The 101,757-nt window shown below is 41.6% G+C and overlaps 2 protein-coding genes across 4 annotated transcripts; both read right to left on the bottom strand.

Annotated features, from left to right (window-relative positions):
* Positions 1 to 37,497: 37,497 nt before the first annotated feature.
* rem2 (RAS (RAD and GEM)-like GTP binding 2) lies at positions 37,498 to 86,062 on the bottom strand. 3 transcript variants are annotated; one of them, XM_015010449.2, is made up of 8 exons: positions 85,270 to 86,062; positions 83,552 to 83,645; positions 83,345 to 83,486; positions 82,962 to 83,164; positions 77,791 to 78,127; positions 72,868 to 72,941; positions 51,209 to 51,386; positions 37,498 to 38,980 (listed from the first exon to the last, which is right to left on the bottom strand). In XM_015010449.2, exons 4-8 carry the CDS (start codon positions 82,971 to 82,973, stop codon positions 38,658 to 38,660), a joined length of 924 nt encoding a protein of 307 aa, XP_014865935.1. In that variant the 5' UTR covers positions 82,974 to 83,164; positions 83,345 to 83,486; positions 83,552 to 83,645; positions 85,270 to 86,062; the 3' UTR covers positions 37,498 to 38,657. The 3 variants fall into 3 exon arrangements, with proteins under 3 accessions (XP_014865935.1, XP_087870994.1, XP_087870995.1); XM_088014868.1 differs by having other exon boundaries at positions 82,962 to 83,486; XM_088014869.1 differs by lacking the exons at positions 83,345 to 83,486; positions 83,552 to 83,645.
* A 5,808-nt stretch (positions 86,063 to 91,870) lies between these two features.
* LOC106931984 (somatostatin receptor type 5) lies at positions 91,871 to 95,066 on the bottom strand. Its single transcript, XM_015010437.2, has 2 exons — positions 94,660 to 95,066; positions 91,871 to 92,612 (listed from the first exon to the last, which is right to left on the bottom strand). The coding sequence occupies exons 1-2, from the start codon at positions 95,064 to 95,066 to the stop codon at positions 91,898 to 91,900; spliced, it is 1,122 nt and encodes a 373-aa protein (XP_014865923.2). The 3' UTR covers positions 91,871 to 91,897.
* Positions 95,067 to 101,757: the final 6,691 nt, after the last annotated feature.

The following is a 101,757-nucleotide window of genomic DNA, read 5'->3' as shown; positions in this document are numbered from 1 at the left end:
CACGCCCTCTACTGAAGACTCTTGGCGCTTTAAAGCAAGTGAGACCAACATGTTATCTGTCATCCAACACAGAATCATCTTGATTAGGTTGAGAGAACCATAGATGGAGCTTTACAAGTCAAAAAAAGGCACTTCCTGTTCTGAGGGGGCGGGGCTTAGATGACGTCAGACTATGACGACATAGGATCGTAAGGCATCCCACCAGGATCACTCATGTGAAGTTTGGTGCAGCTGGGCTTAAAATTGTGGAATCTACAGCCAAACGTATGGCGACGGCGTTTAGGGTCAGTTCGCCACGCTGCCACGCCCACCTGCTCCATCAAAGCGAAACAGGGTTGGAATCCATGACACACCAACATGTTTTCTGTCTGTGGACACAGTTTCATGTTGATTAGGTCAAAGGGGTCAGATAGCGACCATTCACAGTAAAAAATGACACTTCCTGTTCTAAGGGGGCGTGGCCTAAGTGATGTCATCATTTGACCATTGGGTATTGTAGGGGACCCGATGATGATCAATCACTGACAGTTTGGTGCTGCTGTGAGTTTTTTTGTAAAAGTTATAACCGTTTTATTTTTCATGGCGACTAGGTGAACTTTGACCCCAGGTAACCCCCCTTCAGGAAGGTCGAAAACGCAAACCTACGATAACTTTGGATCGGCCATGCCTTATGAACGATCTGACCGAGTTTGAAGCCGATCGATCGAAATCCCTAGGACAAGTTCGAAAAAATGCGAACCCTGTAAACGGCCAAAATCGGGTCAAAATCGGAACTTCAATCCAAAATGGCCGACATTCTGTGATACTTGCACTATGACATTAATTGTAAATTCTGAGTGTCTTGGGGAGCTCTACAAGTGTACCAAGTTTCAAGTCTCTACGATAAAGTAAGTGAATAGGAAAGGGTCCTTTGAAATTTGCCAGGTGGCGCCCTTGAGCCGTTTCTTGTGCGATTTTTCTGAGGACCTTAAAATACGTAAATTTTACACGGGCTCTATGCCCCCGCCACGTTTGGTGAGTTTTTGAATATGATAAAGCCCCCAAAAAGCCAATTCATTTGGCACAAGAACTATAATAATAATAATAATAATAATAATAAGAAACAGCGCGATTACAATAGGCCTTCGCAGCGCTTAGCTGCTCGGGCCTAATTAACAGCACGATTACAATAGGCCTTCGCAGCGCTTAGCTGCTCGGGCCTAATAAGAATTAAAGCTCCGCGGAGCCTCAAGCGGCCCTCGCAGCTAGCGCTGCTCCGGCCTATAGCCACCGCGGGGGTACCAGCACCGCCCCCCGCCCGCCACCGCCGACGCTCGCGCGCCCTCATCCACGCTATCCGCTTTTACGGCTTCGGCAGAGCTCCCTGGCGATGAACCAAAAATCTGGAGCACATCGGGCCATGTAGAGAGGAGATACAGCTGTTTGATTAACCTAGGGGGCGCAGTGGAGTCAAATCACAATTAAACTCTATTGGGCTCCTTAGAGGTTCACAAGTGTCACTCATACAATGTCTGGTGCAAATCGGATGATGCGTTTGTGAATACGAGACGAACGTATGCATATTACGAGGGACAGCCATTTTGCCACGCCCCCACGGGTCAGTAGAGTTCATCATCAATGAGTTCATCATCAATAAGTTCATCATCATTTCATTTTATGTCAGTCTGCACAGGATGAAACCCATAAGAATTAGAGAGAAAAAGTAAGACATACAGTAGAAAAAACAGGTGACTTCCTGTCGGAAGTGTGCGGGGCTAATGTTATGTCATCAATCGACCACCTAACTGTCATGATGGCTGGTCTATAATGACACATAGAAAGTCTGATGCATCTGTGACCTGGCATTAGGAAGTAATTTCACATTCATGTTTCATGATGTATAATCAAAGTTTGGGACTTAGCCACGCCCCCACGGGTCAGTAGAGTTCATCACGGCAGAGTTCATCATCATTTCATTTCATGTCAGTCTGCACAGGATGAAACCCATAAGAATTAGAGAGAAAAAGTAAGACATACAGTAGAAAAAACAGGTCACTTCCTGTCGGAAGTGGGCGGGGCAAGGGTGATGTCATCAATCGACCACATAACTGTGATGAGGGCTTATCTATAATGAGACATAGAAAGTCTGATGCAGCTCTGACCTGGCATTTGGAAGTTATTTCACATTCATGTTTCATGGTGTATAGTCAAAGTTTGGGACTTAGCCACGCCCCCACGGGTCAGTAGAGTTCATCATGGGAGAGTTCATCATCATGTCATTTCATGTCAGCCTGCACAGGATGAAACCCATAAGAATTAGAGAGTAAAAGTAAGACATACAATTGAAGAAAGAGGTTACTTCCTGTCGGAAGTGGGCGGGGCTAGGGTGATGTCATCAATCGACCACCTAACTATGATGAAGGCTGGTCTATAATGAGACATAGAAAGTCTGATGCAGCTGTGACCTGGCATTTGGAAGTTATTTCACATTCATGTTTCATGCTGTATAGTCAAAGTTTGGGACTTAGCCACGCCCCCACGGGTCAGTCGAGTTCATCATGGGAGAGTTCATCATCATGTAATTTCATGTCAGCCTGCACAGGATGAATCCCATATGATTTAGAGAGTAAAAGTAAGACATACAATAGAAAAAACAGGTGATTTCCTGTCGGAAGTGGGCGGGGTTAAGGTGATGTCATCAACTGACCATCTCAATGTGATGAGGGGTGGTCTGTAGTCAGATATAGGAAGTCTGATGCAGCTGTGACCTTCTATGTGGAAGTTATTGTATCTTGATGTTTCATGGCGAATAGTCAAAGTTTGGGACTTAGCCACGCCCACATGCTTTGACATAGAAAAATTCCTACGATAACTTTTCATCTTTAATGTCTCAAGTCTCTGCTGACTGAGTTTGAAGTCTCTATCTCAAAAGCTGCAGGAGGAGATAGATCAGATGCGATGTCTATGAAAAAGAGGAAATGGCTGATTTTGATCCAAAATGGCCGACTTCCTGTTGGGTTTGCACCATGGCTCCAAGAGACTTTTTTGTAGGTCCTGACATGATACACATGTGTACCAAGTTTCATAATTCTAGGTTAAAGAATGGCTTGGGGCTGATCATTTAAAAAATTCTAGGGGGCGCTGTAGAGAAATTAGGCCACGCCCATCAACGACTGTTATGGATTCCTGTTCGGGGATGGATAAGGATGCATCCTAGTGAGTTTGGTGCAGCTGGGCTGAACGATGTGGAATCTAGAGCCAAACGTATGGCGGCGGCGTTACCTCTGCTTCGCCGCGGTCCCACGGCCACGCCCTCTACAGAAGACTCTTGGCGCTTTAAAGCAAGTGACACTAACATGTTATCTGTCATCCAACACAGAATCATGTTGATTAGGTGCAGTGAGCCAGAAAGGCAGCTTTCCATGGAAAAAAAAGCACTTCCTGTTCTGAGGGGCGGGGCTTAGATGACGTCAGACTATGACAACATAGGTTCGTAGGGGACCCTACCAGGATCAGTCATGTCAAGTTTGGTGCAGCTGGCCTCAAAATTGTGGAATCCACAGCCAAACGTAAGGACACGGCGTTTAGGGTCACTTCGCCACGCCGCCACGCCCACCTGCTGGATTCAAATGAGCTTGGCTTGGAATCCTCAACACACCAACATGTTTTCTGTCTGTGGACACAGTTTCACCTCGATTAGGTCAAAGGGGTCAGATAGCGACCGTTCAGCGTCAAAAATGACACTTCCTGTTCTCAGGGGGCGTGGCCTAAGTGACGTCATCATTTGACCGTTGGGTATTGTAGAGCATCCCATGATGATCAATCACTGAAAGTTTGGTGCTTCTATGAGTTTTTTTCAAAGAGTTATAACAGTTTGATGTTTCATGGCGAATCGGTGACCTTTGACCCCCGGAAAGACCCCTTCAGCAAGCCCGAAAACACAAACGTACGATAACTTTGGATCGGCCATGCCTTTTGAACGATCTGACCGAGTTTGAAGCCGATCGATCGAAATCCCTAGGACAAGTTCGATCAAATGCGAACCCTGCAAACGCCCAAAATCGGTTCAAAATCGGAACTTTAATCCAAAATGGCCGACAATCTGTGATACTTGCACTATGACATTAATTGTAAATTCAGAGTGTTTTGGGGAGCTCTACAAGTGTACCAAATTTCAAGTCTCTACGATAAAGTAAGTGAATAGGAAAGGGTCTTTTGAAAGTTGCTAGGTGGCGCCCTTGAGCCGTTTCTTGTGCGATTTTTCTGAGGACCTTAAAATACGTAATTTTCACACAGACCTGACGCGTCCGCCAAGTTTGGTGAGTTTTTGAATATGATAAAGCCCCCTAAAAGCCAATTTATTTGGCGGAAGCATAATAATAATAATAATAATAAGAATAATAAACAGCGCGATTACAATAGGCCTTCGCAGCGCTTAGCTGCTCGGGCCTAATTAAAGCTCCGCGGAGCCTCAAGCGGCCCTCGCAGCCAAGCGCCGCTCAAGCCTATAGCCACCGCGGATGTTCCAGCACCGCCTCCCGCCGGCCACCGCCGACGCTCGCGCGCCGTCCTCCACGCGATCCGCTTCGATGCCTTCGGCAGCGTTCCCTGGCCATGCACCCCCAATCTGGAGCAGATTGGGCCATGTGGCAAGGAGATACAGCTGTTTGATTAACCTAGGGGGCGCAGTGGAGTGAAATTGCAATTAAACTCTATTGGGCTCCTTAGAGGTTAACAAGTGTCACTCATAAAAAGTCTGGTGCAAATCGGATGATGCGTCTGTGAATAAGAGACGATCGTATGCATATGGCGAGGGACAGCCATTTTGTCACGCCCCCACGGGTCAGCAGGCCTTTACAGAGTTCATCATCATCTCATTTTATGTCAGTCTGCACAGGGTTGGAATCCATGACACACCAACATGTTTTAGAGTGTAAAAGTAAGACATACAGTAGAAAAAACAGGTCACTTCCTGTCGGAAGTGGGCGGGGCAAGGGTGATGTCATCAATCGACCACATAACTGTGATGAGGGCTTATCTATAATGAGACATAGAAAGTCTGATGCAGCTCTGACCTGGCATTTGGAAGTTATTTCACATTCATGTTTCATGCTGTATAGTCAAAGTTTGGGACTTAGCCACGCCCTCACGGGTCAGTCGAGTTCATCATGGGAGAGTTCATCATCATATCATGTCATGTCAGCCTACACCGGATGAAACCCATATGACTTAGAGAGTAAAAGTAAGACATACAATAGAAAAAACAGGTGACTTCCTGTCGGAAGTGGGCGGGGTTAAGGTGATGTCATCAACTGACCATCTCAATGTGATGAGGGGTGGTCTGTAGTCAGATATAGGAAGTCTGATGCAGCTGTGACCTTCTATGTGGAAGTTATTGCATCTTGATGTTTCATGGCGAATAGTCAAAGTTTGGGACTTAGCCACGCCCACATGCTTTGACATAGAAAAATTCCTACGATAACTTTTCATCTTTAATGTCTCAAGTCTCTGCTGACTGAGTTTGAAGTCTCTATCTCAAAAGCTGCAGGAGGAGATAGATCAGATGCGATGTCTATGAAAAAGAGGAAATGGCTGATTTTGATCCAAAATGGCCGACTTCCTGTTGGGTTTGCACCATGGCTCCAAGAGACTTTTTTGTAGGTCCTGACATGATACACATGTGTACCAAGTTTCATAATTCTAGGTTAAAGCATGGCTTGGGGCTGATCATTTAAAAATTTCTAGGGGGCGCTGTAGATAAATTAGGCCACGCCCATCAACGACTGTTATGGATTCCTGTTCGGGGATGGATAAGGATGCATCCTAGTGAGTTTGGTGCAGCTGGGCTGAACGATGTGGAATCTAGAGCCAAACGTATGGCGGCGGCGTTACCTCTGCTTCGCCGCGGCCCCACGGCCACGCCCTCTACAGAAGACTCTTGGCGCTTTAAAGCAAGTGAGACTAACATGTTATCTGTCATCCAACACAGAATCATGTTGATTAGGTGCAGTGAGCCAGAAAGGCAGCTTTCCATGGAAAAAAAAGCACTTCCTGTTCTGAGGGGGCGGGGCTTAGATGACGTCAGACTATGACAACATAGGATCGTAGGGGACCCTACCAGGATCACTCATGTCAAGTTTGGTGCAGCTGGCCTCAAAATTGTGGAATCCACAGCCAAACGTAAGGACACGGCGTTTAGGGTCACTTCGCCAGGCCGCCACGCCCACCTGCTGGATTCAAATGAGCTTGGCTTGGAATCCTCAACACACCAACATGTTTTCTGTCTGTGGACACAGTTTCACCTCGATTAGGTCAAAGGGGTTAGATAGCGACCGTTCAGCGTAAAAAATGACACTTCCTGTTCTCAGGGGGCGTGGCCTAAGTGACGTCATCATTTGACCGTTGGGTATTGTAGAGCATCCCATGATGATCAATCACTGAAAGTTTGGTGCTTCTATGAGTTTTTTTCAAAGAGTTATAACAGTTTGATGTTTCATGGCGAATCGGTGACCTTTGACCCCCGGAAAGACCCCTTCAGCAAGCCCGAAAACGCAAACCTACGATAACTTTGGATCGGCCATGCCTTATGAACGATCTGACCGAGTTTCAAGCCGATCGATCGAAATCCCTAGGACAAGTTCGAAAAAATGCGAACCCTGTAAACGGCCAAAATCGGGTCAAAATCGGAACTTCAATCCAAAATGGCCGACAATCTGTGATACTTGCACTATGACATTAATTGTAAATTCTTAGTGTTTTGGGGAGCTCTACAAGTGTACCAAATTTCAAGTCTCTACGATAAAGTAAGTGAATAGGAAAGGGTCTTTTGAAAGTTGCTAGGTGGCGCCCTTGAGCTGTTTCTGGTGCGATTTTTCCGGGGACCTTAAAATACGTAAATTTTCACCAGACTCTATGGCCCCGCCAAGTTTGGTGAGTTTTTGAATATGATAAAGCCCCCAAAAAGCCAATTCATTTGGCACAAGAACTATAATAATAATTAAAGCTCCGCGGAGCCTCAAGCGGCCCTCGCAGCTAGCGCTGCTCCGGCCTATAGCCACCGCGGGGGTACCAGCACCGCCACCCGCCCGCCACCGCCGACGCTCGCGCGCCCTCATCCACGCTATCCGCTTTTACGGCTTCGGCAGAGCTCCCTGGCGATGAACCAAAAATCTGGAGCACCTCGGGCCATGTAGAGAGGAGATACAGCTGTTTGATTAACCTAGGGGGCGCAGTGGAGTCAAATCACAATTAAACTCTATTGGGCTCCTTAGAGGTTCACAAGTGTCACTCATACAATGTCTGGTGCAAATCGGATGATGCGTTTGTGAATACGAGACGAACGTATGCATATTACGAGGGACAGCCATTTTGCCACGCCCCCACGGGTCAGTAGAGTTCATCATCAATGAGTTCATCATCAATAAGTTCATCATCATTTCATTTTATGTCAGTCTGCACAGGATGAAACCCATAAGAATTAGAGAGAAAAAGTAAGACATACAGTAGAAAAAACAGGTGACTTCCTGTCGGAAGTGTGCGGGGCTAATGTTATGTCATCAATCGACCACCTAACTGTCATGATGGCTGGGCTATAATGACACATAGAAAGTCTGATGCATCTGTGACCTGGCATTAGGAAGTAATTTCACATTCATGTTTCATGATGTATAATCAAAGTTTGGGACTTAGCCACGCCCCCACGGGTCAGTAGAGTTCATCACGGCAGAGTTCATCATCATTTCATTTCATGTCAGTCTGCACAGGATGAAACCCATAAGAATTAGAGAGAAAAAGTAAGACATACAGTAGAAAAAACAGGTCACTTCCTGTCGGAAGTGGGCGGGGCAAGGGTGATGTCATCAATCGACCACATAACTGTGATGAGGGCTTATCTATAATGAGACATAGAAAGTCTGATGCAGCTCTGACCTGGCATTTGGAAGTTATTTCACATTCATGTTTCATGGTGTATAGTCAAAGTTTGGGACTTAGCCACGCCCCCACGGGTCAGTAGAGTTCATCATGGGAGAGTTCATCATCATGTCATTTCATGTCAGCCTGCACAGGATGAAACCCATAAGAATTAGAGAGTAAAAGTAAGACATACAATTGAAGAAAGAGGTTACTTCCTGTCGGAAGTGGGCGGGGCTAGGGTGATGTCATCAATCGACCACCTAACTATGATGAAGGCTGGTCTATAATGAGACATAGAAAGTCTGATGCAGCTGTGACCTGGCATTTGGAAGTTATTTCACATTCATGTTTCATGCTGTATAGTCAAAGTTTGGGACTTAGCCACGCCCCCACGGGTCAGTCGAGTTCATCATGGGAGAGTTCATCATCATGTAATTTCATGTCAGCCTGCACAGGATGAATCCCATATGATTTAGAGAGTAAAAGTAAGACATACAATAGAAAAAACAGGTGATTTCCTGTCGGAAGTGGGCGGGGTTAAGGTGATGTCATCAACTGACCATCTCAATGTGATGAGGGGTGGTCTGTAGTCAGATATAGGAAGTCTGATGCAGCTGTGACCTTCTATGTGGAAGTTATTGTATCTTGATGTTTCATGGCGAATAGTCAAAGTTTGGGACTTAGCCACGCCCACATGCTTTGACATAGAAAAATTCCTACGATAACTTTTCATCTTTAATGTCTCAAGTCTCTGCTGACTGAGTTTGAAGTCTCTATCTCAAAAGCTGCAGGAGGAGATAGATCAGATGCGATGTCTATGAAAAAGAGGAAATGGCTGATTTTGATCCAAAATGGCCGACTTCCTGTTGGGTTTGCACCATGGCTCCAAGAGACTTTTTTGTAGGTCCTGACATGATACACATGTGTACCAAGTTTCATAATTCTAGGTTAAAGAATGGCTTGGGGCTGATCATTTAAAAAATTCTAGGGGGCGCTGTAGAGAAATTAGGCCACGCCCATCAACGACTGTTATGGATTCCTGTTCGGGGATGGATAAGGATGCATCCTAGTGAGTTTGGTGCAGCTGGGCTGAACGATGTGGAATCTAGAGCCAAACGTATGGCGGCGGCGTTACCTCTGCTTCGCCGCGGTCCCACGGCCACGCCCTCTACAGAAGACTCTTGGCGCTTTAAAGCAAGTGACACTAACATGTTATCTGTCATCCAACACAGAATCATGTTGATTAGGTGCAGTGAGCCAGAAAGGCAGCTTTCCATGGAAAAAAAAGCACTTCCTGTTCTGAGGGGCGGGGCTTAGATGACGTCAGACTATGACAACATAGGTTCGTAGGGGACCCTACCAGGATCAGTCATGTCAAGTTTGGTGCAGCTGGCCTCAAAATTGTGGAATCCACAGCCAAACGTAAGGACACGGCGTTTAGGGTCACTTCGCCACGCCGCCACGCCCACCTGCTGGATTCAAATGAGCTTGGCTTGGAATCCTCAACACACCAACATGTTTTCTGTCTGTGGACACAGTTTCACCTCGATTAGGTCAAAGGGGTCAGATAGCGACCGTTCAGCGTAAAAAATGACACTTCCTGTTCTCAGGGGGCGTGGCCTAAGTGACGTCATCATTTGACCGTTGGGTATTGTAGAGCATCCCATGATGATCAATCACTGAAAGTTTGGTGCTTCTATGAGTTTTTTTCAAAGAGTTATAACAGTTTGATGTTTCATGGCGAATCGGTGACCTTTGACCCCCGGAAAGACCCCTTCAGCAAGCCCGAAAACACAAACGTACGATAACTTTGGATCGGCCATGCCTTTTGAACGATCTGACCGAGTTTGAAGCCGATCGATCGAAATCCCTAGGACAAGTTCGATCAAATGCGAACCCTGCAAACGCCCAAAATCGGTTCAAAATCGGAACTTTAATCCAAAATGGCCGACAATCTGTGATACTTGCACTATGACATTAATTGTAAATTCAGAGTGTTTTGGGGAGCTCTACAAGTGTACCAAATTTCAAGTCTCTACGATAAAGTAAGTGAATAGGAAAGGGTCTTTTGAAAGTTGCTAGGTGGCGCCCTTGAGCCGTTTCTTGTGCGATTTTTCTGAGGACCTTAAAATACGTAATTTTCACACAGACCTGACGCGTCCGCCAAGTTTGGTGAGTTTTTGAATATGATAAAGCCCCCTAAAAGCCAATTTATTTGGCGGAAGCATAATAATAATAATAATAATAATAAGAATAATAAACAGCGCGATTACAATAGGCCTTCGCAGCGCTTAGCTGCTCGGGCCTAATTAAAGCTCCGCGGAGCCTCAAGCGGCCCTCGCAGCCAAGCGCCGCTCAAGCCTATAGCCACCGCGGATGTTCCAGCACCGCCTCCCGCCGGCCACCGCCGACGCTCGCGCGCCGTCCTCCATGCGATCCGCTTCGATGTCTTCGGCAGCGTTCACTGGCCATGCACCCAAAATCTGGAGCAGATTGGGCCATGTGGCAAGGAGATACAGCTGTTTGATTAACCTAGGGGGCGCAGTGGAGTCAAATTGCAATTAAACTGTATTGGGCTCCTCAGAGGTTCACAAGTTTCACTCATAAAAAGTCTGGTGCAAATAGGATGATGCGTTTGTGAATAAGAGACGATCGTATGCATATGGCGAGGGACAGCCATTTTGCCACTCCCCCACGGGTCTGTAGGCATTGACAGAGTTCATCATCATCTCATGTTATGTCAGTGTGCACAGGGTTGGAATCCATGACACACCAACATGTTTTAGAGTGTAAAAGTAAGACATACAGTATAAAAAACAGGTGACTTCCTGTCGGAAGTGGGCGGGGCTAAGGTGATGTCATCAATCGACCACCTAACTGTGATGAGGGCTGGTCTATAATGAGACATAGAAAGTCTGATGCATCTGTGACCTGGCATTAGGAAGTAATTTCACATTCATGTTTCATGATGTATATTCAAAGTTTGGGACTTAGCCACGCCCCCACGGGTCAGTAGAGTTCATCACGGCAGAGTTCATCATCATGTCATTTCATGTCAGCCTGCACAGGATGAAACCCATAAGAATTAGAGAGTAAAAGTAAGACATACAATTGAAGAAAGAGGTTACTTCCTGTCGGAAGTGGGCGGGGCTAGGGTGATGTCATCAATCGACCACCTAACTATGATGAAGGCTGGTCTATAATGAGACATAGAAAGTCTGATGCAGCTGTGACCTGGCATTTGGAAGTTATTTCACATTCATGTTTCATGCTGTATAGTCAAAGTTTGGGACTTAGCCACGCCCCCACGGGTCAGTCGAGTTCATCATGGGAGAGTTCATCATCATATCATGTCATGTCAGCCTACACCGGATGAAACCCATATGACTTAGAGAGTAAAAGTAAGACATACAGTAGAAAAAACAGGTGACTTCCTGTCGGAAGTGGGCGGGGCTAAGGTGATGTCATGAATTGACCACCTAACTGTGATGAGGACTGGTCTATAATGAGATATAGAAAGTCTGATGCAGCTGTGACCTTCTATGTGGAAGTTATTGCATCTTGATGTTTCATGGCGAATAGTCAAAGTTTGGGACTTAGCCACGCCCACATGCTTTGACATAGAAAAATTCCTACGATAACTTTTCATCTTTAATGTCTCAAGTCTCTGCTGACTGAGTTTGAAGTCTCTATCTCAAAAGCTGCAGGAGGAGATAGATCAGATGCGATGTCTATGAAAAAGAGGAAATGGCTGATTTTCATCCAAAATGGCCGACTTCCTGTTGGGTTTGCACCATGGCTCCAAGAGACTTTTTTGTAGGTCCTGACATGATACACATGTGTACCAAGTTTCATAATTCTAGGTTAAAGCATGGCTTGGGGCTGATCATTTAAAGATTTCTAGGGGGCGCTGTAGAGAAATTATGCCACGCCCATCAACGACTGTTATGGATTCCTGTTCGGGGATGGATAAGGATGCATCCTAGTGAGTTTGGTGCAGCTGGGCTGAACGATGTGGAATCTAGAGCCAAACGTATGGCGGCGGCGTTACCTCTGCTTCGCCGCGGTCCCACGGCCACGCCCTCTACAGAAGACTCTTGGCGCTTTAAAGCAAGTGAGACTAACATGTTATCTGTCATCCAACACAGAATCATGTTGATTAGGTGCAGTGAGCCAGAAAGGCAGCTTTCCATGGAAAAAAAAGCACTTCCTGTTCTGAGGGTGCGGGGCTTAGATGACGTCAGACTATGACAACATAGGATCGTAGGGGACCCTACCAGGATCACTCATGTCAAGTTTGGTGCAGCTGGCCTCAAAATTGTGGAATCCACAGCCAAACGTAAGGACACGGCGTTTAGGGTCACTTCGCCACGCCGCCACGCCCACCTGCTGGATTCAAATGAGCTTGGCTTGGAATCCTCAACACACCAACATGTTTTCTGTCTGTGGACACAGTTTCACCTCGATTAGGTCAAAGGGGTCAGATAGCGACCGTTCAGCGTAAAAAATGACACTTCCTGTTCTCAGGGGGCGTGGCCTAAGTGACGTCATCATTTGACCGTTGGGTATTGTAGAGCATCCCATGATGATCAATCACTGAAAGTTTGGTGCTTCTATGAGTTTTTTTCAAAGAGTTATAACAGTTTGATGTTTCATGGCGAATCGGTGACCTTTGACCCCCGGAAAGACCCCTTCAGCAAGCCCGAAAACGCAAACCTACGATAACTTTGGATCGGCCATGCCTTATGAACGATCTGACCGAGTTTGAAGCCGATCGATCGAAATCCCTAGGACAAGTTCGATCAAATGCGAACCCTGTAAACGGCCAAAATCGGGTCAAAATCGGAACTTCAATCCAAAATGGCCGACAATCTGTGATACTTGCACTATGACATTAATTGTAAATTCAGAGCGTCTTGGGGAGCTCTACAAGTGTACCAAGTTTCAAGTCTCTACGATAAAGTAAGTGAATAGGAAAGGGTCTTTTGAAAGTTGCTAGGTGGCGCCCTTGAGCCGTTTCTTGTGCGATTTTTCTGGGGACCTTAAAATACGTAAATTTTACACGGACTCTATGCCCCCGCCAAGTTTGGTGAGTTTTTGAATATGAGAAAGCCCCCAAAAAGCCAATTCTTTTGGCACAAGAACTATAATAATAAACAGCACAGTTTCAATAGGCTCTCGCAGCGCTTAGCTGCTCGGGCCTAATTAAAGCTCCGCGGAGCCTCAAGCGGCCCTCGCAGCTAGCGCTGCTCCGGCCTATAGCCACCGCGGGGGTACCAGCACCGCCACCCGCCCGCCACCGCCGACGCTCGCGCGCCCTCATCCACGCTATCCGCTTTTACGGCTTCGGCAGAGCTCCCTGGCGATGAACCAAAAATCTGGAGCACATCGGGCCATGTAGAGAGGAGATACAGCTGTTTGATTAACATAGGGGGCGCAGTGGAGTCAAATTGCAATTAAACTCCACTGGGCTCCTTAGAGGTTCACAAGTGTCACTCATAAAAAGTCTGGTGTAAATCGGATGATGTGTCTGTGAATAAGAGATGATCGTATGCATATGGCGAGGGACAGCCATTTTGCGACGCCCCCACGCATCAGTAGGCATTGACAGAGTTCATCTTCATGTCATTTTATGTCAGTCTGCACAGGATGAATCCCATATGACTTAGAGTGTAAAAGTAAGACATACAGTAGAAAAAACAGGTGACTTCCTGTCGGAAGTGGGCGGGGCTAAGGTGATGTCATCAATCGACCACCTAACCGTGATGAGGACTGGTCTATAATGAGACATAGAAAGTCTGATGCAGCTGTGACCTTGTATGTGCATGTTATGTCACTTTGATGCTTAATGGTGAATAGTCAAAGTTTGGGACTTTGCCACGCCCACACGCTTTGACACACAAAAATTCCTGTGATAACTTCAGACCTTTATTGTCTCAACTCTCTGCTGACTGAGTTTGAAGTCTGTATCTCGAAAGCTGTAGGAGGAGATGGATCAGATGTGACGTCTATGAAAAACAGTAAATGGCGGATTTTGATCCAAAATGGCCGACTTCCTGTTGGGTTTGCACCATGGCTCCAAGAGACTTTTTTGTAGGTCCTGACATCATACACATGTGTACCAAGTTTCATAATTCTAGGTTAAAGCATGGCTTGGGGCTGATTATTTAAATAATTCTAGGGGGCGCTGTAGAGAAATTAGGCCACGCCCATGAACGACTGTTATGGATTCCTGTTCGGGGATAAATAAGGATGCATCCTAGTGAGTTTGGTGCAGCTGGGCTGAACGATGTGGAATCTAGAGCCAAACGTATGGCGGCGGCGTTCCCTCTGCTTCGCCGCGCTGCCACGGCCACGCCCTCTACTGAAGACTCTTGGCGCTTTAAAGCAAGTGAGACCAACATGTTATCTGTCATCCAACACAGAATCATCTTGATTAGGTTGAGAGAACCATAGATGGAGCTTTACAAGTCAAAAAAAGGCACTTCCTGTTCTGAGGGGGCGGGGCTTAGATGACGTCAGACTATGACGACATAGGATCGTAAGGCATCCCACCAGGATCACTCATGTGAAGTTTGGTGCAGCTGGGCTTAAAATTGTGGAATCTACAGCCAAACGTATGGCGACGGCGTTTAGGGTCAGTTCGCCACGCTGCCACGCCCACCTGCTCCATCAAAGCGAAACAGGGTTGGAATCCATGACACACCAACATGTTTTCTGTCTGTGGACACAGTTTCATGTTGATTAGGTCAAAGGGGTCAGATAGCGACCATTCACAGTAAAAAATGACACTTCCTGTTCTAAGGGGGCGTGGCCTAAGTGATGTCATCATTTGACCATTGGGTATTGTAGGGGACCCGATGATGATCAATCACTGACAGTTTGGTGCTGCTGTGAGTTTTTTTGTAAAAGTTATAACCGTTTTATTTTTCATGGCGACTAGGTGAACTTTGACCCCAGGTAACCCCCCTTCAGGAAGGTCGAAAACGCAAACCTACGATAACTTTGGATCGGCCATGCCTTATGAACGATCTGACCGAGTTTGAAGCCGATCGATCGAAATCCCTAGGACAAGTTCGAAAAAATGCGAACCCTGTAAACGGCCAAAATCGGGTCAAAATCGGAACTTCAATCCAAAATGGCCGACATTCTGTGATACTTGCACTATGACATTAATTGTAAATTCTGAGTGTCTTGGGGAGCTCTACAAGTGTACCAAGTTTCAAGTCTCTACGATAAAGTAAGTGAATAGGAAAGGGTCCTTTGAAATTTGCCAGGTGGCGCCCTTGAGCCGTTTCTTGTGCGATTTTTCTGAGGACCTTAAAATACGTAAATTTTACACGGGCTCTATGCCCCCGCCACGTTTGGTGAGTTTTTGAATATGATAAAGCCCCCAAAAAGCCAATTCATTTGGCACAAGAACTATAATAATAATAATAATAATAATAATAAGAAACAGCGCGATTACAATAGGCCTTCGCAGCGCTTAGCTGCTCGGGCCTAATTAAAGCTCCGCGGAGCCTCAAGCGGCCCTCGCAGCTAGCGCTGCTCCGGCCTATAGCCACCGCGGGGGTACCAGCACCGCCACCCGCCCGCCACCGCCGACGCTCGCGCGCCCTCATCCACGCTATCCGCTTTTACGGCTTCGGCAGAGCTCCCTGGCGATGAACCAAAAATCTGGAGCACATCGGGCCATGTAGAGAGGAGATACAGCTGTTTGATTAACATAGGGGGCGCAGTGGAGTCAAATTGCAATTAAACTCCACTGGGCTCCTTAGAGGTTCACAAGTGTCACTCATAAAAAGTCTGGTGTAAATCGGATGATGTGTCTGTGAATAAGAGATGATCGTATGCATATGGCGAGGGACAGCCATTTTGCGACGCCCCCACGCATCAGTAGGCATTGACAGAGTTCATCTTCATGTCATTTTATGTCAGTCTGCACAGGATGAATCCCATATGACTTAGAGTGTAAAAGTAAGACATACAGTAGAAAAAACAGGTGACTTCCTGTCGGAAGTGGGCGGGGCTAAGGTGATGTCATCAATCGACCACCTAACCGTGATGAGGACTGGTCTATAATGAGACATAGAAAGTCTGATGCAGCTGTGACCTTGTATGTGCATGTTATGTCACTTTGATGCTTAATGGTGAATAGTCAAAGTTTGGGACTTTGCCACGCCCACACGCTTTGACACACAAAAATTCCTGTGATAACTTCAGACCTTTATTGTCTCAACTCTCTGCTGACTGAGTTTGAAGTCTGTATCTCGAAAGCTGTAGGAGGAGATGGATCAGATGTGACGTCTATGAAAAACAGTAAATGGCGGATTTTGATCCAAAATGGCCGACTTCCTGTTGGGTTTGCACCATGGCTCCAAGAGACTTTTTTGTAGGTCCTGACATCATACACATGTGTACCAAGTTTCATAATTCTAGGTTAAAGCATGGCTTGGGGCTGATTATTTAAATAATTCTAGGGGGCGCTGTAGAGAAATTAGGCCACGCCCATGAACGACTGTTATGGATTCCTGTTCGGGGATAAATAAGGATGCATCCTAGTGAGTTTGGTGCAGCTGGGCTGAACGATGTGGAATCTAGAGCCAAACGTATGGCGGCGGCGTTCCCTCTGCTTCGCCGCGCTGCCACGGCCACGCCCTCTACTGAAGACTCTTGGCGCTTTAAAGCAAGTGAGACCAACATGTTATCTGTCATCCAACACAGAATCATCTTGATTAGGTTGAGAGAACCATAGATGGAGCTTTACAAGTCAAAAAAAGGCACTTCCTGTTCTGAGGGGGCGGGGCTTAGATGACGTCAGACTATGACGACATAGGATCGTAAGGCATCCCACCAGGATCACTCATGTGAAGTTTGGTGCAGCTGGGCTTAAAATTGTGGAATCTACAGCCAAACGTATGGCGACGGCGTTTAGGGTCAGTTCGCCACGCTGCCACGCCCACCTGCTCCATCAAAGCGAAACAGGGTTGGAATCCATGACACACCAACATGTTTTCTGTCTGTGGACACAGTTTCATGTTGATTAGGTCAAAGGGGTCAGATAGCGACCATTCACAGTAAAAAATGACACTTCCTGTTCTAAGGGGGCGTGGCCTAAGTGATGTCATCATTTGACCATTGGGTATTGTAGGGGACCCGATGATGATCAATCACTGACAGTTTGGTGCTGCTGTGAGTTTTTTTGTAAAAGTTATAACCGTTTTATTTTTCATGGCGACTAGGTGAACTTTGACCCCAGGTAACCCCCCTTCAGGAAGGTCGAAAACGCAAACCTACGATAACTTTGGATCGGCCATGCCTTATGAACGATCTGACCGAGTTTGAAGCCGATCGATCGAAATCCCTAGGACAAGTTCGAAAAAATGCGAACCCTGTAAACGGCCAAAATCGGGTCAAAATCGGAACTTCAATCCAAAATGGCCGACATTCTGTGATACTTGCACTATGACATTAATTGTAAATTCTGAGTGTCTTGGGGAGCTCTACAAGTGTACCAAGTTTCAAGTCTCTACGATAAAGTAAGTGAATAGGAAAGGGTCCTTTGAAATTTGCCAGGTGGCGCCCTTGAGCCGTTTCTTGTGCGATTTTTCTGAGGACCTTAAAATACGTAAATTTTACACGGGCTCTATGCCCCCGCCACGTTTGGTGAGTTTTTGAATATGATAAAGCCCCCAAAAAGCCAATTCATTTGGCACAAGAACTATAATAATAATAATTAAAGCTCCGCGGAGCCTCAAGCGGCCCTCGCAGCCAAGCGCCGCTCAAGCCTATAGCCACCGCGGATGTTCCAGCACCGCCTCCCGCCGGCCACCGCCGACGCTCGCGCGCCGTCCTCCACGCGATCCGCTTCGATGTCTTCGGCAGCGTTCACTGGCCATGCACCCAAAATCTGGAGCAGATTGGGCCATGTGGCAAGGAGATACAGCTGTTTGATTAACCTAGGGGGCGCAGTGGAGTCAAATTGCAATTAAACTGTATTGGGCTCCTCAGAGGTTCACAAGTTTCACTCATAAAAAGTCTGGTGCAAATAGGATGATGCGTTTGTGAATAAGAGACGATCATATGCATATGGCGAGGGACAGCCATTTTGCCACTCCCCCACGGGTCAGTAGGCATTGACAGAGTTCATCATCATGTCATGTTATGTCAGTCTGCACAGGGTTGGAATCCATGACACACCAACATGTTTTAGAGTGTAAAAGTAAGACATACAGTATAAAAAACAGGTGACTTCCTGTCGGAAGTGGGCGGGGCTAAGGTGATGTCATCAATCGACCACCTAACTGTGATGAGGGCTGGTCTATAATGAGACATAGAAAGTCTGATGCATCTGTGACCTGGCATTAGGAAGTAATTTCACATTCATGTTTCATGATGTATATTCAAAGTTTGGGACTTAGCCACGCCCCCACGGGTCAGTAGAGTTCATCATGGGAGAGTTCATCATCATGTCATTTCATGTTAGCCTGCACAGGATGAAACCCATAAGAATTAGAGAGTAAAAGTAAGACATACAATTGAAGAAAGAGGTTACTTCCTGTCGGAAGTGGGCGGGGCTAGGGTGATGTCATCAATCGACCACCTAACTATGATGAAGGCTGGTCTATAATGAGACATAGAAAGTCTGATGCAGCTGTGACCTGGCATTTGGAAGTTATTTCACATTCATGTTTCATGCTGTATAGTCAAAGTTTGGGACTTAGCCACGCCCCCACGGGTCAGTCGAGTTCATCATGGGAGAGTTCATCATCATATCATGTCATGTCAGCCTACACCGGATGAAACCCATATGACTTAGAAAGTAAAAGTAAGACATACAATAGAAAAAACAGGTGACTTCCTGTCGGAAGTGGGCGGGGTTAAGGTGATGTCATCAACTGACCATCTCAATGTGATGAGGGGTGGTCTGTAGTCAGATATAGTAAGTCTGATGCAGCTGTGACCTTCTATGTGGAAGTTATTGCATCTTGATGTTTCATGGCGAATAGTCAAAGTTTGGGACTTAGCCACGCCCACATGCTTTGACATAGAAAAATTCCTACGATAACTTTTCATCTTTAATGTCTCAAGTCTCTGCTGACTGAGTTTGAAGTCTCTATCTCAAAAGCTGCAGGAGGAGATAGATCAGATGCGATGTCTATGAAAAAGAGGAAATGGCTGATTTTGATCCAAAATGGCCGACTTCCTGTTGGGTTTGCACCATGGCTCCAAGAGACTTTTTTGTAGGTCCTGACATGATACACATGTGTACCAAGTTTCATAATTCTAGGTTAAAGCATGCCTTGGGGCTCATCATTTAAAAATTTCTAGGGGGCGCTGTAGAGAAATTAGGCCACGCCCATCAACGACTGTTATGGATTCCTGTTCGGGGATGGATAAGGATGCATCCTAGTGAGTTTGGTGCAGCTGGGCTGAACGATGTGGAATCTAGAGCCAAACGTATGGCGGCGGCGTTACCTCTGCTTCGCCGCGGTCCCACGGCCACGCCCTCTACAGAAGACTCTTGGCGCTTTAAAGCAAGTGAGACTAACATGTTATCTGTCATCCAACACAGAATCATGTTGATTAGGTGCAGTGAGCCAGAAAGGCAGCTTTCCATGGAAAAAAAAGCACTTCCTGTTCTGAGGGGGCGGGGCTTAGATGACGTCAGACTATGACAACATAGGATCGTAGGGGACCCTACCAGGATCACTCATGTCAAGTTTGGTGCAGCTGGCCTCAAAATTGTGGAATCCACAGCCAAACGTAAGGACACGGCGTTTAGGGTCACTTCGCCACGCCGCCACGCCCACCTGCTGGATTCAAATGAGCTTGGCTTGGAATCCTCAACACACCAACATGTTTTCTGTCTGTGGACACAGTTTCACCTCGATTAGGTCAAAGGGGTCAGATAGCGACCGTTCAGCGTAAAAAATGACACTTCCTGTTCTCAGGGGGCGTGGCCTAAGTGACGTCATCATTTGACCGTTGGGTATTGTAGAGCATCCCATGATGATCAATCACTGAAAGTTTGGTGCTTCTATGAGTTTTTTTCAAAGAGTTATAACAGTTTGATGTTTCATGGCGAATCGGTGACCTTTGACCCCCGGAAAGACCCCTTCAGCAAGCCCGAAAACGCAAACCTACGATAACTTTGGATCGGCCATGCCTTATGAACGATCTGACCGAGTTTGAAGCCGATCGATGGAAATCCCTAGGACAAGTTCGATCAAATGCGAACCCTGCAAACGCCCAAAATCGGGTCAAAATCGGAACTTTAATCCAAAATGGCCGACAATCTGTGATACTTGCACTATGACATTAATTGTAAATTCTGAGTGTTTTGGGGAGCTCTACAAGTGTACCAAGTTTCAAGTCTCTACGATAAAGTAAGTGAATAGGAAAGGGTCCTTTGAAAGTTGCTAGGTGGCGCCCTTGAGCCGTTTCTTTAGCGATTTTTCTGGGGACCTTAAAATACGTAAATTTTACACGGGCTCTATGCCCCCGCCACGTTTGGTGAGTTTTTGAGTATGATAAAGCCCCCAAAAAGCCAATTCATTTGGCTGAAGAACTATAATAATAAGAAACAGCAAGGTTTCAATAGGCTCTCGCAGCGCTTAGCTGCTCGGGCCTAATAAACAGCGCGATTACAATAGGCCTTCGCAGCGCTTAGCTGCTCGGGCCTAATAAGAAACAGTACAGTTTCAATAGGCTCTCGCAGCGCTTAGCTGCTCGGGCCTAATTAAAGCTCCGCGGAGCCTCAAGCGGCCCTCGCAGCCAAGCGCCGCTCAAGCCTATAGCCACCGCGGATGTTCCAGCACCGCCTCCCGCCGGCCACCGCCGACGCTCGCGCGCCGTCCTCCACGCGATCCGCTTTGATGCCTTCGGCAGCGTTCCCTGGCCATGCACCCAAAATCTGGAGCAGATCGGGCCATGTGGCAAGGAGCTACAGCTGTTTGATTAACCTAGGGGGCGCAGTGGAGTCAAATTGCAATTAAACTGTATTGGGCTCCTCAGAGGTTCACAAGTGTCACTCATAAAAAGTCTGGTGCAAATAGGATGATGCGTTTGTGAATAAGAGACGATCGTATGCATATGGCGAGGGACAGCCATTTTGCCACTCCCCCACGGGTCAGTAGGCATTGACAGAGTTCATCATCATCTCATGTTATGTCAGTCTGCACAGGGTTGGTATCCATGACACACCAACATGTTTTAGAGTGTAAAAGTAAGACATACAGTAGAAAAAAGAGGTGACTTCCTGTCGGAAGTGGGCGGGGCTAAGGTGATGTCATCAATCCACCACCTAACCGTGATGAGGACTGGTCTATAATGAGACATAGAAAGTCTGATGCAGCTGTGACCTTATATGTGCATGTTATGTCACTTTGATGTTTAATGGTGAATAGTCAAAGTTTGGGACTTAGCCACACCCACATGCTTTGACACACAAAAATTCCTGTGATAACTTCTGACCTTTAATGTCTCAACTCTCTGCTCACTAAGTTTGAAGTCTGTATCTCAAAAGCTGTAGGAGGAGATAGATCAGATGTGACGTCTATGAAAAACAGTAAATGGCGGAATTTGATCCAAAATGGCCGACTTCCTGTTGGGTTTGCACCATGGCTCCAAGAGACTTTTTTGTAGGTCCTGACATCATACACATGTGTACCAAGTTTCATAATTCTAGGTTAAAGCATGGCTTGGGGCTGATTATTTAAATAATTCTAGGGGGCGCTGTAGAGAAATTAGGCCACGCCCATCAACGACTGTTATGGATTCCTGTTCGGGGATGGCTAAGGATGCATCCTAGTGAGTTTGGTGCAGCTGGGCTGAAACATGTGGAATCTAGAGCCAAACGTATGTCGGCGGCGTTCCCTCTGCTTCGCCGCGCTGCCATGGCCACGCCCTCTACTGAAAACTCTTGGCGCTTTAAAGCAAGTGAGACCAACATGTTATCTGTCATCCACCACAGAATCATCTTGATTAGGTGGAGAGAGCCATAGATGGAGCTTTACAAGTCAAAAAAAGGCACTTCCTGTTCTGAGGGGGCGGGGCTTATATAACGTCAGACTATGACGACATAGGATCGTCAGGCATCCCACCAGGATCACTCATGTCAAGTTTGGTGCAGCTGGGCTCAAAATTGTGGAATCTACAGCCAAACGTATGGACACGGCGTTACAGGTCAGTTCGCCACGCCGCCACGCCCACCTGCTCCATCCCAGCCAGATGGGGATGGAATCCAATACACACCAACATGTTTTCTGTCTGTGGACACAGTTTCACCTCGATTAGGTCAAAGGGGTCAGATAGCGACCGTTCAGCGTAAAAAATGACACTTCCTGTTCTCAGGGGGCGTGGCCTAAGTGACGTCATCATTTGACCGTTGGGTATTGTAGAGCATCCCATGATGATCAATCACTGAAAGTTTGGTGCTTCGAGGAGTTTTTTTCAAAGAGTTATAACAGTTTGATGTTTCATGGCGAATCGGTGACCTTTGACCCCCGGAAAGACCCCTTCAGCAAGCCCGAAAACGCAAACCTACGATAACTTTGGATCGGCCATGCCTTATGAACGATCTGACCGAGTTTGAAGCCGATCGATCGAAATCCCTAGGACAAGTTCGATCAAATGCGAACCCTGCAAACGCCCAAAATCGGGTCAAAATCGGAACTTTAATCCAAAATGGCCGACAATCTGTGATACTTGCACTATGACATTAATTGTAAATTCTCAGTGTCTTGAGGAGCTCTCCAAGTGTACCGAGTTTCAAGTGTCTACGATAAAGTAAGTGAATAGGAAAGGGTCTTTTGAAAGTTGCTAGGTGGCGCCCTTGAGCCGTTTCTTGTGCGATTTTTCCGAGGACCTTAAAATACGTAAATTTTCACCGGGCTCTATGCCCCCGCCAAGTTTGGTGAGTTTTTGAATATGATAAAGCCCCCAAAAAGCCAATTTATTTTACGGAAGAATAATAATAATTAAAGCTCCGCGGAGCCTCAAGCGGCCCTCGCAGCCAAGCGCCGCTCAAGCCTATAGCCACCGCGGATGTTCCAGCACCGCCTCCCGCCGGCCACCGCCGACGCTCGCGCGCCGTCCTCCACGCGATCCGCTTCGATGTCTTCGGCAGCGTTCACTGGCCATGCACCCAAAATCTGGAGCAGATTGGGCCATGTGGCAAGGAGATACAGCTGTTTGATTAACCTAGGGGGCGCAGTGGAGTCAAATTGCAATTAAACTGTATTGGGCTCCTCAGAGGTTCACAAGTTTCACTCATAAAAAGTCTGGTGCAAATAGGATGATGCGTTTGTGAATAAGAGACGATCATATGCATATGGCGAGGGACAGCCATTTTGCCACTCCCCCACGGGTCAGTAGGCATTGACAGAGTTCATCATCATGTCATGTTATGTCAGTCTGCACAGGGTTGGAATCCATGACACACCAACATGTTTTAGAGTGTAAAAGTAAGACATACAGTATAAAAAACAGGTGACTTCCTGTCGGAAGTGGGCGGGGCTAAGGTGATGTCATCAATCGACCACCTAACTGTGATGAGGGCTGGTCTATAATGAGACATAGAAAGTCTGATGCATCTGTGACCTGGCATTAGGAAGTAATTTCACATTCATGTTTCATGATGTATATTCAAAGTTTGGGACTTAGCCACGCCCCCACGGGTCAGTAGAGTTCATCATGGGAGAGTTCATCATCATGTCATTTCATGTTAGCCTGCACAGGATGAAACCCATAAGAATTAGAGAGTAAAAGTAAGACATACAATTGAAGAAAGAGGTTACTTCCTGTCGGAAGTGGGCGGGGCTAGGGTGATGTCATCAATCGACCACCTAACTATGATGAAGGCTGGTCTATAATGAGACATAGAAAGTCTGATGCAGCTGTGACCTGGCATTTGGAAGTTATTTCACATTCATGTTTCATGCTGTATAGTCAAAGTTTGGGACTTAGCCACGCCCCCACGGGTCAGTCGAGTTCATCATGGGAGAGTTCATCATCATATCATGTCATGTCAGCCTACACCGGATGAAACCCATATGACTTAGAAAGTAAAAGTAAGACATACAATAGAAAAAACAGGTGACTTCCTGTCGGAAGTGGGCGGGGTTAAGGTGATGTCATCAACTGACCATCTCAATGTGATGAGGGGTGGTCTGTAGTCAGATATAGTAAGTCTGATGCAGCTGTGACCTTCTATGTGGAAGTTATTGCATCTTGATGTTTCATGGCGAATAGTCAAAGTTTGGGACTTAGCCACGCCCACATGCTTTGACATAGAAAAATTCCTACGATAACTTTTCATCTTTAATGTCTCAAGTCTCTGCTGACTGAGTTTGAAGTCTCTATCTCAAAAGCTGCAGGAGGAGATAGATCAGATGCGATGTCTATGAAAAAGAGGAAATGGCTGATTTTGATCCAAAATGGCCGACTTCCTGTTGGGTTTGCACCATGGCTCCAAGAGACTTTTTTGTAGGTCCTGACATGATACACATGTGTACCAAGTTTCATAATTCTAGGTTAAAGCATGCCTTGGGGCTCATCATTTAAAAATTTCTAGGGGGCGCTGTAGAGAAATTAGGCCACGCCCATCAACGACTGTTATGGATTCCTGTTCGGGGATGGATAAGGATGCATCCTAGTGAGTTTGGTGCAGCTGGGCTGAACGATGTGGAATCTAGAGCCAAACGTATGGCGGCGGCGTTACCTCTGCTTCGCCGCGGTCCCACGGCCACGCCCTCTACAGAAGACTCTTGGCGCTTTAAAGCAAGTGAGACTAACATGTTATCTGTCATCCAACACAGAATCATGTTGATTAGGTGCAGTGAGCCAGAAAGGCAGCTTTCCATGGAAAAAAAAGCACTTCCTGTTCTGAGGGGGCGGGGCTTAGATGACGTCAGACTATGACAACATAGGATCGTAGGGGACCCTACCAGGATCACTCATGTCAAGTTTGGTGCAGCTGGCCTCAAAATTGTGGAATCCACAGCCAAACGTAAGGACACGGCGTTTAGGGTCACTTCGCCACGCCGCCACGCCCACCTGCTGGATTCAAATGAGCTTGGCTTGGAATCCTCAACACACCAACATGTTTTCTGTCTGTGGACACAGTTTCACCTCGATTAGGTCAAAGGGGTCAGATAGCGACCGTTCAGCGTAAAAAATGACACTTCCTGTTCTCAGGGGGCGTGGCCTAAGTGACGTCATCATTTGACCGTTGGGTATTGTAGAGCATCCCATGATGATCAATCACTGAAAGTTTGGTGCTTCTATGAGTTTTTTTCAAAGAGTTATAACAGTTTGATGTTTCATGGCGAATCGGTGACCTTTGACCCCCGGAAAGACCCCTTCAGCAAGCCCGAAAACGCAAACCTACGATAACTTTGGATCGGCCATGCCTTATGAACGATCTGACCGAGTTTGAAGCCGATCGATGGAAATCCCTAGGACAAGTTCGATCAAATGCGAACCCTGCAAACGCCCAAAATCGGGTCAAAATCGGAACTTTAATCCAAAATGGCCGACAATCTGTGATACTTGCACTATGACATTAATTGTAAATTCTGAGTGTTTTGGGGAGCTCTACAAGTGTACCAAGTTTCAAGTCTCTACGATAAAGTAAGTGAATAGGAAAGGGTCCTTTGAAAGTTGCTAGGTGGCGCCCTTGAGCCGTTTCTTTAGCGATTTTTCTGGGGACCTTAAAATACGTAAATTTTACACGGGCTCTATGCCCCCGCCACGTTTGGTGAGTTTTTGAGTATGATAAAGCCCCCAAAAAGCCAATTCATTTGGCTGAAGAACTATAATAATAAGAAACAGCAAGGTTTCAATAGGCTCTCGCAGCGCTTAGCTGCTCGGGCCTAATAATAATAATAATAAGAAACAGCGCGATTACAATAGGCCTTCGCAGCGCTTAGCTGCTCGGGCCTAATAAACATTAGAAGAACAATAGGCTCTCGCAGCGCTTAGCTGCTCGGGCCTAATAAGAAACAGTACAGGAACAATAGGCTCTCGCAGCGCTTAGCTGCTCGGGCCTAATAAACAGCAAGGTTTCAATAGGCTCTCGCAGCGCTTAGCTGCTCGGGCCTAATTTGAAAGATTCGTCATTGTCTAGACTTTTAACAAGTCAATTTCAGCAACATTAGCCTTTTGTAAGCCTTACATCTGTTTTGGTATCATCTGACCAGCGCCCCCTGCCTGACTCGTTAAAAACTGCAAAAGTGAAGTTTCTTACGGCTTTCTTCTTGCCGCTCTTTTTAAAATGCCAGACAGTTGAGTTTCTGTCTAAATATCGACTTGTTGACAATTTGTACAACCCGGGGATCTCTGCAGCTCCTCCAGAGTTGCTTGTTTCTTCTTTAACGCTCTCACTGCCTGGCATGCAGGTTTATGTGGTGATACTCATCCTGGTATGTTTGCAGTCCCACGTTTTGAATGATGAATTAAGCTGTGCTTTGAGGGATGTTCAAAGCTTGGGATGTATTTTTTATTTATTAATTTCCTTTTTTTTTTTTACTTCTCATAGCTGCCTTGCGTGACTTTTACAACATGAGTACTAATCTTCTGATGGTTCTGTTGTTATTCTGGCAACCCTGGCCATCCCTTCAACTTTTCATGTTTTGTAAAATCCAGATTAGTGGAGAACGGCATGAGGATCACAACATTTGATGAGGCTGCATCCTGTTCACTGTTCATCCCAACTCGTAGCTTTCATCATTGCTTTCACCAACCCAAGTTTAATCACGTATCCCTCCCCTCGGTGACGACGATTTAGGCTTCTCTTCTCTTTGCTATAACTGTGTGCGCTCAGATGGGCCACAATGAGCAGAAAACAGAATCAGATGCCCCCCCCAACCCCCCTCCTCCTCTATCCGTCAGGGTCAGCCAGGTCTGCTTTCTTTACAAACTCTGCTCCTCCATCATCAGTAATACCTCCATCCCTGTCTCTCCTCCCCCTCCCCAAAGGAAAGCAACATGCAGCTCATTAGTTATGCACAGCGCTCACCGAAAATAGTCTTTCTTCGGTGGAAGCCGAAGAGGAACTTCAGCAGGCTTTCCAGTGGTACTCAGTGGGTGGCTTTGAGTCTTCTGAGCTCTCCCTCTGCCTTCCCTCTCCCCCCCCCGTGCTCGCATGAAGTGCTCTTTTTTGCCCAAGAACCACAGAAAATGCCCACTGAATGAGTCAGCGCCAGGGAAACACAAAGAGGGAGGATATCTGTCACAGTTTGAGACGCCGATAGGGTGTCACGGAAACAAATTCTGTCATATCGTCCCCCTCCGTTCCCTCCTCTTTCCCCTCCTGTGGGCGTCAGCGGGGCTGTCACATGGCTGCTGTTATCTGACGGCTTTTTTTTTTGTTCCCCTTTTTGACCCGTTTTAAGTGTGATGAAAACCTTTTAGTTTTATCCCAACCTCCATGTCGCCCTCTTTTAGCAGAGTCTTCTAGGTCGTGGAGTCATCCTCCGTCTGACCTCATCGCCGACAATCTCGCGCACCCCTCACAGCCGAGAGGGGTTAAACAGAGAAATTGAAACTAAAAAAAAAAACCTCTTCCTTCTGAATATCAACATAAATGTAGGACATTTCAGATGCCAAAGGACTTACTGTCTCCTTGACAACGGTCTCCAAGCAACCATTACTCCTCAAAGCTTTCTTCCAACCCCTTCGTCTCTCCGTCTGACTCGCTCCCTCCCTTCAACCCCTCTGCTTCTTTGACTTCTTCTCAAGAGTTCTTCAGCGCATCCACTCCAGACCGCGCCAGCACCAGAACCCGAGGACTGATGGGCTCTCAAGACAGACTGCTACACCCAAGGAGTAAATGTGTAGGCAGATTTTTTTTTTATTTTTTTTTTAACAATAATATTTTTTGTTGGTAACTCTAAACGAGGTGTGTTTATGTTACGTTTGAAGGGGAATAAATAAAACCCTCCAGTGTCACATTTCATGCTCTGAACCTACATGATGATTATGCAAAATAAAATAAAATAAAATAAAAATTCCAAGCTTTCAGCAAATCCAAATCTTAAACCATGAATAATCCATCAGACTTCAGTTTAATTTTGGAGGCATTTCAGGTAAACAAACGCTACAAAGTTATTTTTAGCTGCTGCGTGTTGTTTCCTCAGAGGTAGAAAAGTACCCCAAACGTCACAGGAGTGATTTGTCTTTAAATCCAGGCTGTGGAGCATACATAAGCTAAAGCTCTTCATGAGTAAACAACACCTGGCGAGGATGTGATGCATAACTCTTAAATGGAAGAAAATAACTATTTTTCCAAGGTATTTAACAAAGAAAAATGGAGGAGTGTGTGAGGCATACATTAAAACAACTTTAAAGGAACTTGTTTGGCTACCAGTTTTGTAAAGTAGAGACTAGGAAATCAGAACTTCTCTGTTGACTGTAAAGGTTTTCTTGTGCGATTCCTCTACATCACATGTCAAACTCATGGCTCGTGGGCCAAATCTGGCCCGCCACAGCTTTTTATGTGGCCCTCTAGGGTCTAGACTAAACACTAAGTGTGCTTAAATATTATTTTATCAATCAAATTGTTGCAGTTTTTATTTGTTTACTGCCTAATTAAACAAATCAGACCCTCCAGGTTCTTGTGGAAATTCATACAAAATCAACAAATCCCTGCACTTTTTTACACTAACTGGGAGTTTATTTCAGATTTTTCTCAAAAATTGTGAAAAAATTTCACAATTTTAGTCCATGGGCCAGACCATTTTTTTGTCCGTTTCAGGGTGGCAAAGTCTATCAATATTTTTTGAAAAGATACATGTCTCTAGTTAATATTTTGGTATGATAGCCCTTCCAAAATGGTAGCTGAGTCATAGTTATCATCTCATGAAGTAAACAAACCCTTTGGAAAAATTCTGTATTTTGGGACTGCTGTAACTCTGGTTTAGGGTCATGGTATGGGCATTTGTCAAAGGTCTGTAATGCAATATTTGGTATCATCTTAAAGGGGACACTCTTGGCTTTCATTTAAGCCATGTTTTGAGTTTCTCTGACCAACACAGAGGTCATTAGAGGTCGTTAAACCAAAATTATTACACATTTTTCCACATCTTTTGACCAAACTAGATACCCTTCTTTCATCCCATCGGTATCCAGGAACATCAGGGACACAAGAGTTAATGACTAAAATACTCAACAGACTCTAAGGAGTCAGAAAATGTATGATATGCCTACACTGTCTGTCTATGGGAGGCGATTATGAGCTGTAATTTGAAGTTACAGACTTGGGCTATAACCTTAACTGGTGTATATGTTGGGGGTTTAGTGGGGGTTGTTTAGCGTGTCACTCTTGTCTAGTGTGTTAGTTATAAAAAAGTTAATCAGTAATAGTAGAAATGTACACTTACATAGACTTTAGGATGCTGTATTGGCCTATTTATCAGATTTTGTGAGTTTTTCCATCCTGGGCTACACAATAGTAGCCCAGGATGGCCACATAGAGACATAGCAGAATGAGAGAGGATACCACCCTCATTAAATGACTAATTCTGAGGTAAAATAAAAAAAAATGATTATTTTGAGATGCTTAGCCAACTATTGACAGCATAATTCAGATTATTATATTACATTTCTGCCAACAGATGATAACCTTAGGCCAGTGGTTCTTAACCTTTTTTGAGGTACCAAACCCATCAGATTCATATGCGCATTCACCGAACCCTTCTTTTGTGACAAATAAAATGATTTTTTCCAAATTCACTCCAAGATCACTAAGTCTTCTGGAAAGGTAGAGTCTCTGACAACAGTTCTTCAAAATATAGTCAGTTTTGTCAGCAAAGTTGAGCTGACTGCCCATGAACGACCCAAGGTATTTAAAATTTGCCACAGTTTCAACAAGTTGGCCATCGAGAGAAACTGGAACCACTTTAAGGTCTCGTTTAGATCATTTAATTAGCTCTACATTCTTAAGAGAATGAAAAATTAATAATAAATAATAAAGACTTTGCGGTGTTCTGATTTAGTAATGTAATTATATTAGTTGTGTTACCATCCCCACACCACTAGAGGCAGTACCAACCCCAAAAAGATGCAACTAAGGAGCAGATTTGGAAGTACACTGAAAGCTACAGAAAGCTTCAGGTGACCAGCAGCATTGAACAGCCTTTGTTTGTCTGCTATTCATTTACTACCACATTTCTTTTAACCCAGCTGTACCTGAGAGGAAGTTAACAACTGCAATACTCAACAGACTAAGGCAGTGGTCTCAAACTGCATTCCTCAAGGGCCAGAGTCCTGCAACTTTTAGATGTGTCCCTTGTTATACACACCTAAATTCATTGGCTGAACTACCTTACCAGCATGCAGTCTTATATTTCAAAGCAGTCTTGGTGCAACATTAGAGCTTGCACATTTCTGAGCTCTTCAGCCTGTTTGCACATCAGGTAGCTTGCATGCTACCCAACTGTTCCTGATGCTGGGGGTCCTCACATACATAGCAAGATAGTAGGCTATTAGACTATTAGATGTGAGGACATAAACCTGTACCAGCTAGATGGCTATATAGATAGGCAGACCATAGTCAGACAGAAAGACAAAGAACTTTATTGTCATCATATGCTGACATTAAAATGTATTGCCTTGAGTAATAGAATTGCCAATAAAAAAGTGAAAAATTGCTCAAAGTATAAAAGTTTATAGTCAAATAAAAATAAATATTTAAAAGGAAAAATATGTAAATGTATAACTTTAAGTCAATTAATTTGTATGTCCAGTCAGTTCAGTTTTTAATATATAAAAACTCCCTTAGGATCTTCAGCAAGACTGTCTCCTGCTCTCTACATAAAGCTGCAGTATGTAACGTTTATTAAAAAAAATATTTTTTACTTAATTAAAATGATCTCTATGTCCTGAGAATATAAGATGGATAATCTGTGTAAAGAATTAGCTCTTCTGTCTTCTCCCTCTGGACCTGCTGTCATCTGAACAAATATTCTGCTCTGTCAGACACAACCAATCAGAGTGGGAAGAGGGTCTTAGCGCTGTCAGTCATCCTCATATAGGTGCTGCTCTACCCTGGTTTTCCTGGAACATTAAGTTGCTTCTCCACCATTAGCATATTTAGAAGCATAAACATGAGGTTGATTGACAGTGCTAAGACCCTCCTCCTGTCTGGGTGTTTTTGACTGGTTGTTCTTTTAGCGCTGTCAATCAACCTAATGCTCATGCTTCTAAATATGCAAATGGTGGAGAAGCAACTTAATGTCCCAGGAAAACTGGAGTAGAGCGGTGCCTTTGTCTGCTTCTGTACAGTGGAAGTACCTTCACTGTACAGCAGTAAGTCAGTGACAGAATCTGGTCATCAGCTTGTTGGACAGACGACACTGCCTGAGGGTTCTCAGAAAAAATGAAGCTCTGCTGGGATTTTTTTAAAGAGGTATTTGGTTTTAAAGGTCCAGTTGAAATCCTTTGAGATGTAGACTCCCAGAAATTTGAAACTACTGACCCTTTCTACTTGCTCACCATCTATGCTCAGCCCTGGATGGATTGTCCTCTTTGTCCTGAAGTTGAGGATTATTTCCTTTGTCTTCTTGGTATTCAAGGTAAGGGAATTCTCGCTTCACCATTGGTTTACCATGTTATTAGCCTTTGAACATCTTCTGTATGTCATCCGCATTTTTGAACAAGACGATATTATTCTGGGTGGCATTGCAGTCGTGGGTAAATTGGAAGTAAAGGATGGGGCTGAGGACACAGCCTTGGGGCATACCTGTGCTGAGTGTGACCGCGGAGAAGGTAAGGGAGTTGATTTGGACATGCTGGGGTCTGTTGGTTTAAAAATCCCTGATCCACCAGAACAGTCCTTCTCCTAGTATCAGGGACTCTAGCCTCTCCACCAACTTGTCAGGAGTTGGAGTTAAAAGCTGAGCTGTAATCCACATCCAGCATCCTTACGTAGGTATAAAGTAATATCAGTATGCTTATTATAATAAGTCTTGCCATCACCTTTTAGTTTTTGAACAACTTTCATTCCACCAATGATCCATCAAGACTATTATTCAACATCAACTGATTCTTCCAACTCTCTTGCAAGAGGAAACTTGCTAGAGTTATTATGAACATGAGAAAAGGCCATTGATCTAGTGGATGACCAAAGACTTTTTAAATCTGAAGGTCTCTTCTTTGTTAAACTATTATGATACACTCAAAAATATTTCAATCTGTTTTCTTTCCTTTTGTTAGATAGCAAAAACAGTGGTGTAAAAGAGTGAGCCCAGTATTTTTGAAGCTTAGTAATATTTTTATTGTGTCAACGAATGTGGTTGTTGGTAAGTATTTTTCTAAATGACCTGTTCTGAACTTTATATAAGCTTCCTCTCCAGCATGATGAGCTTACAGCAAATCACTGACTATGTTTAGTGATACAATGAATCTGGTGAAAAGACTGACTGTGTCTGACTGAGGCTGACTTAGAGCGTTTACCCAGCTTTTCTCTATAAGTTCTACAAAGGAATATCTGTCCATCTCTATCCCAGGCTTCTGTAGGCCATAATGTCTCTCACTTTCTGTGGGCTCGTTGTCTGTCATGTTCCTAAAGGTGCTGTTCTACCAGCCTGCCTCTAACTGGTTTGGCCTCAGTCCACCTCGGCCAGATTCATTTTCCTTTAGCAGATCCAGCGCGGCTCTGGCTGGCTGTTCTCAGATTTCCATATCTACTTCAAGTGTAGTACTAGCCTGACCAATCAGGGTAGGGACCAAAGCGATTTCATATATCGCAAAATAATCAGCTGATCGAAGCCTTTATCATTATCTTTGGGCCAGCAATAAATTTCTATAAAACAAAATGAAATATCTTTGAGTCCATCTGAACCATAATCTTGAGGTTCTCCATGGCTGAGTGTCACTTCAAACCTCTGCGGAGAATTGACCAGTTGCTGTGCTAAAGGCCCTCCCACAATAGTGAGGAATAGAGAGGGTAATGGAAAAACTCACTACCAGGGGTAAAACCGAACTACGCACTAACTGGTTAGTGCGTGGCTTACCAGTAGAAAAGCACTTTAAGTTACCTTAGATACTGAAGTCTGTTTTCTGAGGTGAGATAGTATCTGGTAGCGGCTCTGGCTTTTAAAATGAAACCTTTGGTTCCTGCAGGTGTCTTAGTATCCTTATTCACACACACACACTGGATTATTTCCAAATGGATTGAAGATACTCAGATGGTGAACATTCTAATTTACTGTTAATAGCTATGTGTCATCTGAAAAAATAAATACAAAAAGTCAATAATATTTCCAGGTCTGTAACTGTAAACCAGCACTAAACTTTGCTCCAGATAAGTAGAAATTGAAAGTACAGAGTAAGACTATTCAGCTAAATTGTGTAGCTATCAGAGGGTAGGAACAGCATCTAAAGGCAGTTCAATGCTGCAGTATGTACATTTTAGGGAAAAAATTATGTTATATATTTGTTGAAACTGTCACCATATTGTCACAGTATGCTGAGACAAATAATCTGTGAAGAAAAATCAAGCCTGTCTGCCTTCTCGCAGTGCTAAATTGAAACAACCAAGCAGAGGCAGGAGGAGGGTCTCAGGACAACATAGTAATAGTTTTAATAAATACATAGATTTTTAAATAAAAGTTACATGCTGAATCTAAATGGTTACATCTTACTGATTTTATTTTTTAACAAACTCATTTGTGGGCCTGATTGAAATCAACATCCTCAGCAAGCATAATGTAGATGGTACCGATATGCCTAAGGTTATCATCTGTTGGCAGAAATGTAATATAATAATCTGAATTATGCTGTCAATAGTTGGCTAATCATCTAAAAATAATCATTTTTTTTATTTTACCTCAGAATTAGTCATTTAATGAGGGTGGTATCCTCTCTCATTCTGCTATGTCTCTATGTGGCCATCCTGGGCTACTATTGTGTAGCCCAGGATGGAAAAACTCACAAAATCTGATAAATAGGCCAATACAGCATCCTAAAGTCTATGTAAGTGTACATTTCTACTATTACTGATTAACTTTTTTATAACTAACACACTAGACAAGAGTGACACGCTAAACAACCCCCACTAAACCCCCAACATATACACCAGTTAAGGGTATAGCCCAAATCTGTAACTTCAAATTACAGCTCATATTCGCCTCCCATAGACAGACAGTGTAGGCATATCATACATTTTCTGATTCCTTAGAGTCTGTTGAGTATTTCAGTCATTAACTCTTGTGTCCCTGATGTCCCTGGATACCGCTGGGATGAAAGAAGTGTATCTAGTTTGGTCAAAAGATGTGGAAAAATGTGTAATAATTTTGGTTTAACGACCTCTAATGACCTCTGTGTTGGTCAGAGAAACTCAAAACATGGCTTAAATGAAAGCCAAGAGTGTCCCCTTTAAGATGATACCAAATATTGCATTATAGACCTTTGACAAATGCCCATACCATGACCCTAAACCAGAGATACAGCAGTCTCAAAAAACAGAATTTTTCCAAAGGGGTTGTTTACTTCATGAGATGATAACGATGACTCAGCTACCATTTTGGAAGGGCTATCATACCAAAATATTAACTAGAGACATGTATCTTTTCAAAAAGTATTGATAGACTTTGCCACCCTGAAATGGACAAAAATGTCAAATTTTGGCCTCTGGCCCATGGACTATTTCTACTAAACAGCTGCCTCAGCCTTATTTGATGTCAGATTATAGTCCAGGATCTATGCGAAGAGTGATAAAAAAAATCGCATTTACCGTAAATATTGCAAATATTCCCAGATTACTACCACAAACACTTTGAATTGTATTGCAAAAAAAAAAAAACCCACCACAAAAGAATCACAAAATTCTGGAGCAATTAGAAAGATGTTGAGCAGTATTATTTAATTTTAATAATTAACTGATATTTTAAGAATTTGTGAACAGGTTTTATCAATACATCGTGGCACAGCTGGCCCTTTAAGAGCATTTATGATTTTGATTTTGACAACAAACACAAAAAAAGAAACACCAAATGGCGCCATGTTTATTTGTAAAAGTGAAACATAAAACCGGCATTCTGAATTTTATCCACTCTGGAAACCAATTTCAAAATGAATAGCTTCTCTTCCCAAGATGACAAATCTGTGTGGATGCACCTAAATGACAAAAGAAAAAAAAAAAACTGTTGCAGATACACCTAAAATTGTTTCCATGTGAACGAGGTTTTATCTTCATCCACTTTCCCGTCAGCTCTCTACCATCAATCTCTCTCGCCTTGGATGAGTACTTCGATTTTACTATCTAGCTCTTCGACTATTGTACTAAAAAAGGCACACAAGTGAAGCAATATTATTATGTAGCTCCCAGCCTTTATTGCAGTGTAGGGAAGTATTTTGATGCCATTGTGTTGGTCAAGTTAAAAAAAATCTCATGTTATTGGTCATACTTTTTCTCCTCATGTGATGCTTTTATATTAAAAGGTCATTTGAGAGAGAAAGAAAAAAAAAGCAATTAAATGGATCAGAATTGTGGTTCTTGCCAAGAGTATATGTCAACAAAAAGCCAACAAAATAAGGAAAAGTAATTTTACAAGAAAACATCATATGTGTGCAGTGAAGTGAGTAATAACTGTGGCGATTGCTACAAATCAAAGCTGCTCTCAGAGAGAGAAAAAAAAATACAGAATAAACTCATCCAGACTCTTCCCTCAGATATTTCAAACTGGACTTTTGTTGAGAGATTACCGGTAATAATCTGTAGATTATTGTCTTTGTGATGGGATTTGGATGATGTGTGAAGCTGGGGCCCCGCCTGGCGTAGCAGGTCACTAAGGAACTTTGTGTAGCAGTCTGTCATGAGAGCCCATCAGTCCTTTGTTACTAGCTGCCTCAGCTTTAATTGGCATCACATTAGGGACCCCTTCCACCCACTTTTAAACTTTACTGATCAGATTTAATATTTAGAAATGGTCTGCATTACCAAAAGTAGCTTTAAAATGGCAGGAATTTGATTTTGTGTTGGGCTTCCGCTCACAAGAAACTAGTTGGAGTTCAGATGCTAGCAGTGACATTCTGCTAGCATCGACTCTCCAATACCCATAACATCTTTATAGACCCCTGCTTTTTAAAAATCTTCACAATATCAGAGTTATATAGCCATATCTGTTAGAAACAGTGAGTAAAGCTGAGAGGGAATTGAACTGCTCAGTCAGATAACTGATACTAAGCTAGCAAGACGCTAACAAGACAGGTTCGCCAGCTTAGCTCGTCGTTCCATCAATACCTGCAGGGCATGAAAATAGCTTCAAAGAAGTCAGTATTGGTTACTCTAACATGGTGGCTATATGACTCACACTTTGTGTGTGGTTGATCCTCTGAAGCTTCAGAGCAAAATGGTTTCCAAAGTTTGGGTCGGGACCTACTGTGGATATTTAAGGATATTAAAATGTGCAATGAAAATTCGAAAAGCGATGTGGGTCGTCTACATCTTGTAAATGTATACGTAAAACCGGTACGCTGTGTATGTGTGAAGCCGACGTGAAATTTCTTGTATGTGCACACAAACCAGTCTGACACTAAATGAAATGTAGTGTAGACCCTTTCCTTCATAAGCCATCCATCCGATCGGTAAAAAGAGTAAATCAATCTGTAAAGCTCTTGAAAGAGAACAAACAAAATAAAAGCTCAGCGGTAATATAACAGTGAATAGGGCTAAATTCAGAACCATTTGGAATGAAAAGTTGGAAGAGGTTGAAAAAGAAATTTGGAAGGAAAAGCTTAATATACAATCTGAGCTACAATAGAACAGTTTAGATAAAAATCCAGTCAATAGACCAAAATCTAATTGAGAAATGTATATTCAGATGTTCTCATTAGTTATTTTGCAAAACAGAAACCAAAATATGTCTAAATCCCAGCAAAAGGTGGTCCTACTTAGCATTGACAGATGCACACCACACTTTTCAGATTTTTATTTAAATATTTTAAAACCATAGTTTTTCCCAACTTCATAACCATGCACTATTTGTGTTATTAAAAAAAATCCACAATATACATTCAAGTTTGTGTTTATGACATACCAAAGTGTTAAATTGGTTTAAGTACCTGTACTGGGGTTTAAAGCAATGCTTGTACACTTCAATCAGATTAATTGGTTAAAGCTTTTTTTTTTTTTTTAGAATTTATAAACAATATCTTATGGACACTTAAACTTGCTCCTTATCATATAACTTTAAAATAAATACTTTATGAAAAACTTTCAGGCTTAAAAATCAGCTGAATTTAAAAGGCTCAAGGTCAGGGTCTTAAGGAAAAAGTGGAGAATCTCACCAAAGTAGATAAAAGAATTTCTACTTTTTGCTTTTCCACAAATAAATAGGTCATTTATTTCACTGCTTATCTTGAAGTCAGGAAACTCATCCATATTTCTGCCCCTCCTGAACCAGTATACAATTTAAAGTCAGCACACATTGTGTTGACGCCGCATCTTTTTGCTGCTCTGCCCTAAATAAGAGTGGTGGGGTCATTTGGGGTCCGGTGAGTCATCTGACAGGCCCCGGCGCTTAATTCCTTCACCTGGGCAAAACGGCTCCTGTCGCCTAATGATGCGCCCTTTGAATAAATATCACAGAAACACTCATATAGATGTCAAACCAAACCATATTTATTCCCAGTGGAGGGGATGAGAGTGCTCAGTGGACGGTGACAAACGAGCGGGGATGTGTGTGTCGGTGACGCCGGCTCGCTGCAGGAGAAATCTTGACAACGTTCCCAGAGCGTCCTCTGGATCTAAACCCCTGAAGAAATCAGTCACATTTAGAAGTTCCAACAGGTAACTTTAAAAAAAAAAACAAAAAAAAACAATAAAATAAAGAGAGAACATCAAACAGCCACAGGTAGATTTGTTTTTTGTGTTTATCCTCCAAGAGCCATCCTGTGGTCCGTGACTCAGCGTCGCCTCAGTCTCTGTCGCCTTTTCTTTCATCGTTTGCCTCGCGTCTTGCAGTAAAGGGTTCGCTGTGCTGGCTGCCCACTGTGCATTCAGCAACAATATGGCTTGAGTGCTGATGTGTTAACCTGGTATATAAAAGTCTGAGATGAACACACTGATTGCAGAAGCTGCTGTGGTTTGGTAACAAACAAACCCTCAACAGCAGTGCGGACAGAAAAATGGTGTGGACGTGTAATAATAGTCCTGCCTTTGGGTTGGCATCGTTTCAAACACTACTGGGATTGTGCATTTGCTATTGGCCACTGAGGTACTGTAAAGTCAAGAAACTGGGCACTATAAAACCTATAGGTTAGTTCCTGCTAATATGCATGCTATAAAACATTGTTTTTAACAGGTATACATAATAAAATGCTATAAGTCTCTACATTGGTGCGTGCTACCTGGGTGTGTGTTTGTGACTCCGTTCATCCGTCCGTCGGCACCTTGATTCTGCTGCTGATTTTCTGTCTCCCGATCCGTTCAGGTAATGAGCGTTCGCTGATTCACCTAAACCTGGAGCTGAAAGGCAGCCCACCTCCTCATCCGCTTGTCCCAAAATTGCCTTCGCTGATGGTTCACCGCCACCCGAGGCTGTCGGCTGTAATCATTCACCTCTCATCTTTCTCGCCCTTGTCATCCCGTGTCTCACCCTGCAATCAAACCTCTTGCACATCATCCGATTTCTTCTACTCACCTGTTTTGCTCTTGTCTTTTACAAACCCCCACCCGCCTCCTAAGAAAAAAGTCTTTCAGTTTGTTATATTTTTGTGTTAATGTGGAGTGCGTTTTCGTCCCTGTCTGTGTTCGCGGGTCACAGTGCGCTGAGGTCATGGCAGGACCGGGACTTCTGCCGGAGGATCTTGCTGCCCCGGTGGCGGCTCATTTCCCGGTAGCGGCCGCGCTCCCGGTCGCGCCCGTACGAGCGGGGCACCAGCCCGGCCAGGAAGCGCTTGGCGCGACTCGTCAGGCTCTCCCGGCGTCCCGCTGCCGGGTCGCCGTCCGTCCACCCGGGGCCCACGCAGTCCCCTCTTGCGCTCCGCACCGCCGCCTCCAGCAGTTCATTCGTGCCGTGCTCCAAAGAGGCGGAGAGCTCCAGGTAGACGCAGTCGAACATCATGGCGCTGGATTGGGCCTCTGGAAGGGGAGGAAAACCAAAGAGAGGAAGACGGATCTGGTTTTAGAAACCTGCTGCTCATTAAGACAAAGTTTCTCACAGCAGCAGCTGCAGATACCAATTAGAGACAGCAGTTGGAAATCAACAAATGTTAGGATCATGAAGGTGCCACATAAATGTTCCTCCCCGCTGTGTGATATGCATTACCACCTGATAATAACTTCAGATCAGCTGCTGTTTGCGAGATTCAATCTCATAAGTATCTGTCACTTCTGTCACACCTTGTTGTAGCAAATAGTCTGGTAACAGCTTTTTTCTTTTTTTTTTTTTTTTTTTGCAAGAATGGGGTTTTTGATTCTTGCGAAAAAACAACTGTGTATTGTGCGTCTGAAGTTTAAAGTAGAAACTTTGAAGGAAAAGATAAATTGAGTCTTTTTCCTGGAAGTAGAAGCACATTAGACTTAGCATCACAGTTTTCGTGACTCCAATATTGTCTATCGTTCCAATCTTGTGAGCTGGATGAATTTCTACACCCGGTTGCATTAATCACATATAAACATAAATATAAAAAAACAAAACAGTCAGTATTGCACAGGGTTAATGTTGCCTGTATGTGTTGCGTAAGGTGAAATCTATTTGCTGCGCCTCAAATAGAGAAAATGGTTCCTGTGTAAACGGTGGATGAGGACAGGTGACGGAGTGTTTTGTTGACAACGTTGTGTATCTGAGCTGGAAGTGGCTTTTTGAGCCTGGTCAAACAAACCGCCATGATAAGGAAAGCTGACAGATACAGATCATCCAGCAACAAATGGGCTGCACTGTCACGACAAATGACTGTTTTTTCCTGCTTTTGTTTTCCCCATGTGCTTTTAAGTTCACCACTGCTCTAAACAGATGGGGGGAAAAAGAGAGCTGCTTTGTATTGAGTACTATTATTAAAGCACAGTTTTCAAATTCACAGTGGCTATGAGGTATAAGAATGTAAGAGGGTAACACTTCGGTGGCAGATGGAACAGGTCAGCCCCACATGAACTGTGGGTGGGTGTTATAAAGAGACCATGAAGCACTCAAATGGAATAAAAACACAACAGCAAAAAAGGAAGTATATTAAATAAATATTTGAAAGCACCAATTATGAGTGGAGGGGGTATGGGGGGTTATGTAGCTGTAATTTTACTCTGAACATATTTAAAAATGCTGAGTAATTCTGAAATGTCCATTATCTCCCAGTTGCTGTTAAATGTCTCTACAAACGCGTTGTGTGGCATCATACTGGGAGATTAAACAAGTGCCTTCCTTCATAAACATATACAACTTGTACACTGTAACCAGTTTCATGCACCGAATGCCACATCCATCTGACAATAGTCTTGAAACTGAGGTGGAATTAATATAAATAAATCCTTCAAATAATGAAGTTTTAAAACTGAAGAATAACTTTGTGAACTGCAGTAATGTTTGAATATGTACTGTAAAACAAAACTTATTTAGCTTGTTTGTAGCAACATTGCATTATAATGTATTGCTGTTACACAAATGCATCAAAGATTGCCTGGAAATGAGTTGGAAACAACGGGGCTTAGAAGAGGAAGAAGACGACGGTGACGACATGTTTTAAACTCGGGTACCAATTTTCACACAAAAAGTGAAGCTTTCAAGTCCAAGTCTAGAGCGAACTCCTTTAATAAATGAACTGAATTCAAGAATAAATCAAGAAATGCCAGGTAGCATTAGCAAACAAAAGTGAAGCACAGGCTATAGGGAGGCACAAAAAAATCGTACTCTTAATTCCCACGAACATGACCTTAGTCCCATGTTGCCAATGGCTTGTAATTTGTGCTCACCTTATTATCTTACAAACAGCCAAGGATCCTGGATCCATGTTCATTTAGTATGAAGAGTAAAACTGCCAGAGGTGCGATCGTTATTAATTAGATTAGAAATACCAAATAATTCAGTTATACAACTTGCTTCTTTCATCTATTTTCCTTAAGCAGCTAAAGTGTAATCTACATGATACAAACATATGATGCAACACATAAGCAAGAAACTGAATGGTTACTTAAAATGAGAGTCAAAGTGGAGAAATGGGATGGCAGAGGCAAAAAAAACAAAAAACAAAACTATTTCTCTTTTGGAAATTTCAAAAATAATACACAATGCATGTTCGATGCATTTAGATGTAGATCCAATGAACATTAACATGTGTTCTCTCCTAAAAAGTGTTTCTTTAATGATCTTATTATTTGCTTTGGGAAATAATAAACAGTTGTCTTTTTGTACGCTAATAAATAACAGACAGGTTTGTTTGGATTTCAATGCAGTTTTAAAAGAAAGCTTGTATCAGTTCTGTGACCCTGATCCAACAGGACGATCTGAGCTTTAACCCTGCATCAATACGTTCATATTCTTGAGCATTGTAAGCGCTTTATCTACCTGATTTTTGATGGCATGAGCATTCAGTGCGAAAGGCACAGACACAAAAACAGGCACAGATTTGATCTGGGTGTACTAATCCGACCCCAGCAGCTGTCGAACCGCTGCTCTGGCACATAATAACGGCAGAGGTAATGGTGGGAGGAAATAAAGCAAATCCCAAACTGGATCAGCAAAAGGATTCGCCCTAATACCAGCAGCAGCTGATTGAATGATCTGTCAAGGGCACTTGGGAAAGTGAATTGAAGAGACAGGCAAGAAGACAAGCGAGGGGAAATAAAAACAGAAGATGGAGTCAATGCTGTGTAATATCAGAAAGAAAGACCACGTGGAGGATAACAGAGGAGAAAGTGAGGGCAGAAGAGTGAAAACGTGGCACCGGGTGAAAGGAGAGAACTAGCATATGAATTAGAGAAGCGCTGAAAAGAAAGCCGACCGTTGACCGGCCAGTTGGGATGTCAGAAACCGTATCTAGTTTGTGTCGTACGAGACGCAGTCAGGTTCAAATGACAAAAACGGTCTACTGGAGATACTGCTGCTAAGCCTGTCACAATACGCAATGAATCACATGATAAATTAAAATGAGCTCGATTATTTCCACCCCGACGATTAATAGCTTTTGAAGAGTAATAATTTTGTTTGCGGAGACTTCATAATTTATTTAATTTATGATAAAATGTTTGGTTTTTGTCTTTTATTTTGAGCATCATCCGGTTCCACTCTTGTGTTCTTTAAAAAATTAAGTTTATTGGTCTTTCAGACGGGAAGCTTGAATTATAATTATAATCACAAAAAAAAGGAAAACAGACAACTTAAAAAAAATTAGACTAGAAGAAAGTGTGAGGAAAGAAGAAGGGGAAAAAATAGGGGAAGCAAATCTGAGATGGTGAGGAGGCAGAAAGAGAGCAGGAAAAAGATTGTTAGGACAAGAACTGGGTCAGAGGTGTATTTAGATTAGCGAAAGAGAGACGATAACATGCAGCGTGTGACTTTTTGCCGACTAAGGGAAACAAAGAATGGAACAGAGGGAAAGATAGAGATGAATAATAAGAAAAGAAAAATAAGAGGACAGAGACGGACTGAGGGGACAGACGGACGTGAAGAACGTTGACTATGCAAACAGAGCGCGGCTACTTATTAATCCGAGCCCCGAGGAGCAGGGCAACGGCGTCGCCACACGGAGCGGATGATAAATATGTTCCACTGTGACAGTATGTGTACCTGTGTGTGGCAAAGATGGAAACAGACAGCAGGAAGGTGAGAGATACCAGAATTAAAGTGTCACCGTACGCGCCGTAAATAGATTTTATGAGATCAGCACTCTGAGCCGGGCCCCCGGTTCTTTATGGAGGTTGTTAGGCAGCCGGCCGGGGCCACTTAGCTTCCTCCGACAGGCAAGCGCATCAGAAGACATTAATGCCGTGTGCTCACAGAAAAACATCGGGACTCTTCTCAGGCACACGTTTCAGTATTGCTGGCCCTGGTTGATGGTCTTTGGTTGACCATCAACTTCAAAGGGCAAATTACAGCAAAGATGTAAAAACCAACTTCTGTCTAACACTGAGAAACAACTTGCCCATTCAGATTTTCAAAAGTCAGATTTTATAAACGCACTCAAATTCCTGTTTAGTATTCCTACTACTTATTCCGCACCCTAATTATCATGCAGCATAGTAAATGCAAATGCCAGATGTTTGCTGTGCCAGAAGCCTCTTCTCCTCTTCTATTCAGCACTGTTTATATTCTCTCAGACCTTCATGTTGCTCCATGAGAAAAGATGAAAAGGAACACCTGAACAGCAGAGCAGCATGAGAGCAAAAGTGCCAAGATCGATTCACTCCAACAGGATGAAAAGGAGGAAGTGAAGGTGTAGTTGGGTTTCAAAGAGGCTGGCAAGGTAAAGGGTAATTGAAGGAACCGCAAAGCTGCCTAAACTGGGCAGAGTGGAAGACATTTGCCATCTGAATCCAGACCGGAATAACCTGAGCAACACGCTAGTCTTATTTTAAATTTTTCAGAAACTCAATTCACATCTATTATTCTGATCAGAATTTTCAATCTGTTATCTGGCATTAAAAAGGTACATTTATGTCTGAGTTTAGTTGGAAAGGTAAAATATTCCTTCCCATGTTGCATCCATGCATGTTTTATGATAGTATAATTAGATATTATAAAGACAAAAAATGAATAATAAAGTTAAAATTCTCAGTATCCCATTAATAAGGTGATTGGGTTCTTATATGTATATCAGAAAACATAATAATTAGTAACAGTATGACCATTTTGTTTTCATAATTAGTTCCAGACAAATAAGAAAAACTGTCATTTAGCAAAAACGTAGCAATTTTTCTGTTTAGAAAGAAAGTGGACAAGATGACAGTCATTTCTGTCAATGCCTTATATACTTCAAGGTGAAGTATACACTTGACCTTATTCAACGTGAAGAACGTACCTCGAATAAAGCCAAACAAGTAATTACAGTACAGGCTAAGAAAAGGATCTGGCTCGTGAATATATTCAGCAGCAGCTCTGTTAAATGTATGTTTCTGGTACTTTTACATAGGTTGCATTTTGAATAGATTCTAATGGAGTTTTGTCAGCTTTAATGTACACTTTAAAACAAAAAGAAAAAAAAAAGCTTAAGTGGTGACGGTTTTAACAGTGCTGCTTTGCAGCAAGGAGAACTGGCGTTTGAATCTTTTGGCATTTGGTCTGCATACAGATTGCATGTTCTCACAGTGCATATGTGATTTCTCTCAAGGTGTTGCTTTCAAATTGAAAATATAAGCTCTTGACTTATGGCAGCAAAATCCCCCCATACCCCGGCTCATTCCCTCATTACAAAAACATGCATGCTAGGTTAATTGGTGTCTTCAAGTTGCTTTAGTTTAGGAAGTAGTGTGTACCTAATGGAACTCCGAAAAGTTCAGAATCTGGATGAAGAAATGTTTCAGTTTATATAAACTTTAATGAATATTTGTATTTTGGAAGAAATCCTTTATTTTTCCCCCATTGATTATCATCAAAATGTAGATTATTTTGACAACCCCAGCCAGTTGGACTGCACCAATTAGCACAAGGCAGTGCAGCGATACCAGTGTGGGTTTCCCATGAGACCACTGTGTAGTTTGTTGCTGTTCAACAGAGCAGCATTCATTTCACATGCTGAATTATGTATGCTGAAACTACTGTTTTGTATCACTCCTAATCAGCTGAGAGTAGTTGTTCTGCCAGTATAACTCTATCAGGACCAAAAGCTGATTTTGAACTCTTTTCATATTTTTTCCCCCCACTTTTGTGGAATTGAAAAATGTTATTAAACACCAGAAATGAGGACAAATGGAAACAATTAATGTGGAGTAATTGACAGCAAAGCTCTGTTGTTCGTGCTAAATGCATCATGAAGTTGTGTCCTTGTCAAGTGGCAGCAACAACACTCAAGATGTGATGCCAGGGGAAACCGTTATCCCATCAGCACCACCAAGTACTGAGTTCTCTCTGGAGTTAACCACACTAACAGGGTCCCTCTTTAGCTTAATCTTTCATGTTTCTCTCTCTACATATTTTTTTAACGTTTGGTTTGAAACATCTGTGGAATGACGAAGCTCACAGCCTGAGGCCTATAATCATGAATGTTAATCAGTTGGGTTATTATGACTCAAAGTAAGCCGACGCCAAGCTAAACAATGGTCTCTTGCAAATGAGGTTTATGATTAGCTAATATAACTTTTCATGAGAATTTTGAGTGCGAGTTGTTTTATATGCATAGAAATTACTTCATGTGGGGGCTAAGGTCTGATTAGCAATTAGCCTTCCTCAACTGTGAGGACATCTTTTGCAAATTTTTGTCCATTATGACTGCATCTACTGCGCATAGCATTTTCACAGGACCCCATTTCCCATCACTTAAATTGTCTCTTGAATGAGAGCAATGATAATATTCATTTTAAATCATGAACACGCTTTAGTACCGTCCATTCGTCCATCCCTTAGGAGTGTCCTTTTGGTGCACAACTAAAAGCTTCCACACTGCAAAAATGAAATCTTACCACATATTTTTTTTAAACTAGTTTCTAGTGCAGATATCTTAGACATTTGAAATAAAAACTAACTCACAAGTAACTTTTCAACAAATATAGGAGCTTTTTTAAAGTCAATCATTCCTTAATATTGATTTTAAAAGAGTTCCACTGAGATTTTCACTTATAGCCAGACATTTTTCCCATTATATGTGAAAAAACTGCAACTGGAACTAATACTTTTTTTAAATCAATATTAAAGAGTTGACTTAAAACAAGTTTCTATTTTCTATATCTGGGTTAGAAGTTGCTTTTAGGCTAATGCTTACTTATTTTAAGTGTACAAAGATATTAGAAAAAAGCTAATTAAATTGCGTCACTGCAAAACACAAAACCTAAGAGGACAGAAAACAACAAATTACATTATATTTTTACATTTGTTCTCTGTCCGCAGCAGTGAAGCAGATGTGGCAGATAAATATGACGTTTTACATCATCAGTGACCATTTCTTCAGGTCATCCTCTCAATCTTGGACAAAAGACGTGCTCTGATTAAATTATCCCATCTAAAGAGTAAACTTTGATACTCATGTTTTCATCTGTATAATGCAGTGAATTTTGATTAAGTTCATGTGAGGCATGACGGGTTATAAGATGGATAAAGAGCAGAACAGCAACAAATGAAAAATATTTAATAAAGCAAATGCCAATTTACAGTTTTATACTATATATTTTATATTCTACGTATATGTATGTATATAAAAACAATAACTACATTTTATTCATGTGAATACATGTAATACATTTTAATGCAGAATTTATTATCGCAATAACAGAAAAGGTAATTTGCTGTTTAAAATCAAGTAGAGCCTTCGAAGAAAAATATATACGTTTAATTTAAATGATGAACAGTGTGTGCCAAGGCAGATCAAAGAGAGCATTTTCTAAAGCAATGTTTATCATCACCCACTCTGGTGAGGGTCATCCATTTTGAATCAGTGAGGATATGAGATCAGTTGACTGTTAATGAAGAAATGGTAAGATGTAACTCTGACAAAATAAAAGCAGCTGAAATATGATACAGAACCTCACTTTAAGTTTGAATCTGTATTTGTTTCCGCAATTTAGATTCTTTATTTTGACTCTCTTCAGAAATCTCAGCAGAAGTTTGACAATTCAACTCTCGTTCATGGAGGTATAATGCAAAACAAGAACATTTTCAGGCATAGCGGGCCAGTCAGGCATATTTTTCAAATATGTGCCACAAAATACAAAAGTCTGCTGGACACAACAGCCAAGAATGTAAAATCAGGTTAGCCATAAGCAGAGTGTGGCTGCAGCACTCTCCCACAGCCTTCCTGTGCTAAACCGTGCTCGGTCTGAGGGTTTAAGAACTCATTGTGACTCTGTCAAGGACGGCAGAATAAGCCTCACTCTCTCCCACCATACACTCACACAATGCATCACACACATCTCCTTTAAAGATGAGGTTCCCGCTCAGAGACTCGCACACACACTCATCATCCTCGTACACCCATCCTTCCCTGTGTCACTCCTCTTCCTCTCATCCTTATCACAGCCCTCACTTTAAAACAGCCCCGCCGACATCAGGCAGCGAGTAGATGGGGAGAGAGATGGTGGGAACGCTTGTTAGCACATCGAATGTGTCTGTGGACGTGCAGCCGTGTGTGCGCATAAGGTGGCTCCAAAAGAACATAAAGATAGCAGGAGCTGCGGTGTCATGCTAGAGGCAGATAATGCAAATAGAGACCTGCCATCTGGAAAGCCAAACAAAACAAAAAGAAAAAATAGGGGGAGGAAAACCCAAGGGGACAAAGCGACAGCGCTTGCTTTTGCTAACTTGACATGTGGCTGAAACTGCTGAGATTACGGCGGATGCTTCAGGTTCTTCCATGTCTGTGTGCACACACCGATTTCAAATTGTAATCAAGGTCAATCGTTTTGCTCCCACCGGACTCCCCTGTGAACTAATTTCTATTTTAAACTTTAATGAAATCTAGATAATAGCTCAGCCTGCCAGCACGCCATGAAGCATTCACCGAAGAGTCCAAAGAATTTACTCAGAAACCTCCCATCAAATGATTCTATTGAGTTCATTTTTGATTAATCCACAGCAGTGAAACCACATTGAGCATAAACTTAGAAATATGTTCTGCTGTCACTGAACTCACAATGACATGGATGATGTATCAGAGAGCAGCTGAGGCTGATGGGAAAGCTTTGAAGACAGCAATATAGCTGTCACCATTTAGGATTAATAGTCAACTAAAATGCCACAGCAGTGACAACGCCAAGACAGCAGGATAGCAGAAGTGACACGCACTAGACTATGGAAGGCCAAAAGTGCCATAGTTCAACACCTAAATAAAATCTTAAAATATTTTTGGAGTGTGTCACTTCTTCATCAAAAATAAAAGAAAAAAATTTGTCATTATTTATACAATGTTTAAAAGGTCCTATTAATATGATTTAACATTTTATTGACTGTGACTCTCATGCCCACCAGGTTTTGAGATTTTTTTTCTTTTTCACAAATGTTTTTGAGCAAAATGAGATTTGGGGAATTTAAGCGATAAAGCTCTCAGTTGGAATGCATAAACAAGGCAGCAGACATTGAATTTTTATTCAGTCTGAGAAATTAGTGTGCATTATAAAAAGTTGTGGTACTTGATTAAAAAAAATTACATAAATTGCGATTCATTTATTCCAATTATCAGCTATAAATACCTGACATAATAAGCAGCTTTATATTTCAAATAAATGTTAATTAAAGAGTCAATGAATCAATAAATAGACACATAAGACGTGTATCACTATTTGTATAATACTAGATTGTTGCTTATTTAATGCAGTGATTCATAAAACAATTCAGATTTAGATGCTGTTAAAGTCATGTTGCTTTAGTTTACACATGATGTGTTTAACTATATTTGCCTGAAAAACTATTTTTACATTTTACAAAATTATGATATTTTTTGTTTTGCCATTAGTTAACCACATTAACTTTACTGATCAAAGACAGAGTCTGGTACAAAGCTACCAAGGTTTGTTTTTTTGGAAAACGGATGTCTGTGCGCGTTATGTGTGGGAGAGAGGGCATGTATTATTTGCACACTTCTATTCTGGGCTTTTAGGCACTCCTTATTGAAAACAGCAGCAAAAGTGTCAGGATAGATAACTATAATTACAAGAGATGTTCCATTCAAGATATTCCATTTGAAGAACTGCTTGAAGGCAACACAAAGATACAAAGACTGCTTTAAATTTTTTATCTTGCGTTCTTCACACAGTAACCTGTGAAATTGTGGTCGAGGCAAACGTTAAACCTCCGCATCCTCTTGAGGTGCAGAGGTCGGGGCGTATATCAAATTTAGCCCAATTTACTATAAAGCTGCTTTGATTCTAACAAATCTGTTAAAAACACTTTCCATAAGTTCTGATTTTCGTGCAGACTTCTCTGCATTTAAATTAATGTGTTTGTCAACACTGCATAAACACATTAATTTAAATGCATTCATGCATTTAAGAAAGATTTAAGTGCAAGTCTCATAAAACATATCATTGAATTTAAGGTAATAGAGAGTGCATCTCGGATTTGTATTTGTTTTGCGTTCTGTGAAAAAGCATGCTTTTTAAATTAAGTTTTAACTGGGTTAATATAGTGATGACTTAATTTACAACTTGATTTGTGGACACATTAAAAAAAGATTAAGTAAGAAGAAAAAGTTATACACCGTACAGTAAATCCACAATATAACATTTGCAGTATTGTTGTTTCTTATCCTCTTTTGTGACTATTATTATATATAGTTATAATCTTGTAAAATAATTTACTCAACCTTCCACTTAAACAGACCAAAAAAAAAGATTAATGCTTGGTAGCATGCTATAATTTTCATATTCACAAAGTAGTCCTTTTTTAAAATAACCACTAATGCAGTTTGTTTAATAAATATTCATGGTCAGTGTCAATAAACACCAGTTACATGAGCTACAAAAACATTAGTAATGATTATGGAGATGGTGACAAAAATTAATTTAATGAGTGTTTTGAAGAGAGTGATTTTCTTGGCATGGTTTGCAATTTTTCAATTTATTGCAGCCAATAAATAGAGCTGCCAACCTCTCTATTAAAACACTGTAGCATGCCATAAGCACAACTCACAATATGCAAGGAATCTTTATAGTTTTATATGACAAACCATGACACAAACCACAATATGGACTTTTACAATAAAAAAAAACACCAAATATGTTCAAATAAAATATACCATAGGTGTCTGCATTTACCTTTTTTGTTAATTAATCCTCACCTCCATGACCAATCAAAAATCTTTGTGGTATAAACTACCAAAGGCTTTAAATCAATGTTTTTCTTTGCATTGTTTGTAAAAACAGCACAAATCCTGTCTTTTAGTCTATATTACTGGGCAGCCTGAGAAACAGATGGAAGGAATCACGTTTTACACCCAACAGACACATTTAACAATGAGAGTCAACTAGAACTCATTTGATGGCACTGTGGTCAAATCTAATCTGCAATCTGTAAGAGTGCCCTCTGCTGATTAGAAAGTGACATTGTAGATAGAAGTTAAAGTGTTAAACCAATTTTGAATATATGAGTTCCCTGCTTTAAGGAGGACTATTAAAACCTTATAAAAGAATAAAAGTAACGCTGGCATAGGATACTATTTATATACAGCAAGTTGGGTTTTCACAGCATGGATCAGCTATAATTTCTCTCACATGTAGACTCATCAACCCATGGCATTAATAACAAATGCAGTGATTTAGCTCAGAAACAGTGTTTATCTTAGCTTTAGAGCCTTTTGAGAGAAGATCGGATGTTTATAATATGATGGCTGGGTCTACTTCTCTTCAAAATCACCACTTTACATGACTGACAGAATCATGACCAAAACGAAAACTAAACCATGGCTTTAAGCTTTTAATGTAACAAAAAAAAGAAAAGAAAATGAAATACAGACATAGATGCAGGCCATGATGTGATTGTTTTTATATACAACAAAAAATCAACTATGATCACATTACTAAATATTGTGCTGGTTGTTATAGTTATCATATTGTCATTTGGCTTTTGATTCACAGACGCATTCAGAGAGCCAGAAAACACGACAGCCTCTGACTCTAGTACTAGTTGTTAGGTTTGCTTCTTGTGCAGAACACAATTGTTTCCTGTCACTTTGTTATTTTGTAGAGTAACACTGGGAATCTAACAAGCTGCTCTTAGCTGGGCTATAGAATCGGTTAGCAAGCCTGGAGTTTGCTGTGTAACAGACCTGCGGCTGTAGACTATTAATATGCTAACCGTGCTTTTTAAAAAAGCATTACCTTAGTAACAATAATGGGAGGCACTATGACCTTTCAAAGAGCCGACTTCCTGTCTTGTAAACAACCAAACTGCACTGGGAAGCGGTGATGTGGTGAAAAAGGGAAGTGAGGGTCAAGCAACCGCTTTTTACAACTGGACAAAAACTGAACTTACTCTAAAACTTTCTAAGGTGTCTTTTTAAAGGAGAATCAAACTATAGGAAAGGTATGTCATAATAAACTTTAGAGGTTTGTGTTACATCGAGTCCTGACCTTCATGGGGTTCAGGGCAGACATCAGAAACACAAGACTCCCTTAAAAAATGTTTAGGTGAGTATGGAGAAATATCAGACCTCTATGTTTAGTTTGAGCCGTGAAGCAGTTTCAAAGTCATCAGCAGATATGGGTGCTTACAACTTTAGAGACCTGAGCTCTACCTACCCTCTGAGCTGATTTCCCGGGACCGGACGAGGTCGCTCTTGTTGCCCACCAGGATGATGGGCGTTTGTGGCTGGGACTCCCTGAGGAGGAGGCGGAGCTGGGCGGTGCGGTGGAAACTTCGCCTGTCGGTCACTGAGAACACCAAGATACACACGTCACACTGCAGAGTGGACAGGTCCTGGGGAGAGCAAAACACACACAAACACACACGCATGTGTAACGCTTGCAAGACTGCTGGACAAGATTAGTTTGCACACATTGAGTAGGGATCAACTTACACCAGGCCAGGTGTGGAATGTCAGGTAGGCGCTACATGCGACACAGGATCTGTTACATGCCATTAACGGATTAAAAATTCGTCCTTGAACATTTCTCTCTCTCCCTACGACACTGGAGCTACTGCCAAGCAGGCGCCAGTCAAGTTTTTAGCAGCGTCCCATGAGGACGCCATAGAGGCTCTGGTTAACTTGACTGCATGCGTGTCATGCTTCACTTTGATTCTCCTGACCCTCTTAACAATGACCACTAAGAGCCCGCTGGCACTTCCTGTCACAGAGGCTCAATTAATGTGAGTGGCTCTGTCAGAAACAGCAGTTCAGAAACTGCCTTCAAGCATCTCTGTGCTCCCCGGCTCTCCCTCTCTGGTTCAGATGGCCGAGTTCAGATGGGACTGAATGAAGTTTATCATGGCGAATTGGGACACGAGGAGATTTGTGCATTTCTGGGTTCGCTTCTGTGTTTGTCCGACTTAGTCGAAGATTATTCAGCAGATCTAAAAAATAAAATAAAATAAAAACCCAAAAAACTAAAGACGTGATAATATCTAGAGATTTGCAGACGACCAGCTGACGACTTGGTGACCTGGTTGTTCATCACAGTCCCTAAATCATATTACCTCCTTAATCTGGTTTAGTCAAAAAAATCTAATATGTGGCAGATACTGAAGGATTAAGAGTTCAACAAGCCGAGAGTCCTGTGCTTGCAATTAAATGCAAAGCGATTGTGGATAAAACTGTGACCTCCTTTAGATGTTGGTTAAACATTCATTAAAGGTGGAATATGCAATGTTAAAAACAACTTCATGTGAACAGACCGGTCTCAGCTTAAAGCAGATGTAAACAACTAGCTTGTTGGAGGAAACTAAAAAATATTTGATGGCAAAGAAGATATTTATATTTTAAATATCGCTTAATCCTTTATGTCCTAAATTAAAAATCTCCACCCAGATATTTTTGCTTATTTTAATTGTACGCGGTTCTTTAAATGTCCTATAAGTAAATATATTTGCTCATTTATACATAAAAACTGGAACTTTAAATATCTAGCAAGTTATTTTCGCAATTTACTATCTATTAAAGGAATTCCCCAGTGAAATTACCGTAATCGCCCAATATTGGCTGGAAAGCGCAACGTCTCCCCTTTCAGAAACCATTGGAATTCTTCAGATGGCGCAAAGTGTGGGAATTACAGTACTGAAAATTTGACTGGATTGCCGGCGCTCCATTTAGGAATTACAGGGCTAAAGAACAAGGATAATTTTGACAAACACTGAAAATCCATAAAAAATTTGAAAAAGTGAGAACATTTTCAAATGGATTCTCCATGCATAAATTCACAGAATTGTTTGTGAGTTTGAAAAGCTCTCTGGTGATAATGTGAAGTAGCGTCTGAATTTTTGTCTCTGAGTTTTTTGCATTTCCTCTGAGACTTTGGTCATCCAGGAACAGATCCAGGTTAAACATGGGTCAATTACCAGTAGGTTTAAAAAAAAGTCAAAAACTTCTATTGCTGTACATTGCCAGTTAGCTGCCGTAAAACAGACTCCCACACACTTCCCTAACCTACAACAAAAAAACAATTTGACTAGTTAGAAATATTCCTACTTGTGAGAAACACTGACAGCTGTTGCTTGGGAACTAAAGGAGTAGCACCCATTACTCTTAAGTTAATGCTGTTTTTAAATTACAATAGACTAACAAGCTACCCAGCTAAAATCAGCTTGTACTTGTGTTGCTCCAAAAAGGTAAAATATCCAGCTAAATATGTTGTATTTTTTTTAGCTAAAGGTGTACCAAGAATAGCTTTCAGGTCTTCAGGAAAAGCAAGTTTATTATGGAAACAATTAAGTTGGAAAGCAAACTCGCCATTATGATTTTCTGTATCAGAGAGGTGATTAAAATGAACTCAATTGAAGCACAGGAAGATAAGAAATAATTGAAAAGAAAAAAGTATTTTCATTGATATGCTGAAAAATGTCTGTGGGTCATTCAGGCTGCAAGAGAGCTAGAGAGAGCAATACTTTCAGCAGATGACAGGAAGGCTGAATACGGTACAGCAAACATGCTGTTTTATTCTTTTTATCTTTCTACTTCTAACTATCTGACAAAATACAGAATTTTGACATTTTGTTAGCCCATTAGAAAACTAAGAGATAAAGAAATAGTCTGTAGTGTCTGGAGAATACCGTTGTTTTAATAATACTAACGATTTTAGCCTTGCTAATGGCTGATATGAGATGCTAAGAATTATTGAAAGTTGTTTTGTCCTTGTTAACCGCATCACTGTTTTACTCGCACATACGGTGCAACACTTCTCTGCTTCTCGTATAAACGGGGGTGAAAGTAGGCGAGTACGGTCAGGTACTGCGTACCCCTAAAAGATTTATTGGGGGTACGCAGTACCTGCAAGAGAGGGGAGTGGCTGTTTGCTGTAAAAATAAAAATAAAAATAAAAAATCAAAGGGTGCATGTGCAGCCACTAATCAGCCGTGACTGATTAGTTTTTCAAGAACAATCTAAAACACGATTTAATAAATTAATGAATAGCTTTTATCCCCATTTCATATTGTTTCTGAGCTATTCGTGCTTTGCTACAGCAGCGGTGCAATACGCCTATCTTGGCATTAGGTGACAAACTGAACGCCGCCAGGAGGCTGAGACCAGCACGTCCTCCTCTGACTCCTTATCAAAACGTTCGTAACTTTATTAAAGAACAAAAAATAAATAAATCAACAAGGTGTTCATATTAATGACCCAACAAAAATAATAATCTCAGTAATTATTGTTTCTACAAGGTGTTGCGCAAATCTGTGCGTTTCGGTTCCATTACCAAAATAACTAGCAGAGCAGGAGTTTAAAATTACCTAATCAACCACTGCTGTGTTCAGGGAGGCTTAATAATGATCAGAAAATAAATATCAAGCCTGAAAACCTGATAACGTAACGGACTGAATGTTATGGTTTGCGCAGGCGGTTGCCACGGCAACGAGTGTGCTTAAATGACAAAGAGAAACGGAGAACAAAAAGGTGCGAGTGGCTTAGCGTTGATCCCCTGTTCAGGTTATTTTCCCTTTGTGTACCTTTGCTGTGGCGCATCACAGCCACCACAGTTTCTGAGCATTCAATAAACGACAAATTTGGATTAATTACCTCGTTCTTTGTGAGTATCACGTCATTTACAACAAACATCAAACACGGCAAACATGTTTAAGTATTTAACAAATAAATGGCTTCTACTGCGATAATTATGTGAAATTAAATTAATTGTCTAATATTTAAAAAAAAACAAACTAGTTTGGGCATTTTGCTGGAGATAGGCACCAGCACCCTTCCTTCCTGAGGAGGCGCCATGTTAGGAAGATTAAGTGGAAGCTGCAGGATCTTCAGAACAAACAGGTCATGATGCTGGGCTACTGATTATCCCTCTGTCTGGACACAGGACCAATAGAACCAGTTTAAAAGCTAAAATGAATGGTTATATGCCAGATATGGAAAACTGGGATGCACTCCATGCCATGATGTTCAGAATTTAGGTCTCATGGCATCTCAAGGTGTCGACATTGCAGCCAGTGGGCTGACGGAGGAAATACAGCTTTATTTTGTAGCAATTTAAGAGGTAACCAGCTTTTGTCACTTTGCAAAAAATGCACTTTGAGCAGAAAACTCAAAAGCACACAAAGAAGTAATTGTGTATATATATATATATATATATATATTTTTTTTGTGGGCTGCCACAGACTGGCGACCTGTCCAGGGTGTACCCCGCCTCTCGCCCGGAACGATAGCTGGAGATAGGCACCAGCAACCCTCCCGACCTCACTAAGGGTCAAGGGTGTAAAGAAAATATGGATGGACGGATGGATATTTTTGTGGGGATATTATTAGTACTAATATTATTAAAAAACAATTGCAATAATAACAATATTAAATTATAATAACTTTAAGTTATTATAATTTTATATTGTTGTTATTAAATTATGACAAAGTTATAATATAACTTACTTTATGTTATATAACTTTATATAATATTGCTGTTGTTTTTTAATCTTAATAGTACTAATAGTACTATTATGATTAAAAAAACAATTAGTGTTTTTAATTATAAAAAACACTGTTTTTATAATTAAAAAACAGTGTGTTTATTATATATAAATATATATTATTGTTATGTTTATAATAATAATAATAACCTTTGTTGTTGTTATTATTATTATTATTATTATTATTATTATTATTATTATTAAATAATAATTTAATTATTATATAAGATGGGGGGCAACAAGTATGCCCACTCCTGCCTGGCGCCTCTCACCATGGGCAAATCCAGAGTGGAAGTATGTCCAGGCCCTCCGAAGGAGACTGGTTCCAGAACCAGAGCCATGCGTCGAGGTAAGACTGACTATTTCTAGCCAAACCCTCTCAACCTCACACACCAGCTCTGGCTCCTTCCCCACCAGAGAGGTGACATTTCACATCCCAAGAGCTAAAATGGGTTTTCTCCGTAGGGTGTCTGACCTCTCCCTTACAGATAGGGTGAGAAGTTCGGTCATCTGGGAGGGACTCAGAGTAGAGCCGCTGCTGCTTCATGTCAAGAGGTGGCTTGGGCATCTGGTCAGAATACCTCCTGGACACCTACCTGGTGAGGTGTTCCAGGCACGTCCCACCAGGAGGAGAGCCCGGGGAAGACCCAGGACATGCTGGCGGGACTATGTCTCTCGGCTTGCCTGGAAACTTGTTCCATGTCCCCCCAGAGGACATGGAACAAGTGGCTGGGGAGAGGGAAGTCTGGACCTCCCTTCTTAAGCTGCTAAGAAGCTTCTTAGCAGCTTCTTCGACCCAACCCAAGAGGAAGAAAATGGATGGACAGTTGTAATTACAACTCCCTTACACTTTACACAAGTTTTTCACTGTTCATTAACATTTCCATCCATATCCATATCTCTGTATCCATGTTAGTTCCAAGGGAACATTGGAAAAATCATTACCTGACCAGTGGTCTCTTCATGGGTCCCGTCTTCTAATGCCGTTTTCATCAAAGAAGTTGAGTATTCAGATTCAGCTGTCCCCTTTTCACCGTAAACTTCCCCAGCCAGGGAAGTTTGTTCTTTAAGATTAGAGAAATCGTTCCCTAGGATGATTTCTCTTGATGGGTCCAGTCTTCTAATGCTGCTTTTGTCAGAGCAGTGGTTGAGCTCTTAGACTCAACAGTCTCCTTTTCAATCCAAACTTCCCCAGCCGGGGAAGTTTGTTCTTTAAGTTTAGAGAAATCGTTCCCTAAGACGATTTCTCTTGATGGGTCCAGTCTTAATGTCACTATCATTAGAGCAGTGGTTGAGCTCTTAGACTCAACGGTCTTCATTTCACCGTAAACTTCCCCAGCCGGGGAAGTTTGTTCTTTAAGATTAGAGAAATCGTTCCCTAGGACGATTTATCTTGATGGGTCCAGTCTTAATGTCACTATCATTAGAGCAGTGGTTGAGCTATTAGACTCGACGGTCTTCATTTCACCGTAAACTTCCCCAGCCGGGGAAGTTTGTTCTTTAAGATTAGAGAAATCGTTCCCTAGGATGATTTCTCTTGATGGGTCCAGTCTTCTAATGCTGCTTTCGTCAGAGCAGTGGTTGAGCTCTTAGACTCAACAGTCTCCAGTTCAATCCAAACTTTCCCAGCCGGGAAAGCTTGTTCTTTAAGATTAGAGAAATCGTTCCCTAAGACGATTTCTCTTGATGGGTCCAGTCTTAATGTCACTATCATTAGAGCAGTGGTTGAGCTCTTAGACTCAACGGTCTTCATTTCACCGTAAACTTCCCCAGCCGGGGAAGTTTCTTCTTTGGAATTAGAGAAATCAGTCCCTAGGACGATTTCTCTTGATGGGTCCAGTCTTAATGCCACTATCATTAATTAGAGCAGTGGTTGAGCTCTTAGACTCAACGGTCTTCATTTCACCGTAAACTTCCCCAGCCGGGGAAGTTTCTTCTTTGGAATTAGAGAAATCAGTCCCTAGGACGATTTCTCTTGATGGGTCCAGTCTTAATGCCACTATCATTAATTAGAGCAGTGGTTGAGCTCTTAGACTCAACGGTCTTCATTTCACCGTAAACTTCCCCAGCCAGGGAAGTTTCTTCTTTGGGATTAGAGAAATCAGTCCCTAGGACGATTTCTCTTGACGGGTCCAGTCTTAATGCCACTATCATTAGAGCAGTGGTTGAGCTCTTAGACTCAACAGTCTCCTTTTCAATCCAAACTTCCCCAGCCGGGGAAGTTTGTTCTTTAAGATTAGAGAAATCTTGATGGGTCCAGTCTTAATGCCTCTATCATTAGATTAGTGATTCAGCTTTTGAACGCCTCTTTTTCCTCCTTATTGCTCCAACCCTTCTCAATCTGTGTACTTTAGGCTGCCTACAGAAATCGTCCTCTTCATCATCAGCAGTCTCTCCATCAGACCGACCTGACTGATCTTTCTGTTTGCTGTGGCCTGACGATCCAACTGCCCCAGCCGGGGCAGTCTGCTCTGAGTTTTGCTGTGAAGTTTCCTTCACAGCTGGGGAAGGTCTGAAGAGGTACGCGTCAATTTCGTCGTACTCATTCTCATCTTGGTAACTACTGATATCGAAGGTGATCCCAGGAAGTACCGTGTTGAAAAGCTTCCGTACTCCTTTTGTTATCAAATATCCTGCTCCAAACGTCAGGGGGAAAAACATGGAGGCGACTCCGATCTGTTGCATTGTCAAAATCTTGCTTAAAAACGTTGCTAACACTTAAAGAGATTCTTGGATATGACCTCCTGTTTTGAGACCCAAGCATTCATAACCTCAAATGTTCTTTGATCTATGTCATAGATGAGGTCATAGCTACAATGAGTCTGTAGTTCTCAGGGAATGTCTTGCTTCTGATCATTGCTATGGAAACGGTCAAATCAGTTCTGCATGACTCAAACTATTAACCCTTTGCAACTGCGTCACTTAATCATTCGAGGCGCCATGATGAACTTCAGAAGGGTGTATTTCAGGAGGCTAGGGACTAAAACAGGGATTTTAATGGTTAAATATTAAGTTTAGATTGACAATGGTATATTAAAACCATTAATTTAAGTGGGATTTTTCATCATTCTATCAGGTTTAAAATTTTGAATCATACTTGACTTAAAAATATCTTAAAAGTAAAATTAAATGTAACTTACAAACATTTGCTACTGCTGTTGTAAATTGTGACAAGAAATGTTTCCTGCTTGGAGAAGAGCTTCAAAGAAATAATTTTGGTTTAATAATTTTACATGTTAGCATAGAAATGGAATAAAGGATGATCCCAAAGAAATGATGCTGCCGCTCCATATTTGATGGGTTCTAAATGACCCACTTGAACACATTTGTTCTGTACGGTGTGGAAATGTAAACAATAGACAGAACATAATGTCTTCCATCTTTTTCTGTGTAACTGAGAGCTTGACAACAACAGCAGCACAGCGTCAGCAGCCCACATTGCTGATAGCCGGGAAGGAGATAAATGAGTTCATTTCTATGCTTTCCTGTAAACTGGTTATAAGTCTGTTGGTTTTTCAGTTTTCTTGTATTTTAACTATTAAACCAACTGGTAAACAAATGTTTATATCTGTTTTTAAAAGAATAGTAGCTTCTCTCTTATGTCTCCATCAGATGAGCAGCATTAGCAGCTTTTGGTGACATTATTATTAATAATAATTAGATTGTTTTTGAATATGATGCAGGATTTAAAATTAAGTGATGAAGATGGTCCATGTGTCAAGTCTGGTCTGGGAGAGATGTCTGTGGTTCCCTTCTGGACCTTTTACCCATCAACCCGATGTGGAAAACTATGTTCAGAATTTAGGTCTCATAGCATCTCAAGGTGTCAACATTGTAGCCATTGGGGTGAGGGAAATACAGCTCCATTTGTAGCAATTCAAGAGCTACACAGCTTTTATCGCTTCGCAAAAATTTCATCAGCACAGACACTCCAAAGGACACAAAGAAGCAATTATTTTTATTTATTTTTACTGTTTTGTCATAGAACCCCCAAGAATTTAAAACTACTTTCACCCCTGCGTATAAATAATTGATCGGTCCTGACAGGAAGGCAAGAAAACAATATTTTGAACACTCATGCATTTTGTTATGCTGCAGTTTCCACAAAAATTGATATCAAGTGGTTGGTATAGGTGACATGTAACATAATACATGTTATACAGTCTTATGTATAACTTATACTGTGGAATGTGGATGTTTTATTAATCAAGGTCATCCTACCTGTAACTAATCTAGTGTCACATATGCACAGTTGGTTCAAAACAGAAACAATGAAAGTTTCCAAAAGCTTACTGTGAAACATTATGAAAGTAAAATGAGCAACAGTTCAAGATCTAGATGTTTTATCTGTAGGAAAGCAGTACAAAATAAGCCACCTGGATACATCACATCTAATACCCAATGTACTTATGTCCTCCCGTAAAGGCAATGCCAGAAAATGAGGAAACAATCTGAGGTTTACATATGCGCAAATTGACGTTATTAAAGAATAAGGATTGCAGTGAGCTCATATTTACAGCTTCCTATTATATTTTCTATAAACCTGTCAGAAATCCTCACCTACTGGCTCATCAATGCAAATTGTATTTTAAGAGGAAGAATGGCTCTGGAGCCATAAAAACTTCTGAGTGGATCAATACGATAGCACAGATAACCCCGTCTGTCTGAACTCTACATCACAAGTGTGTTTTGAACGCCTGTAAGACAGAAAGATCTCCGCAAATTCGCTGACCGCGTGTGTCTCCGTGTGTAAACGTGTGGATGCCCTTGTCCCCGCTCCGCTGCCCTGAAGGTACTGTAAATTTCTGTCCTCCAGAGAGTTTCAGACAGCTGAAAAATTCACAAGGCTCCAACGTAGAGACCTCCGCGCTCTGTCTGTTTGATGGAGCGCAGGAAATAGGCGGGGATACGAGAAGGCAGGAGGAGAGGGAGCTACCGGCCACCTGTCACCCTCCGAGATGGGGGGGAAGATGATGAGGAGGTGGAGGAGGAAGAGGGATGGAAGGTAAGAATACACAGTGAGGGACTGAGGGAAAACACAAATCATTGTAAACAAATGAGTAAAGACGCAGACGTCAATTAGGATCACGACGGAGTGCTTCAGGAGAAACGCTGCGACCGAGTTAATACATCTCTTCATCCATCGCAGGCAAAGCAACTCTGGACAGAGCCAACTAATACTCCCTCTCCACTTCTTTTTTCTCTCGATTAAGCAGCTCTGCTCAGCTCACGGAGAGCGGGCCATCTGTCAATACTTACCCCTCTGACGCGCAGACGCACACAAACACAAAGCCACCGGGGCCCACACACGCAGAATAATTTAAATCATCTGTAAATACAGTCAGTCATCACTGAGCAATCAGGAGAATAACAGTGAAATATTTTAATAAGGAAAGACTTCATGCTGATTAGGGCTGTGTTATTTTAGACTCGGTTCACCACGCACACAGGCTTTACCGTCCCACAGTTGCTAAATACAGAAGTGATTGGCTGAAATTACAAATATGAAATACTTTGCTGCTCTTGCAGTCTCTGGTTGTTTTGCTTGATTTGAGGTTGGCTCCTTAGTTCTTGGTTTGTCGATACTTATAAACAAAAGTTAGAAATTGTTCTTATGTAAATTTCCTTGCTAAGTTGGGTTTTTCAATCACTAGAGTAGAGAAACTTAGTATAATTTAGCCTTTGATTTAACGTTTTCAGTCTCAGGGATGCACTGATTGTTGAAATGATGACTGGAATCTGCCAAAATTTACACTCGACTGACTCGACCACATAGATGACGGTGGTTCTCAAAGCGTGGGATGCACTGGCCAAGCAACTTAATATTTTATTGGGTGTCCTCAATTTTTTCTCGGTGCCGTATTTTTACTAGAACGATAACCATTGGCATAATGCCACTTCTCATTCAATCCATTGGGTTTGTCAGCAACCAATTGGCAGTAGCAATTTGTCCAGGTTGGGTTAGGCTAACCCCTGATCCTCCCACATGCTTCGTCCGAAGCCAAACAGACGATGTGCAGTCATGTGATTGCGGACTGTTTGCTTCTGCAAACACTGTTCATACAAAAGCACAGACCTTAAATCCTCTGTTTTGCTTTTGATGAAAAGGTCAAGGAGGTAAAGCCACACTTTCCTGCGAACGACATTACAATTTCCATCCAGGACTTATAAACCACTTTCCAGGATTACTATGATAGGAGATGTGTAGTGAAGAATCGTACAAATGTAGATAATTCCTTACAGTGTCAGGAATTCACAAGTATTCATGTCTCCTGGAGATACAAAAACCAGACACTAGTGAAGAGAAGTATCAACAATGTTATCTGAACGCTTTTCCACAAAAAACACAGGAACAAGCTTCTGATCAATCAGAATCGCACAGAGCTGTCAAAATAAATATGCAATCTTTGTCGCATGTCTACGTCAATGAGAACAGATGAAGTATGTCAGGGCCTTAAACCTCACCTCACCACCAACTATATCAATCCATCGAATCAGCTGCAATGTCGGCCCACTTTAAGTTAACTTTAGTTTTTAATTTATCATCAAACCCTTATTTGACCCACAACATTGAAAATAGTACATGTCCTTCTGCAGGACTTATACATGTCTTAAAATTACCCCTAAAAACTTATAGACAGTTGAGCTGTTGAAGCATATATAGATTTACTAATGAATGCTTTAAAAAAAAAGTATTGCATATTACACTGACCCATTTTTGACCAATAAAATAAGTGGTACCTCTCAGATTCAGGATTCTGAAACAAAGTGTATTCTCTCATTTCTGGTACATTTTTGTATTTTTTTAACAAGTTAGAAAAAATAAGTAAAGGGTAAAGACCTAAAATTACTTTGCAATATTGTGGGAAATTTCTTTCCACTTGAGTTGCATATTTTTTATTACTAACTTGAAGCTAGACACAGTAAAGCCTTTAAACTGCTGAGGTTTTGGACAGATCATAAAAGTTATTTCCAGCAGATGTTTTACCGTGAACGCGCTGCTAAACTTCCCATCCCAACAACGGTTGCACCATATTAGGAATGCGTCGCTGTGACAGTACAACTGAATTCCCACAAGTTTTATGTAAATCAGGCGTGGGCATCCAGGGCAGCAAGGGTCCGTCTGTTTCGCCAAATATATTACTGGCAAGAGCATACAGTATGAAACTTGGAAATGAAATAGCCGACCCATTCATTGCCGTCCAAGCACTCCCCTGCGATGCCGAGACTGTTGCATTGTAATGAAGAAAACTTTAGGATTCTGAATATCTTAATTAGGCATAATTAAAATAAAATATTGCAAACTTTTGACAATACTTTAACATGTGGACTCAGAATGCCAATGTGCATCTGTAGGAACTCACCATCATGACTCTGTATTAAAATGAGGGTGGCTTTAAATTTGGCAGATGATTGCTGCTTGGGGCTGCATCCCAAAATAGCTCCACCATATGCTTCATGTTTCTGCTCATCACTTATCTATCTTGTCTCTACTGTTGATTTTCAGACAATCAAAACATAAATCTGCAGCAAAATTATATGGGTGCTTTCAAGTCCTTTCATAAAAGCTTAGAAAAAAATACACACATCAAAACTGTTTCTGGAATCAGGGAAACAATATTTTCAAAAGGAGGACTTTTTAAAATGTCATGAGCAAAATCTTCCACTTTTTCTTCTGATATCAAATGACTGGGGATTTGCCGAGTGTGGGCTACCCCAAGCAAATTCACCTTAAATACATCATGTCTGATGCAAAAAGAAAAGTCTGAAAACCTCTGGCCCATCCTGCAGCTTTGGGTGTCAAAATCGGACAAAACTGCACAAATTTGACATGCAAGGAAAAAATAAGACGGAGGTAGAATGGAGTTTACTGCAAAACGCAAATGCTGTGATAAAGAAATGAAAGGCTGATGTATGCTCTGAAACTTTTTCAAATGTAGTCACGTTACAACCATAATCTTTAATGCACTTGATTGTGTGCATTGGGTTTGGGATTGGCATTACAGACTCTATAACTTTGAGTAAACAACCCAGGCGATTTTATTAGACGCACTCAAAGAATCAACACAAACCTCAATGAGCCATTTAAATCTCCATGATATTTCAGTCCAACACTCTACACTTCACATAAAAAAACAACCAAGGGTTCTCTTCTTTATTGCTTCTGTCTCTCTTCAAACAAAGCTGTAGCCAGTATAAAGAGTTTTCTTTGCTGCATTTTTGCAGAGTGATTGACTTCTTCTCCTCATTTGCAGATTATTGGACATAGAAGCCAGTCATTCCTGGGCTCCATAATGCTTTCATATAACTGCATTGCTCACATACATTAGTGTGTATCCAGAAAAAACACTTAGCTGTTGGAGTCCAACACAGCATTTGCGACCATTAACATTAAGGACAATGAATCACCTATGAGACATAATTTGCATAATAAGCTGTGGCTGTAATAGCGCTCAAACTATTATTCTGTCTGATTGTGGGGGGGGAAAAAAACACAAAAAGCAAACACCAGAGCAGAATCTGACCCTTTTTGGAAAAGTGCTTGAGCGCGCATGTGTAGCATGCATCCGTCATTATACAACATACTCCTGTCTTCCTGGGAAACAGAGCCAAACTGATTGCAATCTATTGGCTTTTAAGCTGTTTGCTTTGCAAAACAAGATATGAGAGTAAAGCAGCTCAGGGCCTTTACATGGAACACAAAAGGTCAGGCGCGTCTCCACCTGCCTTCACAAACACAAGCTCGCATGCACCAATAAATACATAGGCGCTCCTGCTACCATTTGGCTTTATCAAAAGCAAACATGTACACTTTGCACACGTCTGGCGCTTTGGTTTGCGATCTATCTGCAAGTCCGACTGGCTGTCTGAGCAGAATGAAAGACCGGGGAGATCAATAAAGACACAGGGGTGATGAATGGAGGGATTGAAAAAGGACAGGAAAAGGAAGCAAGCAGAGAGAGAGAGAGTAGAAATATAAAAGAGGAGGAAGAGAATGTCGCTATGTGGCAAGAGCAAAAACCTGACGACAGCATGACGAAGCTCGGTGAAGACGGAGCGCTGAGCTGGTACTTTTCCTCTTTTTTCCATGTTTTGCTGCAAAGAGGAGAAGCGCCCCACAGGAAATGCATTACTAAGGTCATAGCTGCATACGCTGCAAAGGCAAAACACACATCTGCTCATGCATTAACACACATACGCCAACCACCAGAGGCCAACGATTGCTGAATTCAACCCACCTCAAAGCAACGTACTGTACGACAATACACGCTGTTGTACGCCGTGTCAAACCACCTCCTCACACAGTCGCATGGCACATACACTAAGGCACGGCGTAATAGTGAGTGTTTCTGTATGACCCAGATTTGAGCCTTCATACAGTATGTTGGCATGCGGAGCCTCCAGCCTGTCCATTAGCAAATCCCTGAATCCCTGCGCACCAGTCATGCTGTTCACGCCCGACCTCTGACCTTCATATTTAGGTGGAGGATGAAAGAGGATTTGTGTCTTGGCAACAATGTGTAAAGTAGTAAAAGCATTATGGGAACATTAAATTAAATATACCGCAACATTTTTGGCACATAATCTTAGGGTTAGTGCATATATCTTACCAATTTCTTTTCTTTTTTTTACGCAGGTTGAGGATTCAGGAAAAACGGGTATCCTTCACATACAAACAAAAGAAGATGGAAGCTATTATACCTTATTCTGTTGTTTATTACCAACAAAAGTACTTCAACAGAACAGAATATAGACCAAGGAAAGCTATAGCAGTGTGTATAGGTGGGCTATGGTGCAAATTTCAGTGAGTGCTATAATAATTAAGTGCATTAAGGCATTTAATTTCAGTCTACTTTGTTGTTACAATATCTCTCCATAAAATCAATAAATGTAAACATGATGAGCACACAAGTACCGCTGCTCTGTTTCCCTCCTTATGTCAGAGGGAATGAATAAAACATCAAGCTGCTGGAAACCAAGCATATGCAAACTGAAAGCTGATTCAATAATTATGGTCTTTATTATTAAACATATGCAGTGGTGTTTTTTCTGCAATTTTCTGCAACAGATGCTAATGTTCATCCACATGACTGAAATCACTTTTGACTCACTCCCAATTTTGTGTTATCTAGATTAATATTGGAAAAAGACGGCAGCGAATCAGATTCATAGTCATCTATAGTAATAAATATGAGAAGCTATTTCATTAGTCTTCATCCCCTCCACACCACAAAAACACTTCAATTAAGGTAACAAATGTTTTGTTGATCACACGAGTACTGTGATCACTCTGATTGTTGGTTCACATTATTTGTTTACAGCTGCGTTCAGTTTGAACAGCGCAGTCAGAAACCCTCACTGTTAACCAGCGGTGTTCCACAGAGCTCAGTCCACGGGCCCAGTCTTTTAATTATTAATCTTCAGTTTAACTGCTATGCAGATGACACACAGCTGTGCCTGTTTACCATGGCCAACTCTTTTGTTCCTGCCTGTTTCGTCTGGTTGTTTAGATTAAATGAAGATCCAAGTTGATGAAAATGTTGCCAAACACAGATGAAAAAGAAAATTTCTGCTCTTGGTCGGCTCTTTCTAAAAAGCTGCATTCCTCATTCAGGACAGGCAGTAACTATTCATCCATCACTTCACGTTGAGAGTGTAGGTGTAATCTGTGACAGATCCCAGTATTTTTGAAAAATATATCAGTACTTCTTCTTCCTCCTCATACTTTCATTTTCACGCCATCCTTTGTCAATTTCTCACACCAGATTCTTGTCCTGGTTGTATTGATCATCACAGCTGTTGCTCTCTTCCTGTGGTTTATCCCACAAACCTCCACTGGTTCAGAACTCAGCCGCTTACGTTATCACCAGAACCCGTTTCACTGAGATCCTTAAACAACTCCTCCTCCTTCCTGTTAAATATCTCCTCCTCACGCTACAAGCTCCATAATCCAACTCCTTCGTACCTCTCTGAGTTGTTCTAACCTTATGCTACGTGCCAAACTCTCCCATCCTCCTCTGTTTTCCAGCTCTCCAATCCATCTGCCAAAACATCCACAATGAGCTTTAGAGCTGTCAGCCATATGGTGTCCTGTCTCTTGAGTATTTTCCTTCTATCTGCACAATTGTTCGTCAGTAACTTTAAAAACTTGTCCTGAAATTCCCCTTTTTGAATATTCATCTCACAGTCGTGGAAAAATTTCCTTAAATTGTAATTATCTAATTACATATCTGATTAATTGCTGGTTAACAACACAAATGATACATATTTTATTTACTAAGCAAATTAAATTGACACACACTTTCTTTTATTAAATTGTGGTTTCTCTTGGGGTGAACTTTGATTGTAAGATGGCAGTTGTTATTAAATGTCCATTTTTTTGCACAGTGGAATGGTTGATTACAAAATTAAACAGGGCAGTCCTTCTAAATATTGAGCAATGACAATTCAATCATTTGTACCAGGTGTAATGAATTTGTGTATGATCTCCGTCATTTCAAGGAGAACTAAAGAAAGCATTTTTTATTACATTTTCCAAAACTGACAAAAGGTCTTTTGTTCAGTTAAAACTACAGAATGTTGTAGCGGATACACATTTTCCCACATGACTGTTATTCAGCAAACAAGGTTAAATTATACTGCTGTAACTTAATTTTATTTGACAGTTTAAATATAGATGTGTCATCTCTAGTTCATCACTGTGATTGTTTTAACCGTATTTTCTTATTGGTTCAAGAAAACCCAAACAAATAAATCTATTGTTTTTAAATGTTAGCTAAAATGCTATAAGGATACCAACATGCTATAATCCTAGTTTATTTTTTGGAAATAAACTAAAGCTTTATATTACAAGCTATGTAAATTAAGAAAAGAAAAGTAAAGTAGCATGCAAAGGTTTGGAAGTATGTTAAGATAAAATTTTACACAGTTTAATGAAACCTTAGCTATTTAGATATTTCTTGAAGCGGTAATGAAAGTGTTGTTGAAAGAGCTTCATTCAGTGCAGCTGATTTAACAGGATATCTAAGTTATAATACTTTGCCAAATACCCACTGAACTATGAAAGCAAGCAAGGTGAAGCAGCACAATTTACACAAAACTCTGAAGAAAAGAGAGGACACCTATGGGTTTTTGTTTTTATCTCAATTCATTCCTATTGGATTTATGAGACACAGTTGCTCACTGCTTAGCCTAAGGGCACAACAGATATATTCCTCATTGATCAACAATGACATGCGGTTTTACCCAGCGGTTCCGTTAAGCTCTTGTACTTCAGAGCTTATAAACGAAGAACCAAGGAGAAGCTAAGCAGATGGGACAGAGAGCATGCGCATATCTTTTCCACGATTGTGTAAGAATTACAAATAAAGCCATGGATGAGCATTGAACCACTTTGTGGACACGCTTCAACCAGTTCTGGTTCAGAACCTCGTTTTTTGAAACAGTGGCTATTGATGGAGGATAGACGATCGTTTCAAGCGGTGACTCGATTTCAATCACAGTTTTTCCAATTCCAGTTTTAGTCTCTAACCGTAGAGAGGGCAACTTCAGCCATTAAGTCTTTTAAAGTCCATGTCACGTCTCTTACCACCAACAAGTGATAAACCAATTTGCTTATAAAATTTACTCTGCCTATAAAACTGTACTGCAGTAGAGTAGGAATAATTTAAATACATAAACATTTCATTATTAAAATGATAATTCAACATGCAAAGTCACTGCTATTAGCTGCTTTTAAAAAAATCACAAAACAGACAAAACAGAATATTCACAGCATTAGAAAGGAGACTTTAAACTTCCAAATGAATCAAGCAAAATGCTCCTAATGGAGAAAAAAGGTGAATAAAAACTTCAACATTATTTATTACAACTAAATATTGAATCAATAATTCTGTTGAATGATGCAACTTTGAACTGGATTCTCTACCACTTTGAGTTTGGTACACAGCAAAAAGAAAAACTAAACTGCCTCTAGTAGGATGAAAAACATGGAAGAGCAGGAAGAAGATTAAATGTCGAGAAACTTCCTTCCTTGGGCTTGATTCAACACCAGCCTGTCTCAGTTCCAAGAACTGGCAGAGTGATTCTTGCTTCCCTCCTCTAAATGAACAAAAATGTAGCTGCACAGCAATTACTGCCCTCTAAATTACATCCTTAATTTTTTCTTCTCCAACCTCCCAAAACGTAATAGGGCATCCAAGTTTTTAAAAAGGTCAGCAGCTCACTTTCATAACTGCATGCATGTGCATTGTACATTTTCCCAGGCCTCCGGCAGCACCAATCTGCTGTCTATGATAAATATTTTAATTTCATTTTATCAAATAGTAATGAAAAGGGTAAAAGTGATTCAAGTTTGATACAAATTCAACCACACTGGAGTACTTGGACAACACAAACCCATTAAAGAGAATGATGACGATGCCCTCCAGGGCCTCTACGTAAACAACGAGCTGTGTAAGACATTCTTGTCGATCTAAAGCAGAGGACATCACAGACCAGCTAGGTCAAGGCCAAGTATGTCAGCGTTTCTATTTCTGGTGCATGGATGACTTATTTAAACCATCCTACGTTTCATGACACCCACAACACTCACAACGCCCCGGCGTCTGCTTGAACAGACTCTCTGCCTTCTGTGCATGTGTGCTGGAGGTGAGCACATACACAGATGCTCCAACAAATTTCAATATCAGAAAAACTGTTTTAGTAAATACAAAAGCAGTTTTTAGATGACAAATTCATTTATTAAGAGTAAAAAAAATAAATAAAAAGGCTATCCAAGTTAGTAACATGTAAAATAACTGAGTCACAATTAAATTGTAAATTAGCTGGAATTGTAAATTATAATTTCTTGGAAAGCTGAGTTCAGTTTCACATGCCTGTTTGTAGATTTAAATAGCAAAATTATTGCGATTGGAAAACACAATGTTGGCTAGGAAATCTCACACACCTGAATCTTATCTGAAGGAATTCAGAAACTTTTATCACAAATATTTTAGGCTTTTCTCAGTGAGATGAGGAGGGAGAGGGAGGGAACGGCTAGCCACTAAAACTTAGATCCAAGTTATACAGGTCGTCCCAGTACAACTTTTTCACTTCTGATGCGATACAGATACCGTAGCTTTGAGTACTGGCTGGTACGATATTGAATCACATATGATTTTATTACTTATTTTGTTGTGTGGAATGTTATAAAAGGCTTCATCAAGTGATGCTACTCAAGCAGAAAATGAGAACTGACCCTTTTGTTGTTAATCAATAGGTCTGATTTAGTTGACGGCTGATATATTCCAATATTCATTTTCTGGCTGATATCGACCGATTTTCGATATCAGATCAGGTCTACCCTAAACCAGACCCAGAACAATCTTGTTATAACTCCTGTGTTATTTAATGTAAAGCTGAAACTGAATGGTATTTCAGGAACAGAGCATCATATTGACAGGAAGACTCGGTGGTGGCAGTGTGGCTGCTTTAGGATCTTGGCATGTTTTATGGAGCAGGAATCCTCATCCAGCAGTGCAATGATCCAAAGCACACCTCCAAGTCCCCCATCCAAATGTCTCAAAGAAAAATGGTGGTTTTGAAGTGGCCTAGTCAAAGTCTGGACTTGCAGTGGAATGTCTTTGTACAGGCCTCCAATGAGACTGAATCAAAGCAATTCTGAAAAGAAGAATGGGGCAGAGATATAAATGAAACCTTACACGTTGGTTTGGGTCACTTCTTTCCTTTAAAAACTGAATTAACAATTTTAAAAAATCCACCGTGTACAGACTCAAGTTCTCTTTTTCTTCTGTTTAAAAATTGCTTGGTTATCTAAAACATGTAAATATGACCAAAAGAAAGAAAAGAAAAAAGAAAAAAAAAAACAAATCTGTGTGGGGTCAAATACTTTTTTCACAGCTCTGTGTGGAAATCTGTTCTTCCCAGTTTTCTCCACCTGGGATTTGTTGTGTCCAGTGAAAATTCCTCCTCCTGCTGCTCGACCTCGCCGTCAATCAGCTGCGTTGAAATGCATAAGCGGCACTTCAAAGAGCAACTGCTGAGCACAACAGCTTTTTCAACGTTTTCCCCCAGTTTGTGTCACGGGGTGAGGTGCTGATTTTGTTGCCGTGAGAGAGCGACCCCCCCCACTGCCAGCAGTGCTGCATGCTGACCATTCTAGCATGATGCCATGCGTGAATGAGTGATTAATCCTGCCCTTGTGCGTGCACGTCTCGTGTGCTCGTGTCTGTGCATGTTGCCATGGTAACCGGGGTGTAGGTCGGACTGCCCTGCGGAGAGCACTCGCAGCTTGCTGCGAGGCCGGAAGCCCTGCCTCTCGGGGACTGCGAGTGCTGGCAGAGTATCCAGTGCCACCGCGAGCTGGGTTCTGGCACTGACTTCATACCTGATTTTCTGGATTTTATTTATTTATTTTTTTTAATTGTTGGGTTTTATGTGCACATGACTTTAATCTTTCAACACAATCTCCAAAAACACACAAACAACAGAAACATCAGGAACGGGAAGCCGTCCAGTCCTCCCTGGAGTCATTCCAAACTTACGTCCACCGCTGCTGCTGCTGCTGCTGCTTCATCCCTTAATGCCCTGCCTCACTTTTTTTTTTAAACATGCAAAGAGTAACAGATGCAATTAACTAAAAGTGAGTTTTTTTTTTTCTTTTCTCCACAAAAACGCTGCGAGAACAAACATGAAGCCATCTGGGGCACTTAAGAGTGACGACAGCTGCAGGACAGAAGGACAGCTAGATTACTGGTGAGAAATGAGCAGGTTTTTCTCCGGGGTTCTTCAGAGTTAAATGCAGCTCCATGTGAATAATTCAACCTGAAGAAGGAGAAGGGCCCCTGCTGGGCCAGTGGACATCAGGAATAGGATGATCTGCCCTGCAGAGTAATTAGAGTGCTCTACTGCCCAATTATCTCATTAATATCCATAAATAACAGCATGTTGTTTGATCCGGTATAATGTCATAAGGTGCAGTTTTGACAAGCGCTTGCTGCTCCTCGCCCCTCCCCCCCACCCCCCACCTCCGCCTGTTGCGGCTCAATTTTCCACCACTCCAGATTTGCTGTATAATGATGAAGCAGAGCAATAACAAAAAACAAGAACATGCTTTTAGATTTAGAACTGGATTTTAAAAAGATAGAGCTTTCCAGTTTTCCAAATGAGAAAACTTTAAAGAGTTTGAAAAGTGCGAGTGCAGCCGCTCCTGTAACTCTTCCACTCGGAGACACACGAATGGCCATCAGAGAAATGGAGCAAATGGCCTTCTCCGTTTCATGAGCGGAGGCAAAGGATAGCTGACATTGGAGGAACCGCGGATGCTTTAGGATGAGGCTTGACTCATCTGTGCCGTTCTCCATGCCTCGGTGTTCGAATTGATGTTTTCTGTCAGTCAGCCAATTGGAGTTAGCCTCGAAACTTTCTCTTCTAACTTTACCTTGGAATAGAAATATCAACCTGGGGTTATCCTGAGAGTCAGACTTTTTCGGTTCTACGCTAACGGATGTCACGTTTCAAAAAGGAACATCATAAGTCAAATCAGAAACATTTAATCTAACCACTGAATGAGGTAGGTGATTCGTCAAACATAACATTTAGGGTGAATGGTCGTATTGTTAGGAAGACAGTGGAATCAGATTGGGCGTCACAGTTTAAGTTTTATTTGAGGTTTGAGATGCTAATCAGCTGCTCACTGTTGTGAAAACATATTGCCATGTTTATGCATCGTTGCAACTGTCTGGAAGTAAATCAGTACGAGCAAAAAGTTGCAGTTGCGCAGCATCCAAAACCAGAGGGAAAAATTGTCCAAACATGGAAATTGTGAGACAAAGCGTTCCTGCCCTGCAACATAATCAACATAGTCGCAGCTGTAAGCTGTTCATGTCAACTAAATTTCAGCTTAAGAGCTTAGAATCATTGCCGCAATTATTACATATGAAGTGAATGCAGTTAAAAATAAGGTAATCTCTAAAATGCAGCTGTTAAATTCTGAAGCCTACATCGATATCTATGCAAAAGCCTCCCAGAACTGAATTAGCTATTCAAGAAACCTTGTAGAGATGTGAAAAAAAATGCTGCAGTAAATGCATGTAATTTCTGTCATTCTTTACTATTACAATGTCATCGAAAAGTTTGAATTTATTGTAAAAATTAAGTGAATTATGACATAAGCAAATTGACCAGAAGACAAAGATAAAATCTGCTTCCCATTTAGTTAGTCTAAACACACAGACAATGCCCGCAGTAGTTTGACTATTCACGCCTCAAACTGTCAGAGAAAAAATCAAAACCAACCTGACGAGCAAGAAATAAACCAGCTGAATTGACTGTCACTCACCTGTTTCCAGTTGTCAAAAATGATGACTTTGCTGTCCTCGTCGTCCACCGTCACCGTGCACTCATAGCCCTCACCTGCAGACAGACATCAGTGTCACATCCTTCAGCTTCGCCACCACTTCAGAAACAACACAACTACTGGGCTATAAATGTGTTGAGACAAAAACATCCTTTCAACCACCAAAGTGGGACAATATCTAGATTGTGCTGCAGAAAGCAGAGCAGTATTCGTTAAGGAAGTGTCTGCAGATTTCCAGGCGCAGTCTTAGAGTGGCAGCAGGTTAATGCCATTTTTATCAAATGTTCCTTCACTTGGACCCGAAAGTGAATCCAAGTGTCAAGGAGGATTTTTAAATAAGTGAGGCCAGATGACATTCTTGCACAGATATCTTTAAAACTGCTGAAACTACGCACGTCTTATTAGTGGGAGCAGCAGAAATCCAAGTGGGTAATGAAGTGAATTTATATAGAGCTCTTCTAGTCACACTGACCAGTCAAAGCGCTTTACTATCAGCACATTCACCCAGTCAAGGGAGAAGCTGGAATCAAACCAACAACCTTACAGACGACTTCAATTCACTGTAGATGGATAGTGGATGGATAGACACTTTGTTTCATTATTGAGCATTAAAAACTAAAGGACACAAACTTAAATCTAAAGATTTCCAGCTATGCTCAGAGTATAACTTGTATTACATTAAAATCAAGCACAAACAACATCTTATGCCATACATAGCAGGTTTCGATTTAAAGTTTCATGCAACCAATAAGGTTTTGTTTTTCTGATTGGAAATGACATGGCCATCCTCCAAAAGATTAGAAGACAAAATATAATGGCTATCAGAATAGAAGTAGTTTCTTTTTTTCATTATTTAACAATATATATACTTGTTAAATACACTCAACAAACAAATGTCTATATTGGCATTACATCAGTGTTATTTTCCAGTCAGAAGAAACATCTTGGTAAAGTTATATTACTTTAGCTCGAAATCAGCCAGGGTTATGAATAATATCTGGCTCGACTGAATCTTTATGAACAAATTCCAAGGCTGTGCAAACTTTAAGTGATGCTTAAAGTTCAGTCCTATTGCTGAATATGGCGCTCACACCCTGTGACCTGTAGCTTCTCAGCGACTAAAAATAAACATCAGGTATTTGGATCAAGGGCAGCAAAGGTCCATCCAAATAGCCAATTATATTATTGGCAAGTCGAGCGTAGAATGCATACTTAAAATATAAAAAAGCCTTGGAAATATTATCTCTGAGTCATCCTTTGCCATTCTGACAATGGAAACACTGGCATTGCAATGCCGAATGTGCAGCTTTAGATAAAAAATTTAAAAAAACTTTGGTAATGACCTGACTGTGTAATACTGTTGAAATTGTGTGTGTTACTGTACACCACGTTAAATCTACTAGCTCTTTAAGCATATATGTGGAACTGTTTTTGTTAATTAATTAATTTTGTTAATTTTACTCTATAAATGCCTTGGACAGAACATCTTCAACAGCGTATCTCTACTAAAAACTCCAACCTCACTTACATATTTGACAAGGCATTTTCTCAACTTTGCACTGATACAGAAGTTTTCAAAGATTTTGAAGCTAAATAAGGTTTGTTGACTTCAAATTTTAAGTTAATTTAGAATATGAGAAGGCATAGTAAAAAACCAAAAACAAGAAACTACTACTAGAAAGTGCCTTCTTCTTTCTGAATATGGCACAGTGATCCAAGGGCACAACAGGAGCTGATGTAATGAATGCTTTTCAGTGTGGGCCAGGGGCATGTTGGCTGTCACCTCGGGGTGACAATGACTGATCGACTAGCTGGCTGAAGAGTCGAGGGCCGCGGCTGATTAGCCCTGGTGTTACACTGAGCTGTGTGTCAGCAGATCTGCTGACTGACAGATGCCACACCGGAGCGCAAAGAAACGTCTGACTTCGTCTGCTTTAATGTGACATGTGCTTAAAAGGAAAGAAGCGAGGTGTTTGATTCACACAAAAAAGAACTTCTTCAAGCTGCAGCTTGAAACCACAACTGAATATTTGTGGTCGTTTGTCTGGCTAAAGACTAACCACATCACCCTGAGAACATGAGGGGAAAGTGGCTGGAGCTAAATACAAAACAATTTTGAAAGACGACATGTTACACTGTGTTGCAGTTATCTGGGAAGTGGGAGCTCGTGGCTGGTTTGACGTAAAACCCGAGGTAACGGCGTTCGAGTTAAGAAGTTGGAATTTCAACATGGCGATGCCCATAACCATTGTTTGCAGTCGCTTTTACAAACATTTTACACATTGCTTTCCATAAGCAAGCACCACTTTTAGTTTGTTCGGTTTAGAGTTGCAGGTATTACCTGTAGCAGTGATTTTCAACACACTCTTGCTTGTGTGCCTTGTAAAATAAATGTGTTTCTGCCACATTTTCCTATGTTGATGCAGAAAGCGGCCATATTGAAAAGCAAAGTCTGCCTTACAATTCATAATTGGGTGATAGTCGGAGTTGCTCCCAGACTCACAGGGTGTTCCAGTTGATTATTTCAAATGGGAAGTTCCCAGTTCCAAGTACAACTGGAGTGCAGCAAAAAGGGTTGAAGCTGTGGTCCTTTCAGCACCATCATGATCTCAAACAAAAAGCTAGAGCTGCATGCATATTCATTTATGAATGGCCTAATAAAAATGTAGCCTAACAAGCTGCTGTTCAGCTTTATGTCTTTTAGAAACAAGACAAAACAAATTCAGTTTCTAAATGTTCAAAGGTAGAGATACACTAAGAGTCTTGAAGCTTTAATTGTTCGGAAATGTAGTTCAGTGCCTTGATTTTTTACTTGCAGAAAGTTTTGAAAAAACTACAGATTTTTTTCACATTGGTGGTTGGTTGTAACATCAGAAATTGCAAAAAAAAAAAAAAAAAACCTTTGTAAATTACAATAGGACTACATAAGTGTGTACTGTCTGATGTAGCGTAGTGTAGAATCAGGGTTTGTGACTGCAGAGACGTATTTCACCAGGCCTGCTCTCTGCTTCCATTAACGCACATCTGGCTCTGGAGTGGACACAGCTGCTCTTACCACAAGATTCTGCTTCCAAATCTTTTTAAACAGGACACTTTAGGCTCAATAAAAGCACAACAGGCAACTTTAGACAGGCAGTCTGAAGAAGAATAGCATAAGCAAGACTGCCAATTGTCCAAAATAAGCTGATAACAAGATCCAGACCACTGACATGTCTCTCTGCTGGATAGGAAAATATGAATCTGCTCAAAACTGGAACATAAAAACTAAAATGTAGGACTACAAAAATATAGGGTATTAAAATGTTGACTCATATGATCTTATTTATTTATGCTTGTTTATTTGCTTGGACTTTTAGATTCTGTTGGATCTAGTTGATTATTTAGTATGCGCATCATACCAAATGTGAAAGCAGTCTCCTAATCTAAATCCCATTGAGGTAGGAAGTGGCAGATTAACCAAGATGTTTCACTTTAGTGCTCCAGATTTGTGTTGAACTGACTTTGTGGCTCAGAAAAGAAATAAGTTGATCTTGCTAGAATATTTTTTCAAAAGTGTGTCTTCTAACAAAGCTTTAATCTCCAATGTCCTTCACATCAGGTGTGCCACAAATACCCATTTCTTTTACCACCAGAGGAAACTATCCATAAAAAAGATGTAAACAAACCCTGCCGCTCCCCGTGGTTTCTAAATGTAGGCTAAATATATTTGTAACTGAATTGATGAATAAAGTGGCCAGTATTAATGTTTAGGTTATATTTTGGTAAGACCTATGAGCAAAAAAGAAAAAAGAACTGGGAAATCTTTAATAGCCATAAAAAGATGTCCATGAACATCATTTGTCTAAAGAGCAGTTAAGAATAATTTCCTCACTATGCACTGTGGCTAGAAATGGGAAGAAATCTCTTGGAAACTAATTGTTAGAGACTTGAAGCAAACAAACAGAGGAATCCTGGGATCCTCCAATTTTTCATTGCAACCATTAAACGGTAAATAGACTATATTTTTATTTTGTTTTATCAAGTCTGAGGACTCTAAAGCACCAAGTTATTTACACACTGATGATGGTAAGTTTCAGTTTAGCCACAGCTGCCCTGAGATAGACTGACTGAAGTCAGGCTGCCGTTCACCTCTGACCACCAGCAGCAGGCCAAGCAGGTGACCTTTGCATTGCCAAAGGACACAACGAGTGAGACCAATGGAGCAGGGGCTTCAAACCAGCAGGACACAACTCTACCCCTGCTATTATTGGACGATGTCTAAATGGTGACTGCTTATTCCAGAGTGATGTCAGTGAAAAGCCTTTTTCTGGAGCAACTGACTTTTCTTTTTAATTAAAAAAAAAGTAAAATTTGTCGTAATAAAGCCTAATTTCAACTTTTACCCAGCCTGCCTGAGATTATAAAACTGACATTTAGAATCTGGACCAAATTTATGCAAAGTTATACGTGTATAGACTAAATCAGCAGTCTAGTCTCTGTCTTGGACGGGTAGTTAGTCAACATGGCATTGAAATCATCCTATAGAAACCCTTTAGGTTATGCTGAAGAGAAGAGCACATCATGATCCAGGACTCTGGATGAGCAAGAGATATGGTGCAAAGAGGAAAGGTCAAAGGTACCTCTATCTGTATGCTATACCCTTGTGAACCTTTATGGAAGAAAATTAGGTGATGTCCTACGGCCTAAAGGAGGTTGTACAAAGTACCGACAGCGGAGGTGCTAATAATTGTGGTACCAACATTTTTGTTAAAACAGTATTCTCACATAATAAATATACTGAAATAAAAGGCTGGATTATAATGCAAAAATATAAATGTATTATGTATCTGACATTTTCTTTGCCCACAAATGCAAAAGGTGCTGCATTTTTAATAAATGTTTCCCACTCAATGTTCAATGCATTACCACAAGCTTGTGTCTCAGAGTCTATAGAGAGCGATCTGTCCGACTGTCCAGCCAGGGATAAGGCAAGCGACGACTTGCCCACGCCGTTCTGTCCCAGCAGCACTATCCTCAGCGCCCCTCCGTGGCTCTGGTACGTCGGCTGGGACGCCGCCAACTGGCTGAAGGAGTCGTCTCGAGGCACCGCTGTGTCACTGATAGGCAACGTGGTGGGCTCCTCCAGGCCCGGTATCCAATCGCAGTCGTCGGATACGGCCTCCTCTCGCCGCAGCTGGTGCTTGACGGGCAGGGGCGTGCTCCCTCGCCGGAGGGGTGGCGCCGTGGTGAGAAACATACTGTACTACAATTAAATGGAGACAGATAGAAGATGTAAGAGCAAGTACGAGGAAGGAGGGGAGCAAGTCGACGGCATATGGTTTCTTTGGATGGAGAACAAGCTTTAAAATGCTTCTGAAGCACATCTACCTGTCAGAAGGCTAAGCACTGTCTGTTCTAGTAAATGTTGTCGGCGGAAAATTTGCTGAAGGGATCCCTTCACATGGTGCCTGTGTGTGCAAAGAAGAGGGAGGTGATAAAACTGAAGGTGAAGTTCCAGGGTGAGGAAGAAGATGCTGATAGACGAGAACAGAGTCAAAGGACAAAACAGAAAGGAGAGGTAGTAAAGGCTGGCTCGCTGGGCAGTGAGATGAGCTGGACATGCAGAGGCGCTGAGGGATTGTAAGAGACAGCAGGCTGATAAAGACAGTGAATAAGGTGGAGACCTGAGAAAAGAGAAGTATCAAAAGAGAGACAGAGACAGAGAGGCTGCTGCTCGGTGTAACAAAAGGTATAAGCGTGATCCGGAGGCACCGACTATACACTGTTCATGGCAACTGCAGCACGAAATCAAGTGAAAATGCAATTTCTACACTGTGGAGCATAACTGAACAGTGGTGTGCTGGAGAGTCCACATGATGAATCTAAGGTTCTGCACACATGCGTATGCAACTGCAGCACATCCACCGTAGATGACCCTCATCAATATTAATACAACAATTAATCCAGCTCCAGCAGCACCACTGGGCATCTCTGGCTCAGAGTCTGTGCAAATTCAACAAACGCCAGCAGCAATTAAACAAAGGGCAATGACACAGAAAATGAGAAAAAAGAAAGATAATGTAAAAAAATAAATAAATAAAAATAAAAAACCAGTTCAGAAAAATACAACACACCTGTTTCAATAGAATTTGATTCTGACATGAAATGATAGAACAAGCTCGGGTTTACTAATGAGAAAGCTGGAATGAGATCGCATGTCACCAGATCTGTCAACATTAGCTAGTCTGACTTGAGACGCACTTTGCCATGAACTTGTGAACCATGTTCAACATTGACAATGGATGACTCTTTTATTTTGAAGTAAGCTGCCCTGTTGTGTTGTTATGTTCAGGAAAAAAAAAAAAACCACAAACTGAGTCAGATTAAAATTATTTGAAAGAATACAATGACTAACCGACTATTAACTGCTAAGAATTGAAAAGTTGGCATCTGGTTCAGAGTTTTGTGCCTCCACTACAAATTAGTGTTGTTTAATAGAAGCTGTAGCGTAGCGGAGAGCAAGGATGAGGCTGTGAACAGCACATACACAAGCATGATTGACAGCACTAAGACCCTCCTCCTGGCTGTGACTGGTTGTTTCTGAAGGCTGTATTTCTATAGTTAGCAGGGGAAGCACAGAGAGAAGGCAGAGGAACCCAATTTTTTTCAGACAACATGGCAACAGCTTTAGCAAATATATATTAAAAAATGATCCAAGCTTTAAAGCCACTACCACTTTTTACGACTGTATGGATTGATTGTATTTCTTTTTAAAAAAGGACATCATGTCTTGCTTTTGCAAACTTCATGTTGTGAACCATCTTGTCTCATGAGCTAGAAGTATCGCTACACTGCAACTAATGAGGCCTGGATTTCGCCTGGTTTAAAGTCTGTGTTGAGCCACGTTCCACAAATAAGTAAACCACACACGTACAGAAGTAGAAGACAACGATCGATACCAAACCTGAACTCGTCCAACTGTTTCAGGTTAAAATGTTTCCACTACTACAGCCTCTCTGTCGGAGGAAGATTTTAAAATTCCTGAAGGTAAAGACCTTTGATTGGGTGGTTGATACAGTAGACAGAAGCAGGAAACATTGGGCTTAACCTCAGGGAAGCTGAGCTGCATTAGAATGACTGACTGCTCTGGTGTAAAGTACACAAGAGGATTTCAGCACTTCCTTACTGGCCTTAAAATTAATAAAATGCAACAAAGGTTGAAATAATTGAAAACATATACAACAGTTGTAAAATTGCTTGTGTGTAAATAGCACATCACATTAAGTTTAAAGTATGAAATAGTACATGCATAATTTAACTGCACTGCATAATGTTGTAGTGTACTGTAAAATCAAGCAATAGTTGTATGTTATAATAAATAATGCAATACCATACAAAGCCTGAAAATATTTTTCAGTGTCAAATAGTATTTATTTCACAGGCCATGTTGTGTAATGGGGGAACAGCCACGTCATTCTCCCCCCAGCAAATAAAAGGAACACAACACTAAGAGATATGAAACACTGGGTCTTTGTTCTGGAAAGGTCTTTTTGAACCTCAGTAAATCTTTTTGCTTGTCTTCTCCATCAGTTAAGGCCATCTTAAGAGTTTGAAGCAAGACTTAGTTCCCAGTCCCTGGGATGATGCTGTCAACACAAGCAGTAAGGAGCAACAATACACCTGCATGTGTTTGCATTCGGCTGGCAGGAAGCACTGCTGCGGACTGGTCACAGGGTCACAGGTCACAGCCTGTGATGCAATGCCAGGAAAACTTTCTTCATTTGGCATTTAAGATGAAGTAAAACCTTCTTTGTCTGTAAACATATTTCTAATATTGCACAAAAGAAATTAAGTGGCTGACTGTACAATCTGCAGACTGTGCCAATTTTTTATCCGATTAATTTTATAATCAAGATAATGGATAAATTAATTGATTACTAAATGAATCATTAGTTGCAAGCCTATTTCTATCATGTCAAACATTTTCCGCTAGCTAGTTTAAACCCGTATAAAGGAACACATTGCCCTCACAACTATGTCAGGTGGTGCAGGGAGCAATCAGGTTTATATTTATAATGTATCTATACACAGAAGTGTGGATCCTACAGCTGCTGACAGTGAGTAAGAAGTAGAGTACATCGTAGACAGGTCGCCTGTCCATCACTCGGCTAACACAGAGAGGCAGCCCTGCTCTCTCACACCTACAACTTAAATTAGATTCATCAATCACCCTAACCTGGATCCTGTTAGACTGGGAGACGAGTCTGTGACTGCTCCACTGTATATTACAAGGATAAACCGCTGTGTAATTTAATATATTATGTCATATATGATTAGCAGATATGCACATATTGTATGTAACTATGTGTTGGAGTTGTTAGAGTGCATTATAGTTGTGAAATGCGGTCATTGTTGAACGTAGTAGAAATCTACAGGGTAAAAAAAATTTATTATTCTGAATATCCTCTAAATAAATCCACTGCAATTGTCATCAGAAGTTACCAAATTAGTAAACAGGGTGATTAAATGTTGGTGTAAATATAGCTGCCCTGTGAAAAGTTCAGAGGTTTAGTGGGGAAACCGCATTATGAAGACCAAAACAGCAAACAAGTGATACAGAAAGATGGTTAGGTTATGAAACAATATCCCACATACTGAATCCTCTGCTCAGGTGGGGATGTTCTTTTTTTTTTTTTTTCAGCGAAACAAGAAAGCTGGTCAAAGTTGACAGGAAGTTATTTGATGCCTAATACAGAGAAATCCTGAATGAAAAGATGTTAAGACTTGAAACTGTGTAGTTTAAAATAAATCATATTCATGTGTGAGAATTATTCAGGCAACTGGCTGAATGAAACCCAGCTAGTGGCAACAATTGAAAATTGATGTTTTTAGGGACTTCTTATTGTCTAGCTGAATGAGTTGGAGCTATTTTGCAATGAAAAATACGGGGAAAAATTCCTATCTCTTCATACCGATTATACTTGCGTCGCTGCAGCTAAAAGGTGTTTGGATCTGCTCAAAGTGAAATGGATATAATACAAATACGGTACACACTGTTTTTTAGATTTTTTTTTTTTTTAGAAAACTTTGTAGGCCGTGTGATTTTCCTTCACAATTATGCCCCACTTTGTGAAGTATAAATACAGCCTAGCAAAACAAACTGAGAAGGGATGGGTTTTTGTTTGTCAGCCAAAAGAAAATAAGCAAAAACTGAAATAGTATGCAACAGTACAGCAGGATTTAGTGTGTAATATTGTTATACTAGAGCTTACTTACAATTATTTTATTAGGAGGGTACAATAAATAGTTGTAATGTCAATTAAGGCCACGCAGTCTACTGATTCACTGTACAATATGGCATAATATTGCATATACTTAAGTATACTGTAGTGCTTTTACGTCTATAAAGATGCCAGCTGAGGTGTGGCAGCTATGGCACCTTTGCACTATCTCTTACGCAAACGCACACACACGTTTGCGCACTCTAAACACTCTCACGGAATCAGCGGGGGTTCCTCAATTAGGTTAATTGAACGAGCTAATCAATTAAGCATGCCTTGAGTGTCTGCAGCAGAGGCAGGAAGCCGTGACCGGGCGGGCCGAGGCAGTGTGTCAGGGGTTAATCTGCTCCTCGCCAGGCTTGCAGAGAGAAACTGGGGCAAACAACGGCAGACAATGCAAAATTAATACCACGGGCAATGTTTGTGTTCTCTCCTCCCGTAGTCTGTTTCAGAGTAGTAGCTTCTGTTCATTATGCGGCAATTCTTGAATGCTCACAGAAACAGAGCATAAATTATGAGGGCTGATGGTAACCTAATAATTGGGAAGGAAAAGGTGACTGTTTAAATGCTGTAGTTAGTTCAAAGTCCATCTGTTGCGGTTTACAAATGACTGGCACTTTAGCACGGGTTGTTTAAGTGAGCGCGTGAGATAAAGCAGAATGAGTTTTGGGGAAAATAATGTGACAGAAGCTGTGTGTTGTCCACCTGTGCGTCTATTCTCGGCCCCAGCTCAGAGCGCACGTTGTGTGTGTGTGCGTGTGTGTGTGTAAAGAGGTGTGGTGAGAGTGCGGGTGGAAAATGTGCGTCGTCTCTTACCTGGTCAGCCATGGTGGTCAATAAGCCTTCTCTTTATGGAGCCGGGAGAGCGGCGTGCTTTTAGGTCATCTGCGCTGGCTGTGGACCCGGCGTCACATTCACAGCGGCGCACCGGAACAGAGAAGCAGCGCGCGCGTTCATCTAACCGTGCTCTTGTTGTTCCTGCCCTGGCGCGTGGGAAACTGGGATAGGTGGTAGTAGGTCTGTGGAGGAGGAGGAGGAGGAAGAGGAGGAGGGTACACCTGCGTCTACGTTCCGATTAAGTAGCGCCGTAAATGTGCTTGGGGAAAGACAGCAGCGCCGCAGCACATCCCCACTAGTGTTCTCCTTGTCCCACTGGACGGCCGTGTCTCAGCGCCGCCCTTCCCACCTCCTGCTAATACCTGCATCTATCTCTCCTCTCTCTTTCTCTTCGTGTGTGTAAAGGCGCGTCCCTCAGTGAGAGTGGAGTGATCCTCCGACGGGTTGGGTTGGGTAGGCAGGGGATGTTCAGTAATGGAGTAAAGGAGTGCCCCTCACTTCCGCCTGTCAAAATTAATATCTATCAGCTTTGTGCTATGTGAGGCTTCCTCAGAGTAGGTGCGCCTCACCTGGTGCGTTGCCTTTCACCGAGGATTTAATTGGGAGACAGCTATGGGGAGCGGCCGCCAGAGGGCAGCAGAGAGAAGCCTCCAGGGAGAAAAACTAATAAAAAAACTGATTAGTTCTCATGAACTTCTTAAGCACAGAAAATCGTCTTTTTCCATCCTTTGAAAACAATGAATATCATTTGTGGGATTGAACTATTTGTTTCTGTAAAATCTGCAATGAAATGCAATAACTAACTGCTAGCAAGCGTTGGCTCAAAAGCATCATTTAAATTTTTCCACCAATCACCATCCTCTCCATGAGACTGTAATACATCAAAAGAACGTCTTCAATCAGCGGCTTCTTCAGATTTCTGCAGCACAGACTGCTACAGGAGAGCCTTCCTGCCCACAGCCATCACAATCTGCAACAACTCTTTGAAGAATCTTGAATAATATGAGTTACAACAACATTTAATGTCCTTTTAGGAGTTGTAAAGTATTTTTTCAATTGAATGGAACATAGATGTTAATTCCTATTCTTGACAGGATGCTAAATAACCCTAAAATACGAATGAGATTTTCTGCGTTTGGTGGGAATTTCTTTTACACCCATGACACCCTGACAACCTAACCTGTGAGACATATCCTCTGAATGTTGAATCTGTTGCAGATTTTTCTAATTTTTAAGTGTTCGAGCTCTTGATGGCTGCAGAATTTAGATTTATATATATATATATATATATTTTTTTTTTTTTTTTTTTCCTGAATACACCTAAGCAGTATATTGCAGATTTATGTGCTCAGGTCTTTAACGAAACCTTAATTTCAATTGAACGCTGCTGTGGCATTCAAGAAAACTTCCCAACTTTTGTGGAAATGAGGTTAGATGTTAAGAGTTTGCTGGTGCTTCCAGGCAAATGAAATGAAATTTTCACTTTTAATCCTTTCTTTCTGGAACATCCAAGACGTTAGTTGACAAATTTCAGCTCAAGGCGTGATTTGATAAATAAAGTATCCCCCAATTGCTTAAATCATTGATTAGCTGAACGAGCCAAGGCACCAGCTGCCAAAAAACACTAGAGGAACTGTATTTAAACTGCAGCTGAAGTCAGAAACAATGAGAGCACCCACACTGAAATGAAAGGCTTTGCTGCCAACACTTCTCTGCCCCTGGCCTTTCAAATCGAGCTCCAGTCTCTCTGCTGGAAGGGAAGTGAAGTGGAGCACATGCGAGCGGGATTTATTTTATTCTAAAGACAGTTTACAGGAGCTGGGTCAGCCTTCAGATTGCGCCGCGCAGCTTCGATCATTCGTTGCAAGAGCCAAAGGGATGAACGTTTGGGAGGGAAGGGGGAAAAGTTTCAAAACGGTTCGGATGGATTCAGAGCGATTTTCTATGTAAAATTCCTCATAATATCAACTGAGGATCAGCATCCTCGTCAGATTCAGGCTTGTTTTCAGCTCTCGGGGCACAGATTGATTTAATTTCACAGACCAGCCGTGTGATCACAGCCTCGGAAGCCGTTTGTCCACACAGGGGTTGGTGAATTGAACCGAGCAATTTCAGCAATGAGACGGACGGCTAACTAATAGAAACAGTCTGAACGATGGGTTCAGGCGGCGGCATCATGTTAATGGACTCGGTGGGTTCCTGCTGAAACCAGAAGGCTAAAAAGCATGCTCTCCTGCAAATTACCTCCCAGGGAGGGCTTCCACTGTAGAAACGCGTGTTTACATACCTTGAAAATTAGGCCTGATTTTTTTCCTGGTGAGAGTAAAATACCAAATACATAAAGAAAGAGAGGTGAGGAAAAGGCATGAAACATCGTGACACCAGCTTCTATTGGTGACCAGAAACCATTTCTGCCACTTAGTGCAAATTAATATCAGCTGGTTCAGCAGCAGCTGATGCCCTGCTTACACGTGTCTCATTACCAAGAAAGCCACAAGAAAGCCAGAAGAAACTGTCACGAGCTGTTGGGTTTTCCGTTCCTGTGTATCCCTGCGTTTGCATGTCTGTTTATTTAGCTCCTGCTATTTCGACTCTGAACCTTCCTAATGTTTTTCTGCAGCTCGTGTTTCGTACGTTGCTTTTCATCTGCTCACTCACAGAAATCTCGTTTCTCTCCTCCATCACCCGATTCTCTGCCATCGCCGTCGTGTTGCTCGGTTTGTTCCCAGGTCCGGAGTTTTGCTGATTGAATTCTGTTTCCCTGATGTCGTGAACAATAAATCAACACGGATTCGTGTGCGAAGGATTAACCCAGCGCAAAAAGAGTCGGCGAGGTAAAGACGAATCGCATTTATTGGATGCAAAGATGCGTCTTTGGGATCACACTTACTCAAAACATCTGACAGCAAAACGTATGAAGCGATCATATTTATTTGGAGACTACCCCGCCCAAATAATCACACAATAACCCTGTTCATAGTCTGTTGAACTTTTCCCTCTTCTTCTGAGGTCTGTTTTCCAGAATGAGCGTACAATAAAACCCAATGCTCAGAGGAACTAACCCTCCACCTGTGTCCTCACGTAACATAACCTAAGAATCATCTGAAAGATAAAATGTCCAATCAATCAACAGTTGTCTTAAAACGCTTGAGTAACCTAATAATTGTTTAAAAGATAAAATGTCAAATCATAACCTAAATCTGCCTACTAATAATCATTCATAACTCAGATGTGTTATGATTGAGCACTTTTTTCACATCACACAAGTCTTGCTGTCAACGACCCGGATGTTGTCCTCTAACCAGGAAGTGGTTAGACCAGGGGTCACCAACTCCAGTCCTCAAGGGCTACTAATAATCATTCATAACAACTTTTAGATTCACCTCTGCTCCAAAATGTCTGAATTCCCTCACCAGCATTCATTCCTCTCTGCAATAGGCTGGAAACGAGCAGTTTATTTGATCCAGGTGTGTTTGAGCAGAGACCATCTAAAAGTTACAGGATGGTAGCCCTCGAGGACTGGAGTTGGTGACCCCTGGGTTAGAGGATGAGGAAAACGGACTTTACTGACATTTTGCTCTAAAAGTCTGGCTCTGAATGTGTGTTGCAAAGCCACAAAATCTCTCTTTTTGTGCTAATCACTAAGCCATTTCCCCCCCACATCATTTGATGCGAATCAAATTTCATTTGACTGCGACTTTAATGAGAACCAAACGGACAAGAAGATAATTATCTTTAACTTTGGCGTGTCTCTTAACTTGGTTCAGTTATATAAAAAATACATTAAAGCAGCTTAGCAGAAGCTTGCTGATTACATGAAAAATAATTCTGACTGTAAAGAGTAAAACCTCACAACACTAAATGTTGTTTGAACATTCTCCGCTCTGGGGTAAGATTTCACAAAAATAACACACATTGACATATTTTGAGCTCAGAACCGTTGCTCTAAAATGACTATTAATTAAACAAAGTAGTGTACAAAATGTTTTTAAAAAATGTCCAACTTATTGATACGATTCAGCAGGTACAGACGGCAGATGATCATTTAGTGAAAATATTTCCACTATAAAAGATCAAAGATGTAGGTTTTCCTATAATCATTTTTCTCAGTCTTGTAATAATGAAATGAAATGAAATGAAATTTCATTTCATTTCATTTCATTTCATAATAAGATCTTAAAAATAAATGTCATCTACCAGAGAGATTGGAGTTACAGTTTTTTCTGCTAATTAAAAGTCGAGCTATAGTTTTGTGGATAAAACATACTATAACTTCGAACATTAATATTTTTACTCTGGCTTCCCTTACTTCTCTGTGAGACATTTAACAAAAAGAAAATTGACATTTTTTTCTTAAATATACACTGCGTGACTTTTGGTGTGCAAACAAATGACGAATTATTAATACTGATTATTATTTCTTGAAGAAAAATATTAAGAGATCAAAAGTGGGTCTAATAAGAACCTAGAAAAAGAAGTTTTACATTTTAAGCATGTCTAATTTACTGTCATATTTTCAGGTGAAAAGAAAACAACGATTTTTGTGACTTGCAGAGATAAGACAAGATGACTGTAGGTATAAACAGGCTTTGCTAAAAGTTGGGGTTTGTGAGTCACTGCTAATATATATAAACTCTGCATTAAATAAATCCTCCCCGTGGGAATTACACAGCGATCAATGACAATTAATGAGCTGGCATTCTCCATAAGGCCATTAAGTAGTGCTGTCACACACTAAATCGATATCACTTAAATGCCCATCCAGATGATGGAAAATCACTTCCTTTTTTTAACGATTATCTCCCAGAGTTTTCAAGATGTTAAATCTTCTTTCAGCTCATCCTGCTCCGTACATTCAGCGCAGCGGAGCCCCGCAGATGTGTGAGGGATTCAGCAAACACAAAACGGGAAGGAGCCTCTCAATGGAGCCTGCTGAGCATGACTCTCTTTTTCTTCTTCTTTTTTAAGCTTTCACTAATCTTCTGACTTAATTAAGACAGACTCATCAAGACATGGCAGCTTACTGGGTTGCGGTGCATCATGAGAGGATCACGGTGCGGACAGACGACGAAGATAAAAGATCTCATTAGCCGCCAAGACGATATCGACAAAGAAAAAGAAAAGACGGTTAGGGTTGTCATTTGGTTCTGCGGTTCAAAAAATGTCAACAGGTCAAGAAGTAACTAGCATTTCATGTTATTGCCACCTTTCTGTTTATTTCGTTGAGACGTATTAGTGGAAAAAGTAGATCTCTTGCAGGCTCAATCCCAGTCTGCCACGTATTGATGTGCCATTGGGAGATTTAACCCCAAATTTTCTACTAAACTGTGAATTGAGTGTATTTGTTGGTGGAAATTGCAAGAGTTTAACGTCAAATCAAAGCAGACAAAAACATTGCTTTTAATCTGAAGGGTAATTTATATTTCACTGAGTTACACTTGCATATTTTACAAAGAAATTACATTATTACGATACAAAATATACATTAGATACAAAATACAGGCACTTCAGTAAGAGCAACATTTAAGCTCACTCTGTCATCTTCTACATCTGGTCTAAAAGTGAAAGATGTGCATGTGTGTGCAGGCAAAGTTAAGGAATCCATAAGGAAACATATATAACAAAAATAATTTCTCAGTTAACCAATCACACCATTGTCAAATCACGTTTCTATAATGACCCAATAATAACACTGTTTAATATCACGTTATACGCTGTGCAGACGCTTTATTTGCACTGAAGATTCACTCAACTTAGCATGTCAAGTGCTTGAAGCGACTCCCCTGCACTTAATTTACATTTAGGTTCATTGATGATGCATCAAATTATATCAATCTGTTACATGATAGCTTAAAAACATATTCAACACTTCCCAAGTTTCTATTGTTGAATGGTGATTATTTTTTTCCAACTTAGAGTGATTTTAAGTGTCTTAAATCACTAATATAGGAGTAAAAAATATATATGAGAACATCCCACAGCACTGTTTTAAGGAAAACAAGAATTCATCCAAGAATCAACACAATCTACGACAGTTTTGTGAGACAAGAAAAACAAAAAATTATCATAGCAATCTGAGATGCTACTGTAGAGCAGATCAAAAACCTAGAAAGTAGCATTTCATCATTAAGGTAAGGATCTGCTTTTAAATCTCTAAGACCATAAGAAATATAAAAAAGACGTGGGCTGAGGATGACTGTTTTGTGGACGCACAGAGACATAAAGCCTGATTCTCTGGCGCCCATCCCTTATAGTGAGGAACTAGAAGGAATGATTTACGGTTAGGAGATTCATCGCCAGAGGCAAATTTTGTGATCTGGATCCAACTTGGATATTTCCTGTTTCTGTTTCACCCTTATCTGCAGGAAGTGGTTTGATATTTTTCATTTTTGTCACACAGCAAAACAACAGCCTCAAGGACAGCTCCAGGCTGAGAAACTGAAAAAGGCAGCACCGTCAGTCACGTCGTGATCGGTGAAGGTTTGTGAGTTCAGTCGCATCATCTGGGACGGTCTTGGCCGGGCGTGACCAAGCCGTTCACAGTTTTCAACACTTTTCTTGTGTCTGTGTAGTTCAGCATCCCCCTTTGATGTAAATTACATTCAGCACCATACTTTAGTTTTTTTTTTTTTTTTTTTTACCTGATTATTTTAATTAGTGGATCCTCCAAGGTATGTAACATAGAGGTTATTTTAGAGATTCACTTTCAGAGAGCTTATCCTGCCCTTTTGTGGGTTCCATGTTTTAGGCTTAAACAGGATTTGCATAGCATTCATCAGTCAAATAGGAGAGCTCCAGTAATACTCTCATCTGATTCTCTGCAAGAAAACAAATAAGCCTGTACGGCTATGGCTTTGCCTTTTTTTTTTTTCCAGGTCTCTGAAATCGCTTCATGTTATAAGCCCAAGTCTCCGTCAATTTGGCTGCAATAGAAACCAAACGGTAACGTCCAATATTCTGATATCCCTGAATAAAATACCGTCACAAGCCGCCTTCCTGGATCCGTCCACATCGATATCAATATAAAAATGCAGCTATTCTGTTAAGCCATCAGAGATTTGTTGGAGAAAATGCCAGAAGGATCAGGGATAAAGCAGGGTTGGGTTAAAAGACAAACAGCAAAGCTTCGAACGTCTCACAGAACATTGTTCAATGACTTTACCCCAAAAGTCAGATAGAAAGACAAATCTGAAAACTGACCGACACACAAGCCGTTCACCCGGACCGACAGGCGAGGGCAAGGCGAGCGCTAATCAGGCAAACAGCGAAGATCCCCATGGAAACACCACAGGATTATTCATGTACTCCACAAATCTGCTCCTTTTGGGTGAGCAAGCAAATGAAAGCCTTTGTTGGAAGAGAGTCAATAAGGAACCTCGTGAAGTCAATTGAAATTCAACAAAAGTCACATAATAAACTCTAAAACCGCCGTCCCTGCAGTAAAACACGGTGGCAGCAGTATTATGCTGTGGGGACACATTTGCTCTGTAGGGGAAAGGAAACCGGTTGTGGCAGATGAAGCAGCATCCAGGAAAATTCAGGAGAAAAACCTGTTGGAAATGTTTGGATTTTTTTTTTTTTTTGTGAAACGTTTTGTAATCCACACATTTTGTTTATCAACCTTCACATTAATCCACTTTGTGTCAATTTCTGCCATAAAATTCCAAAATAATATATTTGCTAATACCCCAGCTGTCCTAAATTTAAATGCTGGAGTTTTATTAGCAGTTTATTTGAGTAAAGAGAGACTGAATTTAAATACACATCTAAATTTTTAGTTCCTGGTTGTAACGCGACGAAACATGAAGAAGTTGTGGGGGTGTGAATAGTTCTGCAAATGTCTACATTCAGACGTCTGCAACACATAAAACTGCACCGTCAATAGAAAACAGCAAAACAAATTACACAGCCTTCGCTATTTCATTAATGAGTATAACCAAGTTACAGGCAGTACACAACATGACCTTTACATTGTGATATTAATCCACTGTGGACGCAGATAGGATCCATTTCTAGACGAGTAATTTTCCCCCAGCAGAGCAGATGCAATACTTTGTGTCAAATCTCTTTTTAATAGCCACTTATCAGCATTCAGGTTCCAAACAAGCCAGCGTCTTTTAATGCGAGTCAAAGTCAGAGGGCCTTCTTTTCATCGAGGTTATTACCATGACATTGAATCCAGAATCGGCTGCCTCCGAGCTTTTCAGGGAGATTTCTAAAGGCGCGTCGTCTCCTGTGTTTCCGCTCTGTAATGGGGGTTGCAGGGCTGCGCTGCGTGTTGTGATGCATTGCTGCGCTGCACCATAGATGGTTCTAACAGACTGCAAAGAGCAACAGCAATTTTCCACAATGCAGATGCCGTTTATCCTATTCACCGATTGCTTTTTTTTTTTTCTCATTGAGGTTAGGGTTTTGTGTGTAAAATCCCTGTGGGGAGTTTTGGTTTATATTTGCTTCAACGGGTTGAGCCAGTCAGGACAGGTTTAGCTGATGCCCTTCAGCACCAAAAAAGCAAACTGCTGTGGTTCAAGTCCCATGTGTGAGTTAAATCCATATATTTAGGTTCAGTGACCTGAATATAAATGACGATTTGGGCTGTGATACACAAAGAAATTGCTTTGTTTGGCCTTTCGGTTTTAATTTTCCATTCGGTTTGACTCCCTCTTCCAGCTGGAACTAACTGGACAGCAAGTTGCTAAGTGTGTCTGGTATGGTGATCTTGGACATAAACCTTGTTTATAGCCTAGAATGGGGTCTGATTATGATCCAACGTGAGAGTTTATTGCTGCCAAGAGCCATGAGTGTACTTGTTACGTACACAAACAGTGCATCCTGTGAATCACGTCTTTGGACATGCGCCGTTTCATTGACGGCACGTGTGAGCTGGACGAGAGCGAGCCCAGCTGCTGCCATCTTTACTGAGTCAATCTGTCCATCAGGCTTTGCCGATTGAGCGGGTCCGAGGCCGCGCTGGGTGCCGGCAGACACGGCGGTGGAGCCGGAGCAATGCGCCAGCGCTGCGCAGGCTTTCTCCCCAACTGCTCTCGGATGAAGGAAGGCAGGAGAGCTCTTAGCTGGCGCACGGCCGGGCGTGACAACAAGAAGTACAGCGGAGGGTTCCAGCACGGAGCCAGGCACACCAACAAAATGGCCGCCAGAGAGGCCACCTCCCACAGCAGCGTGACCCTCGTCAGGGTTTGCTCACTGGGCCCGGCCGGTGGATAGAAAGTAGGCAAAGTCCAAGATGGGCCAGCATCTAATCTGCTGGTGGGCGATGCCGCTGAGCTGACGTAAGGGGACAGAACGTTGACGAACTCGAGCGCGTAGTACGGCAACCAGCTGACCGCAAAAACCAACGTGGAGCTAATCAGCAGGGCGGTGGCTTTCTTGTTGCGTCTGTCGGCAACCAGGCTGCCTCTGCAGCGGTGGAGGTGGGAGATGATGAGGCCACAGTTGATGGCGATGCACAAGAGAGGCGCCATGTAGTACACCAGGAAGGCAGGGACCAGGAAGAACAGCCACTCCTGTTGACCGACCGACCAGGTGCATCCGCCGTCAAAGTTGATGTAGGTGACCTTCGGCAAGGCCATGGTTACTGAGACCAGCCAAATGCCCACCACAGTGCACAGCCTGAGGGAAACAGGGACAGAATATAAGCTTATTTTCTGTGTAGAATAATGTAATCTAGAGATCTTCAAGAGGCATGTTAATTTGATGGGACAAGAGGTTTCTCTTGATATGCAAATCTTATAGAATCAAACCCCAAAAGAAAAAGTTTGAGACTATGTATCAGCCACCACTTGTATCCAAGCACTAATCTGTTAATGGGTTGGGAGTCTTTTATCAGTTCTTCTAACTATACCCCAAATATTTTGCAAGTGGAGATGAAATCTGCACCTATAAACAAAATACAGTACCATCCATCAGATTTTGTCTTCCACTCTCTTCAGAGTCACTTCCAGGGGAAACATCCGATCATGTAGCCATTACCTGCTTCACCAGCCCCACCGCAACCTTAAACTCATTGACGCATCTCAAGCCACACATGGGGAACAACCTTTGCGACGGTTGGATTTACCATTAAAAACCTGTCCTCTGTCCCAATGTGAATTTCCCTCTAAATTAAATTGCAGGTCTATGGATTGCTTGAAGCTTAACAGAAGGGTTGATTAATGTGCCACACTGTTTAAATTAGATGTCTTCCATCTCAAATCAATGAAGCTCCCACAGAAGCCGGTAAAGATTTACTTTAATATGTTGCAAGGCAGCGAACGGCCGGCTGCATGTGGTTTCAGTCTATCGGCAATTCAGATCCTTTCGGATGCATTACTAACCCTCACTAAAGGGAAATATTTTTAGGAATCGGTGCCTTTTATAATTATGAAAGTTCTCCAAGTTATGAAGAACCAAGATACTGCAGACATTGAAAGTTTTAGGAAATCTTGCTCTACATTCTTCAACAAATGCGCTCATGGCTTTATGCCATGAGATCAACTATGTGTTTCTATATTGTAGAAAAACTAAAGTTCCAAATAATTTAGCCTGTAATGTAACACTCTACTAAAGTATTTTTGTTTTTATCTGCCAACGCAGGTTTTAGCTGCTTCCTATTTATCGAGATAAATTCATTGTTTGCAGTTCTGCAACAGGAGATTTACAGTGTAGGAAAACGGTCCACCTCTCTCAAACGTGTCTGGGAGATGAGTCGCTGCTGCACAAAGAGTTGATCGTCAACAGATCAAGAAACCAACAGACTCCATGAAAGGAATGAATCACTGGTATTGAAAGAAAGGGAGGCTGTATCTGTCCCCTTTTTATGTCAGAAATGTTTATTGGAACGAAAAAAGATTGGATGTTTCCGACCGGCTGGCCAGCGGTCAGGATGGGTCAAGCTGAAAATAGATACCAGTCGATATCTTTGTGCATCTCTACAGATTTTAACAGTTGAAAATATTTGATATGGCTGAGCATCTTTAGTTGTGCCTTATACTTGTACTAGCAATGTATTTGTAAAATGTGTACATTTGTTCAGACGCACAGATAGTGCAAAAAACAATTTCCTAAAATTTAAACAAATTTAGGAGATATTTCCTAACACATATTTCGAGATAGGAAAACAGTATGACAGCAGCTCAATGTTGGAACTCCATTGGACATGTTAAATAAAATAGATTTAGGTTTATCATAATATTGAGTTGTATCACTCAGTGTAGGATATGGTGAGTTTGTCTGATTACTTTTCACCTCCACATTTTTAATCTAGAAAAACAATCTTCTAGAGTCTAGACATTAACATCAATAAAAATCTTTACAACACATTGGGGTCAGTTTTACACAGTAAGGTGCCAGCGGTTCAGGGAAAGTAAATAAATACCCCAGCTTCAAACATGTGATCCACAAGGCACATCTGATTTGGAAAACATTTCCAATATGTTTTTGTGCTTGCAAAATGTTCATATTTCATGTGAAAAGCCCAGTCCAGTTTCATTTATGATTTGGTGGCAGTTTCTGGGAAAAAAAAAAAGGTAAAAATGTTTTACTTTTCTTAGATGACTTAAAAAAAACAAAAAAAAGATACGCAAAGAACATGTTACTCCATTTCAATGGGATCCAAAAAGGGTCAACATTTTGTGACAATGCCTTCCAACAACAACAGACTTCATTATTTATTACTCACACTTGCGTCAGACTAACAGGCGGCCTCATCTGTGGCGCGACAATGCGATACCTCAGCACTGCCAACGCTGCCAGGCTGAATATCTCGACTCCTACTGTCACCGAAGTCATGAACCCCAGCAGAACGCAGGTCCCGCCGCCGAGCTGCCAGTTCTGGAAGCTGGCGCTCAGGAGCACACAGGGCAGGGTGAGCAGGGCTCCAAGGTCCGCAAGGCTGAGGTTGAGGAGCAGGACGGAGCTCGGCTTGGAGCGGCTCCGGGGGTTCCTCACCAGCACCAGCCACAGAAGGAGGTGACCTCCGACCCCGGCGAAAAGAGAGATCAGGCTCACCATCGGCAGCACCACCGTGAAGGAGATGGTGGTGTTGGTGGAGACCACGTTGAAAAGGAGGTTGACAATGGCAGGCATAGCTTCAGGGAAATCTGACAGTGCAGAAAAGAGAGAAAAGAAAAGAGAGGAAAGATTATGGGCTATGGAGATTTTTAGCTTCGAGTGCCAATGAAAAGTTTAGATAAACTCACACAAAATATGCTCAACTTGAATTAGGTGAATATGTTTGAATTTACTGGGGAATTTCTTTAATACTAGTTTTGCATATGAGGTTAGATGTGTACATGCACGACACAAACATTTGAATAAATGTTGTAGATATGCTTTTTGCAAGGTACTGGCATAACACTCACTGAATATTTGACCACTCTTTCATTTTTTTTCAAAGATAGTACAGTTAATTTTAATTGCCTATGAACAGAGCTGAGCTTTGCGCATTTCCAGAAACTTGATACCTTGTGGGACATTTGAATGAGTCCAAGATCAGTGTGTCAAGTGGAGGTGAAGTGAAAGAGCATGGAGTTTGTCATCTATCATTATTTCAGATGACATTCAACAACAAGCTGGTTAGCTACAAATATTCAACAAGTTGTCAAATGTTTGTAGCAAACTAGCTTCAAATGTTGTTGACAATAACATTTGAAGCTATTTAAAATCTGAAGCTAGCTTCACGCATTTGACAACTTGTCGAATGTTAACTAGCTAGCTAGTTTCAAATGCTAACATTCAAAGCAAGCTACAACCATTTGACAACAACTTCTTGTCAAATGAAAGCTTCAAATGTTGCTAACAACATTTGAAACTAGTTAGCAAGCTATAGATACTTTATTGATCCCAAAGGAAATTATGTGGATTCCATTAATACAAACAATAACCTGAAAGACCCACCAGATAAAGCGGAGTAAAAAAAATCTACGAAATTAAGAATTTTACATTAACATCACTGCGTTTGCTCAGAACAAAAGATTGTTTTTCTTCACTTTGCAAATCTAAAATAGGTAAAGCAACTAAGGGGAAACTCATAATAAATGCAAACTTCTATTTTAACAGGCCAAATCAAAACTTAAAAAAAAACAAAAAAGATAAACAGAACAATTATCATCCTAATAATCAACAAACTGCAATCTATTATTCATATTTATACAAGCTGCCTCCACGGGATTCCTGAATCACTCAGAGCTCACCAGGCCCACCCCGTGACTGACAAGCCTGATGATTCAGACGAGACAGCGCGTCTCTCAGGAGACCATGGCAACAAACAATCGAAGACATCAGCAAGTCGCCTGCGTCACGACGCAAACAAGACGACTCACCTCGGTGGGCTCAGGCTGGCGTTTTAAACAAACAGGCGGGTGAGGGGAGCTCTTGTTCCCAAGGGGGTCGACCAGGATAAAACACACAAAAAGCAGCTGTAAAAGGGAAGAGAGAGAATAGCCTCTAAGAAAGAGCAGGTAAGAAAAAAAAACCTAACAATCTGTGGGCTTCTTATTTAAAGCAAACAATCCCTCCACATACATTTATTTTTAGCACTCCGAGCCTCCCTAAATCTCATCTATTGCATCATCAGAACAACTTCAGTGTACCTCAGTGTGGTGGTGGGATGCATCATAGCGCCCACTTTGGCAAACTCATCCACAATAGTGTGTGTGAATGACAGATGGACAAAAGAATGAATAAATGTTTGTTCATTCTTTCATCCATCTGTCCCTGTGATGCTGAGACTCACTGAGGCTTAACAATCCTGCCCTGATTCCTTCTTTGGAGGTGGGTGATTATGTGCTCTTTGGTTGCGAAGCAAAAAAAAGGTCACAGAGCGCTTTGTAGGAGTCGGGGCAAGCTGAAAACAGCTACGCCGCTTTGCCAGCATTTAGTGAAAGTGAGCGGGAGGCTTTTATTTGAGAGGAAACACACAGTGACTTTAGAGGTATTTTACCAGCTCTTGAACTTTTCACATTTTGCTTCGATACCCGCAGTAAAGCTCAGCAATCAATCCATCAACTGGCTTTCAAAGTCACTTAATTAGTAAATTGAATGTGTGCGATTTAATCATCTCAGTATAAATCCAGCTGTTCAGTGAAAGCCTCAGAGGTTTGTTAGCAAACAGCGAACAAATTGCACTATAGAAACCAAGAAACGAAAGCAAAAAAATAAAAAATCAGAAGTTTCATTTAAAAATTAAAGCTACATCCAAAACAATGCTTGAAATCCATCACTGCATACATTATCTGGACCTTAAACATACACAAGCATGATTGACAACACTAAGACCCTCCTCCTGGCTCTGATTGGTTGTTTCTGACCAGTGGATTTTGTTTGCAGATGGCAGTAGAACCACAGGGAGGAGGTCAAGGAAGTAGATTTTTTTTAACAGATTATCATACATTATGGCATGGTGAGAGATTTAATACATCAAAAATGTGTTTATAAAATTCAAAAGATATCTAACCCTTCCCCCACCCCAGGTTTATAAAAAGCAAAAATACTTTTATTTAAGAAATAAGTCTGAGGGCAACTAGATGTATTAGTCTGAATTACATAAATTACCGCACCGCTGTTGCTGCTGCAGGAGGAGCACAGATCAGAAATGGCGCAGAGGAGATGAGAGGGAAGCCTCCCAACAGCACAGATGAAGAAAGACAGCCGAGAACCAAAACGTGACAGGAAGAACAGAAACATGCAATGCACAACAATGGGCTAAACTAATTGTGTTTAATTTTAGACACATTGACCTCAAGCTGAACTGATGAAGAAGTTGAGGCCGATTCCAGGCTGTTTTCGCCACTTTAGTACCGGCGTCACAGTTAGATTTCACCTACATTTGTAGCATGAAGTCATTTCTAATGGGAATAAATTGTTTTGTTTTTCTTAACGTGTGTTTTGCTCCTGGAGTTTCTTTTCGCTTCACTAAACCTTTCTGTTGCTGCCCCAGTGAGCCGGGTTCCTGCTCTGGGCAGCCTTGTCTCCATGTGTGATGTGACCTCCTCCCAGGGAAGTTTCTCAAGAAAAAAATAATTAATAAAAACAAACAAAAAGGGGAAAAACTTCTGGGCTTGTCTTTTGCCGTCCAAAAGAGCTACGGAATAGAAGACATTGTTTTAAAAAGATGATCATCAATACATCTATCCTCTTTAAAGCTTCATGTGTTTTTGGAAGATCCTCATTTAAAGCATGAAAACTGGCTCACACAGATTTGCAATAAACATGTGTATTCACACTCTAAACTTCAGCTCAACAAAAGACTAAAAACTCCAGAATCAGTCTGGAATGGTAATGATATTCTCATGTTAATGTGCTGAAAGACGTTTGCAGAAATAATCAACAGGAAAAACCGCAGGAGACTTCGGCGGCGTCGTACGTCACAGTCACACGCCCTGGCCGAGTTAAAAAAAAATCAGGAACAAAGTTGGCCCTCCAGCTATTACCTGACCCGGATGAATTTAAGAAGGAAAGGGAAAGACGGAGCAGAGCCAGAGGAAAATAAAAAGAGAGGACGTTAAATGACCGTTTTTCACTTACTGCAAAAGGTGACCTGCTGCTGGGTAGAAGCCCCTCCACTCACCGTCAGCTGACGTGCCGTATAAAGAGGAGAAACAGAGGGCACACACCTGTACTGCTCCCCATGCTCACTCCGCCTCTTGACTCCCCATGCTGTCCTTTGGCCATGTACACACGCACACACACATGTTTGCAGGGCTATCTTTGTGGGGACTTTCCATAGACTTCCATTCATTTCTACAGCCTAAACCTTATCCTAACCCTAACCCTTCATTCACACCTTAGTCCTAAATCTAACCCTTGACCCAAAAACAGCATCTCCCCTTGTGGGGGCCAGGCTTAGGTCCCCACAAAGAGCAGTGGTCCCCATAACGTCGTATGTGTCAGGAAAATGGTCCCCACAAGGTATTACAAACAAACGTACACACACACACACCCACACACACGCACACACCCACACACACACACACACACACACACACACACACACACACACACACACACACACACACACACACACACACACATCTGTACACACATGCAGATGAAGAGAGCCTGTGGTTTTTCCAGCATTCCCTCTTCCCCCTTTGGCACTACATAACCTCCAACATATCCTGTGTTTCCTAATTTGGCTTCTGAGGTCAATAGTAGAACTTATTATAATATTACAGATTTAGCATCCCCATGTCAGACCATGTCTTCAGTTTTCTCACTTTTATTAAATATTCCATGCAAAATCCTTTAATGTCCAGCAAGTGTAGCAAAAGATCAATTGTAATAGAATTAAACTGTCTTATGTGATTTAATTTAACAGTGAAGCCTATGAAAAGTAAAATCTACTGACTTAAATGCAGAAACATTTTTGCATTCTATTTAGCGTACTATTCAGCAATGGTCTACTTCTGCTGCAAAGACATGGCTACATAATTTTAAGCTATAATCTTTGTTCAAATTAAATTAACTTCTTGTTATTTCATCATATACTCGACAGTGTATATATATATAAAAAATAAGTTATTAACTAGCAACTTCACCAGTTCAGAGTTAAAAGTTGTCCGGGATCTGATTTAGATCTGACTGGCGCCTACTCACAAAAAAACAAAAGAAAAAAAAAGAGTAACTGGAGGTATTTGACTGGTTTTATTAATGTTATGGTGACAATTATTCTATAGAAATAAAGTAACATTCAGTCCTCATCTGTCTCGATCACTTTCTGTCAGTGAGAACGCAACCTGAAAAAGCCCGACTGTTCCATATATATGTATTTTTTGTTTTACAAAGTTATGTTACTGCAACATCAATGAAAAACGAATGCAATTAGTTCACAATAATACATCAATTAATGTTGTCTGTCAATTGAAATTCATGCTTTGACATTTTGGTAAAGTAACAAATTTATCAGTTTAAGTACCGTATTTTCCGCACTATAAGGCGCACGGGATTATAAGGCGCACCTTCACTGAATGGCCTATTTTAGGACTTTTTTCATATATTAGGCGCACCGCATTATAAGGCGCATAGAATAGACGCGTCATACTCTATTATTACACATCCACATTTATAAAGAAGTGGTCCCCAAGTACTTTATATAGTAGGCTGGCCCAGTTGTTGTTTCACTCATGGTGTTGGTGTTGCGATATTATGCCCAACTGCTTTCTGGGTAACACAGACCAACCGACATGCTGCAGAGAGTCTCTGTCTCTCTTCCCCTGCCCCTCCCCCCCTGGCTTTAAATGTATTATCAAACTTTATTAACAAACCAACGTTCTGACAACTATCCCAGCATGCACCGCGCATTTCTTCTTCTACGGGGAAAAAGAACCGTAGTGGACCAACTACGTAAGCAGCTTACTGCATGTCTGTATAAACATGAGGTCTTTCATTTCGATCTGAGTTAATTAGCGTAGCATTTCTGCCGGATTTTCACAAAATATCAGCCACGACAATGGACAGGGGAACCAACAAGTTCATGTCATCTTTTTTGGACGACATCAAGGTGTTTGAGCCACGGGATGCCTCTAACATTGTGCGCGTCACAGCTAAAAGCTACCGACAGATGAGGAAAACAGCAGATCCTCACACCCTCAGCATATAGCTGTGGACAAGATCACTGATGCCTATTGTTCTTGCAAGGCTGGGTAAGTCGGCATTCATGGTTTTGATGGTCCACAATGTACATTAGCATGTGTTTAGTACTGTAGCTTGTGTTTGTGAGACGGTCACGCACGTGGTAGCTGCGCTGTGACGTAAAATGGGCATTAGCCAATGAAATGCGGCCCCTGTGGTAAGGTCCGTTGCTAGACCTGTTGTGGCTCAATATTGGTCCATATATAAGGCGCACCGGATTATAAGGCGCACTGTCGGCTTTTGAGGAAATTGAAGGTTTTTAGGTGCGCCTTATAGTACGGAAAATACGGTACACGCCACCATAAAACCATCATCACTCTTGGTAGTTTTTCTCAGTCTTCGTATAATCATGGAAATATGTAGGTTAAAAGGGATCAAACAAACTGACTCGACTAAACAAGGTCTACGTATAGCTTTGAAATCAAGTCAAATGTTCAGTGGGCAGGAGTTTTGACCCTCTTGCTGTGACTGTGACCAAATGACCAACTCATTTAGTCACTGAGTGACAAAGCTTTAGAATCGGCTTTGTAACCCGTTTACAGACTGATTTCAATTATTTTGCTGTAAATAAAAAAGGCAGTAAGTGTGCAGAGTTTCAGACTCGGAACAAAATGTTTTATGCTCACTTTTTTCCACGTAGAGAAAAGTCGTTTTGGTTCCATTTTTTTAATGTAACTGTAACTAAAAACGCTGAAGCATGAGACATTTGTAATATGGTGAGTACAGCTCACAGCACTGCAAGTCCAGATTTAAGAGTACCGGCAAGCTTAATTTCTTTACATTTTGAAGTATATAAAATGAATATGTACGTAACAGGTTTTCCACAACATAAGGAAACCTGAAACAAAAGTCTGATGCTTGGTGTTAAACCTGAGTAGAAGTAGTATTTATTAAATATATCAAAAGATTAAATGCAAACTTCCACCTCTAACACTTTACAAGGGTTGAGAGTGAAAGAAAATCCTCAGCTTGCCCTAAAACGGTAGATGTAGAAACGGTGGATGACTCATTGCTATCGGTAACAGCATTGACCTCTGTTCTGGTGATCATCGCTCCAGTGAGGCCTCTTGAACCTCCAGCAATCCGTTGTCTACCAAAGACTCCTACCGCCACTGCATTTAACATCATCCCTCAACCTGTAGCGATG

The sequence above is a fragment of the Poecilia mexicana genome, unplaced genomic scaffold (assembly GCF_051168715.1).
Source record: "Poecilia mexicana isolate PSO_F unplaced genomic scaffold, ASM5116871v1 scaffold_17, whole genome shotgun sequence".
In the NCBI taxonomy this organism is placed as follows: domain Eukaryota; kingdom Metazoa; phylum Chordata; class Actinopteri; order Cyprinodontiformes; family Poeciliidae; genus Poecilia; species Poecilia mexicana.
This window is presented reverse-complemented; position numbering and strand designations above follow the sequence as displayed.

Coding starts and splice junctions, on each gene's coding strand:
- LOC106931984 (XM_015010437.2), bottom strand. CDS start 95,066: ATGCCTGCCATTGTCAACCTCCTTTTCAACGTGGTCTCCACCAACACC. Junction 92,613..94,659: donor CCTGTTAGTCTGACGCAAGT/GTGAGTAATAAA, acceptor TGTTTCCCTCAG/GCTGTGCACTGTGGTGGGCA.
- rem2 (XM_088014868.1), bottom strand. Junction 51,387..72,867: donor TTTTTGACAACTGGAAACAG/GTGAGTGACAGT, acceptor TGCTCTCCCCAG/GACCTGTCCACTCTGCAGTG. Junction 38,981..51,208: donor CCGGGAAATCAGCTCAGAGG/GTAGGTAGAGCT, acceptor CTCCCCTTCCAG/AGGCCCAATCCAGCGCCATG.